The 144,179-nt window shown below is 45.0% G+C and overlaps 6 protein-coding genes across 6 annotated transcripts in view; 1 reads left to right on the plus strand and 5 right to left on the minus strand.

Moving 5' to 3' along the window:
* The window catches only part of lgals8b (galectin 8b), a gene marked incomplete at both ends in the record, with an annotated part of 3,322 nt that extends 1,442 nt beyond the window's left edge, over window positions 1–1,880 (minus strand). The window contains 5 exons of the mRNA XM_080538536.1: window positions 192–218; window positions 327–446; window positions 704–914; window positions 1,278–1,366; window positions 1,842–1,880. Coding sequence (XP_080394662.1) covers window positions 192–218; window positions 327–446; window positions 704–914; window positions 1,278–1,366; window positions 1,842–1,880 — 486 coding nt within the window. The remainder of the gene's footprint in view (window positions 1–191; window positions 219–326; window positions 447–703; window positions 915–1,277; window positions 1,367–1,841) is intronic.
* Window positions 1,881–3,868: 1,988 nt separating this feature from the next.
* Window positions 3,869–6,534, plus strand: LOC308150390 (monocarboxylate transporter 10-like; the record flags this gene model as incomplete). The annotated part of the gene is made up of 7 exons (XM_080523230.1): window positions 3,869–4,052; window positions 4,368–4,580; window positions 4,833–4,984; window positions 5,261–5,423; window positions 5,722–5,925; window positions 6,054–6,259; window positions 6,388–6,534. 7 exons carry the CDS (start codon window positions 3,869–3,871, stop codon window positions 6,532–6,534), a joined length of 1,269 nt encoding a protein of 422 aa, XP_080379356.1.
* A 2,342-nt stretch (window positions 6,535–8,876) lies between these two features.
* kbtbd11 (kelch repeat and BTB (POZ) domain containing 11) lies at window positions 8,877–10,961 on the minus strand (the record flags this gene model as incomplete). Its single annotated transcript, XM_080523239.1, has 1 exon — window positions 8,877–10,961. One exon carries the CDS (start codon window positions 10,959–10,961, stop codon window positions 8,877–8,879), a length of 2,085 nt encoding a protein of 694 aa, XP_080379365.1.
* Window positions 10,962–27,558: 16,597 nt separating this feature from the next.
* Window positions 27,559–80,051, minus strand: arhgef10 (Rho guanine nucleotide exchange factor (GEF) 10; the record flags this gene model as incomplete). Its single annotated transcript, XM_080523247.1, has 29 exons — window positions 27,559–27,616; window positions 28,005–28,532; window positions 29,033–29,159; window positions 37,246–37,420; window positions 43,788–43,930; window positions 48,330–48,487; window positions 48,884–49,113; window positions 49,852–49,938; window positions 50,119–50,243; window positions 51,175–51,275; window positions 52,627–52,754; window positions 54,709–54,824; window positions 59,636–59,838; window positions 60,133–60,278; window positions 62,536–62,706; window positions 63,264–63,356; window positions 65,813–65,929; window positions 66,986–67,165; window positions 67,461–67,538; window positions 68,015–68,127; window positions 68,427–68,538; window positions 69,372–69,488; window positions 70,520–70,704; window positions 71,356–71,412; window positions 71,766–71,854; window positions 72,080–72,116; window positions 72,828–73,166; window positions 76,476–76,997; window positions 80,015–80,051. The coding sequence occupies 28 exons, from the start codon at window positions 80,049–80,051 to the stop codon at window positions 28,031–28,033; spliced, it is 4,488 nt and encodes a 1,495-aa protein (XP_080379373.1). The 3' UTR covers window positions 27,559–27,616; window positions 28,005–28,030.
* Window positions 80,052–91,702: 11,651 nt separating this feature from the next.
* Window positions 91,703–93,884, minus strand: cln8 (CLN8 transmembrane ER and ERGIC protein). The gene is made up of 3 exons (XM_080540927.1): window positions 93,827–93,884; window positions 92,508–93,181; window positions 91,703–92,104 (listed from the first exon to the last, which is right to left on the minus strand). Exons 2-3 carry the CDS (start codon window positions 93,066–93,068, stop codon window positions 91,787–91,789), a joined length of 879 nt encoding a protein of 292 aa, XP_080397053.1. The 5' UTR covers window positions 93,069–93,181; window positions 93,827–93,884; the 3' UTR covers window positions 91,703–91,786.
* Window positions 93,885–100,982: 7,098 nt separating this feature from the next.
* dlgap2a (discs, large homolog-associated protein 2a) overlaps window positions 100,983–144,179 on the minus strand; it is a gene marked incomplete at its 3' end in the record, with an annotated part of 170,023 nt that continues 126,826 nt past the window's right edge. The window contains exons 4-14 of the mRNA XM_080549511.1: window positions 142,115–142,332; window positions 134,616–134,684; window positions 132,949–133,108; window positions 131,561–131,780; window positions 123,578–123,637; window positions 110,846–111,219; window positions 106,203–106,288; window positions 105,103–105,539; window positions 104,501–104,592; window positions 101,474–101,626; window positions 100,983–101,189 (exon numbers count right to left, since the gene is read on the minus strand). Coding sequence (XP_080405637.1) covers window positions 100,983–101,189; window positions 101,474–101,626; window positions 104,501–104,592; window positions 105,103–105,539; window positions 106,203–106,288; window positions 110,846–111,219; window positions 123,578–123,637; window positions 131,561–131,780; window positions 132,949–133,108; window positions 134,616–134,684; window positions 142,115–142,332 — 2,076 coding nt within the window. The remainder of the gene's footprint in view (window positions 101,190–101,473; window positions 101,627–104,500; window positions 104,593–105,102; window positions 105,540–106,202; window positions 106,289–110,845; window positions 111,220–123,577; window positions 123,638–131,560; window positions 131,781–132,948; window positions 133,109–134,615; window positions 134,685–142,114; window positions 142,333–144,179) is intronic.

Genomic DNA, 144,179 nt, shown 5'->3' on the forward strand with positions numbered 1-144,179 from the left:
GTTAAACTTCCTGATTTACCCAATGTCGATTTTATATTGGACTGGTTGCCTGGCAACTTGCTCCATTGGTATAATGTAAAGGAACTATTTGGTGTTGGACAATAGAAAATTGACTCCTTCATTGGCTCGACCTTTCTTTAAAGAACACTCTGGATGGATGGATGGATGGATGGATAAATTATACAACTCACCAGGTCCCCTGATTCTGAATAAATTGCCTGAGGGGTGAAAAACTGAAATTGAAGTCACCACTAGTAATAATAACCTCAGGGTGTATGGTTGAAGAACAGTTTGTCAGCATCAACATACAATAAAAATGTACTTACTGAGTTTGGGATGAAGCCAATAGCGTGCACCTTGACTTTCCCAGATATAGAAAACGTGTCAACCCTGTCCAGTGGTATTCTGTGTTTATACTCCAACACATGATCACCATTTACTGCCACCTACAGGTAAACATATGAACAACATTCAGAATCAATTTCCACTTCATTACAGCGTCTTAAAAATCCATTATACTCTATTTGCTTGACTGATCAAGTTATACTTCTTCTTCTTTTATCCAAAATGTTTGCAAGGATATTAGGAGGATGTGTATAAACAAACTGATCATTAGGTGAACATGAACAAATGTTGCCTACACTTGGCGCCTAGAACGTGGATGAGGTAAGATGACTTCCAGGGTGCCAGTGGTTCCACTTGCCTTAAAGACGTCTCCATGCACCAGGATGATGGTCTCGAAGGCTGCTCCCTGCTTGTAGGGCATCCGATGGAGGGTCTCCTCCCGGCCCCAGACCTCCTGCTGGAGGGAGTTAGTCACGATGCAGGGCGAACTCTTAAAGCGGGGGTTGAAGTGGAGGGCGATGTCAGCACGAGGCTTGGTACTGCAGCCACACGACAGGTCCATCTGGAACCTGGAAAGGATTTAAGATACAACGATAAGATCATATAACATTTACAATGTGTACAACGACAAGCCATGATAGCTTTAGATAGTAAACGGTGTGTGAGTTGAATAAACAATCATCATATCTGCTTTAGGTGTCTGGGATTCTTTCAGCTAAAAATCACACAAAAACATGCACAAACAATACTTTATTTGAGTTCAAGGTAAAGCAGATGTCGTGTGTGTGTGTGTGTGTGTGTGTGTGTGTGTGTGTGTGTGTGTGTGTGTGTGTGTGTGTGCGTGCGTGCGTGCGTGGCACAGCACAGCAAGCCTACCCATATACAATATTTGGCAGGAGAAAAATCATAACATCACCACTCTAGTAGCCCACCTGTCAGCATCAGTGAGAACCGTGCCCTGAATGATGACAATCTCCCCAGGGTGCAGCCCCCCAGGTATGGCCCCAGTGAAGGGAATCACCTGTGTGGAAGACACCACTCTCGAGTCAGCATAGTCCATCATCACTATTCATCATAAACATGTCAAAGTCGATCATGTTTTATTTTAGGCAACTTGCTCTCCTATGAAAAGGACACGTTGTGCATTAAGTGGTGTTGTCTAATAATCATCAGGTGACTTACTTAAAAAAAAGAATGAACACGAAATCTGGGAGTCTATAATAAATCAATGCAATACCGTATGAGGCCTATATTTACCCCAAATACGAAATATTATCTAAAAAAACATGCATGTGGCAGCAGATCTCGGCCGCAGCTTCTCTGGGTTATTGTAATGAAATTACTGCATTTCATAACCTCACAATAGACATTAGACAAACATGTCCACAATCAAATCATTATCATCAGGTGAAGAGGTATTCAATATTTTAGCAACATATTATAAGAGAGGGAAATGGAGGGGAGAGCTGGTAGTAAAGGTAGTGAAAGCCTCTTACCGGATTTAGGACAGTGTGTTTCGCATTTGCCACAGCCATTGGGCCTCTTATGCAACGCTACACCATGCAGCTGTTGTTGTCACGCAAATGATTACTCAGAGGGTAGTAGCCTGCGAACTGGGACGATGTTTTATCTTCTGTTATATTCGGATGACAGTCGGCATCTTCTCTCCATCAGTACACTGACCTGCTACGTCACGTACAACACCCAGGCTGCGTTCGTAAATTCGCTGTGGAAATCTGATCAGCACTCATGGAATGCCTCTCGTCCAATCGAATTACTTGGTCCCTTTATGACGTTAAACCCAGTGTGCGCTCCGGCGCTCTCAGAGCAAATTGACGAACGCAGTCCCAACCACGTGACCAGGCTATATTGACTTCGCCGCTGTGTCAGATAGCGGCGGATGAGAGGGACTGTTTGGGTGGCCAACATCAGCATCAACTGGGCTGCTGTTATACAGCCTACACTAGGCTTAAATGCAACGTTTTACCATAAACCTTGCTTTCGAACAGATTCATAATTATTGATATGGTCAAAAATAAATCGAATAGAATAAAATCATGATAATGTCTTGGACATCAATGTAGACCTGCGGATCTATAAAGTCAAACCTCTGTTAAAATAATTCACAATTACATAGGTACATGTAGCCTACCTACATATTTAAAAAGCGAACAAGGCCCACCAACCTTTATTGAATTTACAAGAATTAATTTATTCTTATTATTGCGAAATTAATTAGCTTGGCAAATATACTATCATATTCTCAAAAAGTCAAAAGATTTATCACACATTCTGTCCAAATCTGTATTTTCTATAGGCCTACTACTATAATCAATGGAATCAGAACATTCAGAACGACAGTTGGATGAGCGCCAACAGCCTGTTACCTGGGCGACACGATGATGCACGTTGATTGTGCTTGAAACTCCTGCTCGACAACGGACTTCCAGGGTCTCATCCCGCTTTAGTTTATTAGTTTTGAACCCAATCCTAAATATCACAACTGGGGTTCGCCTCGAACGAGACCTGGACAACATCAGCCTGTTGTTAGGCGGTTTGTGCGTCAAGATGCACATCTTCCGGAACACCGTTCCCTTCAGGAGGTTCTTCAACACCGAGGAACCGGGGACCTCGGAGCTCCACCGGCCCGCTCCCGTCCAGCCTCCCCCAGACGGCGGCTGGGGCTGGGTCATAGTGGCCTCGTCCTTCCTGTATAACCTCCTGGTACTGGGCTATCACAACTCCTTCGGGGTCTACCTTATCAGTCTCTTGGATGAGTTTGGGGAGACAAGTTCCACAACAGGCGAGTTCATTTTAACTTATCAGCTTCACTTTTGGACACTCTTTTGTTCACTTCTTTATCTTGGAAGATGCTTGAGGGTGACATTATGTTAGGCCTACACTTTAGTTGCATGTTGTCACAAGCCTACAGTAAACTGGTTAACCTATATTGACAGTTGACACAAAATGAATGGTCTTTATTGTCATTAATATAGTACAGGTACCATACAACGAAATTTGGGAGGGGGGGCTCCCCTGGTGCTAGAAAAAAAAAAAAAAAAGGGAAAAGAGCTGGTTTACATAAATAAAGGCTATGTACACTATCCACTATACTATACTATACTATACAAATAAAACACTGTGCTGTACTCTATGCTATGCTATAAATATCCTAACATTTCCTATCTCTGAACCTTATGTGCACGAGGGTTGTCATATTGCACATAGTATTATTGCACATTCATTTAAAGTGTCGCAGTTTGCAGGTTTGAAATGTTCACAGTTGTGTTTCAGTATTGCACTTGATTACAATCTAGTAGCTGCCATCAAATTGTCTAGAAAAACAAATAGGCCTGCTGTATGACCTGTCCTCTGCAGTTACAATCTGCAATACTATGGCTATATATTGGCTTGAAACACCACTTTTCAATGGAAAGGCATGTATGCCATTGAGGAGAATGTGAAGGCTAACTAACACTCTCTCCCTGCAGCCTGGGTCGGGTCACTCAGCTACGGCTTCATCATGATATTTGGGCCGCTGTCAGGGAAGCTGACAGTCATGTATGGAGCCAGAGAAGTGTCCATCTTAGGTTCCTTCATCATCATGGTCTCTATTGTGTGCTCCTCATACGCACCTAACATAGGAGTACTCTTCTTCACGCATGGCTTCCTCACAGGGCTGGGCTCCAGCTTTGCATTCACACCTGGTGAGTGGAGGAGAGGAAACAACCAAGGATGTCACGTCATGTGGGACGTTTTTATCATTTCTATGCTTTACTTTGAATTGTATTGACTAGCAACTGTACTATCGCTTCACAGAAAGATTTGATAGAATTGTGTTCTTTAATTTGCCTTACTCACAACAACAGCATCCAATGTAACAGTTTGTCATAGAGATTAGACAGTCAATACTACACCTTTTTATAAGCTTGTTAAACTTTGAATGTCAGGTGCAGCATAAGCTGTAATCGCCATACCAGAACAACTCCCTTCCATCTCGCGCCTTCTCTCCCCTGGGTCAGGCATGATCATGGTGAGCCAGTACTTCACCACCCAGCGTTCCCTGGCCACAGGCATAGTGATGTCAGGCGGGGCAGCAGGGGCGCTGCTCCAGAACAAGTTCCATCAGTTCCTCATAGACGCTCTGGGCTGGAGACAGAGTCTTCGGGTGTTCTCAGGCTTCATGGTGCTGTGTATCGCCACAGGGTTCACCTACCTGCCCCTCAACCCCAAAGGTACTGTAGGGACGACTGCTCGAGGGTTACCAGAACCAGTGAAGTCGCTGGAATTGGGAGTACATGTCACATTGCAATACAACACCACCTCGTCTTTGTATATCCCAATTGATTATTGTCTGGAACTCCCATGTCAGGCATCCACCGGAACTGTGTTGTTCCAGTAACCCCAATGAGACTGATGGTCTGGACTACAGTATAAGGGATGTGACTTCTGTGTTGAAAAGACATGTTTTAAAATGGGTTTGACAGGTCATGCCAGAAGTGTGGTGGATAACCTGAGGAACTCACCCATGAAGAGGTTTGTTGTGGACCTGGGCCTGTGGAAGGACAGTGTCTTCCTCCTCTGGGTCCTGGCCAATGGGCTGTGTAAATTTGGATTCTTCATTCCATACGTCCACATGGTGAGTGACATTAACAGTAGCCATGGTTACAGCGTCCATAGTATACATTGGTGTAGAGAACTGGGGTCTTCAGTTTGCAATTTTGCCATTTACAATTAATGTCTCATATTTCATAATGTCACCCCTTTTAACACATCAATTCATGACGAACCCTTTACGGTAGTTGGAAGGGCTCAAATTACTTGACAACAAAGAGAGAATTTCCCTCGGTTTGACCCTTTAGTGCTATGAAATCCAGATGACTCCAACGTTATCTGTGTGTGTCCCCCGCTGTAGGTGAGACATGCGGTGCAGCTGGACATCCCGGTCCACAGCGCCAGTAACATCATGGTGGTGCTGGGGACGAGCAGCATGATCAGCCGCATCATCTTCGGCAAGATCTGTGACTCGGACAGAATCAACCGCCTCTACTTCAACATGGCCTCCGTCTTCGGCGTCGGTGGGTGACCTTGACTCGAGTAGCCGTGCGCTTCTTGAATGTGATGATAGGGCACTTCAGTGAATTACCTTGCAAAAGTGAATGTCATCAGTTATCGCAGTCAGTTACTGTATGTTCATTGATGACTGACCTTTGGCCTTTGGTTGATATGAAATACTCCACCAACTATGTCCATAGCATGACAATAGCAATAGATAACAGCAACAGTGGCGTTCCCTGTGGCCAGTGAGATGGGCCTGTCCTAGCTGCGTCCTCTCCATGCAGTGACATCTGTGTGTGTCTCCTCTTGTGTCCTCAGGTCTGCTGTACCTGTTGATTCCCCTCCTCCACACCTACGCCTCTCTCCTGTTCTTCGGTCTGTTGCTGGGGATCGCTGACGCAGGGAACTACATCCTGCTCCCCGTGTTGACCTTTGACCTGATGGGGGCGGAGAACATGCCTGTGGCCTGGGGGTTCATGCTCACAGTCAACGCCGTCAGCTGCTTTGGACCACCCTTCACTGGTACGTTTACTGCCACTGATGTCGTTGGGCCCGTTCTGAAGTTATATCTCAGGACAGTCTGTCAACCCAACTTCAACATGGTTGTAGTCATACAGCAGGCTGTTCACCCATTTGATTGTCATTGTCAGGCTGGATGAACGACATAACGGGCAGCTACAACGTGGGCTTCATGGTTGCCGGGGCGATGAACGTGGGCGCCTGCTTCGTGCTGGCCCTCATCCCCCTGGTCCGGCGCTCGGGCCTACAGACACGCAGAAGCATCATGAACGTCACCATCGACCACTCGACGCGAGAGATCATGGAATGGGCCGAGAACTTGGTTCCCTACGATGAGGTAATGCGCCGATTACACTCGTCTTTGAAAACTGATTATATATCATTCCTCATTTGTTTCATTGAGTATCATACATTAATATTGATCGACAATGTAAAAAAACCTTCTCGATCTGAATCCTCAAATAGGAGGAGCCATCAGAGCCACCTGAACGTGTGAAATACGTGAAAAACTTCTCTATGACAACGTTTCATGGGAGAACCCCCGAGGTGTATATCGGAGATGAGGGCCCCAGCGAGGCCACAGCAGGGCTAGGAGCAGACACCAGCTTATAGCAGCAACACCTCAGGCTCTGTCTCAGCCCTGGCCGAGGGATTAGTACCTTTAATGAAGGGTAGCAAATAAACTATGTTTGAAAATGGAATATGGTATTATTATTATTATTATTATTATTATTATGATAAGTCCATAATAGTATTTTTTTTAATTCAAAAGGAAATAGCCTAACGTGAGATGTTGTTATGAGCATTGTCCTGTAGATGGCGAGAGTGTTCAAAGTAAAGTCTGATAAGAGACACAGGCATCATTTCACAGCAGTGAAATTATCAAGACCCCCTCAAAACCACACTGTATAATGACACTGATGCTTTCCAAACACAAAATATTTTATTTGCAGCACTTAATTTTGACTTGCATTATACAACAGTTAGTTTGTTAGCTGTTACTTAATATGCTGTTAACAGTAAGAAGGCCTTCAACCAACATTGTACTTTCAAGCCATTCATCGCAATAGCATCAGAGCTTCACAACACACTGACGCCAGCCAGCAAAATACCAAACTACGGTAATGTCAAACCACATCCACTTGGTCAGATCAGTCAGAGCTGCCTTTTCTGAGATATTGTTACAAACTGTATCAGTTGCATTTTGTTCACCAAATAAATTCCACATAATAAACTCCCACAGCTTAACAAAACTCCCATTGAAGTGTTATTGCGAAACAAACAAATACTGTCTATTCTAATTGAGAGCAATATGTTGGAGTGCTATTGGTCCATATCCAATACTTGTAAGTGCAGTAGTTGTGTTTTAAGAGGGATTTGGCAGACATTATCAAAACAACCTGTAGATGAAAAGTGTGCTTACTATTAAAAATGGATGCAGTAACTGTCACGTCATGCCATGGCAGCACATCATCTCATTTGGGCAACAGTTGCCGCAACAGTTCAATGGATAAGGATAAGTCTTAATTTTGCTGCCAAGCTGTCTGGCAGTTGAACAAAATCGTACTAAGTGCATAATTCGCTCACTGCATACCAGTCACAGTCTCTCTGGTTCCTAAAATAAATCTGATGGGAGAAATGGTGAATAAAATAACGTTGTCATTATCTGTAGAACAAGCAAAATCTCCCTATCCCACATATGAGGAATGTTTATGTACTGTAGAAACAAGTGTAGCGCCCCTGTTTCACAACAACGCACACATTGTTGCTTATGCTATTGTTATGCTTATGCTATTGCTTGACGTTGATATGAATTTAGCTGGGCTAGAAGAGGGGTTTTGATCTAGGATGCTCAAACCAAACGACCAATCAAATATCTATGAATGTAACTATCTGTTAGGGGTTGATGTATCTCCTATAACCAGACTTATAACTTTGTCTTTGGCAAATGTGATGTATTCAGGGACTGGGCCCCTAAGAAGTGTGCACTACCTCTCTTACTGTACTCTGCTGCAGATTCTCAGCATCCTGTAAACATCTGTGCACACCTAAGGCCCTATTCTGTCAATCTCCGAAACAAGATTTCCAGGATGAGTTAAAAATAGCACTCTTCTTGTGCTGCAATATATGCCTTTGGATCTATTTATTCAACAAAACTATTTTGTTTACAGTGTGCACAAAATGAAACAGCTATTACTGGCTGTGCTGCAAGAATGTTGTATTTGACTTGACCTGGAAACTTGTTTTTTGATTGAGAAGGTCCCCTAGTTCACCAATAAATAAGTGCATTGTGCTCTTAAAACTGTTTTCATAAATTATCTATGGTAGCGTGAGAATAGCAGATGTTCTGTATGTACAGCATCTACACCCTGTTGTTACCTTCAATGGCCTTGTATGTATTCTCATACAACATTGCAGGGCAGACATCACTACCATAGCAGAGTAACAATTTATGTTGCTCATATTTTTGCTCATTTCATTTAGTTAAAATATTGACCAATATTTGAACCAATTGTCAGATCATTATTCAACTGTTCAACTTATTCTGAATACAACAACTTCTGACATCAGATTTTTTGGCTCAAGCCACCAGCCAACCAACAATATTAAGAACAATATCTACCGGTTTTCTAACTACCTGCAATTACAAGAGTGCACAAAACAAAATGAACACAGGGAAATGCACAGAATAAACTCCAGTAAGTGTAATCATTTCAGTACAGTCTGATGCATATCTTGTTGCACTCATTCAACATTAAAACATTTGTCATTGTTAAGGCTTGCCCTGTTGACACTAACTCGCCATGCAAATACACACATTCCATTTCGAGCAGGTAAACTGGACACACAAGAAAAAAGAAAGCTGACATTGAAAAGTGTTGTTTATGTTTTAATGTCCACATATTCTGTTACCATGTAACATGTCTGTAACGTCGGGCAACGATAAGACAACGTTACACAATCCTCTCAGCCTTCTCAGGCAAACTGAGGATGAAAGGGAACAGTAGGCCCTTGGCTTCCAGAGGTGCCTTCAGTGGCTCCTCTACAAAGTAGGAGCCTTCCTCCTCCACTATAAACTGAAGGGTCTGTGTCTTGTTTACACAGTAGATGCAGTTTCCGATGACGGCACACCGGAAGGGCAGAGGGCTGCCCTGGCGCTGCGAAGCACAGTCGTGCCACATTTTCACTATGGTGTTGTACTTGAACACGTTGACGCCCTGGTCACGGTTGACGTCAAACCTGTAGATGAAACTTTTAAAAGCCACCATGTCCGTGGACTTCTTCCTGCTGTTGTTGTAGGGGCACTCCTGCCACTCGTCCCTCTTAGGGTCATATTTGAGAAGGCGGTAGAAGAGAGAACCCCCGGACACGTACAGCTCTCCGTTGCAGGTGGTGGCTTCATGCGCCACCGCGAACGCCCCTTTGGGTAAGGGGGCCAGCGTGGTCCAGCGGTCCACCCGAGGGTCATATTTCTCCACAGTGAACAGACATTCCCCTCCTATAGCATACAAGTTACCATCCATGGACACTAACTTGAGCTGCGACCTCGCCTGGTTCAGTGGACGAACCTCGCTCCATCGGTTGGTGACGGGGTTGTAACAGAAGACCTTATCCGAGACCTTGCCCTTGTCCCCGTAGCCCTTTATTCCACCAGCCACGAACAGGTAATTGTACATGGTGCATATCCCGCATCCTTTAGTGTTGATCTCCTCTGGCATCACAGTCAGCGGCCTCCAGTCATTGGCTGCCTCGTTGAAGTAGTAAATCATGTGATTCTCCTCAAAGGAGGCCACAGACAGGGGGCTCTGCGGTCGACTGTTACAGCGACTCTGCGGTCGGCTCCCGATGCGGTCGAACACGTCGTTGACCTCCGCCACCATCAGGGACCTCTTCCCCTCCGTCCTCTTCTTCAGGACCAGATCCCTCTCTGACCCGGTCAGGCGCCCGTACACGGCCGGGTCGCGTAAGATCTGCAGGAAGTTGTCGCTCATGAATCGATACGCGGTCTCCTTGAGTTCGTTTAGCCGTTGCTTCTTGGCGATGGTCAAAACCTCGTAGCAGTTCTCCGCCGTGAGTTGCTCAGACATGCTGTCCATGGCAGCCTGGACCGCACAGGGGACCTGCAGGATCTTGGCCCCGGTGATGACCTCTACTACGTTGTCCTTGTGCACATTCATCCTAGAAGTATAAATATAATCTACCAAAACAGACAGAGTCTTGTAGTTCAGCCCTTTCACTTTCAGGATGTCCCTCGACAGCCGTGCCCTGAAGTAGTCACTCTTCTCGGCCAAAACAGACTTGTGAGCGTTGATTTTCTGCCCGCCTACTTCGATGACTAAATCCGGTTCCTCTTTAGGCGGTGTGTTTCCGACTTTGTGACTACCACCGTCCCTGTGCCCTATGCTCGATACGAGCCCTGAATGTCCATGCAGTGTGTTGTATTGTGTTGCATCAGCTTGGTGGGAGCTGTGAATTGGCTGTGTGCCAGCACTGATACAATGAGTGTCAGGCGCAGCGGTCCCCTTCTCTGTGGAGGCGGTGACGCTTCTTATCTGCACAGTGCTGTCTCTACAGAGGGCCAGAGGTTCCTCCACTTCCTCTCCAGGGGGGCATCCAGAGGGACCCACACTACACGGTACCTTCGCCCTGGCACCATTCATATCCTCTCTGATGCCATTTCTACCGGTACCGTTTTGATGTGTGCCAGCATCAAGCTTGAGCTTAACACCCTTATCATTAGAAACTACATGAAACTGATCTGCATTGGCTTTGTCACCCTGCGGATTGTCAAAATGGTGATTCCCCATCAGTGGTCCGTCCAAGAGAAACTCCTTCTCAAACACCATTGGAGCTGATCCCTGGCTGTCCCGGAGGGAGCCCAGATCTGAAACATTAGAGTTCTCCTCTCGCCTCAGTGAGATTGGACATAACCCTCCGTCGTCATCTATGGGAGAGACGAGGTCAGAACTGTCCGCATGGAAGATGACATCTGCCTCCACTGTGAACGCCCCGCCACCCTGTCTCTGTCTGTTGTTCATCTTGATCAGAGCTAGTGGAGATTTAGGTCCTCAGGAATCATAGTGGGGAGAATCTCCAAGCCTGTCTTCAGTAATGTGTCCTGTCCTCTAGATCCAGCACGTCTTGTTTCTCCACCTATTTGAAATGGAATAAAACAAGAAGAGAAATATGAATATAACTACAATTAAAAGGCTGTGGTAATCATTGCCAAGACTTTTTCAAAACTCTGAGGGGCGCCCTTACTCCACCAGCAAAAACATTATCTTTGGCCACTGACGGCCTACTTTTTTTTCTTCTCTCCAACGTCACTTATAATGTAGGCTATTCTCCATGACTGCTAAGTAAAACACTTTTCAAAAATCAAACCCTTCTAAGCCACATACAGTCATGTGAAAAAATGTGTACTCCTCATGAAATATATAGTTATTTTTAAAGAAATATGGACATCAATATTTGATCTTATTCAAACAATATAGATAAAGGTGACGTAACTGAACCAAAAACAATGGAAATGTAACTTTATTTATTTATTTATTTTATTTATTTAACAAAAAATCAACAACGATGCCAATTCCTACTGAGGAAAAAGTTAGGACACCCTATGCCCTATTAGCTGGTATTGCCCACTTTGGCTGAAATAACCTCAATTAGATGTTTCCTATAACTGTCTACCAGTCTCTGACATCGACTGGGAGATTTCTTTGCCCCCACTCCTCCATGCAGAATTCTTTCAGCTGTGTGATGTTTGAGGGGTGTCTTACATGCATCTCAATAGGATTAAGATGGGTCATTGTCATGTTGCATGGTGCGCATCCGCTTCAGCTTAAATTTTTGGACAGATGGTCTTACATTTTCCTCAAACACACTCACACACATACAATAAAAAAAATCTTAGTGGATTCTATGATGGTGAGCTGGCCAGGCCCTGCTTTACAGTTGATATGAGGTGCTCAAATAGTGTCTAAGTTTACCCCAAATATGTCTTCTATTACTGTGACCAAATAATTCAACTTTGAATTCATCTGTCCAAAGCATTGTTCCAGAAGTTATGGTGTGTCTAGGTCTTCTCTGGCAAACTTGCCCTGATGTTTTTATCCTTGCACACCTCCCATGATAATCAAACTTGTGCAGTCTCTTTCTGATGGTAGATGCATACTTTGACATGTGGCAAGAACTACCTGTGGGTCCCGTTAAGACATTTTAGGATTGTTGGAGACTTCTTTAAGCATCTTGTGGTCTGCTCTTTGGCTGAACTTGCTAGGACGGCCTGGCTTGGCCATGTTGGCAGTTGTTTTAAATGTTCTCCACGTGTAAATTATTTTCCGAACAGTGGAATGGCTGATTTCATTCTGAAGGCCTCAGAGAGCTCTTTTGACCTCACCATGGTGATACCACTCACTTCAACAATCAAGAGCAAACCAAACTAAATGTCTGCGGTTTAAATAAGACAGGTTCCTCCAAAATCCCTTCTAACGATGTTGTAATCATTCGCAACTGATGTGGTGCACTTGATTCTAAATGTAGGCATTTTAAGTAGTAATGTAAATGTTTAAGTAGTAAAGTAAATGTGGGGGTTGTCCTAACGTTTTCCTCATAGGAAATGTGCATTTCTATTAATTACATTTTACAAATAGTTCAAAACAAACAAACAATAAAAAATAAAAAATGTTTAGTTATATTACCTCCATCTCTTAATATTGTTAATTGAAGATCAATGTCTGTTGAAATATGTTGAAAAAGACAAAGGTGTTCATGGGTTGTCCTATGTGTTTCACATGACCGTATATTATGTTAATAAAAACATCCGCAAGTGATATGTACAAGATAACAGTTAGATTTCAACGAGATTACACAGTGTGAAGGAGACGTACTGGAACTAATCTATTTGTGTTAATCGCGACCCGTGGGAGACGTAGGGCGCATGCGCAATGGGCACCTCTCTCGACAGATGCATTAATCCTGAATAGGATGGGAGACGAGAGGATTCCCCCCCCCCACAGACACACACACACACACACACACACACACACACACACACACACACACACACACACACACACACACACACACACACACACGTATACGTCTATATGTTGCCTCGTGTTATTACAGAAAATAAGGGCCTAGGTCTCAGTCGGAGAAAGACTAGGCTATGTATTTTATCACAATGACATGAGGGCTACATTGTAGGTTAGAGCAATTGTAATACATTGGTAACTCATTGATTGCACAATATCTTATAATGTGTAGCCTACGTAGGATAAACCGAGGGTACACTCGCAAAGAGAAATACATTCTTACATCGGGCCATAATCAGACTTACGGTTTCCTGTGACAAGTCAGCGCAGCTCAACAGTCCCTTTTCATCAGTCCTACACAAAGCAGTTATGTAAGGTAGTCGCAATCCTTGGGATAGGAGAACCAAACAAATGCAAGACAAGACGTTGAAGGTGGTCTCTTCAAGTCTTTTCGTTTGTCAGGATGATCCTCGTTTATTCCCTTCAATTAACGACGTGTATCACTTGTTTATTTGACTTCATGAATTGGTTACGGCAGTGATATTGATAATCCGGATGTACTCAGAAAAACATTTGACTAGTCTACATCGACGTCTGGTGACGGGTCTACATCCAAAAGCAATCAGTAATGTCAGGTCGTTGAAGTCTTATCAGGCAAAATCCGTTTAAACCACGACGAACGTCTCCCAAGTCATCCAATGCGACTGAGCAGTGCACATGAAATGCCCTATTTCGCCCACACGATTTAAAAGAATCAGTCCAGCACGGAGTCTGCTCTACGTCTTCGCTGCCCAGGCTGTGTTTTGCTTTCTTACAGTAAAATACAGTCCGACAGTTATTGATCTAGGCCACGCCCCCTCCCAGTATTATTGATCTAGGCCACACCCCCTCCCAGTATTATTGATCTAGGCCACACCCCCTCCCAGTATTATTGATCTAGGCCCCTCCCCCTCCCATTTTAACCCTACACATCTGCCGCTCGCGCTACAGGCATTCCGAGTTGAAGATGCGACCTTCCTTCACGCGCCTTTGTGCGCCGTCCCCATGGAAACCCTGTCTTATCTGTAAACCCATAATAATATTTAAGTCAGCGCATACTGAAATATACTGAAATATAAGTATATATATATATATTACGTAAGACGTTTTAATTAGACTTTTGTAATGTCATGCCAGTTCATTACTTTATTTAAAATCTAATCTATTGTCGACTTATTAGCAATAAGCAGAACATATTGAGATTTAAAATGTGTAGCTCTAGTCTAGACTATTCAAAAACAATATTTTCACATGACCCTCCGCTTGTACTTAAAACATAATCCATTACCCTCCCCTTTCATTGAATTAACTTTTTTTTTTTTATGCCTGATGACGACCACAGCAACAAAGTAGGCCTACCTCATGACGATAAAGGGCACAGCACGGTGATGGTGTGGTCCTGTACAGCTTACAGTCAGGGAGGGGGCAAATAAACTAGATTATATACTGTAACTCTAACCCTAACCCCTACACTGTGGCGGTGGTTCAGCTGTCAGAATCATTAGCGTGAAATAATCATCTTTTGGGTGGAGGGTCTGTTAGTTTTCACCAAAATATTGAATCTGCAGTTTGCTGAACCATAACACTGGGAAAAACCAGCTATCCTGTGTCAATTTAGTAGGCTGTATATAAAGATTTCCCTTTCAGAGAGCAGAGAGTTAGGGTTGTACACATTGAGAAAGTGATGTTTAAGTGGTGTCAGTGTGCCATTGAGCATAGACACCGATATAGGGCACAGTTCATCATGGTTCTCAGCTCACAAGGAATCCAAACACATAACCCTCCCCGAAGCAAAACAAAAAGATACAACCCTCTGCCCGACTTTGGATCCCAAGGTCATTCTCTTGATCCCAAATCGCAATTATTCCTCAAATCAGTAACTGAAGTAGAGGAGTGGAGTAAATACTGCACAACTGACATCCTCCCTTATGCGAGTATGCATGAAGGAAACAGTTAAGTGTTTCTGAAACTGCCTCTGTCCACACTGAGATACAGATACAAGAAGATGTGGAACTATTACATAAGAAGTCATATTTCAGTACAAATGACAAATGCATGGAGACAATGTCTGGAGAAAAAGCTATCAAATGTCCCATCCACATAGATCCCTTTAACATGAGAACCCCTGGCTAGAACAAAAATAGCACCAACTGTCATTGTGTCACATCAGTATGGTGGTTATGGAAGGACCGATATCCCACCTGGCTTAACAGCTGGCCCTCCAGATGCAGAAATAGAGGAGCCACTAGGGCCACTTTAGCACTATCAACACCAAGGCCCAGTTGTTCAAAACTTTTCATCTGGATCACATAGACCCCGATTCTTTTCTCTGATCCAGGATCAGATCAAGCTGGCTAATTTCCCCAATACAACAAAAAATCAGCCAGATAGATCTGGGGCCTCATTTATAGAAAGTACTTAGATCAAATTTTGATCTTACCCGTGTCGTACGTAGAAAACCACGTCAACGTAGTGATTTATACAATTCCAACGTGAGTCGATTTGACCGTGGAAACAATCGTAGCTCTACGTCGAGTATTGACCTTGCGTACGCACATTACCTACTGGTTATGCAGAGTTATTACAGGCATGTGAGCCGCACTGCCTAGTGCCTACTGTAATTCATGCAAGTGGCTCGTAATAAAATTAACGATGTTGTTATCAGCCGAGAAAATGAGTTTGATTCAAGATTTAAAGGGAACTGATGTTTATGATTGTATTTCAGTCTTCCTTTATATCCCTCCGGAGCTGTCCGTAAGTACTTTCTATAAATGAGGCCCCTGGCCTAGTCCTGGACATCTCTGAAAGGCGTCATCATGACGTTTTTATAACGTCTTTGTGCTTGCTGGGAATGTCTTCATTATTAACAATAACTTTCAATTACAAAAACTGGAACAATTATGTAATCATGAACACAAACTTTACTATTAAATATACAACTACACATGTATACCTTTTGTCAACAGAACATTTTATTTTCAAAAGCTTTAACTGTTAACACACACAGTTAACACAGAGAGTATACGAATGATCCCTCCCGTTCAATAGCTTCTGATCCTGCTAGATTGAAGAGAATATACGCCTGTGTGCGGGCTGGCTTGTCGAAATGTGCACTGAACATGTCATACTGCTGTTCGAACACTCGCCATTTCTCTGTAGAGAAGACGGTCGGAAGTTACAAAGTTAGCTTTGTTAGCTAGCTGTCCTCACTCAATCGGTGATTGATTTTCCATGTCCGTTTTCAAAATGTTGAACTTGAAAATGAGTCTGTTATGTCCGCGTTTACTTCTGACACCATGTTGAATGACGATACTGAGGGAATACTTTATAAAGTGACCAGTATTGTAACAACAACGGCTCATCAACACTATACTGAGATGAGAATCTGATCTGACATGCGCAGTAGCAAGTACGGTGGCTGCTATGATTCAAATAGCATATTGTGAATGCTCTACAATAGTCAAATCAATAGTTCTAATCTAATCTAACTGTAGTCTCAAATAAAAATAAATAATCAAATAAATAGTTGTCTACTGTTTTAAATAACAATTATTGTATTGGATGAACGACTTTGTTGCACTTTTTACAGTGTAGAAGTGATATAACCTGCACAGCATTTTTACACAACCTGACTCATACTTGAACTTGTAATGTTGATTACATTAACACATTTTTTTTTTATCATTTGTTCAGCTTGAAAGAGAGCAGCACAGATGGACCGTGATAGCGGCCAGATCATGTTATATCATGACTAGTCCGATCTGGCCCAGAATGTCACCCTATTTCAACTAAGAAAAAATCTTAGGGAAAAAGACTTGCCATTGAGTGTCACAATACAAATTTGGATAATTTGTTCAGCTTGAGAGAGATCAGAATGGACGAATTCGGGCCAGCCCCATAATGGCCAGATCAAGGATCAGGGTGATATTCTGGGCCAGATACTAACTAGTTGTGATATTACTTGATCTGGCCATTATTGGGCTGGCCCGAATTCGTCAGTGCTGATCTCTCTCAAGGTGAACAAATTATCAAAATGAGTTTTGTGACACTCGATGGTTAAGTCTTTTTACCCTAAGATTTTTCTTAGTTGAAATAGGGTGATATTCTGGGTCAGATCGGACTAGTCATGATATAACTTGATCTGGCCACTATCAGGGTCTGTCCATGCTGCTCTCTTTCAAGCTGAAGAAATTATCAAAATGAGTTTTGTTAACACATTTTCAAACAGCTTGTAAATCAGCGCCACTTATGTTTCTGATGTTACACAATAAGTGCTGGTCGGAAAAATTGTTATTTTAAGCTCGATTACAACCATTTTGTTATTTCAGTGGCAAAGTATTTTTCTGTAAAAAAACATTTTAGTGGTGATATTCTGGGCCAGATACTAACTAGTTGTGATATTACGTGATCTGGCCGTTATCGGGCTGGTCCGAATTCGTCCAGGTCCGTCGGTGCTTGCTGGGGAAAGTCAAAGATGACGTTCAAGTACTTTTTTTTCTTTATAAATGAGGCCCCTGCTGTTTTCATTGCGGCCAAATTAGTTGAATGTTAAGCATTGATGTTACATTGTTCAACCAAGGATAAGCGCTATTTCACACTATTGCGCAACATTTACAAACATTTAATAATAAGAGAAAAGTGATAGAAAACGAAGGTGAAATCATGCACTATTTTCAGTGTGTTGCAAATATATTCTACTACTAGTACCATTGGGCAGATGTGCAGCAGCAGTACTATCGATACATGTTACAACAAGTGTTTAGCCCGGGGTGGAGTAAGAACTGAGGCTAATCTGATGCTATCTCCTGAGGATTTCAACGCGCATACTCAAACTTCTCTTCAACTGCCACCATGGATAGGGTCGAAAGACGTTTTTGTTCATGCCGTCCATGTAAAATGTTACTTCTTTAAAAAATAAATAAATAAATATATATATATATATATAAAATCAAATTCCAATATAATATCAGAGTGAACACTAGGATCAAGATCTCAGTTCAGATTCCACTTTTGTCAATAATCATACTGTATTATTCATGTAACATAATATACACATTGTGTTCCCAAATATATTCCGCAGACTGAGTCTCACTTGTGAATGTGCTGACTAATGAATGGGCTGTCTTGGAAAGTGCAACCACAGCTGTTAAATACTGTTTTGTATTTCTTAACCAGTGTAGAAACACAAAGCAGCCTCATCCCAGTAACACATACAGTAATGCATCTCAGCTGTGTAATCCCAAGGCTGTCACCCTGTTTTCTGTTTTCTGTAAAGGACCACATTGTATTGTATGGTAGCAAACATTTCTTCAGCATACATTCGAGCATTCGACACGCACAGTACAGGATGCAATCAATAGAGGTTGTGTGGAGCTGAAAGTTTAGACATTGGCACTGGACCAACCACCTCAGGCGATGCATACTTGCAGCATATAGTATGTGACACAGAGAGCAACAGTTTTTTTCTTTCTTGTTAGGTAGGAGCAAATCTGAGATCACAAAAAGGTTGATAACAGTAAACATTGATCGCTGTTTATGAACCTGTGAACTTTGTACGTGTGTGGGGAGGCAATAAACAAACATAGCAAAGCAATCATTTTTTTAAAATAACCTTTTCAGGGGCCTCATTCATAAAGAAATAATTGAACGTCATCTTTGACTTTCACGTAAGCACATTTTTCTAAACGGACGTGAGCATTATTTATAAAACGGGCTGAGATGGTTTAAAGTTGCGTACGTGCTTCCTTCTATAAATACCAAACATACTTGGAATTGAACGCAGGTGAATGAGGTTTGTATTAACGCCCTGTGATAGAGGCTCAATTATAGCGGCTGAATGAAGCCAAGTGCTATAATATAATATAATACAGACAGACAATACTGACAATATTATATACTGTCTGTATTATATTATATTATAGCACTTGGCTTCATTCAGCCGCTATTTGAGCCGCTATCACAGGGCGTTAATACTATATTATAGGGTAGGCGTGCGTCTGGAAGGGGAGAGGGCAGTAATACCACGTTCATTGATAAAATGACATAAGGGATGGAAAGGGGGGATGGCAGTTTTAGACGGGGGATGATTTGGACTGTTTTTATTTCAGGGGGGATGCCATTCCCCCTCATCCCGACTCAACTCGAAATCCAGTATCATTTAGCGCGTGGCCGGGCAAGGCATTGATTGATTGATTGAAAACCTTTATTGTCCCCAATGGGGAAATTTTGTTGTCAAACAGCTCAGTTAGGGCAGACAGAAAACATTCAATGAAATACATAAAACAGTGCAGGCTCAATAAGTAAAAAGTTCCAAGTTCCAAAGTTCCAGCTCCAGGTCTCCCCCACCCTGCAGGGCCTGGTTGTAGAGTCGGAGTGCAGCTGGAACAAAGGACTGTCCAAATCTTTTTGTACTTTGACGGGGGAGAACAAATCTGTGGCTGAACTTGCTCCTCATCCCCGCCAGCTCGCAGTACATCGGGTGGGAGGGATTGGCCAGCATGGCCGCCAGTTTTTTCCCCATCCTCTGTTCTGCCACCACCTCTAGGCTGTCCAGCCCGGTCCCCACCACAGAGCTGGCCTTCTTCACCAGTTTGTTTAGCTTCACAGCATCCCTGGCACAGATGTTTCCACCCCAGCAGGCCACGGCGAAGAACAGAACGCTGGCAACCACCGACTGATAAAACATTCGCAGCAGCTTGTTGCAGACACCGAAAGACCTCAGCCTCCTCAGGAAAAACAGTCTGCTCTGCCCTTTCCTGAGAAGAGCCTCGGTGTTGTCAGTCCAGTCCAGTTTGTTATTAATTTGTACTCCCAGGTACCTGTAGGAGTCCACCCTCTCGACTTCCACCCCCTTGATGGTGATGGGGGCTGGGGTCCTTCTCTTCCTCCTAAAATCCACCACCAACTCCTTTGTTTTGCTGGTGTTAAGCAAAAGGTAGTTGGTGTCGCACCACTGCACAAAGCTCTCCACCAGGGCCCTGTACTCCTCATCCCTGTCGTCTGTGATGTAGCCGACGATAGAGGAGTCATCAGAAAACTTCTGCAGGTGGCACTGGTCGGAGCTAAACTGGAAGTCGGATGTATAGAGGGTGAAGAGAAAGGGTGACAGAACAGTTCCCTGGGGGGCACCGGTGTTGCACACCACCACCTCAGACTGACAGCCCTGCAGTCTCACGTACTGACGTCTGTCTGTGAGGTAGTTGTGGATCCAAGCCGTCAGGGAGTCCTCCACACACATCACTGCTAGTTTGTCAGCCAGCAGTGATGGCTTGATAGTGTTAAATGCACTGGAGAAGTCGAAGAACATGGTCCTCACCATGCTCTGTGGCCTCTCCAGGTGTGTGTAGGCCCTGTGCAGCATGTAAATGATGGCATCCTCCACCCCCATGCTCTCCTGGTATGCAAACTGCCGGGGGTCCAGGAAGTCCTTCACCTGGGGCTTAAGGTGTTGCAGCACTAGCCTCTCCAGGATCTTCATGACCTGTGGTGTCAGGGCGACAGGTCTGTAGTCGTTTGGGGTGCTGGGCCGTCCCTTCTTTGGCACTGGGACGATGCAAGAGGTCTTCCAGAGCTGTGGCACCCTCCTCAGTCTTAGAGATAGACTGAAGAGATGTTGGAATGTGTCCGCCAGCTCTCCAGCACACACCTTCAGAACCCTGGGGTTGATGTTGTCTGGACCTCTGGACTTGTTCACATTCACCCTGGAGAGCTGCTTTCTCACCTGCTCAGATGTTATAAAGCTGTGAGTACAGGTGTCTCCAGGTGTGAAGCATGCTCCCTGGCTCCTGGTGTTGGTAAGGGGAGGCAATTGCTGCTGGGGTGTGAGGGGGTCAGGGGGAGTGGGGGCTACTGTTGCCAGGGGTGCGGTACATTGGAGAGGGGAGGAGAGGGTCGGGGGCTGTGGGGGGTGACAGGGGGATGGTTGGTCAAACCTGTTAAAGAAGCAGTTCAGGTCATCCGCCTGCTCTCGGGTCCCCTCCACCACAGTATGTGGCTGCTTGTGGCCCGTGATCTTCTTGAAACCCTTCCACACCTCCTTGGAGCTGTGGGCCACTAGCCCGCCCTCCAATTTCCTCCTGTATTCCTCTTTGGTTGCTCTCAGCTCCTTCTTCACCTCCTTCTGAGCGGCCCTGGCTCCCTCAGTGTCCCCTGCCTTAAACAGCCTCCTCTTCCTTTTCAGAAGGTTCTTGATGTTCCCATTTATCCACGGCTTGTTGTTAGGAAAGCACCGTACCTTTTTAATGGGGACGATGCTCTCCTCGCAGAACTTATATAGTGATATGATATAGTCTGTGACACAGTCTAGCAGACCATCTATGTCCTCCCCGTGGACTCTCTGGAACATCCCCCAGTCGGTTGTTTCAAAACACGCCCTCAGCTCCTCCTCCACGTCTTCTGACCATTGCTGGACAGTCCTGGTGGTGATAGGCAGCCTTTTTATGATAGGGGTGTATGTTGGTTCCATCCAGACCATGTTGTGATCAGATGCCCCTAGTGGCGGGAGGGCAGTGGATGTGTAAGCTCCCTTCACATTGGCATATAGTTTGTCTAGTATTTTGTTCTCCCTTGTTTTACATGTGACATACTGGGTAAAGTCCGTCAATGTCTTTTCCATATTTACGTGGTTGAAGTCCCCATTCACAATGACAAATGCGTTTGGGTGTGCAGTCTGTATCCCCGCGATGCAGGAATGGATGACGTCATTTGCGCGCGCTGGGGCCGCGCTTGGGGGAATATAGACAGTCACTGCCACAACATGGGAGAACTCTCTCGGACAGAGATCTGGCCTCAAACCTAGCGCCAACAGTTCTATGTCTGGAGTGCAGACTTGCTCTTTGATTGTGATATGGCCTGGCTTGCACCACTTGGAATTAACAAACACAGCGATCCCACCTCCTTTGTTCTTACCGCTATTCCTGGTTCTGTCCGCTCGGACCATGGTGAAGCCATCTTGCTCTACCGCTCCGTCTGGGATGCCAGGATTCAGCCAGGATTCAGTCAGGAATAGCAGGCTACATTTACCATATTCCCCCTGTCCCTTCATCAGAGCAGAGAGCTCATCAGCCTTGTTGACCAGCGACCTGACGTTCCCCATAAGAACAGACGGCAGGTAGGTCCTCTTGGCTTGTCTGTCTCTCCTCGCCCTCACGAACGCTCCAGCCCTCGTTCCTCGTCTGCGTGTCCTTATTTCGCTGGGCATTCCTGTTGGAGGAGCGGTAGCTCGACTCCTAAAGGCAATGAGCTCCTCTCTGGAATACACCCGCACTCCTCCGTTTATCAGGCACATATTGAGCACTCCGGTTAAAAGATAAAAGATAAAAGTTTGAAATAAAAGGTTGAAAAAGAGAATCACCAACTAACGTCGTATAGGCGTTAAAAGATAGGCATGTTGAAGAGAGATAGACAGCTCCGGAGGGATATAAAGAAAGACTGAAATACAATCATAAACATTAGTTCCCTTTCAATCTTGAATTAAACTCATTTTCTCGGCTGATAACAACATCGTTAATTTTATTACGAGCCACTTGCATGAATTACAGTAGGCAACGTTTTTCCAGTGCAGCTCACATGCCTGTAATAACTCCGCATAACCAGTAGGTAATGTACGTAAGCAAGTTGAATACTCGACGTCGAGCTACGATCGTTTCCACGATCAAATTGACTCACGTTGAAATTTTATAAATCACTACGTTGACGTGGTTTTCTACGTACGACACGGGTAAGATCAACATTTGATCTAAGCACCCGTTATGAATGAGGCCCCAGATGTTCATACTATTAACCCAGTTTTGATGTTCTAAAGTGCATTTGATGTAACACGCTTTTTCTTGTCATAAATCCCTTAGCACATAACTTGACTGCAGAAAGCATCTGGGGCCTCATTTATAAAAATATAAAAATGGACGTAAGCATTATTTATAAAACGGGCTGCGCTTGTTTAAAATTGTGTACGTACTTCCGTCTATAAATAACACATATACTTGAAATTGAACGCAGGTGAATGAGCTGTATTTACGCCCTGTGATAGCGGCTGAATTAAGCCAAGTGCTATAAATAGGCTTGATTGAGGTGTTGTGCGGCACCTTTGACGAGTTCACACGATGGTAGACAAACGAAAGAAGAAAAACTTTACTGAGGAGGAGTTCGACTGTCTTATCAGAAATAGACACGCGGTCACAAACGCTCGCCCCCGAATTCCCCCGATCACATCAGGCCAGGGTTCGAGTTATAAGCTGAGCTTTGTGGGGGTCTCCAAAATAACAGTGCGAAATGTTCTCATGCACGCGCGCGAATCATGCCCACACAGCGTTGGGACTTACACGTTTTAATTAGCCATAGGCTACTCATTTCACCACATCAACAGCACCACATGAAACAACAGCTATAAGCGATAGTCACGGGTATCTCGGCCAATCATTTTGTTGTTTTTGCTATACAGTCCATTCACTTTCCCTGTTAGCACGACACATTGTCCACATCTCCATTTCCAGTGACATCGCACCTGACATAAATAATCATGTATGCTCGTCCATGAATTGTGCTTTCATCTAATGTTATGCTACTGCGGGAATCAAGTGATTTGACATTAGAAATGAATTTGTTTCATCTCTTGTGCAATGTGCTCTACAATCTGGGCACATGAATGATCGGATCGGTGAGCAGGGGCCAACTGTCGCGCCATTCATCTCATTAAGTTTCATAATTGGATTCAGTTTTGTATAAGGCATCCTTTCTTTAGCGACAGTATAGGCTGCCCTGAACGAACTAGCTGTCTCCTTATACTGTACATACTGGAGGTGAGTTCTGCTACTTTCTTCGGAAGCACTTGCTTTTGTTTGAGCTCTGCTATTTCAACAGTTTCAACGTTAGGTGTCATAACCGGGCAGCTGAATTCAAGTTTGGTTTCTTGGATGAAAACCCGAAACTTTCCAGGCTTGTCGACTCGGTCGGCAGCAGTGGCCTTTTTTGGGGCGGCATGATAGCTAGCTACTGAATGTTTTCTTCTCAATATTCGTGTTTTCACGTTCGCAAGCGATCATATTCTGCTGTTGCACAATATTCTACTGCGCCCCATAGTGTCTTGGTGGTAAAGTGCAGGCAGTCAAAGGCATACTGTCATTCACAGGAGATTAATGCTGGTGCGCGTAGTTCTTTTGGAAAACGTGTTTATTTTAGAATATTTATCATATAAATAAATATAAATAATACTCATTACATTGACATTTTTGATCAAATAATGGTTGTGGTAATGTATTATTAGCGACCCCCACAGATGTATGATTTTACTGTTTTCATGGGAGCTCAGACCTTCCTTATGGGAGCTCAGCTCCCATTGGCTCCCACATAACTCGAACCCTGCATCAGCCAGTATGCGGCTGAAGGAGGGCTGGGATATACCAGAGGTGGGAGAACACCGCAAGTCACAAGCAAGTCTCAAGTCTTAACTTTATTTTTTCCTTTTAGTCTAGTTTATTATCCTATTATCATTCTAAGGAAAAGAAAAAGTGAAAAAAGGAAAAAAAGAACATAGTATACTCTCTATATATCCTAGGTTTCCCTTTATATCCTAGGTTTCTTTCTATATCCTAGGTTTCTCTTTATATCCTAGGTTTCTTTCTATATCCTAGGTTTCCCTTTATATCCTAGGTTTCTCTCTATATCCTAGGTTTCTCTCTCTCTATATCCTAGATTTCCCTTTATATCCTAGGTTTCCCTTTATATCCTAGGTTTCGCTCTATATACTAGGTTTCCCGTTATATCCTAGGTTTCCCTTTATATCCTAGGTTTCTCTCTATATCCTACGTTTCCCTTTATATCCTAGGTTTCCTTATCCTAGGTTTCCCTTTATATCCTAGGTTTCTCTTTTTTCCCAGTTTTTTTTTCTCTTTCTCCTTAGAATGATAATATATCATACTACACTCTCTCTACATCATACTATCATACTAAGGGGAAAACATGTTTTAACTTTATATATTTTTTTAGCATTCTATCATTCTATATTATAATATGATATATTATTATCATTCTAAGGAAAACAAATATAAAGTGAAAAAAAAGAAAAAAGAACATGTTATTTTTTTCATTCTATGATCATTCTATCATATTATATAATATGATATAATATATCATATTATACTATAGAATGATCATAGAATGATAAAAATGATTTAAAAAAAATATGTTCTTTTTTTTTCACTTTATATATTTTTTCCTTAGAATGATAATAATATATCATATTATACTATAGAATGATAAAAAAGATAATATATCATTTTATACTATAGATTATCGCTGCGATATTGGTCCTGAATGCTGGATTGCAGATCGCACCAGAAAAAAAATAGGCTGCGATCTGCGTGCCCGATCTGGGGTGTCACTCACGTGATGACAACAGTAGTAGTCAGTGGTCACATGCAGGAGAGTTGGCTAGTAGCTACCTGTGTGTAATGAGTCTGACAATGTAATGATGCCAGCTGGTGAAATCATAAACCATTTGCTTAAGTAATTATTCGGTTATTTACCGGTTATTTTTAGTCTGAAACAACAGATGGTAAGCTTTCAAATGATGCGTCATACATTGAAATCGGAAAGAAATTCAAGACGAAATTCAAGACGCTTACTATCTGAAACTACAGATGGTAAGCTTTCAGATGATGCGTCATACATTGAAATCGGAAAGAAATTCAAGACGACACTGGTATTTGAATGTTGGTGCACCGAATGGGAATGCGACACATAACTACATATAACTAGATGAACACAGTCCTTGCTTTTGAACACGTCCTAAAACGAGAGTATGTTTACAAGTCATTATCACCTACTGGTAGCCTCCGACAAACGAGAACAGTTAATCCAATCCACAGATTATAAGTATTTAGTGATGGTTAAACAGTTTTTTATTATATGGACTGGGTACTTAAAACTTCAAGTTGCCTGTTATAAAAAAATACGAAAACCAGATATTGTTGACACCCCTTCGATTCTGCGATTGGTTTCTGGTCTCACCAGCGGGCTACACTTTTAAAAAGGGTCCTATAATTGATTTGCCATTTGTAAGAGAAGATAAATAGAATAAAAACCTGAAGGCACTAAAACTAGAAATCAGACAGTAACTCTTTTTTTTTCTACAATGCTGAATGCTGCTGTTTAAATTGTTTTAACCAGTTGGTCACTGATTACTGCAGAGTACTGTTTTTGTTGCTTGAATAAAGGCTGGCAGTCTTTAATAGCCAACTGTTGTTGTCGACTATATACTGGGGAAGTATTTGTTATTATTCAGGAGTAAAACAATAAATACAAATATTGGATCGGTATCGGTATCGCAGATACCTGAAGCCCAGGTATCGGTATCGGTAGTGAAAAAATGGGATCGGGACATCCCTACATAGAATGATAAAAAAAAAAAGAAGAAAAAAAATTTCACTTTATTTTTCCTTAGAATGATAATAATAAGGACAAATAAAGTGAAAAATGAATAACATTTAACAAAAACTTTTGGGAACATGCAGTCAAAACTTATGTAATGATGTGAGGACTCAATTAACACAGAACTACACAAAGCTGCTGAATAAAACATTGTTTATAGATTTGTTAATATACACAATAGAAGTACATACAAAATGTGACAAGTATAAAGCTTTTTATCGATCTTTTAAATACCCTTTTAGTGACAAAATGTACTAGGGCAATCGAACGCCCTTCCTTTACATCTAATAACAACTAGCTATTCTCCCTCGATTAAGAATTCTAGGAAACCTGGCCAGCCAGGAAACCCCATCATGCCCTTTCCAAACCAAGTCTGCCGTCAGTAAGCCCTCTGTTGTCGTTTACCTGATGACAACTGTAAGAACACTGCATTAGCTTCAGTGTACGAATGAAATAAGGACAAACACATGACCACTCCCTGACCCAATAACAAACAAACATATCAATGAATTGACCTAATTCATAAAATGTAGACAGACCAAATAGAGATAAACGTGAGGGGACATTGTTAGGAAAATGAATTTGCTCCGGACAATGGGCATTTAAGCAAAAAAAAGTTAGACAGACATACTGTAACCTACAGTAGTAATAGAACAACTAGTTTCTCCCTCCAAACGGGACAGTGGAAATGTCTGCAATCTGTTCAACACTAATACAGGACAGTATAATATCCACACTGTACATCAGCCTGGATAGAATAATCATGCTGGCACAAAGTCCGAAACGTAATATATTAGCCATGTTATTACAAACTGAAAACACAAACTTTATAAGAGGACATAAACAATGAGATTAACAACATTTCAGTGGTTTTTCTACTTAGAAATATTTTTCAACTGGATCCATCTTCAGCGTGGTTGTGAATGGTCCAGTTATTGGACGCTGTATGTCATGATTAAGTGGTTATAATATTGATCCCTTGATACTCAATGAAAACGCTGCACAAGTCTCTGGGTGTGCAATATCACTAGCAACATCTGGCACCACTCCTGGAATGCCGTGTGAAGTATTTCTCATTATTGTAAGATACACTTGAGTTGATTGATCCAGAGAGAACCATGTCAATTAGGGAGTAGGTGTCTGTGTCACTGAATTCAAGTAGGAACTGCAGCACCTTATTGAGCCTCATAGTCCTGAAGAGAAGACGAAAGAGGAGAGTGTTAATACATTTAAAAAATTAAAACTCTAAAACAGTTACTCTATTAGCCATGCCTTTTTTACCTACTACAAGAGCCACAAGCTCTTTACAATGCTAAGCTGCTATTTACACACAACGACCACTAGTTGGCCGCTTGTAAATTAGCCTGCTTCCTACTGAGAAAAACAGCAAAAAAGCTTTATATTAGCTTATCCTGATGTGATTTTGAAAATGTAAGGATACAGGGTGGTATAACGCACATATCTAGGAAAAGTCACGAAAGGAGGGTCCTGAAATGTTATTGAGTGCAAAGACATTTTTTTTTTACTCAAATGGCCCCTCATGGCTGATTAAGTGTTAAGACAATAATATGACTCCTTTACCTTCAACCTTACTGCTCTGGTCTCTCTCACATGTTGAGTAGAGGGATCTGCCACACCATAATAGTGGACATGGTCTCCTCGTGGCGAGACTGTTTGGTCTTCCTGTTCACCCTGCGGTGTCCCAAGCCTCCCGACACCACCAGCAGGGAGCTGACGTCCACCTTGCCAGCGCGGCGCCCCTTCTGGGAGTGGGCGGGGTCGTTGAGCAGGTCGTAGATGGCGCCGTCCTCGGGCCCGTGCTCGAGGGAACCCTGGGAGAGAGCCAAGGAGCCAGAGGAGGAGGAGTCCTGGAGGGCCATGGAGGTGCAGCCCGCCTCCCCCAGCCACACACCCCGGCCCTGGGTCGGAGCGGGAGCGGAGCCTGGCGTTGGGGAGGAGGCCTGGGGCTGGGACTTCTCCCCGTCGGGGGCCTCTGGCTGGGTGGGTGGGCTGCTGCTGGCTGGGCTGCCAGGAAGCCGGTTGCACACAGCGGCTGCCATGGTGAGGAACTTGACTGGGCCGTTGTGAGCGTGGAAGGACACCATACCTCTGCCTAGGAAACCAAAGACAAGCTGTGTCACATCCAATACACACAAATGAACGGACCAAACTGGATCAGTGTTGGACAACATGGCAGTTTAAAGGCTCCCTTTGTATTTAGGCATAACACAGATCAGAGACTGATTGATGTTTTGGGATTCCTGGAATAACTGTTCCTCAGGGAGGGAAATACCCTTCTCAATCATTATATCCATTAAGATACAGTGTATCGTGAGAAAGGCGGTGCAAAAATAACAGTCAGGGTTGGGATCTCAGGATAATTACTAAGGCAATTAACAATTATGTTACATTTTAAATGCTTGATGGTGCAATCACGTGCTAACATGTGTAGACAGATGTCATTTCCACTCAAGCTTATGAAACAGACATTTCAAACAGGTTCCAAATGGCCCTTTACTCCTAAAAATTATAACACCAAATGGATAGATGGACATACTGTACTGTAGAAGGTACCAATCAGGATGGACCTGTACCTCAGGGAGGGTCACTGACCTGTGACTTTGGGGATGCCCTGGAGTCTGGGAACAGAGAGGGCCACCGTCACTCCCAGGTTGGTCCCTACCAGGAGCAAGCCGTGACACACCAGGAGACTGCTCACGGACACCCTCTGGTTCCCTACGGACAGACAAGAACCAACACATTACAACACTGGCTAGCCCTTAGAAAGGGCAGTAGAGAAAGGCCTGTAGCATTGTACTAAATGTCTCGACCAGAGCCAAATATCAAAGATGAAAAAAAAAAGAACGACTGGTTAATTGGGATGACCACAAAGACCGATTTCTATGGTGATGCAGTCGGACATAAGAGGTTATTTACATTTACGCTCATGATGAAAAAATAAATTAATTAAAAAAAGAACAATTAATGGCCACTTCAACACAATGCACTTCGGCACAATAACAGTGGGAGGGAGGTATTTCTACTTCGTGTGTGGGAACATTACTGCAGCGATAACGCTTAACAGCCACTAGTCTCCAGGGCAACAGAAAGAAGAATAGAAAGGAAAAAAAAAGAAACTCTTTTGAAAATTCTCTTTCAGGAAGAAAAGACCACCATTATAGATCTCTTTGGGTCAAACAAACAAACACAAAAGTGTTATGCAATAGAATGTGCCCAGCATAATGTGGTAATTAAGCAAGCAACTCTGGTTCTATTCAAAAAGCCTGGAGCGGGCTAGGGCAGAAAGGACGGCCCTGTACTTTTTCCTGCCTCATGATTACAAATCAGTTCACTATGAAATGCCACTTTGTACAGTAAACAGAGGTATTGTTAAGCTAACAGCACCTTTGAGTGGGCGGCAATAAATTGAGCAATCTGAACCAGCGAAGGTGTTCAGTGACTCATTATGTGGAACTTGGCACTTGTTGTACATCTTCCATGCCGCTCCTCACATTATCTTTACCATGGGAACAGGCTGCACTACAAAGACTGAGCACACAAATGTGTACAAGGCAGAATGCCTTTGATTATGGTAATCATTTTAAATGCAAATGCCTCTGGCTAAAATGTACAATTTACACAATTGTACTATAATAATAATAACGATTAACACAACAATTAACAATAAGTAATAATTTGTCCAGACACTTCTGATACCACCAGACGTGCGGGTAAGGGCGGCTCCAGTACCTCAGAGTTCAGAAGACACAACACTCTGAGGGAACAGTACAGTGTAAGCCTTAGGCCTGGGAGCCTGAAATAATAATACTAAAAAATAAAAATAAAATGATTTTGTGGTATGTCACTTCCAGTTGTGATCCAGTGGAGGCAAGAATATTACCCACCCTGCACTGCTGCTAGAGCAGCTCAATTTGAGTCACCTCCCTCCCTCCCATAATCCCCAGAGCTTGGGTGAAATCGCAGCTGATCTCTTTGCCTGACCCCCCCCCTAGCAGGTCACCCTACATGGGAAACCACCAGGGTCGTTCAGTAGACAAGGAACGCCGTCAAACTGATATAAACTGACAAACGGACATAAACGAAATCAAATGATTCCAAATGTGATGACACTACCTGAATTTGTCCAATAAGAACACAGATTTTCGGTGTATTGAACATGAGCTAGTCCTGAGTCTACACTTCCAGGAAGCCAGTCAGTCAGTCCCTACTTAGCCCTGCCCAGCACAGACTAGCGAGAGCAACATCTCTACATCCCACATATGCTTCTAATGAGCCCCCACAGTTACCAGAAACACACTGGTGGCGGTGGGTGTCGTTCTCAACTTCCTCCTTTCATAATATTTGGAGTTCCCCCACCCAGAGCCCTCAACCAAAATAAATCCAGAGCCAAGGTCAACACCGTCTGAGGTCTGTTCCTGATCCCACACCAGGGGCCTGCTTTGATCTCCACTTACCCCTGACAACTAGCAGGAGGGACGCAGATAGAAAACCTTATTACACTGATGCTATCTCACTAGAGGCATGGTAATGACTCATTATCTGCCCACACTAGCCGTGGTCCCAGTCATTGTGTCGGGACTCTGAACCCTCCATTTCTTTGGCTCTGAACCTCCATTTTACCTCACATTGCTTATAGCGAGCAGTGTGAATGTAAGGCAGTGGTAGTATCTATGGTGCCAGACTACCCTGTCTGTAGTGGTAGTATCTATGGTGCCAAACTACCCTGTCTGTAGTGGTAGTATCTATGGTGCCAGACTACCCTGTCTGTAGTGGTAGTATCTATGGTGCCAGACTACCCTGTCTGTAGTGGTAGTATATATGGTGCCAGACTACCCTGTCTGTAGTTGTAGTATCTATGGTGCCAGACTACCCTGTCTGTAGTGGTAGTATCTATGGTGCCAGACTACCCTGTCTGTAGTGGTAGTATCTATGGTGCCAGACTACCCTGTCTGTAGTTGTAGTATATATGGTGCCAGACTACCCTGTCTGTAGTGGTAGTATATATGGTGCCAGACTACCCTGTCTGTAGTGGTAGTATCTATGGTGCCAGACTACCCTGTCTGTAGTGGTAGTATCTATGGTGCCAAACTACCCTGTCTGTAGTGGTAGTATCTATGGTGCCAAACTACCCTGTCTGTAGTGGTAGTATCTATGGTGCCAGACTACCCTGTCTGTAGTGGTAGTATATATGGTGCCAGACTACCCTGTCTGTAGTTGTAGTATATATGGTGCCAGACTACCCTGTCTGTAGTTGTAGTATCTATGGTGCCAAACTACCCTGTCTGTAGTGGTAGCCAAACTACCCTGTCTGTAGTGGTAGTATCTATGGTGCCAGACTACCCTGTCTGTAGTGGTAGTATATATGGTGACAGACTACCCTGTCTGTAGTTGTAGTATATATGGTGCCAGACTACCCTGTCTGTAGTGGTAGTATCTATGGTGCCAGACTACCCTGTCTGTAGTTGTAGTATATATGGTGCCAGACTACCCTGTCTGTAGTGGTAGTATCTATGGTGCCAGACTACCCTGTCTGTAGTGGTAGTATCTATGGTGCCAGACTACCCTGTCTGTAGTGGTAGTATATATGGTGCCAAACTACCTTGTCTGTAGTGGTAGTATCTATGGTGCCAGACTACCCTGTCTGTAGTATTAGTATATATGGTGCCAGACTACCCTGTCTGTAGTGGTAGTATCTATGGTGCCAGACTACCCTGTCTGTAGTGGTAGTATATATGGTGCCAGACTACCCTGTCTGTAGTGGTAGTATCTATGGTGCCAGACTACCCTGTCTGTAGTGGTAGTATCTATGGTGCCAGACTACCCTGTCTGTAGTTGTAGTATCTATGGTGCCAAACTACCTTGTCTGTAGTGGTAGTATCTATGGTGCCAGACTACCCTGTCTGTAGTGGTAGTATATATGGTGCCAGACTACCCTGTCTGTAGTGGTAGTATATATGGTGCCAGACTACCCTGTCTGTAGTGGTAGTATCTATGGTGCCAGACTACCCTGTCTGTAGTGGTAGTATATATGGTGCCAAACTACCTTGTCTGTAGTGGTAGTATCTATGGTGCCAGACTACCCTGTCTGTAGTGGTAGTATATATGGTGCCAGACTACCCTGTCTGTAGTGGTAGTATATATGGTGCCAGACTACCCTGTCTGTAGTTGTAGTATATATGGTGCCAGACTACCCTGTCTGTAGTTGTAGTATATATGGTGCCAGACTACCCTGTCTGTAGTTGTAGTATATATGGTGCCAGACTACCCTGTTTGTAGTGGTAGTATCTATGGTCCCAGGCCTGTGTCTCTCCCCATGGGCAGGCTATGACCAGCGTGTCTGAGAGGTGAGACACAGTGCCAGTGTGGTAATAAGGCTGGAGGTGTTATTTTCTGGCCCCACATGTTTGTCCCCATTAGCGTCCGCATGGCTGGGTATGTAGGTCAGGGTAGACAAAGCGGGCCAGAGCAGAGACCTTCCTCTCCTGCATCGAAGACAGAGAGGATCTCTTCTCTGGAACATCACTTGGATACAGAATCAAACACATGACGTGGCAACACATCAAAGGTATATCCTAATGGACTCAATGAGCTGAGTACACTCAGGAATGGTTGGGGGAAAACAGGATTTTTTTTCACGTCAACCAGCAATGTCATCAAAGCCAGTCTGTTTACACAATCATAATGGCATGTAATAGCTACAAGCTTTGCCATGATTGTAGTCAAAGCCAATTCCGTTTGAAAATGATACAAGTGATAGAAACAAAAACGCTGCCTCTATGAAATACCAGTGAGGTATTCCTCTGTGCAATCAAAGGATTTACCACCAATGGTTCAAACAAGAACAGACATGAAGTAGACAACCCACTTCCACCAAGTCATTCAGAAGCATCACACTGTGAGCAACAGGAAAAGCCCACCTGCTTGGACCTTTATTTGCTAACACATGTCAAACTGTATTCGGTCTGTAATAGGATCCGTCATACACACTTAAGACTGTTTGTGAGACAAGTAAGTCATATACACACTGTGGGAACTGATGTCTTACAGGTATCTCTTACAGGAACTAAACCCTGCCAATGCCACAATACTGTGGTATTATTGAATGGGTACATCTAGATGTAGCCTCTCTCTTCTGTCTAAATAAGAACAATCTGAACAACAATGTAGTCAGGGAATACAAAGGCAGTATGACAACTCCATTTCCCTCTACACTAAACAGGTATCGATCCTGCCATTCACTTGCATCCAAACCACCTGAATAGCAGGTCACTAAGTCAGTTTGCAGACGCAGCACATTCTGGGGTCTGGTCAATCACTCCCAGGACAGCAGCCAGGCAGTAACATGCCATGGTGGCACATTCTAGAAAAGTGCAGATCAGAACAAGCCAAAGGAAAGCAAGCAGGAACACAGGCATAAAACATCCCACAAGAGGAGAAATCTGAACTTGCATATCACATTTACAGACTGTCCTTGGCCAGCTCAGGCCTGGGTTGAACCAAAGTGTCAAGGCAGTAGGTGTAGCAGGGGAGGCTGGTGGAGGTAGAAATCTGAGGACGGCCTCATTGTAATGCATGGAATGGCATCGGGAATGTGTGTTTGATATCATTCCTCATTCCATCCCCTGCATTACAATGAGCCTGTCCTCCATTTCTACCTCCACAGTAGGGGGTTGGGATGTTGTTTCAATGGCGGAGGTTGAAGAAGGAAAAACAAACAAACAGCAACTGTGATGGGAGAGATACGCCACTGACCCAGCGCTGCTATCAGAGGAAGTCAGCTCTCTGCTGATACAGATGCAGGACAGCAAACCCTGGAGCAGGAAGTATTTCATGTGATGGCGGTCTCTCCCTCAGACCACTTCCTCTCTGCTTGACGGGGTCTTATTAGTTTAAAGGAGCAAGACTCCCCAAGGCACCCTTAATGGACTTTGTCATTCACCCACATCTACTGCTCAACCTCAGCACTTTCCCAGATGGTGGAGTAAGTGACTGGATATTCAAAGTATTTCTACAAGAATTAAGTGATATGTCTTCCTTTTCCACAAAATAAACTGTTCCCAAAGAGGCCCTTATAGGTACAGTGTATGCAATCTGTTTTTAATTGTATAATCATATACACTGAACATTTTAAACACTATTGCAAGTGTAACCGTAAGGACATGAGGGAACACATTTCATGGTTTTACACCTCAATGTGCAACATGGAACCATGTGTCAGACGATGTAGCCCATTGCTGCTGCCATGCCCCCTCCCTCCCCGGTGCTTTGGTGGGCTTTCCCTCCATCACCACCTACCCCCTCATCTGAGGATGTTAACTGTATTCCATAAAGCAGGTACTTGTGTTGGTATTTTGTGATGTCCTGTTCTGTGCTCAATTCAAGCGTAATCCCCCTTTGGCTATTACATCACCAGCTGAATTCAGTTGATTGGACAAATATGTTGCTCAATTTGGCAAAGTCGCATTAAATCGTGTACTCTGTTTTATCAAATATTATGCAACTCTCCCACATGTTCTATTTTATTTGTTGTGTACATATTTTTTTGAGGACTTCCAAAATGGTATTTGACAGGGTAAACCACCTTGTGGCAAAAATACAGTATGACACAAAAGATAAAAACTGATGTACTGTACACACAGTCTTATAAACAATGGACAGAGCTAAGCTCATGATAGCACAGTTCATTAAGCTTTTAAAAGGACTTTGCAGCATTCCTGCATGCTAGACATTAGTGGGAACCACAAAACACACTGATCCACAACCCCAGCTGTCACTATACGCACACACTCATTGTCAGAATCCCCCCGCCCCTAAACATGTTTTTTTTAAAACACACACAAACATCTTAAATCAATACTGACATCAAACGCGTCAACTGTATTAGAGTATCATCAGAATGCTGTACAGCTTGGGGGGTATCATAAACATCTTTGATCAGGACAACATCCACAGAGCAGACCAGAAAAAACCCACTAAAACTAACATCAGCCCTTAGACCAACAAAGCTGTCTGCAGACCACTGCTTACAGTCAGCATAGCATCGCTTTGCTATGAGAGGAGGGCGAAAAAGCAGTTGCTGTTGACTACACAAATAAAGCCTTTGTGTCAGCACCAGACGATCAGACGATCAACCTCGCAAAAACACAAATCAGCACCCCAGGACCTCTGCTGTGCAGAAACCCAATATTAAAGAGCACTCACAGAGCAAGGGGGAGAAAGATTATGACCCGCCCAGGGCAGGCTGATGTAGGCCAGGGCTGGAACAGCAGATTACTACGCACACAACCACAGCTGGCTCGGCCGCTCTGATGAATACCGCTACAACAGTACTTGTCATTCTGACAGACATTTCATTTGTTTTTCACATTTACATTCCTGACTATTTTGGCCGTTGCCGCCATACGCCTCATACTTTACATAAAATGTAGGATTGAACTTAAATTAACCACCACGGTCCGGGAATAATGACTATGTTACCATGGTAAGAAAACCAAGCACAAGCAACACACACACACACACACACACACACACACACACACACACACAATGTTGACTGTACACACAACCCCTTGTCTCTATGTCCACACTCCACACAGAGGCTTTTGCTAAAACCAAGTCTGGATCCAGACTAGAGAGAACTCGGATCCCAGTGCTGAGGTAAATGCAGTGTACTCAACTGGAAACCTTCATCCAACCCAAAGGCCATTTAGAACCTCTGACTAGTCTGGGCTCGCCTTTCATGATCAATCTTTACATCAAACATTACTGCGGAAACACTAATACCTGCCCACACTGAGCTAGCTTAGTTTATGATCCTCATCTGCTCTGGGTGACCAGGTGCCCTAGGCATCGCTACCTGCTGATAACAATCTAGTGTGCGTCTGTTACAGCTTCTATAGAGTACTCATCAGGATCAGAGGCTCCATCCATCAACATGATGATGCAATCAGGCAGGGATGACAGCTCTGTAGACATGAAAGTGTCACCTACTTTAAAGTGATATATCAAAATTAAACACATACTCATACATTTGCACACACATTATCCTCATATAAGCGTCCATGGCATAGAGCTTGAGGAAAGAATAAAAGAGTGATACCTGCCAAAGATGCTAATTGAAACTGCAGGAAGGCATCGTGTTAGGGAGGAATTATTTTCCCATTGGAAATTGTCCTGGGGGACTCTTTGAAGAGGATCAAAACATGTCTGTCTGTGGTAGGTTAGACAAGTAGCACCTGACCCCCTCTGTGATGTCATCTAATTACAGACAGGCACTCCGTTAGGCAGCACTTTGAAACTCTGAGGTCATGAGAATTATATCATAGTTCATGAGTGGAAGGGTGCATTCGGGAAAAGCACTTGACTGGGTGACCTGATGATTAAATATCAAAAGTGGGGCCCTTCTTTTTGTTGACGACTGCTCTTTTCAATTTGCTTCAAACAGTGTGTTGGACTGAGAGTCTTTATTTATTTTATTTTTTAAACACAGAGAGATCGTATCACCTAATGACATTGGAGGGCATGAAGGGATAACAAAAAGTGTTAGCTAGCGTCTGGATAAGGTCACAGTACACACAGGAGCCAGATGTACTGAAGGTGACGTGGCACGCTACTGGTAGGATTTTAGGAAGCTCTCTAGAAATGTCTTACCAAAGATCCTGTCATTTACACATGTGATAATGTTGATATCATGCAATTAGGCCTACCCACAGAGAATATGGTGGTGGTGGTGGTGGTGGTGATGTGGATATTGATATCATGTGTGTGTCTAACCAAATAGGATATTGTAACAATGTCTTACCAGATAGGATGTTGTGCACAGGGGTGGCAATGTTGATGTCCTGTAAATGCTCCAGTGTCTCAGTGTGGAAGAGTCGGAGGGTGGACCCTGAGCTGAAGGCTATCCAGATGCCCACTCCTGCCACCACCATGTGGGATACCACCATCCCCTCCTCCTGGTGGGCCTCCAGCTGTCTCTGCATGGGGGAGGAGAGGAGAGAGAAGGGGATTAGGGGGGTGAGAGGTGAGAAAGGGGATAAGAGGAGAGGGGGGAGACAAAAGTCGGACATCACACCTTTTGTACTACATAGCAAACAAACACATTGCTTAGTTCTTCGACAGCTTTAAGAGCAAATATGAACACAAGCACATTTACTTTACTCATCATACTTCACAACAAAACTAATAACACCACTTTATTGGAAATGAACATCACAGCACTTAGTCAAAATGTGCTAAGTGAATGGACAACAAACATGCACCTCCAAATTCTGCTTTAATTTGATTATTGTTTACTTTTTATTGTTTACTCCTTGTCATGTGCAGTATGTTATACTGAACTATGATCTGAGCATCTCCACACAAACCGTCAAGGTGTTACCTATCAAATGGCTTTTCCATCTGATCATCATATTTCTAATGTTATAAACAGTTTAGTTTGGGTCTGGTTTTTAGGTGGAAATTAGGGCGTTCAGCAGAAGGGCTTAAGGGGATATCTTCAGTAAGTGTTTTGAAGGTTTTGAACCTACTTGACATTACATTTACATTTACATTTTTGGCATTTAGCAGACGCCTTATTCCAAAGCGACTTACAATCAATACATTTGAATACTAAGCATGTGAATCAGCAGTCCACTATTCGTTGCAGGAAGAGTACTCTAGCTCAGGCCCGGGGCCACTGATAGAAGGAAAAACCTTCTCCCTATTATCGCCTTCTACTAAATTTTTTATTTATTTTTTAGCCTCACTGTCTGTGTACAATCCGCTACTACAACACTGAGAAGTAGGCCACATCCAGGTCATCCTTCCTGATTAGCGTGTCTACTGTCCTCCTGTACCATCTAGCTGCCATAACACTGACAACACTGACACTAAGCCCCCTAAGAGGCTGCTGTTGACATGGCTTATGACACAGATACGCTCCCCATTGTCCTGGTGACAAGAGTTTATGTCTACTCATGGTCACCCGCTGCTTGTTATGTCTCTAGTAGGAACTGCCTGGAATCTGAAGAAAATGGGTTGGAGTAAATGTTACTTTAATGGTAAACACTGGAGAAGGTGTTCTTGTGTTTATGGTAAAATGCACCTTTATGATGGATTAAATAGGTCTGGGTACAATAGCTGCAGCAACTTCAGAGTCAAAACATTAGCAGGAAGGTGGTATTTGCCTGTCAGAGATGTTTGTTATCAGCGGTTTCCTCCATTAAACAAATCTAATGGAACAAATGTAATGTGAGGGCCTATCAGGTGGCCCAATATGGACCAACACCATCCCATGCCTCAGCTCCACAAATGGCTGTACTGCCATCAGTAGTGTGATCTCACCGGTCCTCCTCCCTTTTAAACGGAGAAGAGTTGGGCCCAATCCTGATTCTCTTTTTTACCACTTCGGCTCGTTTTGGAGTCACTCGTTTTGGAGTCACTCGTTTTGGAGTCACTCGTTTTGGAGCCATAGCCGTAGTGGTTTCTCGGGGGAAATGGGACAACCCTTCATGGGACAACCCTAATACGTCATCCGTAGTGTAATGAATGGGTTAATTCATAGTCAGGACAGCGCATGCGCCTTAGAGAGAGTTCGTGATATACCACTAGGTGACTGACACGTGTCGAGAGAACCGAATAAACTGGTTATACCTTTGTTGAACCCAGACTCAAGTGTCTTATTATTCTATGTCCAAGTGACATTACACGTAGTATCGTAGAAAAGCATTGACGCTCGCGATTCATTCACAACTTGAATGAACTTGAACGCTATCAATCGATCAAACAAGTCATCAAATAAAAAAGAATAATGCTTCATTATCATGGGGGAGAGAAGTTCTACCCGGGATTTGTGTCGTATCGACACCATTCAAATGGTTTCAGATTCCCTGTCCTCTCCCCTATCCGGACACGTTTGAATTGTTATCCTAACCCACGGTGAACCACAGTTATTAACCCGCAAAGGGTGCCTCCGGGCACCGTGTTTGTCCGTGAATAACACCGGCTATGAAGGTGGTACAAACACAATACTCCTTTGCTAACTTCACCATCGGTATACGGACATTTTGAGCCATCAACCAACCCGCTGGCACCCCGGGAAGTAATGTTTCGAACCCAGAGAGCATGCTTAAATGTCTATCCGGAAAGAGTACACTCTCCTCGGCCGCGGCACGCGCCTCTCCTCTCCTATCATGCTGTCAAGCCCCACAGGTAATAATCTATTTCGAAATAAACATGATTGTACATCTCTGAAATGTGAATCGCACACCGATTTATTTCTATTAGGAAGGCTGACGCCGGGGCAGCCTGTGACAAACGCGCTCCGCTGTCCCAAGCGCGCTGGACTGTGGAACTTTCTATGTTAAGCACCTCGGCATAACAGCGATTTTGTTGTTATGCTTGTTGTAAAGAAAAGGTCTATAATGCATTGAAATAACATTAAATTATATAACCCGTCGCCCCGCGGTGGCGCAGCGGTCTAAGCATTAGCCTCTAGTGCAAGCTGCCCACCGGGGACTGGGATCGAATCCCGGTCTCGCCAGACCCGGATATGGCCGGGGCTCACAGGGAGCGGCATATTGAGCGGCCGCTCCCATAGGACTATTTCCGGACAAGGATCCGTCGCGCAACACCGCCCCCGTCTGGTGCTGGAGTAACGGTGTCGGGCTCGAGGAGCCAGACAGCTAGTCTGCCTGGCGATCTCCTCTGGGGCTGCCGGCCACGGGGTCGTGCGGCGGATCCTACGCAATAGGCAGGGGATAATTGGATGCTAGGTTGGGTGCAATTGGATACCAAATTGGGTGAAAAAGGGATAAAATCGGAAAAACAAAATAAAACAAAATAAAAAATTATATAACCCATCAACAATATTACATAATAACAACTGCTCGGATAGGATTGCGGGTTGTTTTGGTTTAATTCGTGCCATAGCTGTAAATAAAACATCTCATGCGCGTCTATCATGCACACATCAGCCTAACGTTAGATAGATAACTTCACATTAAATATGTCTATCATCATCCGCTGTCAAACGCTAAAGGTAATCTTTTATTTCTAAACAGGAATGTACATCTCGATGTGAATCGCGCTCCTTATATTATTATATAATATATTATATTATGGGAAGGCTGTGCTTGACGCTTCAATGGGGCTCTCCTGCATAGGCACAATAGCGGCATAATAGCGATCTTTTTGTGTTATGCTTGTTGTAAAGAAAAGGTCTATGATGCATTGAAATGACATTAAACTAATACGATGGTTATCATATTTTTTCAAGTCTTTAATTACAAGTAATTCCAGAAAAAGTAAATTACATTTCAGGCTCGCTTCTGTATTACGAGAGCGAAAAGAACATTTCTGTAGATGTTTCGCAATGCATGCCGGAAGGGAGTCTCATGGCTCCGAATCGAACGAGGGTCAAGATTTTCTCCGTTTGGAGCCATGGAAAACCCTAACCCTAACCCTAACCCTAAATGAGTAATGAATTGGGACGCCACTACGGCTACACGTGAACGCGCAAAAAGGAGATTAGGGTTGAAAACGGAGCCAGAGTGGTGAATCGGGATTGGGCCTTGGACTTCAGTTCAATCACAAAGGCATCACAGCAGCCCTGCAGTGAGTGAGTGAGTGAGTGAGTGAGTGAGTGAGTGAGTGAGTGAGTGAGTGAGTGAGTGAGTGAGTGAGTGAGTGAGTGAGTGAGTGAGTGAGTGAGTGAGTGAGTGAGTGAGTGAGTGAGTGAGTGAGTGAGTGAGTGAGTGAGTGAGTGAGTGAGTGAGTGAGTGAGTGAGTGAGTGAGTGAGTGAGTGAGTGAGTGAGTGAGTGAGTGAGTGAGTGAGTGAGTGAGTGAGTGAGTGAGTGAGTGAGTGAGTGAGTGAGTGAGTGAGTGAGTGAGTGAGTGAGTGAGTGAGTGAGTGAGTGAGTGAGTGAGTGAGTGAGTGAGTGAGTGAGTGAGTGAGTGAGTGAGTGAGTGAGTGAGTGAGTGAGTGAGTGAGTGAGTGAGTGAGTGAGTGAGTGAGTGAGTGAGTGAGTGAGTGAGTGAGTGAGTGAGTGAGTGAGTGAGTGAGTGAGTGAGTGAGTGAGTGAGTGAGTGAGTGAGTGAGTGAGTGAGTGAGTGAGTGAGTGAGTGAGTGAGTGAGTGAGTGAGTGAGTGAGTGAGTGAGTGAGTGAGTGAGTGAGTGAGTGAGTGAGTGAGTGAGTGAGTGAGTGAGTGAGTGAGTGAGTGAGTGAGTGAGTGAGTGAGTGAGTGAGTGAGTGAGTGAGTGAGTGAGTGAGTGAGTGAGTGAGTGAGTGAGTGAGTGAGTGAGTGAGTGAGTGAGTGAGTGAGTGAGTGAGTGAGTGAGTGAGTGAGTGAGTGAGTGAGTGAGTGAGTGAGTGAGTGAGTGAGTGAGTGAGTGAGTGAGTGAGTGAGTGAGTGAGTGAGTGAGTGAGTGAGTGAGTGAGTGAGTGAGTGAGTGAGTGAGTGAGTGAGTGAGTGAGTGAGTGAGTGAGTGAGTGAGTGAGTGAGTGAGTGAGTGAGTGAGTGAGTGAGTGAGTGAGTGAGTGAGTGAGTGAGTGAGTGAGTGAGTGAGTGAGTGAGTGAGTGAGTGAGTGAGTGAGTGAGTGAGTGAGTGAGTGAGTGAGTGAGTGAGTGAGTGAGTGAGTGAGTGAGTGAGTGAGTGAGTGAGTGAGTGAGTGAGTGAGTGAGTGAGTGAGTGAGTGAGTGAGTGAGTGAGTGAGTGAGTGAGTGAGTGAGTGAGTGAGTGAGTGAGTGAGTGAGTGAGTGAGTGAGTGAGTGAGTGAGTGAGTGAGTGAGTGAGTGAGTGAGTGAGTGAGTGAGTGAGTGAGTGAGTGAGTGAGTGAGTGAGTGAGTGAGTGAGTGAGTGAGTGAGTGAGTGAGTGAGTGAGTGAGTGAGTGAGTGAGTGAGTGAGTGAGTGAGTGAGTGAGTGAGTGAGTGAGTGAGTGAGTGAGTGAGTGAGTGAGTGAGTGAGTGAGTGAGTGAGTGAGTGAGTGAGTGAGTGAGTGAGTGAGTGAGTGAGTGAGTGAGTGAGTGAGTGAGTGAGTGAGTGAGTGAGTGAGTGAGTGAGTGAGTGAGTGAGTGAGTGAGTGAGTGAGTGAGTGAGTGAGTGAGTGAGTGAGTGAGTGAGTGAGTGAGTGAGTGAGTGAGTGTGTGTGTGTGTGTGTGTGTGTGTGTGTGTGTGTGTGTGTGTGTGTGTGTGTGAGTGTGTGTGTGTGTGTGTGTGTGTGTGTCAGAAGCCAGTGTAGAGAGACAGACAGGTGGTCTGGTAATGAGCTTAATGATGCTAACAGGATTATGAGTCACTGGCGTGCTGGACAGGAGAATCCCAATCTGCTATTCCAGGATAGACAACAGGTGCTGGTGTACCGGAATGTGCCGGGATGGCAAGGGAAAACCGTAAATAGAGAGAAGAGAGGGAGCGGGGGAGGAAAGGAAGGAGAAAGAACCCCAACCAAGATCCTACTATAACCCTCAGTTATATGAATAGGGCCATGCCAGGTGTACATGACAGTGATTGGGCCAAACACACTTAGTAACCATAGAAACACTGCTAACTACACACAGCATCCCCTCAGTCTAGTTTGGTTTTCACATGACATCTGCTAGGAAATGGAAAACGAAACTAACTTCACCATACTTCATACAGTAGTGTCAAAAGTGGTTGGAAATTCATAAAAGGGGAATCCAATTATTATTTCAGATCCTAATATTGTATCTCATACAAGTTTGATTGCACTGTGTCTTTAAGAGTAAAGCTAAGCAACGCAGCATTGCCTCAGAGACGGAGCAGTTCCATGGTGTGGGAGGCTACAGAATCATAATCAAACAGAAACAGTGGAACAGAAATGTGAACTTGGCCTGCGAGGAGTATGTGCTGAATGCAGCAACACCCACGTCTGTTTGGCTGCTGAGGGAAAACGCAAACCATGCTATGAAATAATTCCTACCAAAATAAGTGGTTTAACAAACAGGTCAAGGGTTCATATCGAAATCTAACGCTTTAATTTGGATCCAGAAAAAATATCCAATATTGGGAGTGAACAATGTTGACGTGGGCGCCCCAAGAGACATTTTTAAAGCAGCATAAATATAATAAACCACTTAGAGTGTATCCAAAGTTCAAACTTTCCAAACACAAATCTGGGAAGACAGGATGTTTAATTACTGCTTTGTCTTACGCCTTTGTTTCCTGTTTGAATTACCCAGAGATTACACAGATAGTCTGGCCCGATACAGAGATACTATAAGAGGTGAGAGAGAGAGAGAGAGAGAGAGAGAGAGAGAGAGAGAGAGAGAGAGAGAGAGAGAGAGAGAGAGAAAGAGAGAGAGAGAGAGAGAGAGAGAAAGCGAGAGAGAGATGCTGTACCTCCACGGTGTGTGTGTGGGTACTGATGATGAAGACCTGCCCTCCGGAGGAAGCCCAGACGTGGTCCTCCACAGCCAGCATGGCCTTGACCGGCAGCACCCCCAGCTTCAGCACCTTGGCAGAGTCAGAGTTCCACGAGCCGTCTGAAACACAAACATCCATGTACACTTCATACTATAGTCAATACTTACACAATACAGAATCCACTAAGTACGTATATTTCTAATACATTTATACCCCTTATTACAATGGGCCTGGGGTTTGCCAACTTAGCACTCAGCCTCTGTTTATTAGTATTTGTTAGATATTGTTGCTCAGATTGTGTATGCACGAGTTGCAGAAAATGTACATCATGTACATGTAAATGTCATCTGCATAACAATGATGGAGTGGTCATTGATGGTTTCACAGGATTCACAATGAATATCAATGTGTGGAAAGAGGATTACTCATCTCCTAAAACAACCCACACACACACCTCCCACACACTGCCACAAGGGCCTGGGCTCAGCACAGCCCGGCTCCCTGCTCTCAAACACCCCACACTGGGGAGGGGGTACATTATAAATATAGCCCAATTCTTTGCGTTCTTCCCTCTCTCACTCTCTCATATGGATACTGTATGTGTGGGCTGCTGGACAGGATGTGTAGGTAGTTGTAGGCGCACACACTACCAGAAGCTTGCACTTGGCACGCCAAGACCACAGTAGTTTGAGAGAGAAATTCATTTCCTCCAGAAACCAAATTACCTCAGATAATCTAGTGCAGGCAGGAAGTATTGGAGGCCACGCCAATAGTGTTTGTTTAAGGGAAGGGCACAAAGGCAGCTATTGAAAGGAGAGGTGCCACACAGAGAGAGGAGGGACCCCTTCAGCGGTACAGTAATTACTAAGGAAGTAAGGGTAATCTCTCAGAGGAGGTGGGGTAGATTAACAACACAAAACACGGCTTTGTGTTTATTATTATAGTAATCACAAAGTATGTGTGTGTGTGTGTGAGAGTGAGTGTGGGAGAGAGAGAGAGTGTGTGTGTGTGTCAGTCAGAGAGAGTGTGTGTGAGAGAGAGAGAGAGAGAGAGAGAGAGAGAGAGAGAGAGACACAACAAAAGAAAAAGAGAGCGAAGAAGAGATGACAGCAGGCAAACTTGGACTGAAATAAACTATGTCATTCCCCGTCCCTGCGACTTACGTAAGCTCTCCTTGGCGTCTACTCACTGTTCCCCTTTCTACAAACCTAATCCTGCCAGACACGCTGACGCAGATAAGATTCAAGAAAAACACAAATATAAAAGAATGGAGCAGATAGGAGGGAGTACAGTACACACCTCACCTACCAACCTCACCAATGTGTGTCATTAGAGCTGCTGCTGATGTTGTCACTGTCTGGGTTGGCAGTGGTATGCTGTCTCTGCAGGGCCATTCACCCACACAGACAAGAGAACCAACGAGCGTTGGCACTGGAGGAATGAGGGGCTGGCGGGTGGGGGGTCACATGGGACCAGGTCTCCCACAGTGTGACATGACCAGACAAAACAACTCAGCCCAACGGCAAGGGGACTAGAAATGAGCATAAAGCTGAACAGAGACAGACAGGCACAAACAGACACACAGACAGACAGACAGACACAAACAGAGACACAGACAGGCAGACACAAACAGAGACACACAGAGACACACAGACACACACAAGACACAGACAGACACACACACCTATGTTTTGGAACACAGTACCATATTGCTGTATTAGTGTTTCCTTTCCAGCATAGAACAGAGTAAAAAAAATACTTAAATTCTGGAATTTTGGAGGACAGTACATTACTGTTGTGTTATTCGTTGCAAGAAGCCTTTTGAAGTTGATGCATAAATTAAAAATCACAGTTTTATAATCAAGCTTATACGGGGATGTTATTTCTTCTGGTCCTCTCTGCCGTTCCTTAAACATGTAGACAGCAGTCTACTCTATATGCTAATGATGCGTGGGCCTGCTCAATGTGTCACATTCGGATGAGGATGAGGTTTAGCAACTGCAACTAGAACTAGAATGATTCATCGTCTCACTCAAGTTTAAGCTTGAGCTTTGACACAGAGATGGTTCCCTTGTGTTGAACAAGTGCGATAATGAAACCACTTTATATTGTCTTTAGTAAAAAAAAAACAAAAAAAAACATAACTGAGTTGTCAATGTCGACAGAGCTGGTGAAAGCCTTTAACAGTCAACAGTGCAGTCAGCTATTACATTCAGTCAACATTCATGGCATTCTCAAACAAATCCATCACATTGCACAATCATTTGTACATGGAGTAAAAAGGGAAAAACGCCTGAAGTTTAAATAGGAAAAAGACATGGAAAGAGTGACATGATTCACTTCAAAAGAGGTGGAACTGAAGCAGGCATTCTTTCAGCTCTGCAAACCTCTCTCCTCTCTCCCAGGCCGTATGGAGCTGGCTGAGGGATCAGGGGGAATACTGTCCCTCTTACTCTGCCTCAGGCCAGTATCCTGCATCTATCCACACACACACACACACACACACACACACACACACACACACACACACACACACACACTTTCCTTCAAACTGATACACACACACCCCCACACACTTTCCTTCAAACTGATACACACACACACACACACACACACACACACACACACACACTTTCCTTCAAACTGACACACACACCCCCCCACACACTTTCCTTTGAACTGACACACACACACACTTTCCCTCAAACCAGTATCCTCCATCTATCCATATCACAACACACACACACACACACACACACACACACACACACACACACACACACACGCACACACACACACACACACACACACACACTACAGCCTGCCGAGCATAGGAACGCAATTTTACTCAACAAGAATTTGTAGCAGGGATTTACCCCACCTTTCCTTCTTAACAGCTTAGGATATGTAACCTACCCTAACAGGAGGCCTGGCCTGGCCTGGCCTGGCCTGGGCTGTGGGCTATGCAGGCAGCAGGCCTCCACTCCCCAGCTACCAGGCTGACTAGTAAGGCACTGGGACTGGGTACGGTGTGGTCTCTTGCTTGGATGGTTTTCATATTTTTTCCCCTCTACCTAGTGACTCATGGGCCAGATAGATCCCCCCACCTGATTTCACAAGATGATTCATTAACTGACACTGTACTTGGGTAAAGTACGGTACGGTAAGAAAACAAGTTCAGTCAAGACCAAAGAGACCAACAAGAACTGTGCACAAACAAGTGTCACCTAAGGCCATCAACATGAGGACAGACCGACCTCACTTAGGGATGTAATCCTACAGTACCAATGCTGACATGTCTGACTCACACCACCCAAGTGAGCCTTTGGCCATGGTGGTGTCTAACCACATTCTCTAACGTGACAGTGTTGCAATTCTTATATTCAATACTCTCCCTATATTCTCTCTCTCGGTCTCTCTACTCAGCTGGTTATTCACCGTACAAAAATGGAAGCATCCCTTGAACCCCCCTCTTCACAGAGCGAGAGAGAGAGAGAGAGAGAGAGAGAGAGAGAGAGAGAGAGAGAGAGAGAGAGAGAGAGAGAGAGAGAGAGAGAGAGAGAGAGAGAGAGAGAGAGAGAGAGAGCGAGAGAGAGAGAGAGAGAGAGAGAGAGAGAGAGAGAGAGTAAACAAGGGAAGGCTAGGCCCTAGAGGAGGGTTATTCACCATGCAAAAATGTAAGCATCCCTAGACCCCCTCTGTTCACAGAGAGAGAGAAAGAGCACACAAGTTAAAGATGGGCCCTAGAGGAAGGTTAGTCATCCTACAAACATGGAAGCATTCCCCTCCTCTCCTCACCTGCTGTGTGGTGAGAGACAGAGAAGCACACAGTAGAATCCCAAACATCAAGTCTACAGTGTGCACTAGCTGATCTACAAGAGGATATTAAATAGGTCAGCGCTAACAGATTAGCTACTCCTCCCAGGCAACCAGGCCAGTCTCAGTGGAGAGGGGGACCCTGCACAGCAAGCTTCAGAGAGAGAGAGAGAGAGAGAGCAGTGTGTAATTGAGCAGTGGTAATGCCAGCTCAAATGCAATGGAAACTGCCCGTAGTTCCTCAGCTCATAGTCCTCCATAGAACACTGATATGTCATATTCTAGTGGTCAAGCCTCCATCGCTGAGGCTAGGCTAACACACTATAGCTACTGACACAGGCCCGGTCACCACAGGGACTGGGCCAATAAATACACTGAACAACCTCACTATGAGCAACCCAACATCACCCCATTCACGCTCACTCCACCCTCACCGTAGCTGTAGCCATTGTCTGGTTCAAAAAGGTCACGGTAAGGTCAGATAACAATAACACATTGTTTCCAAAAATACAACGAACTCCCAGGGCGACATGAAAAAAACCAAACACCTATTGAGTCAAGTCAGTGAGATTGTGTGTGTCAGGAAAAAAAACCTAATAGGCACTATGATGGCCCGTAATTTACTGTACCAGTTGAACTCCAGCTGAATATCAACAAACGGACACAAAGGCCAACAGACGCGGGGTCAGAACAAGGCCTCACCCTGTGCTCTGGAGTAGATGGCGACCGAGCCGCTGACCAGACCGGTGTATAAACACTGCCTCCTGTGGACCAGGCTGGTGACGGTGGACTTGTCCGGGGTGAAGAAGTGCTGGAGACGCACCTTCTTGGATCGCTGGCTGCTCTTGTAGACGATGATGCTGCGGAGAGAGGGGACGGGAGGTGTGATCAGAGCAGGCGCTTCTCCAGCACTTGAGAACACAATGACTGTTGACTTATTCCGAGCATGATGTACTGCGTTTACGATAGGTGATTGTTTTAATCTCATTGTTGTACAGTTGTTTTTTTTAGCTTATCTTTGTGGATGTTGAGAGCTGCTCTGCACAAGGCATTTCGTCGCATGGTGTACTTCAATCAATGTAATGCCAAATAAACGGAACATGACCTTGAGGACATCAATTCAAACTAGTATAGTATGGAGTGGACTAGGTCTGAAAGCCTGCTTTGTAATACACCACGTATAGGTGCCATGTGGGTATGAGTCACATGAGTGAATTCAAGGTGGGTTTTGTGTTTGTACGTATGAGCAGCCATACCTGCCCTCCTCCATGCCCAGACAGACCGTGGGGGTTTCGCTGGCCTTCCCAGGGGGCGGGTGGGTGTTGTCGGGGGCTCCCTCCCCGTTCTCCAGGGGCAGCTGCTCCATGGGGACGTAGGCCATGCAGAGGATCCTCGACTCCACGTTGAAACACTCGGTCACCTTGGGGCTGGAGTTCTGCATGGCCACGATGGCTATCTGACCCATCTGATTGGTGCAGCTCGCCACCTGACAAGGTTGGAATGACACGTGGATACTCAGGGGTGGCCCTGAAAATGGTGGGCTGGGAGCTACACATCAGACTGACAGAGCAAATCAGTAAGTCAGAAAACAGCCCTCGCGATTCGAGGTGACTCATACACAACGGAAAAGTGTGAGCCATCAACGAAAATGTGAACGAGCCAAAGCTGGAGGGTGAGGGTCTTTGTGTGTGTGTGTGTGTGTGTGTGTGTGTGTGTGTGTGTGTGTTTTATCACCCTCTCTGTAGTAAATGCAGTCATAAAGACGAGGAGGCACTCAACACATTCATCCAGTCAGAATGCCACCGGTCCAGAGTTTATAGCCCATGAAGGAACAAGGAACCGTTACATAATTCATTTCGGTCTCGCTGTGAGCGGAAGAAATACTTTTTTTATTGAGTTTTATAGCCGATCATAAAGTGATATTGCCTTCTAAACACTTGGCTCTGGCTACAAAAAAACATAAGACGTTACGCAAACATACTGTTATGTGTTGTGATGTGATGAGATTATGGTTTTGAGCAGTTGTAAGACAGTGGGTATTTCAGTATCATGTCATCTTTAATGTAATAATCATACTGACCGTAGTACTGCAGGACAGTATATGACTGATCATGCTAATCGGTCAGCTTACCCAGTGATAATGAATGAGATGGCAGCTAATGCTAATGAATGAGTTGGAACAGAATGATGGGAGTGTGTATATAGAAGAGAACGGCCTCCTCACCCACACACAGCCGTGGCCCAGGATGGGCGTGTCCGCTGTGCTCTCTGTGTTGATGTGGGGCTCTGGGTTGTGGACCGCACACTCCACCTGACAGAGATACACACAGGAACTCAGTGTTCACTTCACATACTGAATGACATGGTCTAAAACTTGGGGGAGGAGGAGAAGAGAGGGGGGGGCGGGGGGTTGCCTTGGGGGGAGGAGGAGGATGCCTGGGGGAGGAGGGAGATGAGGAGAAGGAGGGGGGGTGTGGGAGGTGGAGCCCACCTTGAACTCCTGTAGTTTGGACATGACCACGGGCATCTGGCTGAGCAGGAGAGGGTGCTTCTGCTTCTTTATGTGATTGCCATCATCATCCTCCGCATAGACCCAGCCCTGCAGGTTGTCATCCTCTGTTGGAGAACACACACAGATGAAGACAGACGCATATGCACAGGCACAGGCACAGGCACAGGCACACACACACACACACACACACACACACACACACACACACACACACACACACACACTTTGAGTGCCTTGAGTCCATACCACAATTATTCCATTTCAGAGAAGAACACTGTGTCTACTGTCCAACAACCATAAATGCAGCCATGATACATTACATCACTATTATGTTACGCAATGCAAAATTCAATAACCTCAATATTCGATTCCAGGTTTTTTAACGGCTTAATGATCCATTTTACAGTCAGAAGACCACAGAGTTGCCAGCGCAGATGATCGGACTAATGATTTCTCACCCCACATAAATCCTGCGTTGACTTCAATGGAAAATGTGAGCAAAACTGTGTTGTGAGAGTGGAACTCAAGTGAGTTATTAGTAAACCATCTCCATAAAACTGAGCCTCTCTGCTTAAGATTCAGCAACTCCAGCCACGAGAACAGAGACAGTTACAGACATTCACGTCACTGTTAGTGGAAAAAGGGCACTGGAGCAGAGAGAGGCGCTATCCCTCTGTATATAGACACACGACAGTGGTCAACGGAGACAGGGAGTGACACAAGCAGTGGGGGAGAATCAATCGAGAAAACTGTCTACGTATCTCAAAAGACACCCTGTTCCCTCATATACTCACAATACACGGAGCAAGGATTAGTTAGGGTGTCATTTGAGACATAGTCACTAGGGTGAACCGATACAAATGGTCAAAGGAATATAGAAATACACACGGTAGAATTATGAATCCTAAATCGACAAAAATGGACAAAGCTTTGAGACGAATGTAGGTGAGGGTGTCGTCCGAGACACAGATGGTAGCGTGACCGATATACATGGACGTAGCACTGAGACTACTGTATGACCGGGGCCAGGCGTACCCAGAGCCAGCTTAGCCATCTGCAGGTTGCTGATCCAGGACTGTTTGATGGCCGGGCTGAAGGTATTGAACACTGCTGTGAAGTAGGTGGGCCTGCCAGTCCTGCTGAGAGGAGAGAGAGAGAGGACAAAGACACCAGTGTTGAAGGCGATGCATCAATATCAACTTTCTACCTAACTAACTACAGTACTGGGACTATTACTGCCAATTGCCCACTTAGTACAAATGACCTGCTACGGATGGAAGGAACATAAATATTCTACAACGTTTCAAATTGTGTTGGGTCTTGAACGGAGCACGAGAGGGTGAGAAAGTAAATGTAAAACAGCCCCAAAGTCAAGCACCACCTCCAGCAACCACAGCATCCACACATTCAGTCCAGCACGATTTCTATTTTTGGAACATTTATGCCACTGTTCAGTGATCCTGAATACACCCCAGTTGTCTCTCCCAATGATACCCTAACTGGCTAACTCGGTGTTGTCAGGGGGAAAAGAGACCTCGGTCTGGCCATAACAGCTGAGGGGACATGTGAGCCCATGTTTAGAGGAGACAGGGCTGTGTCTGAGGTAATGGAAGTCAACAGCAATTAGAAGAGCTAAAAGTAAATGGGACATTACAGCGAAGGATCAGTTTGGCATGCATCTTTCCTTTCGCTCTCTCACTGTAGTGTTTTGTTTTTGGAATGGAGGGATGGCAGAAGAAGGAGTAGCAGCACAGCTGTGACTCTAGACTAGCTCCGTTGATAATCTGTCCAGTTATAAATGGAAGAGGGAGAGAGAGAGAGAGAGAGAGAGAGAGAGAGAGAGAGAGAGAGAGAGAGAGAGAGAGAGAGAGAGAGAGAGAGAGAGAGAGAGAGATTGAGAGTTGAAGTTGAAGGTAGGCCCATAGGAGGGAGGTTTAAATACTGACTGTGTGAAACAGCTGCTCTCCTGTGAGGAGAGAGAACCAACACACTGACCCACTGAGACTGGACCGGGCCTCCCAGATCAGATTAGATGATGATGTTGTTTATCAACACTGACAGAAACACTGTGCTCTTCCCAAAACCACCACATAATGAGTGTACACTGAGAGGGAACAGTGAGAGGGAGTGAGGACATAGGGATGGGGACATTTACCCAAGATGCCAGGAGAGACACAAGGAGGACATTGTCAAGTCTAAGGGCACAGGGTCATATCAGTGCATTGTGAGGGTTTGTAGGAGTCAAATCACATGTGTGTGTATGTGTGTGCGTGTTGATGTGTTTGTGCGTGTGTGTGTGTGTGTGTGTGCGTGTTGGTGTGTTTGTGCGTGTTGGTGTGTTTGTGCTTGTTGGTGTGTTTGTGCTTGTTGGTGTGTGTGTGTGTGTGTGCGTGTGTGTGTGTGTGCGTGTTGGTGTGCTTATGTGAGTGTGTGTGTGTGGGTGTGTGGGTGTGTGTGGGGGTGTGTGGGGGTGTGTGTGAGACATACTTGTCCTGTTTCCCAGGTAACTGCAGCTGGATCCTGCACCGGTCTGCAGCCCGGATCTCCTCCTCCTTCTTCAGGATGAGACGCTGCAGACCTGACACCCAATCATGAGCCACCGTGGGGTTCACGTTCTAGAGAGAGAGAGAGAGAGAAAGAAGCAGAATCGAAGGAAGGGTTCGAAGGAAGTTGGGGAGAGAAAAAGAGGGTAGAGAAAGAAAGAAAGAAATGTAAACACTACTAATTATTCAATTATTCAACTAATTATTCAACCCAAACAAAACACACTGAGGAGAACACACTAGGATCTTGCTATTGGGAACCAAATAGAAAAAACATCTCTTAGAAACCCCCCCCCCTCCTCCTCCCTCTGTGTGAGAGACACGTCTCTCTGTGTGCTTCTGGCCTGGTCTCAGCTGCCCCTCCTGATAGGACTTCCAGCACAGCACTAACACTAGCTTACAGATAGGGATGCTCCGATTTATCGGCCACCGATTTAAATTGGCCGATTTCACTCCAAATGACTCGATCGGTGATCGGCAAAAATGGCCGATCGCAAAAACCGATCTTTTTTTTTTTTTTTTTTTTCTGGGGAAGACAGATAACTGAACAGAAAACATAGGAGGACGTAACAGTATGTAAACCATGAAGGCCACGTTTATGATGTCTTTTATACAGCCATATCGACTGACTTGGGCTTCAGGCCCTAACTGGGTGATAGGCCAGACCTTTACTATGCCATAACAATGGGTCTGCGTTTGCTTGGTGCCTAATGGATCAAAACTTTTGTCTAAAAAGCAAAAAATATGTAGGCTATCCAGTCAGTAGGCCTACAGTTATGTATTTAAAAAAAAATCGGTATCGGTTGATCTTGAGGAAAAAAATCGGTGATCGGTATCGGCCCCAAAAATCCAGATCGGAGCATCCCTACTTACAGACTAGCCCACAGCACTAACACTAGCTTACAGACTAGCCCACAGCACTAACACTAGCTTACAGGCTAGCCAACAGCACTAACACTAGCTTACAGGCTAGCCAACAGAACCAACACTAGCTTACAGACTAGCCAACAGCACTAACACTAGCTTACAGGCTAGCTGACAGCACCAACACTAGCTTACAGACTAGCCAACAGCACTAACACTAGCTTACAGACTAGGCCGCAGTGCAGTGCAGACTACACTACACTACAGTTGCACAGTACACACACTACTGTGATTGTCAGGCCTATGAGGTTCTGTCTGTCTGTCTGTGTGTGTATCTGTCAGCCAGCCAGCCAGCTGGGCCACAGCTTGAGATGACAGGCCGAGATAACCCACATCAAGACTTGAGGCTCAGGGACTATTTTAAACCTAGACAAATACTACTCTACTTTCCATCAGTCACAACGTAGAAGCATCTAAAATGAAGGCTTCAACCAACAATCAGACACAGCACGGTTTACAGTAAAAGCACAAACTTACAGAGTAATGAATAGAGTTTCGCGACACTATCCATTTCTATTTCTGTTTGGTCAGACATAGTGAGGTGACCAGGTCTACTCTACTTCAGACTTAAGTCCAATGCACACGGCCCCGATTTTGTCTCACCGCCGAATTCTATTCCATTGTTTTCAATGGGCCAATGCACACGGCGTGCGATGCGATTTTATCGCACGACAACATTCGATTCTCCATTCACACCAATTGAAATAATTCAAAGAATTGAGATTCGAATGTTGTCGTGCGACAAAATCGCACGCCGTGTGCATTGGCCTTTACTGTACAGACAGCAGATATCTCCCCGAAATCATTGAGTTATCACATAAAAAAAAAATCCAACATGGCAGTGTTTATTTATCACAATGTGTTTGAATAGTATCTGTGCACTGATGATTCCAGAGGAAGTGGAGGCTGGTGGAGGGAGAAATCGGAGGACAGGGCTCCCGGCTCACTGTAATGCATGTAATGGAATGATGATATGCATGGAATGGAATGAGGAATGTATCAAACACCATTCCTCATTCCATTCCATGCATCACAATGGGCCCCGTCCTTCCATGTCTAGCTTCCCCTCCGTCAGCTTGGTCCAGAGACGTTGCCCCCCCACCTGGTAGTTTCCCTTCAGGCTGCCGATCATGCCTGAGATCTGGTTGACTAGGCTGAGGTCGTGGATGAGGTTCTGCAGGTCCTGGTACAGCTGCCCTGGGCCCATGTACATCTTGCCTGGGAAGAGACAACAAGGGAACATCAATAAACTACAATATTCATGTTTACCAATATTAATGTATGCTACACATTTCCCTGGGGTTGTGGTGTGCAATTCAACACAATTTAATTCAATGACATGACAATGACACGGTGTTATGTTGGGTGGTTGTATTGTATAAGCACAGACCACCATAAATGACTTGACAGGCTATCCGATAGTACCCTAGATACTGTTGTAATAAAAGTCTGAAGAGGAATGAGACCTGACTGATAAACATCAATATAGGACAGTCAGTCTCTTTCCCACAGTGATCTGTGACACATTTGCAAGCAGACTTGGCATGGGCCTTAACCGCTAAACCACAGTGTGTGTGTGTGTGTGTGTGTGTGTGTGTGTGTGTGTGTGTGTGTGTGTAATGTGTATGTAGGAACGCTTTCACAAGAGCACCGTTACCTACAGTTGCTTTCTGGTGGCCAAACTGTCCTCACACATTGTGTGTGTGTGTGTGTGTGTGTGTGTGTGTGTGTAGATGTGTGTGTGTGTAGATGTGCCCTGCATAACAACCCCAGTGGGCCAGTGAAGTGAGTGATTACTGTGTTGCTGTGCGTCCAGCTCGGGACAACGGGCTGCTTTGTCTGACGGCGTTCATGCTCTAAAAGAGGGAGAGAACGGCCACAGAGCCAGACTCATCAGTGGCCCTGCCAGAGCAGGGGATTGGACACACACACACACACACACACACACAGCTGTAAATGGTGCTGACCATAGACTAACTGTGCTGTCAGTTAACAAGCCAGGAGGGGACCGCTCTGACCAGGACATCAGAACATGGACTTCCCTGTGCCTTAGAGGTGCTCTAAAAGGCATTTACATTGACACAAATTCCTATCAATTCAAGTGAATTGTTCAATATAGGGTTAAATATACTCTTGACTTCCTCTCCCTTCCTCTCTCCCTCTCTCCCCTACAATAGCCATTCAGGCTGCACTTGTGTTCCAGCACCATGGCAACCTCCCCAGGGCTTTGAGACGGGTCACTGAGGGAAACTTTACCTTGTGGTGAGGAATGGACACTTGGACATTTTGTTTACACACAGAAAGACTAATTCATAGGCGTAGAACTTCTGGGGTATACCAACTAGGCTAAATATAACATTGGGTTTTTCAATATCTTCTGGTCAGCGAGCATTCACGTCAAAACCCTTCACTGCTCCCCGATCTCTTTAGACATGCTTAAATAGTTCAAAGCCAATAGTGTACGATAGAAAACAACACCTTGTCCTAGCAGCTGAAGCATGTTCAAGTTCTGTGCCGTTTCTCTTGTATTGAGACAACTGCCATGACTAACTGTAATCAAATATCCATGCCTTGTATATCTTAACTCATGTAGTACCATGGGTGACTTTATTCATCAAAAATGCATAAATTATGCTGCTTCATTTTATGGCTAATTAAAGCACTGTTGCTCAGTAAATGCCACATAAAACACTTGAGTGTTCTGGAATTCTTTGGCAGTTGGTGAGTTAATGACAGTTGAGGGTTTGAACGAGGTCAGGGCAGAACGGCGTGTGAGCGTCAGAGGATCTTAGCCATGTCGCCCTAAGGACACGCCGTCCTAAACGCCAGTCTATAATGTCATCAAAGGCCCAGTATATTCTGACATAGACGCCGTTTACAATACGTTGCAATGATACCCTGCACACAATCACCCACACTACACTGAACCGGGCCGAGGTGTCACCCACTTCATGAACGACCAGCACCATAATGTGTTCAATGCACATGTTGGCTACTTGACATGGGGCCTATAATAATAAAACCGTCATGGCTGGTCGTCAAGTGATGGACACCAGGAGTGAAATGCATGTGTGTGCGCCCTCCCTTGTTTTCTGCCGAGACTGAGTGGGTTCAACTTTACTGTTCAACTAGCACCTCACATTTAAAAAAAAAAAACGATGGAAAAACCCTTTGAAAAGCTCACAACGTCTCCTCCGATCGAGGCGGGTGCATCAAAAAATCCACATGGAAGAGGTGGATTGGGTACCCTCCCTCCTACACCGCTTCACCAAGCGGCATTAATCCTACCAGCCTTCTGCTGTGGCAGAGGAGCATGGCCAGGCCATTTGAAGAGAAGGCCAAAGCCGTCAACCAGCCTTTGTGAGGGAGCCGAGACCTTTCCACCAAGTTCGGAAAAAAGCTCTGGGACATCAAGTCAACCGATTGGCCGAAGGTTTTTCTCCCGGTCTGAGCCCCATCAGATACACTCCAAGAGTCCAAAGAAGACGTATCGGCCAGAGAAACAGACTCCAACCGCCTCTTCTGAGGTCTCTGATTTGCGACACGGGGCACAGCAGACGTGCGTTAAGCACACAGACATCCAGAACACGCAGGGGGCGGGAAGTGACATCATGCGCTGGCGCTTTTCATTGGCTCTTTGCGAGCAGGTCAGTGCGTTGCTTTGGCTGAACACACTGGACTACGGAGGCGGGTTTTTCCACTTGTTAAAATTGTCTGGCCAGACAGACACAGAGAGGGGCTGATTAGTGAAAGGCTCATCCGTGTCAAAGTAAGAAAAGGTTTGAGTTGTAGAAAAGGCGTTAAGGGGGGTTGGAGGTAGCAAGGTTGGCCTGCAACCCTGTCGGGAGCAATTCCAACTCCCAACTCCATTCGGTTCGGAAATGGAACGGGACATAAGATAGATTAATGACCATATGGAAAGTCATGACCGTATAAATAATGTTTTCTATCCAAGCTCAGTGTAATTCAATTATCATTACCCAATGACTCGACAATGTAGTACATTCTGTGGTTCTCCTCAGGGCTGTAGACAATAGTACTGTATCTCATCCCCAGACAGGGTGGACAGCTGAAGTTGACAGCTGGTGAGGAGTCAAAATGTCTGTCTATCAGCCCCTGGGTCTTTCAGCTGAGCCAGATGTAGCGGTTGACTGTGCAGTCTGCAGTCCCCATCAGCTCCATTGTCTCCACAGGGGGGTAGAAGGGGAGTAGGTGGAGGAGCGACGGGTGGGTGGCTGGGTGAGCGGGTAAGAGGATTGTTGGGGGACAAATGGGGGTGGCAGTCAGACACGCAAGGAGAGATCGAGTGGGAGAGCAAAGGAGAGAGAGCAAAGGAGGAGAAGGGAGGCAGAGAGAGAGAGAGGCAAAGCTTCGCTTATCCCCTGGCATTCCCAGTGAGTAAGAGGATGAGTGGAACAAAAAAAAAAGATAAAGAAATGGGTCCATATGGTCACCTTCACCGAGATCCTTGGCTATAACAATAATGACTGTAGTAGCTATAGTATATCCCTCATGGAGTCTTAGACAACAGGATTATGCCCATTTGCAGACTAGACCGGTATCCTCTTTGAGGCATGTCCTGTAGGCTAGAGAGCAAGGCTGTCAATGAATTGCAAAGCCCTGGAACATCTGCGAATGCTGGACCTAGAATGCAACATCAGAGGATTGGGCAGAGGATGGATGTGTGTTTGGATGCACTTCAGTAGTAGGTACACTAGCACTCCAGATGGGACTGACATTAAAGGGAGGGAGTGGGAGAGAGAGGGAGTGGGAGAGAGAGAGTGGGAGAGAGAGAGTGGGAGAGAGAGAGTGGGAGAGAAAGTGGGAGGGAGAAGCGTGCGCACACACACACACACACACACAGTGTAGAGAGAAAGAGTCAGAGTACCAAGCGTAATATAGCAGCGGTATTGCAAGGGAAACTGCACCTATGACCTCAGCCCATAGTCCTAACATCTGGCGCTTCATATTCTAGCGGTTGTTTTCCTGCTGTCACCACCTGAGTGCTAACACTGACTAAAAGCAGCGTCCGACAGTATGCCGGACCATTAACCTATGCCCAGTCGGCCGGTCGGCAGTCAGGACTGATGTTCCTGACTAAAAACAGTCTCAGTGTGGCCATCACCACAAATCATACAGTCTGGTTTTAATGGTGCGTTTTCCAATACGGAGTGTTTAAAGTGGCTGACCAGCTGCCGGGGGAAAGAGAAGGGAAACCCAGTGGAAAGAGTGAAGTCACTGACCATGCAGAACGAGGCTGCTCACGGAGGAAAAAACACAAGATGGAGTCTCTCTCTCACACTGGGACCCGACGCCATTCTTAATCGTCTCCTAACTCACGGTCAGAGAAGGAAAACTCTCTGTGATTGTTCAGAAACAATAGCTAATAAAGCGGCTGTGATTTCCTACGTTCTAAATCGGCTATCTGGATAGGCTTGATCATACACTTCTAATGTGTGTTATCGATGGTTTTTGCACCTCCCTTCTTGTGTGTTATAAGTAGGGCACCTACAGCCTGTAGTGTTGGTCTGAGCGCAGGAGAGAGAAAGGGCCAGGCTGGGAGATTATTAACGACAGTCATTATCTAACCCTCACTAACATTTGGGAGGATGGTGTTGGTGTCTCTTCAGAAGACGCCGCTATCGATTCATCCTCCTCTCATAACGCATGCAGCACATTAAAATGTATTTCGGTCTGTGTAGATATACGATACAAGACGCAAAGATGGGGTAAGTCCAAGTGATCTGGAGAGTACTTTCAATCCTAAGGCGTCCCTTTCATGGTCCTTATGATGAGCTGTGGGGTCATACAGAAATGACGACTGAACTACTGCACGTCATGGAAATGGAAACTCCTCAACCACAGTTTCAGTCCTCCAGACCGCCAAGCTAATAATAGAACTGGCATTTACTAAATGTGGCTTTGTGGAAACCTGCCCGCCACAAAACGACTCCAACCATGCGTGACATATGTTGTTCACCCGTTATTAAAACGTGACTCCCCGGGGGGACGGGGGACAGGACACGTACTTGGTTTGGCGTTGATGACCACCTTCTCCCCAGAGTGGGGGGCGGAGAAGCGGGTGCCGCTGTTGTCCCCCATGTCCTCGCTGGAGCCAAACTCCACCACGTCCACGAAGCTCAGAGGGACGCTCCACTTCAGGAGGAACTTCTGCCCCAAGGGGGCGCTGCCGCTGCCACTCCTGCCATCCTGACTGCCATCCTGACTGCACCTGGGAGGGGGGAGGGGGGGGGCACCAAGACACACAGTGTCAAAAAAGGTGACGTTCCATGATGATCATTGGTGATCCTTGTGAAAACAACACAACAGTATTTCAAACCGCTCTAACATCCTCTGTCTGAGTCCAGTGGCCGGTGCGGTGCAGCGTAATTACAGGAGAACCGTTCCTCCAAAGGGGAGTCAATCATTGAGAATCATTCCCCACCATTGGTGCGCTGTCTGGTGGGTGGAAACCTTGGCCCCACAGTGAGTGTCTGGTTCTGGTGGGTTTCCAGTGGGTTCTTACCGGACGTTGGGCGTGGCGCACATGAGCACGTCGTTGAGCAGGAAGAGGCGTCGCTCCTTGGTCTTGATGACCTCTCCGCGGTCGTTATAGACCGTCTCCACCATGTCGTCCGAGCGGATCAGGTAGCGGCTGCCGTTGGTGAGGAGCTGAGGAGGGCAGGAGGGTCAAAGGTCAACCACTGACCTCTTCATGGAAGTCTCTTTCATAAGGTAAATGACAAGATGCTGCATGCATATTGAATTAAACATTTAGCCTAGTGTATATGAATGAAAGAAATACATCTGATCTACACTGGAAGCTGTTGGGAAGAGAGTCCCTCCTGAGGTTGATATGAATATGTACATACAATTGAGGGTGTAGAAAAGCATATACAAAGACTATAAACCTACAGCTCTCTTCACAGTTAAGGACGCATGCAGTAGGAAGTTCGCTTCACTGAGTCATATACTTCTACATACGTCATGGGGTTGTCACTTGATCTTGTGGGTCTAGGCTAATAGACTAATAACTAGACAGAATACTGTACTTGTCAACAAGCCCCAAAACACCCTTCACATATGCCATGGTTTGTGGATGGATAATCAGTTAGAAAGGCAAGGCATAGTCCAGGCCTCTATTTCACTCCCACACACAGACAGAAGCAGCATCACACCATCTGTTCAAATACTCAACTCAAACATGTCATAGTAAAAGCTATAGAGGGATACACTCGTCTGGAGAATATCAGAGAGGGTGTGTGTCTGTCTGTATGTATGTGTGTGTAAATATATATATATATACAGTTAGGTCCCGGAAATATTGGACTGACACAATTTTCATAATTGTGGCTCTGTATGCCACCACAATGGATTTGAAATGAAACAATCGAGATGCAATTGAAGTGCAGGCTTTCAGCTTTAATTCAAGGGGTTGAACAAAAATATTGTATGAAACGTTTAGGAATTGCAACCATTTTTAGACAGTCCCCTATTTTCAGGAGCTCAAATGTAATTGGACTAATTAACATAATAAATATAATTTTCATTTTTAATACTTTGTCGAGAATCCTTTGCAGGCAATGACTGCTTGAAGTCTGGAATCCATGGTCATCACCAAATGCTGGGTTTGCTCCTTTGTGATGCTTTGTCAGGCCTTTACTGCAGCTGTCTTCAGTTGTTGTTTGTTTGTGGGTCTTTTTGTCTTCAGGAAGTGAAATACATGCTCGATCAGGTGATTGATTCGGCCATTGCAGAATATTTCACTTCTTTGCCTTAAAAAACTGGGTTGCTTACGCAGTATCTTTTGGGTCATTGTCCATCTGTATTGTGAAGCGTCATCCAATCAACTTTGCTGAATTTGTCTGAATCTGGGCAGACAGTATATCCCTAAACACTTCAGAATTCATCTGTCTGCTTCTGTCACATCATTAATAAACACTAGTGACCCTGTGCCATTGGAAGCCATCACACTGCCTCCACCGTTTTTTATAGATGATGTGGTATGCATCGGATCATGAGCTGTTCCAAGCCTTCTCCATACTTTTTTCTTCCCATCATTCTGGTCCAGATTGATCTTAGTTTCATCGGTCCAAAGAATGCTGTTCCAGAACAGGGCTGGCTTTTTTAGATGTTTTTTGGCAAAGTCTAATCTGGCCTTTCTATTCTTGAGGCTTATGAATGGCTTGCACCTTGTGGTGAACCCTCTCTATTTGTTTGTGTGAAGTCTTCCCATTATGGTTCACTTGGATAATGATATGCCTACCTCCTGGAGACTGTTCTTCACTTGGCTGGATGTTGTGAAGGGGTTTTGGACGGCCAGACCTTTTTGTGGTGCTGAGCTCACCAGTGTGTTCTTTTTTTCTCAGAATGTACCAAACTGTTAATTTGGACACTCCTAATATTCCCGCTATCTCTATGATGGATTTTTTGGTTGTTTTTGCAGCTTGAGGATGGCCTGTTTCACTTGCATTGTGAGTTCCGTTGACTGCATCTTGTGCGTTCACAGCAACAGCTTCCAAGTGCAAATGCCACACTTGGAATCAACTCAGATCTTTTACCTGCTTAATTGATTCAAGGAATAATTAAGGAATAGCCCACACTGGCCCATGAAACAGCTTTTGAGTCAATTGTAAAAATTACTTGTTCCCTTGAAAAAGAGGGAGTTACATATTAAAAAGCTGTAATCCCTAAACCCTTCCTTCAATTTGGATGTGAATACCCTTACCCTAAAGCTGAGAGTCTGCACATCACACAAGATGTTTTGGTATACAGCTAAAATAACAAAAATTCTGTCTGTGTCCAAATATATATGGACCTAACTGTATACCCTTCGTGTGGGTGTGTGCGTGTGTGTGTGTGTGTGTGTGTGTGTATGTGTCCGTATATGCTTGTATGAGTGCGTGGTCAACACACAGTGAGGCCAGACCTTGTTGAGGTAGCGCTCGTTCATGGCCTTGGCGATGTGTCTGATTTCGCAGCGCTGGTCGGCCTCCCTCTTCTTCTCGTTGAGCTTCTCGGCGAGGGTCTCCAGCTCCGTCAGGGCCATCTGCAGGGGCAGCCGGTCCCCGTGGCCCACCGGAGTGTTCTTTAACATGTCCTGGAGGTCACAGGTCAAACACAGGTCACCCTCAGAGCATCACAGAGCAGAGTGACAGTAGAGTCTGCGTACAGCATCTTTACTGCGGGCATTGGTTTAAAATCATCTCTCAATGCATCTTTAGGTGAGTTTCTATGAGGTGGTCAATAATGCGAGGGGCGCTTAGGTGGCGTAGCGGGTTAAGCGCTGACCATGTAACCGCAGGGTCCCCGGTTCGATTCCGGCCGGGGACATATCCTGCATGTCATCCCTCCTCTCTCTCTCACCCATCCTTCCTGTCTAAATCTTCACTGTAACTGTCAATAAAAATGAAAAGAAAATATGAGTGGGACTGCCCCACTCAGAAGAAATTACTTTAAAAAAGAATAATAATGCGACTGTTTAATAATATAATGTAACTGTTTCCAAAGGGTACATTGACTGAGCAACATATTTTTCTAGCTCTCAGTACTTTGGTTTATGAGTGTTGGGCTCCCTCTGCTGGTGAATCTGTGTAATGATTTGTCTGCTGATTTGAGTTTGAATGGTGCAGTAAAGACCATGGTCTGGGTCCATACCTGCAGGAGTAGAATGAACTGAGGGAATCTCTGGATGGGCTTCATCATGAGGCCGTAGAGTGTGACCCGGTCACTGCTGGTGTCCTGACGATGCTGTGGGGAAATTATATTTAGAACCTTGGTCACCAAACCTGGCCTCTGAAGGCCAATGCACACGGCGTGCGATTCTATCGCACGACAACATTCGATTCTCAATTCTTTGAATTATTTCAATTGGTGTGAATGGAGAATCGAATGTTGTCGTGCGATAATATCGCATCGCACGCCGTGTGCATTGTCTCATTCAAAACAATGGAATCGAATTCGGCGGTGCGACAAAATCGGGGCCGTGTGCATTGGCCTTGAGAGCCACAGAGTGTGTATTCCAACCCTGCATACCCACAACACCTGCTTCATCTAATAAATTATTGGTTGAATTTGGTGTTTTAGAGGGGCGGAAGGGAATATAGTAGAGGAAATAAAGCCTTCAAAAGATAACCCGAGGTATAACAAAGCACAACCATGTTTTTTCCTTTCATTTTTATGTCTATTTTATGTGTAAACCATATTTTTTTGATGATTGTTGTCATTATGTTATTAATTACAGGCATACTGTATACATAGATATCCTTTATATTTGTAATTGTCTATTATTCAATATATATATTTAAGGGTATGTATTTTCAAAATAGTATTGGTGAGTTTCTTACTCCATTGTATGCATCACTGTGGACATAAAGTCAAATTTTAACGTGTTTCAAATTATTCCCAGAGATACATGTGACAAAGCAGATGGTGTAGATGGTGTAGGCTTTTGTAGAATCCAACATTTTCACTATTTTCGGGAGGATCCAAATATCATCCAAATAAACTACTTTTGCAGTAAAATATTTTTATACAACCATCCATTTTGTAAAAATAGACATATTATATCAGGTGGAGGTATCTCAAAAACTAAGGCCCTTTGAACTTAGGCTTTAGTTCTACTAATAACCTTACAGCCCGTAGCTCTCCAGGCCCAGGCTTGGTTAACACTTACAGACATTCCCGCCCTCTGTGACCACTATAGCTCTGTGTTCTAACAGTGTGATACATGTATGGTTCTCTGTGTTCTAACAGTGTGATGCATGTATGGTTCTCTGTGTTCTAACAGTGTGATACATGTATGGTTCTCTGTGTTCTAACAGTGTGATACATGTATGGTTCTCTGTGTTCTAACAGTGTGATACATGTATGGTTCTCTGTGTTCTAACAGTGTGATACATGTATGGTTCTCTGTGTTCTAACAGTGTGATACATGTATGGTTCTCTGTGTTCTAACAGTGTGATACATGTATGGTTCTCTGTGTTCTAACAGTGTGATACATGTATGGTTCTCTGTGTTCTAACAGTGTGATACATGTATGGTTCTCTGTGTTCTAACAGTGTGATACATGTATGGTTCTCTGTGTTCTAACAGTGTGATACATGTATGGTTCTCTGTGTTCTAACAGTGTGATACATGGATGGTTATCTGTGTTCTAACAGTGTGATACATGTATGGTTCTCTGTGTTCTAACAGTGTTCACTACCCACTTGGTCTGCTTCACGGTGTTGTGTTCACTTCGGTCTTTCTCCAGTTGGTCCAGCTCTCCGTCAGTTATCTCGGTATGTCGCCGTTTATGTGTAACTTTACCCGGAGAGCACTCTAACCACTCCTCCATAGTTAGGCCACCCAGGAGGTCAAAATTCACCTGAAATGTTTCCATTTCCATATCTTTTACCTAGCTTCAGAAACGTTTGTTAGTTTGTAACGGATTGTAGTATGGTATGTGTTTGATATTTTGTAACGGATTTGGAACGCTGACAAGTGCTGTTGTCACAGCGCGCGGCTGTAGTGGACGCAGGCAGGGCACTCCGAAAACGTCTCGACACATTTTCAAACAGGCTTTATTTTGATAAACAGACCACATATTGGGAATCTACATGGTTACTTTGCGTAGGATTATTACTTTTATTTTTTTTAAGTTGATAAAATGTCCTTGAGATTGAATTAAAAGTCTGTTATATTTGGAATGTTGACCGTGAAACAGGCGTATTCATTTCGAACTGTGATGAGGCTCTACTAATCGTAGCTGTGGTATACGCTCAATATACCACGGCTATGAACCAATCAGATTGCTTGATTTCACCCATCCGTTTTATAAGTATGGTTATCTGTGTTCTAACAGTGTGATACATGTATGGTTCTCTGTGTTCTAACAGTGTGATGCATGTATGGTTCTCTGTGTTCTAACAGTGTGATGCATGGATGGTTCTCTGTGTTCCAACAGTGTGATACATGTATGGTTCCCTCTCTGTGTTCTAACAGTGTGATGCATGTATGGTTCCCTCTCTGTGTTCTAACAGTGTGATGCATGGATGGTTCTCTGTGTTCCAACAGTGTGATGCATGTATTGTTCTCTGTGTTCTAACAGTGTGATACATGTATGGTTGAATGAATGAATGGTCTTTATTGTCATTAATACAGTACAGGTACCATACCTGTATGAACCATACCATGTATGGTTCTCTGTGGTGTTCTGACCCACCTTGAGGAACTCCAGGAAGCTGGGCTTGGCGGCGCACGTCTTCCTCACCACCGCCATGGCCGTGCTGAAGTTGTTGACGTACTCACAGTAGGCGTCCAGCACCATGGACTTGGAGAACTGTCGACCCACAGGACAGAGCAAACCCTCAACAACCCTGTATGACTACAATACCTGACTACAATACCATACAATATACTGGTCATACAACACAACACAACACAATTACAGTGGATCTTGGACCTAGACCAGGGGAATGGTAGCCTGGTCATCTCAATTCAACAGTCAACCCAGTCACACCCTGTTCTCTCTGCTTCCATCTTGGCAGACGGTACCGAAGCCTCCAGTCCCGGACCAACAGGTTTTGGAATAGCTTCTCCCCTCAGGCTTCTACAAGCCCCGCCCCCTCCCACCCACTTTTATTCAACGGAATGAGAAAAAAAACAAGACTTGAACAGTTTTGCCAAATGTCATTTTCATGACACACACACACACATAAAAAAACAAGGTCGAGATGAGCATGAGAAGCCCAGTTTGACGGTCCAGCACGCACAGATCTGGGTGGACGAAGCTAAGGGGGAATGGGACTTCCTCGAGCCGGGCCAGGAAGAAGCTGTGGGACAGTGTTTCTGGAGCGGGATGTGAGAGGGGGACGGAGAGGGCAGAAGGCAGGCAGCACATGGCTCCCACATGCCCCGTCCTCTCTGTTGTGGTGCCAGGCCTCAGGCCCCGGAGCCTCCGGACCATAACAAACAGCAGGAAGAGATGGAGGGAGATGCTGGGGGGGGGGGGAGGGAGATAGTAGGCTTTTGTTTTCCTTTTGTTAGAGGATCCTTGAGGGGGTTGCTAAGCAGCGGAGACGCCAAGGGTGGAGCACACATCCTCCCAGGGCTCAGTGCAGCTTTACGTGCGAGTGTGTGTGTGTGTGTGTGTGTGTGTGAATGTGAGTGCGAGTGTGTATGTGTGTGAATGTGCCTGTGTGTGTGAGTGTGTGTGTGTGTGTTTCATCTGACAGAAATTCCTATAGAATGAGTCAGTTTGGAAGAAGCCTGACTCATGGAAAACTGTTGTTATACATCATCCTAGCAGCACTACAGCTGTAATTCAAATGCAGTGTTTGTGTCCATGGTAACAAACTGCACACAGCTCGGTGGTGAACCTATCCTACCAACTCACCGAGGCCACAAAGACGTCACCGATCATCTCCAGACCATCCCACTCGGCCACCCGGCTCGCCAGTGCAATCTGGAATAGGGCGTGGCACTGCAGGATCTCCCGGATACGGTAGAACGTCATCTTCAACTTCCGGTCGCTTAGCAACCTTGGCTCAATCTCCAACAGTGGCTTTTCGTATTGCTGATAGAAGAGAGAGAGAGAGAGAGAGAGAGAGAGAGAGAGAGAGAGAGAGAGAGAGAGAGAGAGAGAGAGAGAGAGAGAGAGAGAGAGAGAGAGAGAGAGAGAGAGAGAGAGAGAGAGAGAGAGAGAGAGAGAGAGAGAGAGAGAGAGAGAGAGAGAGAGAGAGAGAGAGAGAGAGAGAGACAGAGAGAGACAGAGAGAGAGAGAGAGAGAGAGAATAAGCATGTGGACAGCTTTTCCATATGAACATCATACACAATACCTTAGTATACATCATAAACTATAACCAACGTACCTCTAAAATCCTCTTCAGTGCATCAAGATAGTTCTTCTCACTCTCCAGTATGGATCCTAGTATACACCTCCTCACCACCTGCAGGTACACACACACACACACACACACACACACACACACACACACACACACACACATGCATCAGTCATCACTAGGCAGCAGTATCTCTCCACGTAGTCCTGTGGGTTTCAAACTACATGCCTTCATTACATCAATGCTCCTTTGTAATGGGATAAATCCACTATGAGCACTGGCCCATGGGCAGAGATGGGTTTCAAATGTCATTTTGTATTCACACCCTTTCATATACACCCAATAGCCCATCAATCACATCAGATGTGTATGGAGTAATGAGAGTGGAATATACACAGGCTTTTTTCTGCTGCCCGCCTAAGGCTTTTTTCTCCCCACCTTCTAGGAGAAATTCAGCTCCACTTCTACCACTTAAGCCTTATTTTGAGCCAGGAAAAACCCTGATACACTTCCTACCAATGGTTGGTGCGCACATCTTAAAACAGTCCCCAGGGAAACGGTGTGTCGTGGGTGGACGGTACCTGTTGCTGTGAAAGCCCCTCTGGGATGGGACTGAGCACCGGCTCCACGTTGAAACACTCCACCTCGATGAACAGGTCTGCCTCCTCGTCCTCAAAACAGGTCGACTTCCTCTCTGGCTCACAGGAGAGAGGCTACGTTAACATGTACTCTACATCAATCAGCCTCTTGTAAGAAAGGGCATCGACCACAACCAGACCAATTAAATTAGATCCCCGAGATTTTATTTAGGGAAGGAAAAAAAAGACTTTAATTCAATTGATCACAGATTCTATGCTCGCTTTATTGGATTAACGTGTGTAAAGGGAATCGTTAAGCTGGATAACACACGCACGCAAAACACACGCGCACACGCACGCACACACACAGACAGGACCACTGTTGGCAACATCAACAACACTGTCCTCCTCTTACCGTGACAGAAGGACTTGGTCTTGATGTACGAGCGTCCCTTCTTCACCGCCGCTCGAGTCTTCTCCAGGCCATCTTTGGTCCCCTCTCTCGCCGCCTTCACCAACTTTTGCATCTTCAGGTACAGTCACAAGTTAATGGCACTTAGTTCACACTGAACACGACATGGAAGGCTTTCACAGGGAGGAAATGAGAACCGTGTTAGGATGAGAGGATGAGGGAAGATGGAAGACCATGTATATAGATACAAGACTTTGGAGGCGAGCAGGCTGGACCAGGGCCAGACAGCAACTGGGACAGCAGCTGAACTGAGTCGGTCTCGCGGGTTTCTCAGTAACGCAGTGTTATGAATTGAATTATGCATGGATTATGTAGTCGGACGGTGTAGGAACTGTATTCTCTGTGTGTGACTGGCCTGAGGAGTGAGCGAGGAGGGAATGTTTGCAAGTTACACCTACTCTCAAACTAGGTTAGGCTCGCAAAAGACTGCTGCCACTGTCTGCTGACGAAGGGGAACTTATCCATTTTGAGATTTGGCCGAAATGTTGCTTTTAAATTGGTCTGTACGGCAATGAGTAGACTGGGATTACTTGACCTCTACAAGGTTGACCTATAGATCTATAGTCCTGACTTCTGGTCTACACGCCACTCAGCTGCACTGGTGTCTCAGTCCTGGATAGCGTACAATTAGCATGTCACTTGTTGTTATGACGAGGTGTTTAAATAGCCAGTCCCCATTACAGTTAGTGGGCCTCCAGGTCAGTGCAGTGGATAGACAGCAGTTGACACAGTGGACACAAACCCGCCACCAGTAGAGCAGGAGGAAGGTACTGAGCCAGTGAGAGACACCGAGAGGGGGTTAAGGTCAAGGGTAAGGGGGTGGGGGGACTAGTTTGTCTAGCGGAGGGAGACGGGGTGTTGACACCGCCGCGATGAGGTTTTGTTTACCTTCTGTTCGTGTTTCTGTTTTATTTGCTGCAGCTCTACCGTTCCCACTGTATTTGCCATAAGATCTTTCATCTTTTTCTCATAGTGTTCTTTCAAGCGAGTCAGATCTTGAGAGAGCTAAACAAAAGCAGAGCAAGTGTTACCAGACTGCCGTTTCTTTTACAAGCTCAGCCAGAGAAGCTCATGCTCTCCTAACTCCCTCCCTCCCTACCTGTCTGTCTGTCTGCCTGGCTGCCTGCCTGCCTGCCTGCCACCCACCCTCCTGCATCCCTCCCTGCCTGCCTGCCTCCGCACCCACCCTCCCTCCCTCCCTCCTGACCCATGCACCCTCCCTCCTCACCCACACACCCTCCCTCCATCTTTCCCTCCTCCCTCTCCCTATCCCCACCCCCCCTTAATTTTTCTATCTACCTTTTTTGCTATCTACCTCCTCACATGTTTTAACAAGGCACATCTCTCAAGGCAGAAGCAAGGTCAGTCACTGTGTGCAGCCAATACTGTAACAATAGTCCTTAGCTGCACGCACAAGCAGGGCATTCACGTCCAACTAAATATACAAATGAGCGGTATGTTCTGGAGGGCTTACAGCCATAGTCATAACACATGCAGCCGGAAGGCAGTAATTAGACCTCCGCATTAAGTCCTCAGCGTATAGGAAATATGAAGATTTCATTTGCGGATCTCGTGTTTAAAAAGGAAACACATGGCATGTGGCTACTTCAATATTGAGTGAAAGAAATATGATCTTGTACTGGCACTTGACACATACATAGCACGTCCACATTTGTTCAAGATATCAAGACAGCAAAACTTAACAGTGAGATGAAGTGAGTGACTCCATGGTTTCTAAGGCAAAGAAGGACTATACATTTGACCCATGCAGGGGAGGGGCTTGTGGAAGTAGAAATCGGAGGACAGGGCTCATTTGTAATATATGGAATGGAATAAGGAATGGTATCAAACACTCCTCCAAATGTTCCATTCCATGCATTACAATGAGCCCATCCTTCCATTTTGACCTCTAGAAGACTCCCCTGGACCCATGTCCGACTGCTTCAAACCTCCCACTCCCTCCCCATCAGTGCTGTTAACAGAGAGAGAGAGAGAGGGGGGGGGGGGTTGGGGGGGGTCTTGTTAGGGTTACACACATGGGTCTTCTTCTGGGGGGGCTTCCCTCTCATGAAGGCGTCAGGGAGGCCGTTCTCCCCGCGGCCCTCTCCATCGCTGTGCTCGTCGTAGCTCTCAAACTCGCTGGAGCTCCAGCCGTTGTCCAGGGAGCTGCTGCCCCCCTCCTCCCCCAGCTCCACATCGTCATAGATCATCTCATCTGGCTCTGAGCCCCAACAGGACCACAGGACAGAACAGGACAGGACAAGACAAGACAGTCAGGGTGGTATTGCATTAGAATCGAGGTGGCACAGGTTGAAGTGCATTAGAACTAGTAGGATATGCAACGTGTTCATGTCAACAGAGCATGCAGGGTCATATTCCTCATATCACTGTGCTCTTCCATGAAGCAATCTTCCAAGCAATACGTAATGCCCATGTGACAGACACTTTAAGCATAGCATAGCTTCTTTACACATAATATGTACTGTATGCCACCAACAGACTGCTACAAGCATATATCTTCTAATTTACAGCCTACATAATGATTGTTCTATTGCTCTTTTTGCCATTGTATTTTAAATTATTTTTCATTTTTGCTTATATTGTTGTTTTTTATGTCCTATGCACCAACCTCACCAAGTTAATTTCCTGTATGTGCAAATACACATGGCAATAAAAAAAAATCTGATTCTGATTCAGATTCAGATATAATTGCATAGTTCCAGATCATCCTGTTTGGTTACTTGTGGCACATATTTTGATCGACAATTCCAGTTTATTAGTTCAGAAAAATGGAAAACAACTAAAATAACAGTACAGACAGAAGGGACCAAAAGAACATCAGAAGGAGACAAAGGAGACACTTGGCACTAACCTGTATTGGAATCAGAGTTCTCTCTCGGCACGTCATCATAAATAACTTCGTCTGGACCTAAAACGACAACAGTTTCAACATTCAAAATGGCCAACCAATAACATTCTGGTGACGTGCGGTTTGTTCACACCAGAGACAGGATGTGTTCTCAGGGAAGCCAATAAGGAAAAACCGCGCAAGGCCACGGTTCCCCAAAACAAGGAGGAAGGAAGTTGTCTGGGAATTCACTTGAGTAAAAAAAGAAAGAAAGAAAGAAAGAAAGAAAGTGTTCCGTAAGCACATCTTGTGCACAGGACTTGTGTTTACAGAGACACACATAGAGAACAGATAAGAAAAGAAAACAATGATGTTCTGCAGAGTGATTTTTGGGAGTATTACGGATCAAGAATGTTGGGGGGATAAATGCTTACTTTCCATCCAGGCTGTGTTTGCAGGGTCCGAGACCCATTTAGATAGAGCATCCTCTTCTCTTACAGAGGGGGATTCTTCACTGAACACACTTCAGCACAGAAGGAAAATAAATAAATGTCAGAGTTTTCTGAGGTTCCAAGGTATTCAAACATTCAACATCCTTCCAACCCATCCGACCCACAGAGACACGCCATCAAAACGTAAATGTAGGAAGTTTGAACGATCCTTTACATCAATGCAGAACGAAAAATGCAATGTTGATGAGTGAAGGAATGGGTGTCCTTGTTAGTCAGTTACAGAGACGACCACTCACCTGTCAACAGAGGTGCTGCCCGTCACGTCCACAGTGACTGAGGAGAGAGAGAGGGAGCACAAATTAAGATTCATTCAGAAGGAAGCATGACAGAAATTGCTGCTTGTAATACAGCTAATAAACCACCAGGGGGCAGCCATTACTGAATCTGCACCGGTTGCATTCAAGTTCAATATGAAGTACAGAATTTGCCTTTTGAAACACTTTAACACAAGCATCTGAACACTGAAATCATGAGTGACCTTGGACATAATGGCTTAATTACACAGTAATTACCCCTCTAGACAAGCCAAGCCACACATTTGGAATTTGCCACTGTAACTTTTCAGAGAAAACAGGAAAATCCTCACAGCCAACACAGAGCCGAGCACAGGGCTAAATTTAGACCCTGTTTCCTTGTGGCAGGGCTTCAGGAAAAAAGGAATGCAAAGAAGAAAGAAGAGGAAAAAGGAAAGGAGGCTGGGAGAGGGGAGAGGAGAGTACCATGTCATGGTCTCTCGTCCCAGTGTCAGTGGGGGAGAGATTGGAAGAGAACATCCGTCATAGAAATGGAATGAGTAGAATAGCCATTATTCCCACCACATTTTCCAGTGTATTTCTAGAATACTCTGGGAGTGAAAACATATCCACGACATTGCACACTCGTATTTGCAAATGGATGAATGGAAAACCCAGAATTGAGGCTGTTCTACTCATTCTGTTTCTACGCTCTCCGCCGCGTAGAAGGTGGTGTGTCTGCTGTCTTTACCGTCCTCGTCCATGGAGAAGTGGCGGATGATGACGGGCGTGGTGTAGGCTGGCGTGAAGAGGGGCACACCGGAGGGGGTGGCGTACCCACAGGTCACGGGCACAGAGTAGCCTGAGGGGGTGCCGGGGCTGCTGGGGACATCCTGCCCCTCGCCCTCCCCGTCCCCGGGCTTCTCCACCGGGGAGGAAGAGGAAGGGGTGGGCGGCTGCTGCTGCAGCTGCTGTAGTTGGAGGGGAGAGATGTCAATCACAGCGTAGGGGTTGACCTTCCCCTGGGAGGTGGTCCGGGGGCCGGCCGGGGGAGGGGGCAGGTCCTCACCACCACTGGACGCGTCCTGGTCTGTGGTGGAGGAACACACAGCCACAGTTACAATACATAAAGTACGTACTACACTACACTACATAAAGTAAGTACTGACATACTTTAATCATAATGATATAAAACTACTTGATGTCTATTACGTTTGTGTCTGTAGTTCATGTGGTTGCATAAAAACCTCTCAATTATCCAAGACAATCGCAAATGCCAACTCCCATTTAAGGGCTTCAAAGACCATGCAGAGCATCCCCTAAGGCAGCGAACCATTACCCAAACCAGAGCGTTCGACCGCAGTTATTGGTTCTACTCTCTGATTTACAATGGGCTGTGAAAATGTCAAACTGCCTCACCTTCAAATCTCAGCTAGTGGGCCGCAAGTGTGTTTACTGTCTCACAGCAGGGTGTGTGTGTGTGTGTGTGTGTGTGTCTCAAGACCTTATTGTCAGAGATAAAATCACCACACACACACACACACACACACACACACACACACCCAGATAAGCAGCAGGGGGCTCCACCAGAGGGAGAGCTGAAGGAGATGGTATCTGGGAGTCCAAAGCAGCTCCGTCGTGTCAAGCTGTCTGTGATGGATGCCAGGCCCCCTCTGGCACCAGGCAGCCGGAGACACTGGGCCTCAGGAGAGATGGATGGCCATAGCCTGCCACTTCTCCCCTGCTGCCTCTCCCCTGCCTGCCTCTCCCCTGGCTGTCTCTCTCCTGCCTGCCTCTCCCCTGCCACCTCTCCCCTGCCTGCCTCTCCCCTGCCACCTCTCCCCTGCCTGCCTCTCCCCTGGCTGTCTCTCCACTGTCACCTCTCCCCTGCCTGCCTCTCCCCTTCCACCTCTCCCCTGCCTGTCTCTCCCCTGCCTGCCTCTCCCCTGCCTGCCTCTCCCCTGCCTGCCTCTCCCCTGGCTGCCTCTCCCCTGGCTGCCTCTCCCATGCCTGTCTCTCCCCTGCCTGCCTCTCCCCTGCCACCTCTCCCCTGCCTGCCTCTCCCCTGCCTGCCTCTCCCCTGCCACCTCTCCCCTGCCTGCCTCTCCCCTGACTGCCTCTCTCCTGCCTGTCTCTCCCCTGCCTGCCTCTCCCCTGCCTGCCTCTCCCCTGGCTGCCTCTCCCCTGGCTGCCTCTCCGCTGGCTGCCTCTCCCCTGCCACCTCTCCCCTGCCACCTCTCCCCTGCCACCTCTCCACTGCCTGCCTCTCCCCTTCCACCTCTCCCCTGCCTGCCTCTCCCCTGCCTGCCTCTCCCCAGGCTGTCTCTCCACTGTCACCTCTCCCCTGCCTGCCTCTCCCCTGCCTGCCTCTCCCCTGCCTGCCTCTCCCCTGCCACCTCTCCCCTGGCTGCCTCTCCCCTGCCTGCCTCTCCCCTTCCACCTCTCCCCTGGCTGCCTCTCCCCTGCCACCTCTCCCCTGCCTGCCTCTCCCCTGCCCCCTCTCCCCTGGCTGTCTCTCCCCTGCCTGCCTCTACCCCGCCACCTCTCCCCTGCCTGCCTCTCCCCTGGCTGCCTCTCCCCTGGCTGCCTCTCCCCTGGCTGCCTCTCCGCTGGCTGCCTCTCCCCTGCCACCTCTCCCCTGCCACCTCTCCCCTGCCACCTCTCCACTGCCTGCCTCTCCCCTGCCACCTCTCCCCTGGCTGTCTCTCCCCTGCCTGCCTCTCCCCCGCTACCTCTCCCCTGCCTGCCTCTCCCCTGCCACCTCTCCCCTGCCACCTCTCCCCTGCCACCTCTCCACTGCCTGCCTCTCCCCTGCCTACCTCTCCCCCGCTACCTCTACCCTGCTACCTCTTCCCTGGCTGTCTCTCCCCTGCCGACTCTCCCCTGGGTGCCTCAACCCTGCTTGCCTCTCCCCCACCGTCTCTCCCTGCCTAGCATGAGGTCAAGTGGGCTACATTCAGGTCAGGGAGCTTTAACAGTGATATACTGTAGAGCAGGGGTGGCCAATGTGGCTCTTTGCCTGTCTGTGTGCGGCTCTTTAATCCATTCATTAAAAGTGCGTGGCTCACTCTCTATGTCTCGATAGACATTGTTTTGGTAAGGCAATCTATGGCACTCGCCATACCTGGATTCCCAAAAAAATAATCCCCAGAAAATGTAATCTGAATCACGTTGTGTCATTTTGGTGATTTTATCCACTCCACACAACGGTAACTCAAAATCCTCCCGGCTCCATCTCACCCTACCAGCCAGGCGCTGTAGTGGAGCGCTGGGTTGCCAGACGGGATTTGACAATTTCCAGCCCAACCAGTCTAAAAGCTGCCAAATTCACCCGACCAGTGTGACCAAAAGTAGCCCAATCTGGCAACACTGGTGGAGCGGGACATCGGTTCCTCAATAAACAAGCCACAAGTAACGTTAATGTTAAAATATTGTCCATGACCATGATTCTCGTTCATTCAGGTGGGTTAAACAAACGGTATAAACGCCATAATACTGTTGGTTCAAATGTAATATATTAATGAACAAGTTCATGTCATGTTCTGTCAAACATGTTCTAATGTTATTTTAGTGAACAAACGGACCTAACGTCACCCGCGATTGTGAAGCTAACTCTAACAAGCTAGTTAGCGAACATTAAAGATTACAACAGCTAGTTTATGTCAACAATGTCTCTATTCTCAATAATTTCAGTAATAATTGTACCAAATTGGGGCCAGTAAAACTAACTTGTGTGTAAGTTATATGTGTGTGCAAGCATGTTTTGATATTGTCAATCGTCTCACTTTTAGTAGGTGAGCTGTAACAAAAATATGCCAGGGAAAAAAAGGAAAATGGACATAGCTAAAGACCTTTTGTGGTCAAAGGGCAGCAGAGACAAGTACAGGGACACAGGTGAGGTCTCACAATACTAGTGTTTTAACAGTGCAGTTAATTTAGAGTTGAGAATAGCTAAATCTGTAATGTTTTGTTTCTACGGAGATTGTTTCAGACTGAACCAGTCTGCCTGCTAGGAAAGATGTAGATTACCACCTACATACTGTAGTTGTCTCCTTTATTCATTACCTTAATGTCATATAAGTCAATTGTATAGAAACAACTCACCAAAATGTACTATTGCACAACTGATTTGGCAAAAAAAAAATCCACTCTGTACCTTGCCATACCGTGGCCTTTGCTGAAATGACAACACTGGTCTCATAGCCTATTGGAAATGTATTGCGTGTGTGTGTGAGTGAGAGTGAGAGCTTTTGTGAGCCCGCATGTATGATGTGGCTCTTTCTGGTACCCCAACAATTTTTTCTGGCTCTTAGTCTCCGACTGGTTGGCCACCTCTGCTGTAGAGTGACTCAGAGAATAAACACTAGAGGATAGGGACTGTACTTTTTCTGCCACTGACCTGTGTCGAGGGCTGTCCCCGCGGGTGCGGGGTCTGGCGGAGGAGGAGGGGGGGGTACGTCACTCGCCGTGACAACCACAGCTTTAACGACTGACGCCAGGTCTGCTGCTGTTGTTGCCACAGCTGCTGTGTTTGCTGAGTCAGGGGCGACTGGGCCGGTCGGCGCCGCTGACTCTGTAGCTGTGTGATCCGGCGACGCTGAAGCTAATGTAGTGCCCGGGGTCGAGGGCTGAGCCTCTGGGGGTGGGGGCGCTGTGTCTTGGTGGGGGGCCGGGGGTGGGTGTGCTGTGTCTTGGTGGGGAGCTGGGGGTGGGGGCGCTGCGTCTTGGTGAGGGGCCGGTGGTGGGGGTGCTCCCTCTGGGTTGGGGGTTGCCACACCGTTGACCAGGGCCTGGGCTCCGTAGTCGGGGGCAGGGGGGGCCGGGGGCGGGCGGTCCCCCTCCGGGACCTCGTCACCACTGTCTTCGAACTCAAACGCCTCCCCCTCGTCTTCATCGGCGAAGGGTACGTCACCTGCTAACACTGAAAACAGAGAGGAGAGAGAACCAGTGAGTGGTGGTGTGAGTTGCATGCTGTGACAGTACATAAAGGTGTGTGGAAATTGCTGTAACCTAAGGACTTAACACCTCTGAAGTATGAATATGCTTAAAGTGTAGCACAAAAGTAGAAACATATGACAAATACATTTCAAAACACAGGTTACGAATGCCTGACCCTGGCTGTCTTTTTATAGAAGCACTGTGGGTGGTGTGTTTACAGTAGTAGTGGCTCCTCCACCACGTTAAACAGAGACTCCACCATACTCAGGTTTATCATTTGCAAATGGGTGGGTCTTCTTTTTTAATACAACACTAGCTCAAAATAAGTATTTGCATTGGACAAAAACACAATAATTTTAAGATATAAAATTCAATGAAACATTAACAAAAAAAACAAAAAAAACTGGTTCCTCAAAAACCAAAGATTAGACATTAACAAATGCAACTGTGAATAAAATAACTTCTTATAAGTAAAAAATAACTTAACTCTGTTCAAAGACATTATGACAATGACTAACACGACACAGGAAACCAATAACAAATGCCCAATTGCAGCATGGAAACTGGAAAGACAAGCAGGAAACAGGATTGTTCCCTCCCCCCCAAAAAATCACCTGTTCAAACATATGGAAGGAATGTTCAGTTCTCCATTCAAGCTGTTCCAAACCCCAGACTCGTTCCACTGTGGACTTATAGGATTTCCTACAGTATCCCTCTATGGTGTCCCTACCTCCTGGAGCTGGAGTCACGGATGTTGGGGGGTCACCATATGAGAACACGACACGCCGTCTCCCTGAGCTGGGCTTTCATACAGTATGGGGGAATCTGGCACACCTCTGCTCTTAAGCATACCACAGATTCCTCACGCGGATCAGTCCCAGTACAAACACACACTGTTGTCGTGTCTGGGGGAGTCAGGCTTCCCCACAAGACTGTATTAACTTACAGAAGTGACTCATATCCTGACTGATTTTGCAAAGGACATGGAAAATTGCCCCTTTTCTCTCCAAGTTCAAGGCTAATTTCCTGAAGGGACCAAAAAAATAAAAGGTTTCAGTGCTCCCTGAATTCCATGAGGAGATTTCCGTTAAAGCTTTCCTCGGTATACACCTGTTTTTCTTTTGGCTTCCGTTCATATTAGTTCTGTTTCCTGTCCTGGGTGACTAGTTCCTGTTTGACCATGTGTAAACGGCTAACGTTTGTAGCCGTTACATAAAACGATACAGGCCGAGTCTACATGAGCTTAGCATCAGGCTAACTCTACATGAGGCTAACGTTACCGCTAACCCTAACAATCACCTTTACTGCCATGACAACACAAGGCTAACCCCTGAGGCCTACTCAACCCATTAAAACTGACTGCCATTTCTGACTGACACTCATTTTCCTGGAGCAACTCCCACTTCGCCAACAGAAGCTTTGAAGCATCATAGAAATGTGACCTCTCCTCAACTAGAATCTAAATCACCATTCAAACTCCCCGAGGGGTGGACAGCTGCTCGTGTTCTACCCTATAGTCTGTGACACTATGGGCTGCCCTCTGTGACCTCTGACCTCTTATCACCCCAGACTGAAGGCGAGGAGAGGAGAAAGTCTGGAAAGACGCTATCTCCTTTTTCCATCTGTGGTAATGAATAGTGTGGTATTGGAGATAAGGCCATAACGGCCCCGGTCTCTGGGATTGGTCAGACTTTAGAGCCAAGGAATGCATATTCGTACGACCGTAACCTCTCTCTATCTCTCTCTCTCTCTCTATTCATTTCAACTCTACAGCACTTGCTGTGCCAAATAAAGCAGTGCTTGATCTAATTTATGACTTGGCCAGACGATTCGTTCAATCGGCCATTCAATAATCCGCTACTCACTATCAAGTGTGGACAGAGCTATTGGTGGCTGGCTCTGTAAGAGCGTGTGTGCAGCTCACTTTCTCTCAGTCTGCTTGATACTCTGTTCATATTAGCACACACACACACACACACACACACACACACACACACACACACACACAGCTAGGCCTATACCCAGTGTGCCCATTGTCAATTCATAACCACAATATGGATTCTGTTCTCATGCCCCTGCTTTTCCACTCTGCTCTAACGACTCACTGGGTTACGATGCGTTCCAGCATCGCCGTGGCAACAAAGCAAGTGGCAGGCCAGCTGGGGACAGGGCATTTCTCTGGCCAACGTCTTTCCCCGGGATGTGTGTGTGTGTGTGTGTGTGTGTGTGTGTGTGTGTGTGTGTAATATCTGATGCTGCAGTATTCAGCCAGGGTCTCAATACTGAGGCACATTGTCTTTTATTCACAGCAGCACAGCACATTTCTTCTCCTCCTCCTCCTCCTCCTCCTCCTCCCTCACTCCTTCGCTCCCCGGCCCACATGCTCCGGAGCAGCGGAGGAGAGGAATGTGTTGTTGACACACTCTGTCCATCCTCAAGTGCCTTGCGGGAGCTGAGCTGGCCGGCCGGACCATCAACAGACAACCTCCCAACATGTTAGTTATTCACCTACAACAAAGACGACAACGACACTAACTAACTAGTCAAATACGGTGTCTACATAGACAGACATTAGACTTGGCAGTAGAGAAGGACGATTAGAGAGTCTGATGCTGAATCATTTCAGGAGGAGAGCCAAAACAGACCTTCCAGGCATGTCAGTTCACCTACTGCAGACTGTCTACTGAAAAAAACAGTCCACTCACAGACTGCACGAGGAAGTGTAACAAAGACCAGTAGAGACAGGGGATTAAATCCTCATTTGAGAAAGATGTGTGCATAAAATGTTAACATCAATGCATGATGCATTAAGTTCTAAATCCACCGTGGAACATGACCATATGTGGCACTTCACATTCATCTTAGCATGGAGAAATAATCAACAACACTGCTGACAAGTTTGAGCAGCATATGTTCTCATTTGCTATGGGGGGAGATTATAATGTGAGAGAGAGAGAGAGAGAGAGAGAGAGGAGGAAGAGGAGGAGTTGTTGACTTTACTTTCAGGAGGAGGGGGGGGGAACTCTTCCACGTCCATACTGGGGTGCTCTTCCTCTGGGCACACGTTCGCTCAGCAGCTGGGTGGGAATCGTCTAGACCCACGCATATCCCTGGAAGACAAAAAAATTAGGAATGTCAGAGTTGGCCTATTCCATACACTTAGCACATTAGGGTTAGTCTTAGCATGGAGGAAAGTGCCTATACATCATCACAGAGGCATGACCCACTGCCATACATGAGGCCCAGCCCGGCCCCCCCCCCTGAGCCTAGAGCCCAACAACACAGTCGTTATTCCAATGTTCCTCAGTCTTAGTCAAGCCAGGCCAGCAGGGGAGTTTAGGAGCATTGTGGTCTTTGAGGTCTTCTGTTTTGTGTGTGTCAGGCATTTGAACCACATCTAACGCAGACAAATTAGAATACAAAAGACTACTAGCCCCAGAGGGCTGTTCAACCAAGCCCATGTGTTGCAGTGTAAACAAAAACAAACAGTCAGTCCTTTCTGAGATGGTGTGTGTGTGTGTGTGTGTGTGTGTGTTCGGGTCTAGTGTGTCTAAGTAGTGCAGGACTCCCCCAGAGGAACACACACACACACACACACTGGCAGGGTTGCTGACCCTGTGTATGTCAACATGGTGTAGCTGACAGCTTCACACCATGACACCGGAGAAAGCACACCCTCTGAGATAATCATTACCACGGGCGAAACACAGGGGTGTGACTTCTACTGCTTAATAGCACTCCATTTAGGATTCAAGTCAGGTTCAAATCCTGGTCTCTAACACCTAACTGCTCACTGGTCAATGGTCAACAGTCCATTGATTTAAAGTGAGTCAATAATCTACGTTTAGCACCCTCTGATCACTCAGGTGTAGCACTTTCCAAATAACAATGGAAATGGGTTTTACTGTGAGGTTCAACTCTACTGAACTCATCTGATAACAGCAGTCCCCAGCTGGGTCAGTCAGCTTTAAATCGACAAAAACGGGCTTGTTACCTTTATATAAAATAAAAGTAAATAATAAAAGTAAATAATAATTTTTAAAAATGTTGATTATGATTGTTTTTATATGCAGCACTGTAGGCTACCTTTTAAAATATATTTTTTTACGTTTATTTTATTTTTCTTAAGTCTAATTTTGTTCACTCAATGTTACCATACTGTGGTACTTCCTTTGTTGAAGTGGAGGGCTTGTAGCTGCTACAGGGCTGACCCGAACCATACTGTGCTGGCTCTGATACTGTCTTTTCACATGGTCCTTACCAGCACAGTTACAGCAGCTATGGTGGATGTGTAACCGGGCCAGTACAGCTCAGCTCAGCAGTGTGAATTAGAGTTAAGTGTCATTTCATGATTGACAGTCAGACAGGCCTACTGTATTATGGAATAATGAGAAGGCATGTGGGGGTGAGGGGTCAGGGCGAGGGCTGGGTCTACAACAGGCTCACTTTCTTGTCCTGGAAATGTCAAATGCAAATCGAATGCAAGCTAAGGCAGGAAACTCGCATACCTGCAGAGACACGAGACATTTTTTCCCTGCTGCTGTTGAGAGATGGAATAAGACTACAGGAGGACAGCCTGAAACAAAAGCTTCGAGTTTAGGCTGAAAAAGTGAGTCCAATCCTGTCAGCTGTGAGCTGACTCCGTGGGGGACTACTGGAGCTTGTCAGCCTCCTCTAGGCCAGGCTGGGGGGAATGTAGTAGTGATGTCATTCCATAGAATAAGAGAACCCTTGTTGTGGAGAGTCATTCTGTTCCATACTGTTCACACACATTCTCCTCACTGATTCAATTCACACCATAATAGAGGATCGTACTCACAATAGAGTACAGTACAGTACAATCATCGTGGAATAAGACTCACCCCACAAAGCAATGCTGCTAACAAGAGCCAAAAGATAACCCATTTAGGAGGCTCAAAGCTTGTTTTGTCTACAAATAATGTGAAATCCTCTGTGTCTTTGTTCCCATGGCAGCACACAGAGCACCAGGCCAGAGCAGTGGATCTGAACAAGCAGAAGCAGGGTTTGCTTAGTATGTCTGAAAAACAACGCTACACTAGTGCTCACAGAGCCAGGTAGAGTATCTATGCCCTAGAGACGTACATATTTACCAACTGACCGGTAAAGGAGAGGAATGTATAAAGTAGTATTAGTGAGACATCGTGCCACTCCTACAGTGACAGAAGACCTTTTCTAACTCGTCTATTCATCAAAGTGATATCTCCTACCTGAACTGTCTGCAGGTAAAAAAAGACAAATAATGATATTCCAATCTCACAAAACAGTGCGTGCATGCATACGGTATGCGACGTCCCTGAGGCAGTGATAAATCAACACTGTCACACGTCTTTAACATGTCAGAGTAAGAAGAACACCAAGGACAAACATCCTAAAGGAAGGAAAACACCCTTCATACATCTGATATGACTCATCCTCACTAGTCACTGATGGCCTCAGGGGTACAGGAGAGGAGCTGACAGAGGAAGGAAGGAAGGAAGGATGGAAGGAAGGAAGGAAGGAAGGGAGGGAGGGAAGGAAGGCACAGCAATCAGGTATCCTCTCATTCTCTCATTCTCTGTTAAAGAGAAAAGAGGGAAACATTTTTGAAAAAGAAAAGACAACTCTTTCTCCCATGAATACTAATACTGAACCTAACTGTAAAACATTTACAATGGCTATTCCTCAGCCCTATTCTGTGCAAGCCTATCTGATAATGGGATACTTCAATGCAACGCATCCCAGGGTCAGATTTGATTTGATTTTGCATCAAGATTTAAAGCTGCGAAGATGTAAAGCTACGAAGTTGAAGACAGAGCACTCTAAAGTGTAAGGTTAAGTAAGGCTTTGTGACGGTTAACAGTGCTGAGTGGAGACATCCTTAGTTTCTCATAACTAGGCTATTTTACAGCTTTTAAAGAAGTCTGGAGAATCCCCCCATTAACCTCTTTCCCACTCCTGTAATTTGGCCTACACTTCTTAGCTCTTTTACTTGCAGGGCGGAAACAAGACACGCCACCTATGGAAAATGACACCTTGAAACAGACTGTGGCTTTCCCAAGTCTTCACTGGGACACCTGGCTCACCATAGAGGGGCAAGTCCTCTCATCCTAGACAATTGTCTGTCTGTCTGTCTGTCTGTCTGTCAGCAATACAACACAACCATAGGCCTTGTTCCTCAAAAGCAGATAGACCTGCCGTGGCAGCTGAGGTAACAGACCTAAGCCTCGACACAGAGAAGACTGATGTCGCCCCTTACCACTGATTTCAGGGAATCTGATCTGAGACCTGTTGTTAAGGGGCAGTTTCAACCTTGAGCTGAAGACACCGGAGGGGTGGGGGGGAAAAAGAAACACCTCTCTGATGACAGGCTTCACCAAGCGTGTCATTACAAGTCAGGCAGGCTGAACTCAGCTGTAGTTACACACGAGAAAAACAGTCATCAGGCCTACAGTTAATGCAGATGATTTGTTTCCTTGTTTTCACAACAATGCCTGCCGTACGTGCCATCAACACCGCAAGAATGCTCCACTGCCAACGGGTGAGGAGTTATCACATAGGAGCAATGCCACGTCACGAACATCAGATAGCGGCCAATGGGAAGACCTGTTAAATGCCTAGCTGCAATGAAGACCGGAGTCAATGTGATTTATGTGACCACGTTTCAATAGTGTGCCACCGACAGACCCTGGATGACAGCACTCTCGCTTGGGGAGGTTGAGGAGGTTTTTTGACACCTCTCTACGAAATGAAAAGAAAAAAAAAAACATTCTCATGCCCTCTTGATGACAAGTGGCATTCCACATAATGGGTTGGAGAGAGTTGCCAACAAAATCCAGAGCCTCCTCTCTCCGAGCTGTGAGTGTGTCTGTCTGATTCTAGGCACAGGGCTGGGGGCTCCATGGCTGACTGGGTTAATAATGGCTGTATGTCATCATCGTCCTCCCAATGCCAGTGTTACTATAACCAGGGCTCCGCTCTACACACAGCAGCTCAACAGGCTTGTGGGTGTGAATGGGTGGATGAGGATGACAGACACTTGTAATGGGGACTGGAGAGGACAGTGGTCTGCAGCATACCAACACGGCCAGCCTCTCTCTCTCCCCCTCTCTCTCTGTCTATGTTGACAGGGGGCCAGGCAGAGCAGTTTTATGACATGCACACAACGAGAGAGAAACAGAGCGATAGGGAGAGAGGGAGATAGAGAGAGAGAACGAGCAAGAGAGAGGAAAAAAAAACTGCTGTCAGTCAGCCTCAAAGTATTGGAGCTGCTAATGAGGCTGAAGCTTAAAGGCTATTGACCCTATCTCTTACAAGAAATCTAGTCTGTGCAGACATTCCATTCGCCACTTTGTCAACAATACCTGATTGTTAGCAGAAGCATACTAGTTAGCCTAGTATTAAGCCATATAAAAGGACAAACAACCTGATCCACACAGCTGATTAGAAGCAGGCTAATGCTAACTAAGCTATATTGTTTCAGTCCGAAGCTGAATACTGTGCATGGTTGCTTCTCTAAAGCCTTTTCTCTCCCCGTCCCAGAAATGTTAGCCGACCTAGACACAGACAGGAATCAATATAGCCAGGGGGAACTGCATGGCATTTCACATCACCAGCTGTAATTATAATGGGTGTCGGGTGTGAAAGGGATACACTTTAATAGCAGGCCCTAGAGCCCCAGGCTGGGCTGCAGGAAGCTTATTAATTCCCTGGTGTGTGGTGTAGTCACCTATCGGACACGAGAAGGGATCATCCACTGAATTGAGGTGCAGTCCGTTGAGAACAACATCATAAGAGTCATTCTTGGTGTCATCAACAGAGCTAAAGTTCCACGCCCACCACCACCAAGAAGACAGCAGCCCTTTTGACAAATTGCACTGCATGTAAGATCTTGTCCCTGAGAATACGGTGGAACTGGAAAACAATGGTGTCACTTACGCTGACCAGGAATGCTCGCAATGAACAACAGCAGTCCCCTTTGACCATCGCAGTCAGAAAAGGAACGACACTTTTTCACTCTGTTTTTCTTGTTGTCTCCGAATGCAATTTAATGGAGGTCAGACCATGTCTTTCCTAATTTCACAACATCTGAAGCGGAAGATGTTACTAGACCTAGAGACCCTCCCAGTCGAAGCCTGTTGCTTTGAAGTCAGAACATTTGGGCAAAATGACAGACTGGAGTTTTAGACTTACAAACGGAATGTCCAATTAAAAATGGAGGCCACCACATCCACAGTCCTTCCAAAAGCAGGTCCCCACCCAGTAGGCCTACAGACAGAGTCAAACATGCCGTCAGAGGAACACTATCTCAGTGTGTGTGTGTGTGTGTGTGTGTGTAGGCAATAGGAGAGAGACAGAGAGCCCAATAGGGTCTTTGTTAGCTGCTTAGCTCTGGAGGCATTTCAATGTCAATAGAACAAACAGCTCCAAATTGTCTCCTAACCTCAGATTACGACAAGTGACCACAGGCTAACTCAAAGCTTTCAATTGTCATACTAATACGCATGGCACTGACTTCAGAGTGTCCAGTTCGGTCTCTGAAGACTAGCAGATGAACAATATAAAAATGTCTATTATCCATTATCTCCATTATACATTAGAGAAGAAAGACACAGACCAAAATAGCAGATAAATGTCTATGACAACAGAAAACAAGTTGATGATTCATTCAACTAGAACGTCCACAACTGGAATCGTATCCAACTCATTCTGAACACAGATGGATAGGAACAGCTGATATAAACAACTGGTATAAACAACAGTTCTGTATGTGACAGTTCTGTAAAGTTCCCATGCCCACCTGTGCAAGGCCCATGCTGTTTCTCACCCAGCGGTGGCTTAACTGGGCCTACGTGTGAAGATCCAGATTCACATGGTGTCTCACTGTTGTCCTTGGAGGTGGTGGAGCCGATAATCTCACAGTCCTCTGAAAAATTAGAAGTATGTTCCTCTGCAGGACCACTGTGTACTCTTGGCCCTCACAGTCCGTCAGTCCATCTGTCTGTCAGACAGTCAATAAGTCAGAGCTAGGCTTTTCCATAAGCCTCCACTCACTGGACAGACTTACAGACCCGACACACTGGCTTTGGCCATAAGCGATTCTGTGCTACTCTGCTCCAGCTGCTTCGGTATCCAGAGACCATAACAACCAAAAAAAAGAACAACAGCCCTTTCCAAGTTCTTAAATTAGTTGATCCCTCTTATGGAGCTGCTGATGACATCACTTTATACAAGGTGGGATGCTGTTGAAAGAGCCATCTGAAGACTTCTGAGCAAACATGTCAAAGATAAGAGGAGAAGTTAACATGTTCCTGTGGGTTGGTTCAGGAGAAAGTGTCACGCATGGTGGAGCGTGATGTTTGCAAGGTTCACCTGAGTGCTCAGCAATAGAGACTCTGCTGAAAAGTTTGGGCACGAGCTAATGATCTCCACACCGGCCAAAAATACCAGAGACCCTTTTTTAGGGACTCATTACAGTGGGTGGAGGACTCTGAGGCATCTGTGCTCGCAGCCAAGTCACCCGGATATTTGCTAAGCAAATTATCAGTAGTGTGTGTGTGCAAATCTCGCAGGCTTCCAACTCTCACCCGTGCTGATGGAAAGTGAACTGGACAAGCATGGCGCCAGACAATACAAGAGAAGATCAAAGCGCTCACTGTATCTATGCAATCTTTTCGGCCTAGCATAGCCCCAAGGTTCATAGATTCCTGAAAGTACTGTTGTATAGGTCGGCTAGGGTTCCAGGCTTCTCTAACAACTTAGGAAAACAGTTATAACAGTTATATTAAATTAGGCTTTTCTGATTAATATAAGTGTTGCAAAAGAGGTTCCAGTTCATTGGAGTCAGGCATTGGCCTCTGTGAGGAATGTTATGCATGACTAAGTGAATTTGTTGAATGGAGTTTTGGAGTGAGCATTCTGGAACTCTAAAAAGTACATTAGATCTGCTTTGAAGTATTACAACAGCCTATGTTTTCGGTGTAAAAACTAGAGGAAAAAGTGTAAAGAAAGAGAGAGAGTTGACAACCTCAGGCCACTTGTCAGTGATACATCTCTCTCTCTCTCTCTCTCTCTCTCTCTCATTATACAAACCATTACATGAATGTAATTTCTGTGGTTATTCCCATGGGTCAGGAATGGATAAACAAAAACATTATTGATGAAGCTGCACCTGACAGGATTCAATGTCAACCATGAAATTAATAAGGGCATCTTGCACCTGCACCCTTGAGAAAAGTACAGAGGGCAATGACATTTGTGGAATTGCGTTTTGTTCAGAACATTTAGCAATCCATCACAAAGTATGTCATTGGTGTGACAACCAGCGTGTGTCACTGCCAAATACTGACATGAAAAAAATCTAAGGATGAGCAAATATCTTGCATGAACTGGAAGGATCTATTCTGTAATAAATAAAGATGTCGTTTATTCTTTAGTCTTTCTCAAGCACGGCAGAAGTGGCAAACAAGACACAAGTGACACGATGGAATTGATTGATGTCAGCTCAGCTGTGTGAATACACTTTACAAACAGACATGTTGGCAAACACAACTCGCCACGTTAGAAGACCGGAGGTCTCGTTTTTGGTTGAAGCTGAGAAGAAAACCAATTAAATGAGGGTTTTTCCATTCGCATCACATACAAATAGCAGCCCAGATGCACTTTGTCTGAACATACGTGTTCACATACATTTAGTAAGGATGAAACAATTATAGTTGTACTAACTCTCACAAACAATTCTGAAGTTCTTCAACAACAGCATAAATCTGTTAAACTCACCATTCTTTACACTCCTGGTAATAATACCTTCTCCTAGTGCCACAAAATGTGTAATTCTCAGTCCAAAAAGTGTTGAATTCTTAGGGGAAACACTGCAAAACTTCATCTGCTTCTAAAGTGACTGCTGGAATCCCTTGTCCATTTTTTCGCCAGCTCAGATTCCAACCTTTTTCCCGATGCAAACTGACTCCACCAAAAACCTCGCCTCCTCTCGGTCAATCATTGGCGGAACATTTCGGATCCGAAGCGTTAATAGGGTAGAGGGACGGCCAATCACATTCCTGAGGTCCGCTCCTGTAGAATGAAGTAGATGCGTTCCAATGTGCCCCACGTGACCCGTGAGGTCGCTCCTATGAAACATCGGTACAGTGGGATGCGGAGGTGGAGAAACATTACTAGAAATATCTTTTGTGGCACGATATTCTTTTAATAGTATTTTCCACTTAGTAATTGGGCTTAGTATCTGCTTTCAGTGCCTGGTTATTAATACGTAATGATAATAATGCTCACTCGAACTTCAGTGTTTGTGCCACGTCAAACTTGAAATTGAAGTAGTTACTAACACGTGTGTCTTGATTTCTACACAAAAACGTTAGTTTGTTAAGTCAACATAACATTGGAGTGAAAGTTATTCCTTTTCTTTGAGAAAACAAACAGCTGTAAACAAATGTAAACAGTAAGAATCGTCCGAGTAAATTGTCAACTACCTTTCCTATATCCAATTACATATTTAATGAAAAGATGACATGCGATACTGTAAAGATAGGCCTGTCCATCAGTTATACAGACTCACAGTTATCCCCCACTTCTGACTTTGTATTATTCTCCTTTTTATTCTGGATCCAAAATTGTATCGTGCCCTACATCGGATCACCTGGACCTTTTTTCAGCGTCGAATGGAGAATTCAGATAATAATCTGCCACCTAGTGGACGACTTTTGGGTTAAACATAAAAAGACAATGTAGAATGTTAAAGGTTTTATTAACACTGTAGGCCTATGTTAAAGAAAACATATTCATGACTCACAATCCAAGCATATTACAGTATTCATGGGTGAGTGTGTATTGTATTTTTGTCTTCTTCTCTATAACAGAAAATAGAGAAGCCTATGGAACAATGTAACAGCGTTTAAGAAGTCCAATACTGTTTACACAACCTCAGAAGAATTTGAAATAAGAATGTAGTAAAACACATTTGCAGAAAGATTCGAATTACATTTGTATCAAGTCTGGAACCCGTAAAGACAAACTCATTTGTATTTAATTAACAAAGCTGGGAGCAAAAACAAGACAATTTAAAAGAAAACAAGTGTACAAAAACAGATAGTGACCCAACTCCATTCTGGACCCAAGATCTCTGGATCGCTGGACCCACCAATTGTTTTCACAGTAATTGTTCAAATACTATTCTGGAAAACTATAACCATGCTGTATACAGCCTAATGCTGCGGTTCGTTCAGATCTGTGACCACTGCTGACTGGGGTCAACTACTCAAATTCATCCTCATGATTATGAAGCAGACGGTGTATTACGGCATGATATTACTATATCACATCCTGACAAAGGCACTGAGGTGAAACGTTGGTTCATTAAATATGATATTCTCTGTTCTATCTGTCTATCTGTGTGCACCTAGCCTAAAGACATCTACACACCTACTGAAAACCAGTCAAACATACCCACCAAACATAACCAGAACCAGGTAGAGTAGTTCATTATAATAAAACCTAAATTATTATATTAGTAAAACTAGCACAATTAATGTTAATGCTACTTCTAAGATGGCCTACACACCTGCATTAATAAAGTATTCGAACACAAATGTAATGTAAAAGGCATCTAAACATAAGAGATGATTCCAGTACCCATAACAGTGAAGACGTCACCAACCTCTATGACATGACCATCTCTTATCAGTCAGTCAACTAGAGTCTACAACAAACTGAGAACCTTTGCCACATTTGTAAAAAAAGACATTATGCTGAAATATGCTTACAAATCAAAAAATACTGTCAGACTATATTCATTTAGAATCCGGCAGAACTCCAGGAGTTGGGTCTTGCTCGAATTTCTGAATCTGTCATTTGGGTATTGCACCATGGCTCAACACCAACCTCCCAAAACAGCATCAACAGGGTAACTCCGTCAACCAATGATCATAATTGCATACTCTCCGCTGCAATACACGTAATCTCAATCTAGAAATGCCCCTGTATCAAATTGCATCCACAGCATGCTGACGCACCAGTGTCAATCACAACATGTCTGAATCCAACCAACACAGAGCTGTATAAAATTACCTTGGTTAAGGAGACAAGTGCATTTGCTACGAGAATTAACACATCTGTTTTCTGTGAGAATAAATTACGCAATTTGTTTATAATTTACTTTTGCGGAAGCTTAGCTATGCAACACTTGTAATGTCTGACTACATTACTTGAGGGGTATAGTGTAGAAAAAAGAGTCAGTGAAAACTAACGAAAATCCCCAGCAGGGGGCCTCAGTTTTAGTGAGTTCTGCATCACAGTATTACTGTAGAGTCCATGGCTGCAAGATGTAGCATACTGATTGCAAGCATGTCAAAGGACATAGAACTAACAGAAATGTGCTTATTATGCAACATTGGTTGGCATAATGGCATCAGCCTACACAATATGTTCCCTGTTGGCATGCAATTCCAACCAATTCCAATGCCAACATTTCGATACCCACACAATCTTTAACACTTGAAATACTGTAAATGCATTTCAGATTATGTTTCAACTCAATTGAATGAACTAGACGCAGGTGAAGAGAGCCTTTCTAATGTGGCAAGGAAGTCTGGAACTCCATTCAATGTGGTGGGAGAGGAATCCAAAGGGGGTTTCATCATCATATTCATCAAACCCATAAGAAAAAAAGATTACATCTAAAAAAGAAAATCACTTTCAGTGTCACCTGACCCATGTGAATGAAACTGATTCGATTGTCCACTTAGGACAGTTTTGCACGAGTACGGAGGGTTCAATGAGCCAACAGGAGACTATTTAAATAGATTACTCTACCGAATGAATTCGTAACCACATTTTTCAGGCAGTAGTAGATCCTGAGCCGTGCTGCTTTCCATTAGTCTATGAATTTCCCCGGTGACTCTGAGAACCTACACTAGTGTATCTACCCACAGAGGCAAAGTCACCTTCAGGTTCAAAGATTCAACTCTGATAGCCACAGAGCACAGGACTCTCACGATACAACGACATTCATTTGATCCCAGCTGTATATGAGAGCTTCCAACTACACCAGGAAACCACAGACACACGTCTACTTAAAAGACAGAAAGGAAGACATGTTGTATTACTATACAGAGAACATGGGATTTGACAACCATGATGAGAACATATTCATCCGCAGTGGTTCCTCAGTGTGGGTCCTGTACATGTGCTAAGCTCACAAGGCTGTGGTCTCAGTGTACTGTGAGAGTGTGAGTGATCACTTTCAGAGTGTACCAGACAGAGCACTTGAGCCTCTGGAGACATCTAACCAGCCAACACCCCAATCCAGTGCAGTTGAAACATTCACACCTTGCTGCTGAATGCCAAACAGACGGAAAAAAAATCTCTCCATCTCTCTTTCCCTCTACATGTTCTCAAACAAAACAACACCAACAGGCATAGGGGTAAAACAACATCTTATGACCATTTGAATTTCTGGTCTTATGCTGACATCAGTTTTTTTAAACATAGGTTGCATAGGTCCACATTTGGCATGCAAGAGGCCCCATCCTCTGAGGAGAAACACACATAATAATAAAAAATTAAATCAATGAAAACCTATAAAATAAAGTTCATTTTCACCTAGAAATCCTCAAAGTAGCTCAAACAACATAAAAGCCAGAGTTAGTAAGAGAACAGTCTGTGAACCACCCTTCCTCTCCTTGATAAGCATAGTTAAGAGACCCCCCCACACACACCACCATAAAGTCTCCCACATCTCCAGATAAGATAAGATAAGACCCTTCAGTGGTGGTGGGGTTTGGGCCGGTCCCCTGCGGACCCGTTGGGGGATGGTATTGGCTTGTTGCTGAAGTTCCAGTCCACAGGGTTTAGGAGCTGCATGGTCTTCTTGTGGGTCCAGATGGGGTTGATGAGGACTGTGAGGAGCGCCAGGCCCGTGAAGAAGAGCAGGCGCTGGGGCAAGGCCACATAGGCATTAATCTCACCCCAGTGGCTCCAGGTCACCCACCACATGTAGTAGGTCAGCACCATGCGACAGTGGAACATGTGGATCATCACCCACTGATTGGCCTTCCAAAAGATGGTCCGCGCCCAGCCCGCCTAGAGGAGGAATGGAGAGAGGGGAGAGGAATATTCCGATTAGTTTACTGACTGGAAGTGTAGGTGTTGGGGGGGGGGGGGTCATCTCATGGAATGTTATTTGGTTACATTTGTGAAGTGTTTTTCACTTAGTCTCAAAAGCTATAGAATGACTCTTCTAACCACCACCAATCTAGATGAGGGAATCTTCACGTGTTTTTTTTTTATGCAGAAAGTACATCCTGTACTTGTCTGTAAGGGAAGTGAGAACTAGCTGAGATAATAATAATCTCTCCCTCTCTCCCTCTCTCACTCTCTCACTCCACCCCCCCCCCCCCGCCCTCTCTCTCTCTCTCTCTCTCTCTTTTTTTTTAAGTGGTGAAGGGCACCAGACAGATACAAACATAAGTGTACTGTAGTGTACCTTCAGCAGCATCCAGGAGATGCAGGTGAATGGCGTGCTCATCTCCAGCAGCAGTGTGACCATAGGAAGGTAGTGTCCCAGAGAGTCCCACACCACGGTCCCAGCAAACCCAGACAGGGCAAAGAAGTGATGCACAGCCAGGGGCAGGTCAAACGACCTGAACACGACGCTGGAGGCGTGCAGCGCCACGTTCTCAAACAGGAAGAAGCCGGTGGCGGTCAGGACATTAAACCAGGACCAGTCCTCCTGACCCCTGACCTTGTCCCTCATCACGGCAGAGTCCTCGGTCAGCGCCCGCAGGCCCGCCACCGTGCTCTGGAGGCCAAAGGCGGCCCGCGTGGCGGCCAGGTTCCAGAACACCTTCTCCTTGGCCAGCAGAGAGCGGTACGTCTGGGAGAGGCCGGACGAGAGGAGGTGGGAGAAGAGGAACACGGCCGTGTAGAAGGCAAAGCCCAGGCCAATGACCTGGACACGGAGGCCCCAGGAGAAGTAGTCCATGCTGGGGTGGCCTGACTGAGACCCGCCGCTGGGCGGTTTTGGAGTGGCCTCCTCGGCGGTCATGATGTGTTGTGTTGCTGATGGCTGCTGGACTGCGCTCACAGCTGTAGAGGTCTCACACAACGGTTGAGGGACCAGCGGACACTGATATGTCCCATAAGTCAGTTATCAACCACCTAATAAAGAAATGAGGAAGAAAGACACACACACACACACACAATCAACTTGTACTGTCTGTATTATATTGCATTTCTTGCATTACTTATTTTACTTTATTATTGCGATTTGTATATTGATGCTGCAATGCCTATGTTGAGGAACCAATGCCACTGATCCTGTGTATATTGCCTAATAGATCATCAGTTGTTTGTGGAGATAAGAGGGTATGCTACTTCTGTCTAGGCTACAAATAACGCTTATCGGGGGGAAATGAGAAGTGAGACATTTCACATCTTCTTTTGACAACCAACACCATGTCAATTAGTTACATGTAAAGTTACAGTAGGTAGTAACAATCAAACAAACAGACAAAACATCGAGGAACAACTCGCATTCTTCTCACATGTTTACCGTTACATTGTTGCACTGTGCGCTGCCAGTATAGAACAAGGCGCTACATTGATGCTTCAATGTTTGGTTTCAACAGCAATGTTGTTGTCATTATGTCAACAGCTTCCATTACAATAGAAATGTTACAGAAACAAAACAAACTACTTATGATGTTTGGCTAAACGAGCTAACACGCAAATGTCAACCCATAACGTAGGCACTGTTAGTTTCGTCCTTTTATACGATAGTAAGTAAACGATAAAGTAACGTACCTTTATTCGTTGGTTCTTGGCTGAAATAGGTGATCGTGTGATATCACTCTACCAGTCCTGCGGCGGGTTTCATTCCTTTCGTCATATGACTTTAATCGTGGTCATATGGGGTGCATTCGTAAAAACGCTCTGGAAATCTGAACAGCACTCATGGAATGCCTCTTGTCCAATAAAATTACTTGGTCGCTCTATGACGTTGAACCCAGTGTGCTCTCCGGCACTCTCAGAGCGTGTTTACGAACCATGGACGAAAAACAGGATGTCCCGCCCAATTGTAGAACCGCTGCTCTCCCATTGGTCAATACTACTCGGGCAAGTACTCTGCCTTGTGTCTATTGGTCTTGAGTGTTATCGGGTTATTGATCTAGTTCTAGTATCATGAAGTGAACTATCCTTGATGCTCTCTGCAACGTCACCACTGCATCTTCCTGAGAGGGTCTTTCTCACTGTACTTGTCGAGACAACTTTGGATACAATATTTACTAGAAGCCCTACTTACACCTTCATAGTATTACAGGCCTAATGCAAGTAAATGTTACTCAGTAATTCAACCTAAAGGACATGTTTTATACTTTTTGAATGATCTCTCTCTGTGTGTGTGTGTGTGTGTGTGTGTGTGTGTGTGTGTGTGTGTGTGTGTGTGTGTGTGTGTGTGTGTGTGAGAGAGAGAGAGAGAGAGAGAGAGAGAGAGGGGGGGGGTGGAGAGGGAGAGAGAGAGAGATAGAGAGAGCAGTAGGATACTGTACTGTATATTAATTCTCACGTGCGTCCCTGTGTGCATGTATGTGGTTTGTGGTTTGTGTCAATGGAAAGAGTAAAGAATAACCAGACACACACGCCTTTCCAAACTTTCAAACTTTTCCTAACTTTTTCTTTAAAAATTTAATTGCAGAAGTATTTACATCAGATGACCGTAGCAATGATTAAACTACTCAAAGAGGCAAAATCTTTCAATAGTTGATTCGAGAAAAAAAATGAGAAAAACACAGAAGTACATTGTATAATGTGTTTTTAAATCACAAAAAAAATAACTTAATAACCTAATAACAAATGTGGGTCAGTAAACATAACATAGAAAAGAAACACATAGATAAATAAATTGTGATAAACATGTGAATAAATAAATTATATATATACTGTACATCAGCAATGTCAATACTTTTAACAAAAAGGCAATGAATAAATAAACCATACATTCATTATCAGTATTTTGCATGCCATCATAACATCTTATCAACATAATATTAATAAAATAATAAAATAATAACAAAACATGAGCAAGAGCAGAAAATAGTTATGTTTCAATGAAGCATATATTATATATTTATATATTTATATATATTTCTTTACAAATAATGAATATTTGGCATTATATTCATCCTCACTATAGATATGATATACAAGAGATGAAAATAGTTTTAGCTAAACAACTACTATTTTTAATTTGTCTAGTAATCTTTAGAGTCGTTTCACATTCCACGTTCCAGGAAGTGGTGTATCATCTCAGTGACGATGGTGTTATCTCCACAACATGATAAAGAAAAAATCCCCTTAGTCAAAACATTTCATACTGGTGTTAAAAAGCAGAGACAAAACAAGAGGTGAAGCCAAAGATGACAAGAAACTATCCTAGACACAAATACATCATGTTTGGGAATTATAGGCATATGTGTGAGGGCAAAGAACGGAACAAATGTATAGCCTAGACCTCCGTCACAGCTGATGAGTGAAGAGAGGCTGTGTACTGTAGCTACCTACAGGGTTCTAGATGTACTTTCTTTATCAAAGATGGCACTTACATTTCCATTGTCTCCATAAGGAATAAGTTAAACCCGATCTGCAGATATGACTTTCACCTGTGATATCACACAGCAGTTTCAGTTTACAGTATTTAATTTAAAGCCAGTACTTCAGATTCAGTCATATGAAAGACACATTTGATAAATGTGAATAAAAAGAACTAAAGTGATTCAGTCTTCAGTCTGCTTTCCTCACCACCCGTGAGTATCAGTGGCTGTTTAGGCCAGAACAAAACAAACAACAACCACAGAAGCTAGGACAATATCCCATAGTCACATCCTTGTCCATAACAACACAAGGCAGCATTGTTCAGTTGTTTTTTGAAGGCAGGCTAGAACCGTCTGTGTGTATTCTAAAATAATTCATTCTGTGACACATTTTGAAAGAACAAAAAACACTATGTGGGACGGCAAATGAAAGAGGGGAAAGGGCAAAAAATCAAGAAGGAAACAAATTAATAGTGATTTCACTTGAGATAAGAGTTTTAACAATATGCTGCATGGCTATAACACAACAGCCCCATCTAGAGGATTGAAATGGTACTGCTTTTTTAAACTTCTGAGTCAATTGTACTGAAAGTGGGTAAAATGTACTCAATGACTATTGGCTACAGTATTGTATTAGGGTCAGGCTCAGAGGTCAGCATACCCTGCAACACTTTACAGCTCATCAACAATGGAGAACCATTGACCCTCTGTGGTAGGAGAGAGATGACGATTTTGCAATATGGCACAATTGATTCTAAGAATGGCACTCGTAGTGTGATATCTGATATGTATAAAATAGAACAATATTACTTTGTATTCCTAGTTTATAGGCGTAGCGTATATATTCCTCTTAAATTCAAATGATTCTATGTTCATTCGGATTTCTTCCAGATAGTTCAGATCACTGTTATCTGTGTGATCTCAGGTCGAGCGGGTTCAGGCTATGGAACTGCAGGGCAGGGTGGGGGTCCGTGAATAGCTGACCCACGCATCACTGTGGAATGAGCAACAAATATGTGGCTTGATCTTCAAACAACCACTACAGGTTTGATCCCTCACATTACTGGTGTAAATCTTCATATCTCACTTTTATATATTGCTCACCTTTTAAACATTCATCGCACAGGCATAAAAGGTATTGGAAAAGCTAAGCTATGCATGAATTTAGTCATAAGTCATGGTGGTAAGATTGAAATGGAACGGATTTCATTCTGAGCTGCTAGCTGACATTGTGAGCTACTTCTTTTTCTTGTGTCCATCCTGGACTGAATCCCAATTCAAGGGGGTGGGGGGGGGGGGTACGCTGAATATCTGAGCCAAAGTCAAGGACAGCTGTCTCACCAAGACAAGCACAAGAGGAAGAGCTGGATGTTACCATAGTTGGCACACAGACACACACGCACACGCGCGCACACACACACACACACACACACGCACACACACACACGCACACGCACACGCACACGCACACGCGCAACCTGCTGTTTTGGCAGCCCTGATGAATTTGCATATAACACACACCTACATAATGCATTCCCCATGAAAGTCAGGCAGCGACGGAACCAAACACGACCCACATAACATCCCACTTCTGGAGTCACCACCACGCATCGTACGCCCTCTTCCCAAAACAGTAGAGGCGATGCATTCATCAGCACATTCACTTCAAAGGGCCCTGGAGGCTGTCTGTTTGATCTTTCCAAGGACCTCACACTTCCATTATATAACCCCCCCCTCTTCATCGCCTCCTCCCGGCACGTCACACCACCACCAGTTCTGCCTCAAAGATCTCCGTCTCCCCTAAGCCAGCACATGTCAGTGTGAGTCTGTCTGGGCTGCCTTGCCTGCTGCCTGCTCCACGTCTGCTCACAGCTGGAGCCACAGCAGGGGGACAGCACGGCACTGCCAACCCAGATCATTTGAATACTCTTAAAAATACATCCTTCCTGTCTCCCTTCCTTATGGAGATCACTGACCTGACACCACTTTATAGGTGAAAGCAATGTAGCGACAATGAGCTCAGACCTGGTTCGGATCACGTGAGATCGGATCACAGATCTCCTGGCCTTGTGCTCCACAGGCTATAGTGCCCCTCAGCAACCGTGTCTCCTTTGAACTAAATGGCGATGACTGAGTCACCTGGATGGACTGGGACGGAGCACGGAGCACTCAGATCCCAAGGAAGGGAAACATCTGAACCACATCTGAACCTAAATGTGCTCCTTATTTTCTCCCCGCCTGTGAAGCACTTTGGCTCAGCTGCTGCTGCATGTAAATGTGCTATATAAATAAAGTTAACTTGACTTGAACCTCAACCATTAACAAGTCACCATGCAGCTAAGCCTGGAGAGTGAGAGCAAAAATAAGAAAATACGTTTTCTTACTTTGGGGTGAACAGGGAACAGTCTGGACATTATGGTTGTGTTGTCTACTAACATCAGCAGTTGGGCTGACCTGCAGTACTTGGCTCCCCAAACACAGTTTATGTCAGTGTAGGGATGACAAAGATGACAGGGAGGGTGTGTTTGTGTGTGTACTTGTCCAAGTGTTTGTGTGTGTGGTTGGGTGAGTGTAGGGATGACATAGAGATGACAGGGTTTGTTTGTGTTTGTGTGTACGTAATCAAGTGTTTGTGTATGTGTGTGTGTGAGCGTGTGTGTGTGTGTGTGTGTAAGTGTGTGTACATGTGTCTGCATGAGTGTGTGTGTGTGTGTGTGCAGTCCCTGCTGAGTTCTGGCTGTGATCCCGCTATGTGTAAGAGACACAGTGACCCCCCAGTCACCCTGTGTTTTTGAAGCCATCAGCAAAGTGCCACAAACAAGACCTTTCCTCCAACACTCAGACAGAACACACAGAGTGACTCAATTCCAATGATGTGTACAGCACTGCACTGCAATACAGTATGAGAGCAATCTCTTTGCACCCTTTAGACTCCAGACGTACTAGCAAAAATAAACAAGCATGCTGTAGTTTTCTCAGTCACAAAAATAGATTGGTTTTTGAGATGTATCATTTAGTTGACAGCGCTTAGTGTAGCATCGATTGCTTACCCAGTGCTGTATGGATTGAATAACAAAAGCACCATTTAATTGCTTGATTATCCCATTCAAGTCCCTTTGGCTTGAATGCCATAGCTTGGGTGCCAGTTTACATCCAGTTTACATCCACATAGCATGTTCTGTTGTCACTGTCTTGGAATCAATGCAACAGGCAATGTTAACACAGACTAACCGCCAGGCTAATGATATTTTGATATATTCAACAGCCGAAAAGGGTTTGTCAAGTATGAGACAGCCTTTCATGATAATAAATCCCAGAAGTGTCCTACCAATCAACACCTATCAAACCCTCACCTCAAGACCTCTTGTCCCAGGCCTTGCCGGGCCTCCTCTGGTCTCTCAGAGAAAGAGTCCTGGTCTCGCACTTATCTTAGAGACACTATCTTCCTGTGGCCTAGAGGACCCTCACACAGGGCAAACACCTTCCAGACACAAGAGAGCAAGTTAAATCTCTACAACCTTCCATTTGTCATGTCTGTCCTATCAGCTGGGGGAATCAAAAAGCAGTCACTAAATGAAATTCTGAAGACTTTGCCTGCCTCCCTCCGGGGTTCTGCGTTCCCAGTTTCTCCACTGTTATCTTGCAGTGTTTTCCTGGACGAAGTGAAGTCACTGCACTATAAAGATAAATCAGCGATAGAAAAAATATTTAAAAAAAAGATAGTGCAATCTGTGTTTGATCAGAGGAGCTACTCTGTGTGTCTGTTGTACAGCAGGTTTTGTCATTTGTTCACATATGGGTATACTCTCTTCTAGGCAAAGAGCTGGGGTAGCGAACAGGTTTTGGACACATTTGAAATTCAAAGAAAGTGATTTGTATTTATATTAAAATATGCTAAACAGTTTGATGTAAAAGTCTTCTCTTTTTCAGTTTATCATTAATCATAATCATTGCAAAATAAATGCCCCATTTGCAGTCATTGACTCAATTTACTTCCTGAATTGATTGACAGGAAATTCAACGGACCCCAACTGTGATAGTGAAAGGCCTAGGAGTGACCCATAAACACTATCTGCGTCTCAAACGACACCCTGCTCCAGTCTAATCTAGTGCACTATTTTGAGCAGTTACAGTAGCAGCAGCAGCAGTGCACAACACTGTTAATAGGGTGTCATTTGAGACACAGCTACTGTATTGATAGCACAGGTCCAGAGCATAGAAATGGGCATACAGTGAGAGAATGTAAGTTAAAAATCAACAATGTCAAGAATTCCTCTCCACCATCGCAAGTCAAATGAAACAGCACTGTACTGTTGTGTACATTCCCCTTGGCAATACAGAGAATCCTCAGCAGTGCAAGATTGCATTTGTCTACACACCAATTTCATCAAAAGACCTATGTCGACCTTCCCCCAAAATAATTGTCACTGAAATGAAATGATTTAAAATGTTGGCACACAATGTGCATATGTTCTGCTTCAAGTAAATGTCATTCAGTCTAAAATGCCGACGACAGAATAGGGAACGAGGGAGTACGGAGCATGGAATGGAGAGAGGGTAATGAACCAAATAACTGTTCATTTTTAATCACATTTTCCAGCAGTGCAAACCTTGATGTTTTGACCTCTCCTTGTCTGGGTAGAAAACTGCATTTTCCAACACTAGAGTAGACCAGAGCTTACAGTGGGGGACTGAAATAATTGTTTTAGAAATGATGACCAGATTCTTGGTCACAAGCTAAGCTACAGTGTGACATGCACAATTGAGGTATTCTAAGTATTGGCACTTTCAAAGATGTTCACTTAAATGTGACTACAGAGGAATTAGGCGACAAAGGAGCCTCAAATTTGAATCAAACAATCAAACAATAACTCTGAAAAAACGAATAACTTTGAACCTAAACTTTTCTCTTCCTACACTCTAGCCAAAATACCTGGTGACTGGTATTGTAGGTTCCAAAGCTGCACTTTTTAATGGCCTACAAATACAGACATACCCTTCCTACCCTGATATCCAATGATAGCTTTTGGGTTGGGTATCCCATCATTTATCATACCGATAACAATCATTTTAATTGGGGAAACCGAGGAAAGACTAACCAAAATCTATGATATACATAATGCCTATTTGGCAGATGGAAGAGCGGTTCACACTGATGATGTCATGGCTGTCAAGAGGAGAGACAAGAGTTAAATCAAATAAAGGAAGTGGAGAGTAGTAGTAGTAGTAGTAGTAGTAGTAGTCTAGAAAAAGTCTAGTTAGTAGACGGGATGCGGGAGTGTGCGGAGAGAGTGGAGAGACGCTTCTGCCCCCTCCCCCCGTCCCTCTCTGCCCCCCCCCCCTCCCCCGCCCCATCCCTCTCTGTCCTCTCAAAGGCGAGTCTGAGCCTCTGGGATGTAGATCTCGATGCTGTCCGCTCGCTCCGACGCTGAGTTCTGCCGGAAGGAGGCGGCCCGTTTGGCGGCCATGAGCCTCCGTCGGGCCTCCTGCCTGTGTCTGTCTGGAAGGTCCAGCGACTTCTCTCTCGTCACGCCCGTCCTCCCCCTCAAGGTCTTCTTTGGTACGGGAGGTGGCAGCTGTACACAGGACAAAGGGAGGGGGGGTGGGGGGGTAAGCGTTAAACGTTAAACGTTCTGTCTTCAAGACTTGATGAAAATGTAACGGTTAGAAAGTGCATTAAATTTAGCGCCAGGTGAAGAACAGGGGAGGTCATGCTTCCCCTTAGGAACTGACACTTAATGCCACCACTCACACACCACTACTGCTATGCAACACTGAGGAGCGGTGCTGATGTCTTTCTAGGTGTGACTGTGCTGCAGAAGGTCCCTGTGTCTCTTACTTGGCTGAGACTCCCCAAACCCTTCTTCTCTGGGCTCTCTACAGGCCTCCAGGCGTTGTTCTTGATCTGCTGCAGCCCGTCAAACTTGGCCGTGACGTCATCGATGGAGAGCTGCAGTAGGTCCCAGAACCCGGCCAGGTCCTGAGAGGTGGGCCGGGGCATGGCACTGGGGTCCTGCAAGCAGTTGTAGAGGGACAGGGGTGGCCAGATCAGAGCCTACATTACAGTTGGTGACTGGGTGGGCTTAAATTCACATGCATACAACCCCCCCCCCCCCCCGCCGCCCCCCCCCCCCCCCCCCCCCCCCCCCCCCACACACACACACACACACACACACACTCTCTCACACACACACACACACACACATACACACATACACACACACACACACACACACACACAAACACACACACACACATACCCACATCAACACACACAGTAAAAAATAGCTTGACGCGTTTAACAGAATCTAAAGTGATATTTGGCTTATTATAGAGGTGTACTGGGTGCATGTGTTGTGAAGAAAGTTGTTATTCCCATTTACAGTTCCTGATCAGTACTCCTACAGTACTTCATATTCACTGGCAAATCACTGCATACATTATCAATGACGTGGTGCACTTCTGCCTTAAACCCACTAGATGTCCTTAACAGGTCTTCAACAGGGGAACAAACCCCTGATTAGCATTTTCTCAGTCACACAAACCCCTGATTAGCAGTCTCTCAGTCTATGATTACATCATCCAGTATCCCACACATCCATAGCAACATTACGGTCCAACCTAAAAACAGAACACAATTGCCCTCCTCTCCTCCCCGGAGCAGGCCTGGACCCAAGACTGAGATGACACTCCTTTGAAATGAACCAACAACAACAATTGACATAACACTATGGTCATTAAACTCTAATACTCCAACCTGGAGCAGGCTACTGTCACTGTGTTCCTAGTGTTTCTAGTTCACACTGTTCAGAACATTGTAGGGTAATTACATGAACCATAATTGCCTGTGGCAATTTGCGATTCACCATCGATGAGGAATTGGAGCGTTCTGTTGGGCGGGCGATTCCGCAGACATCCCTTTCTATTCTCAACATTCCTATTTGAAAAGGAGCGCATGTGTCACATCAGCCCAGTGTGTCTTTCACAAACCGTTGGTTACATCTGCTTTGGAGGTGTACCCCTATAGAGTGGGATGTCAGGCCTAAGAGGAGAAGGGGAGAGGGGAGAGGTTCTGTTGAGAACACACAGTTGTGGAGCAGGTCTTGGTGGCTGACTCACAGGGCCAACCTTGTCTCCATGCTGGAGAGGGTCTGTGACAGTCTGAGATCTCACCCCATCACTTATTTACTCCGCTCTCCTAGAACTCTGGGAGGGAACCTCGTTCATCTTCCGGGTGTGAAACATGACAGGTCGGCGGGTGATTTTATGTCAGGGTTTTTTGGAGTGTTTTTGTCTCTATATGGATGGTGCATTTCATCCTGTGGCCACAGTAGACAAAGAAGTTAGAGACTGCACCTTTAAAGGCATCCCGCTCAAAAACGAGCACAGGTCATCAACTCTACTGTAAAACGGGAGCTTTTGTTACTTAAAAATGGAGTTGTCCTGGGCAGAAAAAATGCTGTAACAACTCTAAACCTCAAGGCCAGCCCTATTTGACATCATAAGGACCATACTGCCCATAAGAGACCATTAGAGGCGGCTAAAAGCCAGAGTTTTAAGCACAGAACAGGCCTGGAGTAAGCCCTGGTGAAACCTGGGAGTGACTGTGGAAAAGCAATTGACCTGGCACGCATGGCGTAAGCTCTGCTGAGGAAAGTTGGCTAGTGTGTGCCTTAATCATGTGGCACCGCCCTGAATAAGGCTACAGTCTGCATCTATGTCTTATGTATATGTCTAAGCTTGTTTAAGTCAGGCTTGGGAAAGTTTATTCAGGAGAAAGAGGGGGGAATTAGACATCTCTGTAAGGCTCTTATTTTGCAGACATTGCTTTTTCAAACACATCCAAATCCATAGTCTGAAAATGTGTATAGAACTATTTGCTGATGTCTTTGTTATGCGAAGAGATTCAGGGGCTTTTAAACACAAATTATGACATAAGCATAACTGCTCTCTCCTTTCATTACAAACTAGAACCATGAGAACTCAACATAGAAGACTAAATATGGTTAAAACTGAATAATCCCTGTGCACTTTTCCCACCATTATTTAATGAGCACTTTCTGCTGCACAGGGCAGAAATAGCAATATTCATATTCAAATCATATGTGAGATTAAGCTCTCTGTCTGGAGTTATGAAATATACAACATTATTGGGTATTCGGCTGAGATAATTAAAGAAGAGGATAAGAAAAGAGGTAGAAAAGCCAGACATACCGGTACTCAAAATTATTTAGCGATTGGATGAGTGATAAAGTGGACTGCGGATAGTTTTAATTTGAACCCCAGACGCCTCTGTATTCTAGTCAGAGCTGTGTCTGCGTCATCAGGGACAGGCATGTACACTCACTTATTGTCTTCAAGATGTTGTAGGTGGACCGACTGGGGAACAGTGGACGTGTGGACACAGGAATGTTGCTGATGTACCATTGTGTCATTACTTGCATAGAACAGAGCAGGACAATAGCTTTTAAAAATAAACTATAGTCAATGTTCTCTTTCACGGATACACATAGGCAGGCACGCACGCATGCACCAACACACACATAGCCTGACTCATCACACACACACACACACACACACACACACACACACACACACACACACACACACACACACACAAAATAAGGACTCATTCACGCACACACACACACACACACACACACACACACACACAGACACAGCCACAGCCACACACACACACACACACACACACACACACACGCACACGCACAGGCGCACACACAGGCGCACGCACACACACACACACACACACACACACACGCACGCACACACACACATACACACACATACATGCACACACACACACGATGATCAATAACTGAACAAAACGGCCCCAGGGTCAATGTCACAGTGTCATGTTACTCACCAGGTTCTGCTGACACAGCCAGTAAAACTGCTGGAATTTCTGAGACATCAGGAGCTGAGCACTGCCCACCGCACTTCTGATCTTCCCTAAGACTGGAGCACACACAGCACACAACAACTCACCACTTCTGAGCTATGACATGAACTCACATAAGGACACAGTCACAGTGAACAAACACATTGGTCCTACACCAATGGAGGGCAGGCTCACTGTAACATGTGTTTGAGAACCAGTCCTCATTCCATTCCATGCATTACAGTGAGCCTGTTCTCTGACTTCTACCTCCACCGGGCCTCTCCCCTGTCCTACACCCATGATGTGCTAAACGGTCACTACTGGAGAAACAGATTGCTTATCAAATGCCATTGAGAGGCTGCTGTACTTTAGAGCCACACCACTTCACCTGAGCACCGAATCCATCACCAACCACCAACTTTGATTCCTACAGAAATCCTACTCAGTTATAACTGTTAGACAGTGTCTTTTTGAGTAGAGCAGAGCACGGTTCTATTCTATTCTATTTCAAACTATCGAAGTCTACGCTGTTCTAAATGACCTCCGTAACTCAGCAGTTCCTCACACACGGCACATCGTCCACTCACTGTCCTCGGAGAGATCGTTCTCCTCCGCCTCGGCCTCCATCTCCTTACACCACCCCTCCATCCTCTTGGTCTCTGTGTGGAGGAGCTGCATGAACCAGCTCCCGTCCCGGCGGCCGGAGGGCGAGGCGCGGGTCAACTCCCCCGGTGACGCTACGGGCTCCCTAGGCGTGGCTGGCTCCAGCTGCCAGGTCTCGCTGGGGGTCTGCTGGGGGCTGGGGGGCTCGGTGGGGGTGCGGTAGTCCTCCCGGTAGCTGAAGAGGCCCTGGGTGCGCACGGTGCGCACCGCCCCGTACTGGGTGGGCGTGCTGGGCTCCGAGTGGCGCTGGAAGCCCCCGCCGAACTGCAGACCCTTGTCCTCCATGGTGGGAAACTCCTCTAGCTCCAGGTCGGCCTGAACGGACGCCGTGACGCTGTTGGAGCGCTTGAACCTGCCTTGTCTGAGTCACACACACACACACACACACACACACACATACACACGCACATACACACGCACGCACGCACAACACGCACGCACCACACACACGCACGCACACACGCACGCACGCACAACACACACGCACGCACGCACGCACGCACGCACCACACACACGCACGCACACACGCACGCACGCACCACACACACGCACGCATACACGCACGGACCACACACACACACGCACGCATGTGCGTACACACACACACACACAGACACACACAAAGAAACAAGAGACAAGAGATACGGTTACATACAAATGGGATTCATGCCATTACACACTCACACACAGGTTATTACCCATAAGACATACAGCAGCAGAATAAACACGCTCCATGCCAGTGTGTTTCATGAGAAAACCTCTCCAGGACATCATGGGGAGGTCGTTACAACACCTATTTGTTTTCCAACCACTTCATACCCACGCATACACTCATGGATACACGATGAGCGAACCAAAAAAAAAAACGTGAGGTGAAAAGAGGGAGAGAAGAAAGAGGGCAAACAATAAGGGAGTGGAAGGGATTTGTAACAAAGACACACAGGCCATTGTTTCAACTGAGGATGTGGCTCTACTGGGAAAGGAATACATCCATGAAAAACAAAACCCAACAGTAATTCTTACCGTTTGTCATCCTCCACTTGGATCCCCACTGAGTGGTATTCCCGCGATCCTTTGCTTTCCGACTCCGAGTCAGTGGCTGCTTCCACCTAATGCAACAAATACCAGACAAAAATATGACAAAGCTCTCATTATTAACATTCCCAAATGTTGGTGTGTGTGTGAGTGTGTGTGTGTGCAAGGTATGATTTATATGCGAGTGTGTGTGTGTGCGCGAGTGTGTGTGTGCGAATGTGTGTGTGCGCGAGTGTATGCGTGTGTGTGCGTACCCGAGTGTGTGCGTGTGTGTGTGTGTGTGTGCGAGTGTGTGTGTGTGTGTGTGTGTGTGTGTGTGTATGCGAGTGGCGGGGATGCCACTGCTCCTCAACTGTACGCGACCTGTCAGAAAATAAACAAGGTATGATTTATGGAGGCTGCGAGCGCAACCAAACAGAACTAGTTCCTAAGTTGCAGCAGCAACAATGTGATTTGTACTGTAGCCAACCAGCAGCAGCAGCGGAGGTGGAGACGGGGGGCTTGGTAATTATAAAAACAAATTACATACACTTAGAGAGCAGCGTTGTGGGACTGGTGTTGTGCAACAGAGATACAGAAATTGGACAGCCACACTCTCTCTCTCTCTCTCCCTCACACGCTATCATTCTGTATTTACTGTGTGTCTTATGTAGTCTCACTCTGTTTCCAAACACTCTCCATCCCTGTGTTCCTCTTTCTTTCTGTCGTTCCATTCCATCCCACCATCTCTCTCTTGCAAAAAAACGAAACAAAACATGCAGTGTTCTGGTCAGACTTAACAACATTGTCACTTCATGTATTCTCAACAGTAGTTGAAACTGAAGCGTTCCGTGGGGTATGTGTGTGTGTGGGGGGGGGGGGGTAGAGGTGTGTGTGTGGTGGAGGTGTGTGTGTGGTAAAGAGGTGTGTGTGTGTGGGGTAGAGGTGTGTATGTGTGGTAGAGGTGTGTGTGTGGGGAAGAGGTGTGTGTGGGGTAGAGGTGTGTGTGTGTGTGGTAGAGGTGTGTGTGGGGTGGAGGTGTGTGTGGTACAGGTGTGTGTGTGGGGTAGAGGTGTGTGTGTGTGGTAAAGAGGTGTGTGTGGGGTAGAGGTGTGTGTGTGGGCTAGAGGTGTGTATGTGTGGTAGAGGTGTGTGTGTGTGTGGTGGAGGTGTGTGTGGGGTAGAGGTGTGTGTGTGTTTGTGGTAGAGGTGTGTTTGGGGTAGAGGTGTGTGTGTGTGGTGGAGGTGTGTGTGTGTGGGGTAGAGGTGTGTGTGTGGGGTAGAGGTGTGTGTGGGGTGGAGGTGTGTGTGGGGTAGAGGTGTGTGTGTGGTGGAGGTGTGTGTGGGGGGTAGAGGTGTGTGTGTGTGGTAAAGAGGTGTGTGTGGGGTAGAGGTGTGTGTGTGGTAAAGAGGTGTGTGTGTGGGGTAGAGGTGTGTGTGTGGTAAAGAGGTGTGTGTGTGTGTGTGTGTGTGTGTGTGTGTGGTAAAGAGGTGTGTGTGGGGTAGAGGTGTGTGTGTGGTAAAGAGGTGTGTGTGGGGTAGAGGTGTGTGTGTGGTAAAGAGGTGTGTGTGTGGTAAAGAGGTGTGTGTGTGGTAAAGAGGTGTGTGTGGGGTAGAGGCCAAGTAACTTATTTTCAGATTGCCAGCCTTGTTCCGCCCACTCCCAGCCTGTCCTCTTCCTGATGAGTCATAAAAAGTAGGAGAACAGCGGCCCTCTCATTTTTACACTTTGCTTTATGATTAGCAGAGTAATTTGAAAATCAATTCACCCACATTTAATCCCGCGCAGCAGAGAGAGATCACACCTTCCCCCAATCCTGAGTTAATGGTCTGACCCGCAGAACGACATCCAGCCGACGCTGGCAGAATCCTGACAAACCGGGGAGGACCTGCCTCGCCTGCCACCGCCACTTCGGGGAGCCTCTAAGCTTTAAAAGCTAGAAACTCAAGTTAATGACTCTTTAGCGTTAAGTGGTTTTGAGACCAAGGGGGAAAGTGTGTGTTCTTGTCTGATAAAATGTCAAATCTGTTCTGTGGCGAGGTGGCTTGTAGAACAGTACAGGAATGACATTTTGGGGGTATTTTGCATTCTGTAGCATAGCTCTCTGAAATGAAACCTTATTCCCGGGGAGAAAGGGAACGGGCGTGGAGTTGGTTGTGGAAGTGACCTCCATTACTTTCTTTTCTTTCTTGTTGAAGGCAAAACCAAAGTCCAATTTGTGAGCAGAGAATGAGATTCTGTTTCATGATGGATGGTGTCCGTATGACAGTGTTTTATCTAAATGTGCTGGAGGAATGATCACCTGGTTTGGCCTATACACACTAGGGCCACATGCACAAGCACAAGCAAGCACACAGGAGCACGTGCATACACACACGCACATGCACATGAACATGCACATGCACATGCACACACAGACAGATGCACACAGACGCAGGCACAGACACAGACACAGACAAACACATGCCGTTGAGACACAGACACAGACACAGACACACACACACACACACACGGATGCACACACATGCACACACACACACACACACACACACACACACACACACACACACACACACACACACAAACACATGCACACACACACAGAATAAGGACACAGCTGTCACAGGTGTGGAAACTAAGGGCATCAGCATTTTCATCTCATTCAAAAAAGCCACTGCACCCTTCTAGTCTCTCTGCCCTTTTTACCTGCCACTCCAGGCCCCCAAGACACGTCCCATCTGATCACCCAAGTCACCAGCAACACCCTGCTCACTGGTCAGGGTTGGGGACTGCTCACGGATCAATGAACGAATCAGAGGGCGAAGGGGACTAACGTCTAGGGTTAAAGGGTTGAAGGACTTAAGTAATTCTATAGAATCTATTTTGTTGTCCTCTGGGCCACAAGGGGTCAAAACAACCACCTACCTAAAGGCTAAAGATGAAGATTGTGGTGCACCTGGTTTTCAAGGGGTTACATGTCAAACTCAGGGGCAATCAATGCGAAGGCAATCTAACAGAAGGTCTATGCAGGTGACTCTGCATGGGTCCTACCAGGCTGGTAGATACCGGTGGTGTTTAAAGCGAAAACTTTATTCCTATAGGGAGGGAGGTGCATTTTCTGTTCCATGCGGCGCCTCCTCCTCGTGTGTTTGGGTAAATGTAGACCTTCACACCACCAGCCATCTGGAATCCAAAGTGCTTTTGTATTTTACACACATCACTGGAGCCAATTTGAAAACCAATATAATTCAGGGGCTCCTGTCTCCCCCTCTCTCTGTCTCATCCCCCCTCTCTCTCTCTCTCTCTCTCTCTCTCTCTCTCTCTCTCTCTCTCTCTCTCTCTCTCTCAAGTCGCACCTTGCCCATCTCCCTCTCTCTTCCTTCTCTCTCTCATTTCCCCTTCCTCGCTGGTAATCTCTCCATTACTCTGGCTCTCACTCTCTACCCTGGCTGATTATGAGTGTGTGCTAAATCAAGGCTCGGTAAGCGTGCTGATTATGGCGGACGGCGGCGGGGCTCCGTATGAGTGGCGTGTGGCGCGCCCGCGACGCTTATGGCGAGACACAACGAGGCTCCGCTGTTTGATCAGTGCAGCCACTTAAAATCATCCTTCATCACTGAGGAGAGACTGGTCGTCTCTGGGTGAGTGAGACTAGCCTGTCAACACCCCAGGCAACACCCCCCAACCCCCACCACTCCCCGAGGGAGAGAGGGATCGGAGAGAGGGAGCGGAGAGAGAGAGGAGGGAGAGAGAGACAGAGATGAAGCGAAGGGAGTGAGTGAGAGAAGGAGAGAAAAGAGGAGAGAGGTATATAAGAAAGAAAAGGAGAGGCAGAATAATCCCGGCGATTACACAGAGGGACAGTGTGACACACAGAGAGAGAGAGAGAGAGAGAGAGAGAGAGAGAGAGAGAGAGAGAGAGAGAGAGAGAGAGAGAGAGAGAGAGAAATTGTTTGCTGCATTGCAAACAAGCACAGCAAACTCATATTTCCCTTTGGTGAAATGCAGCATGGTATGCAGTACTGAATTGTAGGGACTGGGATGCCGTTGAACTGTCTGCTTGTGTTTAGAAGGGAGTCCCTGCCATCATTAAACTGCATCGCTACACACACTCGCGGACACTCACGGACACACACACACACACACACACACACTCGCGGACACACTGGGAGATCAACACTGTTCAAGCCCATTACTCTCAGGGTCAACGAGTAGGAGAGAAATAGACAAGGGGCAAGAGGAGGATAAGGTGGGAGAGAGCAATAGATAGAAAGCGGCAGGGAGTGTGGGGGAGAGAAGGAGAGAGAGGCAGGGAGGGAGGGAAGGTAAAAGAGAGAGAGAGAGAGTGGCAGGGAGCGAGGGAGGGTTCGACCGTTCAGTAAAGCGCGCTCTGGCATGAGTTGAATCTTAATTAATGGATTGCGGTATGATGACTCATTGGTTGCTATTTTTAGGTGCTGAGGAGCAGTGGATGTTTCTGAGTGGGAGGAGTGTGTGTGACTTGTGGGTGTGCTCGAAGTGTATGTACCAGTAAACAATGAGGAGCCCTATGTGTATGTGTTTATGATGTGTGTGCACGACATGTGCCTGATATGTATGTGCCTGTTAGTGTGTGTGTGTATGTGTATGTGTGTGTGTGCCCCTCTCTCACCTGTATCCCTATGGAGGAGCGGGGTGTTTTGAGGTACTCCTCCGCCTTGGACACCAGGACCGCCTTGTCGCAGGTCAGCACTGAGCTGTGGCTGTCCGTAGATGCGTGCCGCTTCCCCGACATCACCGCCGCCTCCATGGCGATGCTCACGGCCTTGGTGCTGTCCAGGCTGTCGGTGGAGTTGTACAGGGCCCGGCTCAGACTCAGGCCCAGGCCGTCCGGCGCCCACATCCCCCCCCGGGGGTGCTTCCCCTCGTGGTACGCGTCCTGGGTGGACTCCGTGCTGCTCTGGGCCGTAATGGAGATGAGAGGTTTAGGGGTGTTGCGGGGCGGGACGGGCGGCGGGGTCTTGTAGCTGGATGTGTAGGTGGCGGCTGAATGATAAGAGAGAGGGCGAGACGTGAGGGGAGAGAGAGAGAGAGAGAGAGAGAGAGGGAGCGAGGGAGAGAAACGTTTGTGGTATGTTTAATGAGCTTGTGATATTCAAATAAGCTTGTGTTCACAAGCTCGCTCTCTGTCTCTCTCTCTTTCTCTCTGTCTTCATCAGTAGAGAGAGGGAGAGAGAGAGAGAGAGAAAGAGAGAGAGAGAGAAAGGGAGAAAACATCAAAGAATGTCCAGGTGCTGGGGGTGATTGTTGAAGTACAGTATGCAAACGAGAGAAGTGCTCTTCAGACGCTGCCGTGGAGGATCAGAGGGAAGAGCCCAACCAGAGGCATTCAATGAGGAGTTCTGACAAGACCCATCAATTCTGACAGCTCATCCACCTCACACTCGTGTTCGTTAGACACGCTACGAGAGACGATATGGAGGATCCTTGTCTCGTTTCGAGTGCAAATGAGGATACGGTCTTAATCCACAGAGATGGACTCGAGCACGACTGTGTAAATGGCTTTCGGGCGAGTTGGAGGTGTCCTGAGGCTGTCTTGAACAACACAGGTTTGAGAGTTTATGCTCACGCTGGAAGAGATATTCAACTGAGAACAAAAAGCATAGTACTCATCAGAGCTGAGAGCGGCCGTGGTCCCTCAGAAGGTCTGTAGAGAGACGGAAGGAGGAACACACTGAATCATTAGGGAGGCAATATTATGTACGGGTTAGCATTTCTCTGTCAAGTGACGAGTTGAGATCTCAGTGCATTTTCTTCTTTTTTTTATATAATATTTTTTATTCCAGTATAGAAGATGTAATGTACATTGAAAAAGGCATGAATATTTTCTGTTTTTTTCCCTCCCCTCCACCCACCCCTCCCTCTCAAACATGTCTGCATACATATACTATACATATAGATTTGCCCATCTAGCCACACACACATATAAACAAGTGACCAATTTTACCAACAATTTAGTGAGTAGATAAAAAAACTAATATATGTATGGTAGTAAAAAACATAAAACATAAATAAAATGTTAAGTATTTATTTATTTTTTTAAATATATTCATACAAACATACATACATATACACGTAAAAAATGTTTTGGGGGGAAATAATATCATAAGGAATTCTGCAAGGTTGTATAAATGATGTAGTAGGAGATTGCTGCTTACATAAGTCATATTCAGGCGTCAGATCATGAGCTACAATATATTCATAGGTAAGTTAGTGTCAGTTTTATTTGGAAACGTCATGGTCTCAGAGGCCAAGGCAGACAACAAACTGCTTGGTTACAAAAGTATCAGTTTGTAGGAAGTGCTGTCAGGTTCTCAAAATATGTAATGAACGGTTGCCAGTGCAAGTATAATTTTTTCGTTGAACCTCTGAATGAATGAATGAATGGTCTTTATTGTCATTAATACAGTACAGGTACCATACAACGAAATTTAGGAGGGGGGGCTCCCCTGGTGCTTGAACTTAAGCGTGAACTTAATCTTTTCTAACTTTAGGAAGTGCATTATGTCTGTAAGCCACATGGCTATCGAAGGAGGAGTTGGAGATTTCCATCCTAGTAAATGTATACGCCTTGCTAGCAGTGTAGTAAATGCTACTATATTAGAATCCTTGGTGGTTAGGAGACTGAAATCTTGTGGAACTCCAAATATGGTTATCTGGGGTGAGGGTTCGAGATTAACAGAAAAAACCTCTGTCAGTATCTTAAAGATAGTAGTCCAGAAGGTTACCAACCTAGGGCATGACCAAAACATATGGGTAAGATTGGCTGGGGATAAAGCACATCGTTCACACTTGTCCTCTACATCAGGATATATTGCTGCGAGTTTAGATTAGCAAAAGTGAAGCCTATGGAAGACTTTGAATTGAATAAGGCCTAATCTGGCACAAGAGGTTGAGGTGTTAATGCGGCCTATCGCTCCATCCCACCACTTGTCAGTGAAGTTTTCATTGAGTTCAGTTTCCCATTTGTTCCTATTTTGGGTTAGAGAGTGTGTGTCGAGACAAGTGAGAGAGTGGTATATATTTGAGATAGGACTTTTTGACCTGGTGTGAACGCCATAAGATTTTCCCAGGGTTGATTGTGTGGCACTTCGGGGTAAGAGGGGTATTGGGTTTTCACAAAGTCTCTGATCTGAAAATAACGAAAGAGATTACTCCGGGGCAAGTTATATTTAGTGCATATCATCTCGAAACTACAAAAAATGTTATTCTCAAAGAGGTTCGAAAAGTTTGTAAGGCCTCTGTCCTTCCAGAGCAAGAAGGCGGAATCCAAAGTGGAGGGAGGGAATAGATGATTATTATTTATAGGACCATTAATGGAGCTGTCTGTAAACTTAAAGTGGAGACGAAACTGGGCCCAAATCTTAAGGGTAGCTAACACCACCGGGTTGCAGGTAAATTTGGAGGGGGATATAGGCAATTTAGAGTAAATCATTGCAGGAGGGGAGGATATATAGCAAGATTCAGCTTCCAGCAAGCACCAGTCTGTCAAAGGAGAGTGAAGCCAGTAATTTATCTTTTGAATATTGGCAGCCCAGTAATAGTAAATGAAATTAGGCAAAGCCAAGCCACCATTGTCACGGCCTCTTTGCAATGTGTGTTTTTAAATCCTGGGTTGTTTGCCTTGCCAAATGAATGTGGAAATTATTTTATCGAGAGATTTAAAGAATGATTTGGGCAGGAATAATGGGATGCACTGGAAGAGGTACGAGAATTTAGGGAGTATCGTCATCTTTATTGACTGTATCCTGCTTACTAGGGACAGAGGCAGACTGCCCCATCTTTGGAGATCTGATTTTACCTGATCAAGTAGGGGGGAGAAATTGGCAGAAAAGAGAGAGGGGAATGAGTTTGTTATCTGTATACCAAGATATTTAAAGCCTTGAGCTGAGATATTAAATGGTAGTTCCGCTTGTGTGATTTGCTTAGCACTATTGTTGATAGGATAGAATTCACTATTTCTACCCGGAAAAACCGCCAAAGCTCTGAAGGATTGAGAGTATATGGGGGACAGCAGAGACAGGGTTAGATATGTATAGAAGTAAATCGTCCGCGTATAGAGAGACCCTGTATTCTGCATCCCCACGTAACACACCTCGGAAGAGCTGTGAGGTCCTGAGGGAGATGGAGAGTGGCTCAATTGCTAGAGCAAATAGAAGTGGAGACATGGGGCACCCTTGCCTTGTTCCTCATGCTAAGGGGAAATAGGCGGACCTAAAGTTGTTGGTGCAAATGCTAGCTTTGGGGGAGGTGTACAGTAATTGAATCCAAGAGAAAAATGTATTGCCAAAACCAAATCTTTTGAGTAGCGCAAATAGATATCCCCATTCCACTCTATCAAAAGCCTTTTCAGCATCAAGAGCAATAGCCGCCTCCGCAGGACTCGAAGATGATGGAGAATGTATTATATTTAAGAGCTTCCTAACATTCGAGAAAGAGTGGCGTTTCTGAATAAAACCGGTTTGTTCTTCTGAAATAATATTAGGTAAGATTTTTTCTAGTCTAGCGGAAAGGGTCTTTGCTAATATTTTACTGTCTACATTTAGGAGGGATATAGGTCTATAGGATCCACAGTCAGTTGGGTCTTTATCTTTTTTAAGAATAAGGGAAATAGTAGCTTGTGTCAGAGTGGGGGGAAGGGAGCCGTTCGCTAGAGATTCATTATACATGTCGAGTAGAAGAGGGGAAAGCTTGGTATTGAAGGTCTTATACAATTCTGCGGGGTAGCCATCAGGGCCAGGGGTTTTGTTATTTTGCATTAGTTTAATTTATTTAGTAAGCTCATCTATGTCAAGAGATTTGTCCATATTCTCTGCGTCAGCCAGATTAACATTAGGGATGTCGAGATTTGATAGAAAGGTTATCATATTAGACGTATCAGCTGGAAATTCTGATTTATATAGGGAGGAATAGAAAGTGACAAACGTTTCATTTATACCAGAGGGAGTAGATTGGAGAGTGCCTGAGCTGTCTTTAACTTGTGGGATAAGCCGAGCAGCTGCTTGTCGTCTTAACTGATGTGCTAGTAGACGGCTAGATTTATCCCCATATTCATAGTATGAGGCCTTTGATCTCAACAAGAGTTTTTCAGCTGTGGACGTAGTCAGTAAGTTGGCTTGTGATTGAAGATCAAGTCGTTTCTTACATAGTTCTGGGTCAGGATTAGAAGCAAGATTTTGGTCTATGTCAGAAATAGCCTTACATATGTTATCAAATTTAAGTTGCTTGTCTTTGTTGTACGAAATTGAGTATGAGATTATTTGGCCTCTGAGAAAAGCTTTCAAGGTTTCCCATAGGAGGGAAGCCGAAGTCCCTTCTGTTTTATTTGAAATAATGAATGAGTCAATTGATTCTGAGATATATTTACAAAAAGTATTATCTGCGAGAAGTAGGGAATTGAATCTCCAAAGAGGTCTTTCTTTCTGACTGATAGAAAATAAATTGATATCAAGGAGCACCGCTGCGTGGTCCGAGATGACTATGGCCGTGTAATCACACGGCCATAGTCGTGACTCAACAGCTGGCAGGAAAAGTTGGTCAAAAATGTTTTGTCTATGCGGGAGAATTTGTTGGTGTGGGGGGTTTTATCTCTCCAAGGATCAACACAGCCATTTGCCTGCATAAATACACTGAACGCTTTAGACATAGCGGACTGTTGTTGAGTCCTAGGGCTTGATCTATCTAATAGAGGGTTAATCACACAGTTCAGATCGCCTCCTAAAATAAGATGGTGAGTGTTCAAGTGTGGAAGGGACGATAGCAGGTTGCTGGCAAAGCTTGCATCATCCCAGTTGGGAGCGTATACATTTACTAAGAGTACCGGTGTTTGGCAAAGGGTAACCGCCACAATAACATACCCTGACCTCCGAGACCACAAGATTAAGACTTTTGTTAATTAAAATAGCTACACCTCTCGACCTACTATTGAGGCTCGAGTGAAAGTATTGGCCTACCCAGTTACTACGTAGTCTAACATGATCTGACAGCCGAAGATGAGTCTCCTGCAAAAAGGCTACATCTGCTTTTAGACGTTTTAAGTGTAGAAAAACCTTAGATCTTTTGACTGGACCGTTCAAGCCTTTCAAATTCCATGATAGGAACCGAACATTCGAGTATTTATCCTTATTGCCTAAATTGGTCATATTGTGAGTGTAGCAGGTAAGTAATTGTAAGCATCCTTACAGTGAGTGTAATGCCTTTGCAAGGCCTACTTCCATTGAGCCTTGGAGAGCGAATGATTCCTTGTTTAACAAAGCAGATGACAAAACAAAATAGATGGGGTAAAATAGGTACAGAAAGAAAAGAAAGAAAATGAATAAAACCTCTGGTGTGAGTAGCACTTTTCTGCAGACAGTCCCTCCCCAGTCCCTAAGTCTTCTTCCCCAAACGAAAAAGACAGCGGGAAAAAACATCCAAAATGTTCCCAGTTAACGCGACTCTTATACATTCTAACCTTAAAGCACTAAGGGTGGCTCCCAGAGTACAAGAAAAACAACAACAAACAACAAAAAACTAAAAGAAACAGTGTCAATATGATGAATGAATATAGCCCATATCCAGTGTCGCTAAAACAGAGCTGCATGTACGTCCTTTTCAATGAGCTACGGTCATTGTATGTGTGCATGGACACACGCGCGCACAAACGCACCGCACACAGCAACACACACAGCAACACACACACACACACACACACAGCAACACACACACACACAGCAACACACACACACACACACACACACACACACACACACACACACACACACACACACACAGCAACACACACACACACAGCAACACACACACACAGCAACACACACACACACACACACACACACACACAGCAACACACACACACACACACACACACACACACACAGAAACACACACACACACACACACACACAGCAACACACACACACACACAATGTATGTACCTGCCTATGCATGTATGCATCCGTTGCGTGAATGGATATGCGCGCGTATAAACACACGCCCCTTTAGATATGTCACAGACCCCCTCAACGAACCCCAGCTCCTGCTCCGATGTTATTTTAGTTCTAGGTAGCCTCTCATACAAGAGCTATCCGGCTATAGATGAAAAGTAATAAAGGCGTTTAAACCGTAAGCGTCAATACCGTTAAGCACACGCACACACATTCAATCAAAGAAGGAAGTAGGTCCGTAATACAGCGCCACGCAGCGTCAATTCAAACACATGCACACCAACACACACATATTAGCAATAGGAGAAAGTATACCCGAAATACAGCGCTATGTAACGTCAACTTAAGCATGCGCGTGTGGTGGGTTAACATAATTCACCCCCGGAACTATGGGTTGGGTATTATTGTTTCCGCATGGAGGGTTAAGTGCGTGGTACTCAAGTTGTTACAGGAGTGATATAGTTATAGCTTGAAGCATGTGGTCGCAGCTTGTTCATGTTTGTTAATAAACGTTTAGCTGTGACATTTGATACGCCGCCTCCGACTCCCGTCTCTCGGCACTACACGCGCGTATATAAACAGTTAGTCATAGGAAGGAGTAAACCCATAATACAGCGCTATGTAACTATGTAATAACAACAGTCAATGAGTTGTACAATCCCTGAAATTAGCTCAGACAGAGTTAGCTGGATAATGACCTGGGGACTATTTACTCACGTTATCATCATCCTATGAAGCCTATGGAGAGTCTGAACGGTTTTCAGTGATTAATTAAACTGGTCCGTGTATAAAGTGTTCAATCGAATCAGGCATATAAGTTCGGTTATAGGTCCAATTGTCCTCTCATAGTATCGCAGTTAAAAAAAAGCGATGCAGCCTCCCGGTGAAAAATAAGCACAGTATGAATGAATGAATGAACGAATGAATGAATGAATGAATGAATGAATGAATGAATGAATGGTCTTTATTGTCATTAATACAGTACAGGTACCATACAACGAAATTTAGGAGAGGGGGCTCCCCTGGTGCTTGGAAAAAAGACTAAAAACAAGAGAGCCAAGGGTAAAACAAAAAAGAGAAAAGAGCTGGTTGACATAAATAAAGGCTATGTACATCTACTATATCTACTGTATCTACTATACAATAAAACACTGTGCTGTACACTATGCTATGCTATAAATATCCTAACTGTTTCCTATATCTGAACCTTATGTACACATGGGTTGTCATATTGCACATAATATTTGTTGCACATTCAATTAAAGTGTCGCAGTAGCAGGTTTAGAATGTTCACAGTTGTATTACAATATTGCACTTATGCTTACAATCTAGTAGCTGCCGTCAATTTGTCTAGATTGTCAGAGCCTAGAACCTAGGTCTTTGCTGTGTTCAGGGCCTGAATGGCCCTAGGGTAGAAGCTGAGCTTCAGTCTGTTTGTCCGTGCGAACATGGTCCTGAACCGCCTGCCTGAGCGCAGCCGAACAAAGTGTTCGTACCCAGGGTGGGATGGGTCTCTGGAGATCTTGGAGGCCTTCCTGAGGCAGCGTGTGTTGTACAGCTCTTCCAGAGAGGGGAGTAGTAAACAAGTATAAACAAAACATAGAGCTAGCCAGCCCCGGTGGCTTATGATCAGGGTAATATGAGTTCATTCCTTCTTGGGTTGTCAACAGTTCACGGTAACGTTATTACGGGGCAAAAATTAAAATTGGTTAATGCTATATAGAAGTTAGTTAGGCTAAGCATAGCTTTAACTTTATACTAGCAGTCATGAAGGTAATCGTTTCCTCTTGGTGTGTCAGCTACAGAATAGCTTATGCTCACCGCATATGGCCATATACTAGTCAGCATCCCCGCCACCATCCGCTCCAGCAACGCGTTGGTTATAAAACCGTTGTGCTTCTGGGGCAGTCTTGAAGTCGTAGATTTTGTCCTTGAAGTCCACTTTTAGAAGAGCAGGATAAATTAGACGGAACTTGACCTTTTTCTCGTAGAGCAGAGATTTCACTCGGGCGAATGATGCACGCTGCTTGGATGTGTTGATGCTGTAGTCTGGGAAGAATGGTACTTTACGTCCACGCCATACGAGCTGATTACGGTCGCATCTCAGAGCCCGGGCTTTGTCCTGGTAGTAATGGAAACGGACAATCATCACTCTGGGTTGTCCAGTGAGTCCAGGGCGTACTTGGCCAATCCGATGCGTACGGTCCAGCACGGGGGGAGTTGGATAGACATCTTTGCAGACCTCTGTAAAGAACTCAGCCATGAACTTAACAGTGTCCGTTCCCTCCGCGTTCTCTGGAATATTGATGACTCGTAGGTTGCACCTGCGGGACCGATTTTCAATGTCCTCCACGCGGCTAGCGAGAGCTTCATTCTCGGAGCTAAGTAGTTCACAGGTCTTTTCCAGGGCTATAGTCGTGTCACTGTATCCGTTGAGCGCCCTTTCTAATTCAGCAATGCGTTTACCATGGTGAAGGGTGGTTGATTGCACAGCATCTAAAGACTCCTTGAGTGGAGAGAGGGCGCTTTCGATCAATCCCTTAATCATGTCCTTCATGTCTGTGACTAGCATTAAGCGGAGATTTTGTAGGTCGGTAGGCAGGTTCGCTGAGGCTTCGGCCGCCATATTAGCTACTTCGCTAGCGTCTTCTGCTAAATTTTGAGGTGTAGATGGTCGTGTGCCCCTTTGGGTGCGTCTGTTGGGAATATCCTCGAGACAAGTTGTACAACTGAACTTTTTCTAATTGTTTTTCTTAAAAACAAGTTTAAGGGATCACGATAGGTGAGGTTTAAAATATTAAATACTGGGAGCCACCCTCCACGCATCTACCTCCTTTCACATCGTAACAGGTAGCCCTCAGTGCATTTCTGTGCCTTAGGGCCTCAGCTCGTCTTATGAGGAATTAAATGATTCAATAAATGATTTGATGTTTAAGCACCACCGTTTAGTCTTAATAAGTTCTAAATAGTGTCTCTGAAGTCCCAGATATTTGGCAGCATACAAACACGCACATGTACGCACAAACACACACGCACGCTAAGACCAAAGTGTGAATTCACCATCAAAGGAAAGTACTAAAAGAGACAGTCTCCGACTACTTTGTGAAGTGACAATAGGTTGTAACAGGTTGTAATAGGTTGTAATAGGTTCCATAAAGTGGATGTGGCAATGCAGAGTTTAAGAGACAGAGCGAGCGAGAGAGAGAGAGAGAGAGAGAGAGAGAGAGAGAGAGAAAGAGAGAGAGAGAGAGAGAAAGAGAGAGAGAGAGAAAGATAGAGAGAAAGAGAGAGATAGAGAGAAAGAGAGAGAGAGAGAGAGAGAGAAAAAGAGAAAAAGAGAAAGAGAGAGAGAGAAAGAAAGCGAGTGAGAGAGCAAGAGACATCGAGAGAGAAAGAGAGTGAGAGAGAAAGCAAAAGAGAGGGGGGGGGAGCATGATTCAGCAGAGGGACAAAAATAGCCACAGTATTACCAAGCAAGTTATGCAACAGGCATAAATTCTTGCCCCCATCTTGGCAGTGTTAGTCAGCATTTCGCTTTCATCTGAGCTGAAGGGAGCTTGTATACTCTGTCACCTCCCAGCCTGGAGCCAAGCGTATCGACAGTCAGGTAGGTACTGTTCAGCGATGCACACCAACACACAACACAATACCAAAGACACTTGCCTTCAATGTGGGGATAAATGACATCAAAACTGTATTGAAATATCCAACAAGAGGCTGTGGGGACATGTGGAGAGCAAATATGTGTACAAAAGGCACAAATGGCCAAATCGATATGATTGTTACAAAATCTCTGCACTTGATGCTCATGAACTGCATGTTTGGAGGTTTATTTTCACAATGTAATTAGGCGTACAGAAAAACCTGCCAATGTATCTCCATGACAACAACATAGACACCTTTTCTTAGCACAGAACGCGCGCACACACACACACACACACACACACACACACACCACACACACACACACACACACACACACACACACACACACACACACACACACACACACACACACACACAAACTCAAACAAAAATTAAAGCATCATAGGCCTGAAACTGTGTAGGCCTACAACATAGACATTTAGATAAATGAATACAAATGATATAATCAAATAATAAGGCTGGCTTATTAAAAGCAAGGCTAAAGGAAAGTGTTCACTTTGCTTTTTAAAAGAGGCAAACTTCTTTGGGAATAGAGGAATTGCTCAAATGGAAGTTTTGGAGGACTGACCAACACATTTATTATACCTCTCCTGAAAAAGAAACACCCCAAATAACTTAACCTAACTGCTTTCTAGCTCTAGGCCCCCCAAGGGCATGCATATGCATAGTCTGCATATAGGGTGAGATGAGTGAGACACACACACACACACACACACACACACACACACACACACACCTCCCCCCCATGATTAACTTTCGACACATTGAAAGCGATTCAAGTACTCAGTCTCTGTTAGAGTCTATCTATCAGGTGAATTGCATGCTAATCCTGTAGAGAGCGAGGGACTTGAGGGACACGTCATTAAGTGTGTTTCTTCCTGATTGGATTCATCACCTCAGAAAAAAACAAAACAATGGTTTGTTCTGTGGGCTTTTAAGGATATGTAAATTATCTGGGAGAGGATTGATGTAGAAGTCCATTATCGTCACTGTCAGGAGTGTCGCAGTTCGAAAAACAGCCAACAAAAGATAGCGGAAAAAACACCAATCATTACTCATTCACTACGTCATGCGCTCACTCTCTCACACAAACTTTGTTGGAGGTAAAAGCCCCTTCCTTGATGTTAAGAGAAAGACGTCATCCAACACATCTGAATTGAAGCTTCCTCACACCTGCTCCTCGTACGTCCATTCAAGGCAATACACATTTAGAGAGAGAGAGAGAGAGAGAGAGACAGACAGACAGACAGACAGACAGACAGACAGAGAGAGAGAGAGGGAGAGAGAGAGGGAGCGAGAGAGAGAGACAGACAGACAGAGAGAGAGACAGACAGACCGACAGAGAGACAGAGAGACAGACAGACAGACAGACAGAGAGAGACAGACAGACAGACAGAGAGAGAGAGACAGACAGACCGACAGACAGACAGAGAGACAGACAGACAGACAGAGAGAGAGAGAGAGAGACAGACAGACAGACGGAGAGAGAGAGACAGAGACACAGACAGAAAGACAGACAGACAAGGAGGGAGCAAGAGAGAGAGACAGAGAGAGAGAGGGAGAGAGAGAGAGAGAGAGAGAGAGAGAGAGACTCAGGGACATAGCCTGGAAGGAGCCTGAAAGGAGAGTGTCGTGCCAGACAATCGTTGACCTCCTCCTCGACATGACTGTCCCCCATGGCCTGACAGCACAGCGCCTGCCAGCACTATGACTGATGCAAACATCCTGCCCTGAACTCAAGACCTTTAAAACAAAAACCTCTTGACAAAGTGCTGTGCCCGACAGATGGATCACCAAGGCCCAAGGAAGGCTAAAAATAGAAACTGCACATCTAGAGGAGGGAGGGGATGGGGAGTCGAAGTAGGGGTGGGGGTGGGGGGGTAGGAGTGCTGCAGTCCTGGCTGGGCCTGGATAGAGGGAGTATATGGGGGGTGTCTGAGTGTAAGGTCTGGGGCTGAGGGGTGGGGTTGGGGGGGTAGTGGATCATAAATTCGACAGGACATGAGTCATTTCAGGCCGATGTCTGAAGCAGAGCACTGGATAAATCCATCCTAAGTCCCTCAGCCAGGAGAAGGTAGACAAGACAAGGGGGGGGGGGGGGGGGGTGCAGGAGGAACATTTTACATTCCGCTGCCGTTTTTCAATCTACCTGAGAGATAAGGGCTTGTGTCTGATGAATCAATAAGGGCCCGCTGCGCACAGGCTCAAGGAGAAAACACTGACAAGGGACCGTAACAATAGCAACAGAGAGAAAGGGAGGTAGTTGCTGGGAGCTAATAGGCAAAACAGCTATTTTCAGGGATTGTTAATTAATGTGGAGTGCTTCTGTTTCTTCTTCTTTTGAATAAAGTGTTTATTGATCCTGTAGCTTCCATTGTATTAAATGTGCTGATGAAGTCCATTCTTTGGAATGGAATGGCACAAAAAAGGTGAAAGTAACACAAAGTGTACTTTTCATCCAGTCTCCCTCGTTTTTACGCAAGCAGATGTTCTGTTTAGAAAATGAAACCCCAATCACTTCATCATAGTCAATCATCATCTCTGGATTTAACCACCGGCATACATAACATATTACCACCAGCATGCATTGGGTTGAAGTGAACTGTTCTCAGCACATCATGATCATGATATCAGTTCATGTGTATAGCGTAATAATAATAATAATAATAATAATAATAATAATAATAATAATAATCTGATGACATTCATCTGGTTGTGCTGGGAAGGATGTTTACCTGGAGGTTGCGGGGGCGTCCGGTCAATGCTGCAGTTAGAAGGTAGGCGGAACTGGATCCCTGGAACAGGTGAGTGAGTGACATTCAGAACTATTAGGCACATCTGCCTGGACGTACACTTCCCACAGTACACTCTGACAAACAGCAGCTACTGTATGTAGATGGAAACAGTATGAGTGGGAGGTTAAGATGAAGACCACTATCTAGCTAGCCCATGTAAATAAGCACTCACATAAGGGTTCTGCGGCTGTTTTACACAGAATACATTGGGCTTTTGTTGGGTTATGCTGGTTCTGACCTTATTTGACGCATCTGTTAAACTCTGAGAGGAGATGTACAAAGAGACAGCAATCATGGTAAGATATTTTAGAATCGCTCACAAATAAAAAGCATCTGAGGTCATTGTCTAATTAGTGGAACACATTAGCATCCCTGTAGGAGAATTGATGTGACGGCAAATGTGAAAAGCTAATCTGACAGCTTAGCATGGCTAAATGGAAGAGAATGAATGGTGAAAAATCGCTTTCCTATGATGGATTGGCGGTTAACGTTATGGGCATTGGCAAGCATGGCTCATCTCATTGGGAGAAGCTTAAAAATAACTCAATGTTTTGTAGTTCTGCTGAGCACTTACCTAATTGAGCAGTATTGAGGCTCCATACTAGGCAGTCATGTGCCAAAAAGAATGTCTAAACTAGGGGAGGCTGGTGGAGGTAGAAATCGGAGGATGAGCTCCTTCTAATGCATGGAATGGAAAGCCTCCCCCAGTCTAAACAACAACATCTCTTAGCAAATCCAATGATCAGTATTTTCTATTTTCTCCTCGCAAATTTTACAAGATAATAATAATAATAATAATAATAATAATAATAATAATAATAATAAACTGAACCTTGTTGTTTAACTGTGAGATTCACTGTGGAACTTAAAAAAAAATAGATCCTTTTTTTGAGGATTTTGAGAAAACACGACAACCACCATAACAATTCACCCATGAATTGACATTTAGCAAAGGTTTTCCAGATCATGGTATGTCATAATATCACTGCAGCGCAGGCCTTTGCTCATTTTCAGATGACAGTGTTTCTAATGAAAAGTTTAACGCTGCAGGAACCGAGAGAGGAAATGTAATGTATTATGCAGGAGAGATGAACAAAATGAATATGACAGTGCAACCTAATTAACTTTCCCTCTTGTGAAAACCTTGTCAGATTCAGCCAATTTAGCAAACTTTTATAAACTGCTCTGCACGGATATAAAAAAACAACAGTACCGTTTCTGTTGCTGCCAAACTGTTGAAACTTACAGACATTTTCTTTCACATTTTTTTTCTTCCAATGCAGTTTATTTGAGCTCTGAATTGAATGGGCAATTTCATACAAAGCTGCTTAATGACATCACTAGTGTCTCATCTGGTGGTCTGTATAGAACATCATCTGGTGGTCTGTATAGAACATCATCTGGTGGTCTGTATAGAACATAATCTGGTGGTCTGTATAGAACATCATCAGCTGGTCTGTATAGAACATCATCTGGTGGTCTGTATAGAACATCATCTGGTGGTCTGTATATAACATCATCTGGTGGTCTGTATAGAACATCATCAGCTGGTCTGTATAGAACATCATCTGGTGGTCTGTATATAACATCATCTGGTGGTCTGTATAGAACATCATCTGGTGGTCTGTATAGAACATCATCTGGTGGTCTGTATAGAACATAATCTGGTGGTCTGTATAGAACATCATCTGGTGGTCTGTATAGAACATCATCTGGTTGTCTGTATAGAACATCATCTGGTGGTCTGTATAGAACATCATCTGGTGGTCTGTATATAACATCATCTGGTGGTCTGTATAGAACATCATCTGGTGGTCTGTATAGAACATCATCAGCTGGTCTGTATAGAACATCATCAGCTGGTCTGTATAGAACATCATCTGGTGGTCTGTATATAACATCATCAGGTGGTCTGTATAGAACATCATCTGGTGGTCTGTATAGAACATCATCAGCTGGTCTGTATAGAACATCATCTGGTGGTCTGTATAGAACATCATCAGCTGGTCTGTATAGAACATCATCTGGTGGTCTGTATAGAACATCATCAGGTGGTCTGTATAGAACATCATCAGGTGGTCTGTATAGAACATCATCAGGTGGTCTGTATAGAACATCATCTGGTGGTCTGTATAGAACATCATCTGGTGGTCTGTATAGAACATCATCAGGTGGTCTGTATAGGTGGTCTGTACAGAACATCATCAGGTGGTCTGTACATTGCTGGGAGCTGAATTGTTATTCTGTATCTTGAGTTGTCGGTGGCTCTGTTCTTGAAGATGACTACCAAAATGAAAGAATCAAATCAATCAAAAATAACCAAGAATCAAAACACATTGTATGCCTAATTAATGAGGCATTATAACCATGCACTTTGACATCATCATTTTCTGCACCCCAAAATGTCATCATTAACTCTAATAGTTTTAGAAACGTATGTTCTTTCTTTTTTTAAACAAAGAATACACAATCAACATTTCATCACACTTGAGTAGCAATTGTTAGGTATACATTCTCAGTCTGTGGTTCCTGAGCATGAAGATGATACAATACAGAAAAGACACAGTATCACTTCCCTTTGCCAATGGACCTCCATCTCTAGATGAATTAAGTTGATATGTGTGTGTGTGTGTGTGTGTGTGTGTGTGTGTGTGTGTGTGTGTGTGTGTGTGAGTGTGTGTGTGTGTGTGTGTGTGTGTGTGTGTGTGTGTGTGTGTGCACGTGTGAATGAGAATGTGAATGTGCATGTGTAGAAACATAGATTCCTACAGAATTTGTCCAAACTGTTACAGAATATTTATTTTTAAACAGTGTCATTTCCCAAGGTCCCGGTTTGTCGATGTAGAGTACGTATTGTAAATCCAACAGCTCATTTGATTTACAGCGAGTCTTTGGGATTTATAGTTATATGATAACTGCCAAGATTTATATCACCCCATTCTAGAGTGACATGAGCAGGAAACTCAAGCCATATCAGGCAAAAAAACTATATATCCACTGTCACAGCAACAATTGTCAAGACCCAACATCAAATTCTATTTACAGTAGTCTACCACAGTGAGTTCCACAGAGCCTTTGGTAAAATGTGTGGTAAATGTCAGACCAATCAGTAGCATGTACATTCATTCGTATGAAGTCACTCACGAAGACCAGTAGGTTCATTTCAGTGTTAACAAAATGCTTACAGCAGTTCAGGCTATTCTGGATCTTTGTACTTGAACCAAGTGCAAGGTGAGTCAAGTGTACATTCTTTGATTGTCCATCACATTCTTACAGTATGGTACATTCCATGGAATATTGTGGTTGCTGTCAGGAGGTCTTTATGAATCATCAAACCACATCCATCTTCATGGGTTGGCAGCATTATTCTGCATATTGTTGGTACTTTGCCCATGATGCCAACATCCACTAAGATCCATAGTAGGACTCTACCTCTGAACATCAAGACAAATATTCTTCTATGTGCGAAGTTGCTACAGTACCCTGTTACAGTATCGACACAGTTATAGCATAATAACATATTATAAAATGTCTTCTTATAGAATTTAGAGTGTTAGGGACATGTATGTAATCTCAGCACTGTTGTACTCATATCTTCCACTCCATAGCTCCACGCTGGAACTCCTCTTCATAGAGGGTGGGTCCTGGCCCCTCCTCTGCCACCTGTCCCACAGAAATCCCTGGTCACATGGGGACATCCGTGGGCTCTCAGGGTTTGTTTCCTCCAGTGGAGCCTCATGGTCCTCAGAGTCGCCCATACCAAGGCTCTCTGTCACATCCTCTGGCTCCATGGGTTCAAGCAGCAGTGGGCACCTGTTGGCTGGATCTAGTTGTGGTAGATCTAGTTGTGGTAGATCTAGATGTAGTGTGAGTGGATCTATATGGTGCAGCATGGCTGGGTCCACTTGTACCAGATCTGTTGTTAGCAAACTGCTCAGGTCAAGAGATTGTGGACCAGTTGGGGACATTGTGGGGGACACTGTGACTGGGTCCAGTGCTTCTGGATCTGTAGAACTCACCACCACTTGACTCCCAAAGGCTGGTTCCTGTAGCATGTGATCTAACCAGTGCTCTTTAGCTGGATCCAAACACACTGATTCTAATGGGGATACAGTGGATGGGTCTAGCATGGGTGTGTCCACTGGATCTGGTGGTGGGTACATGACAACTTCATCAAAAAACACAAAATCTGATGTACACTCACTAGTCAGGTCCAATGATTCTGGTTGAGTTGAGTATATGGAGTCAAGATCCTCTTCAGATTCGAGAGAACTAAGAATGACAAAGTCAAAATGGACCAGATCTGATTGGTAAAAAACGGTTGGATCGATTGGTTCCGGACAAGGGGGCCATTCTGGATCCGGAGACTCTGGGTCAAAGGGGTAGAGGAGGTCTGGCTGAGGAAGCACATGATCTGTTGGAAATGTAGTGTCTGTGTCTACGGATATTGGGTCTGAGAGACACACATTGGCTGGGTCTTGAAATAGAGGATCAGATGAACACTGCTCCAGTGACTCTAAATGAGTTGGACTTAGAGTATCTTGATATTGTATAGCTGTATCTCTGAGGCAGATGGTAACTGGGTCTTGATGATCTGGTTCTGATGCATTCACACTGGTCAGGTACAGTGGTTCTGGATCTGGCTCTGTTTGGTACGTTGGGTCTGGGTCTAATGGCTCTGGATCTGATGAACACACAGTAACAGAATTTTGAGCGACTGGATCTTGCTCATGCACAGTGATAGGGTCCTGAGATTCTGAATCCGATGGGTACATGCCATCATATTCAAAGTCTTGAGGCGGGGACACGGTAACTACAGGAACTGGATATGGTAAGAACATCCTATTTAGGTCCAATGGTTCTAAGTCTAGGGACCTCACATGAACTGTGTGAAGTCTTTCCGTGTCTGCAGAATACACCTTATTTGCATCTACAGACACCTGGTCTGGTGAACACAATGTTTTTGAGTCCAGTGGTTCTGGATTTAGTTGGCACTGAGTTGTTGGAGCTACAGACTGTGGCTCTGGGTAATATATGGTGACTGCGTCAAGAGATACTAGATCAGATGGGCTCACGATGTTCGAGTCTACTGGAACTGGTTCTGGTTCTAGCTGTTCTGGTGGGCACCCCATGTATGAGTCTACTGGAACTGGCTCTGGTTGGATCATGGTGATTGGATCCAGAGCTACTGGATCTAGGGAGATTGGTATGGCACTCTCTACGTACAGGGATCGTGGGCGGGTCAGAATGCTTGGGTCCATTGAGAGCTGCTTTGAGAGACGCCTCCGTCTTCTGTTCTCCTGTTCCTCTGTCTCCTCTGGACACATGACGGCAGCGTCTGCTGTGCTCTGTCTGACCAAGACCTTGCTCCTGGCCTGGGTCCCCACAGACACTTTAGCCACCTGAGCTTTCCCCCCAGCCCTCCTAGCCCCCCCTGCAGATGTCCCAGCACCTCCTGACGCTTCTCCGCCACCCGCGGCCCCCCATTGCGGTGACCATGTGTTGTAGTGCTGTGTGAACGTGTTAAAATTACTATTGAAGGCCCTGAGCTCAGAACAGAGGTCCCGCCTCAGGTCGGATAACTCACGACGCATGGCCGAAACCTCCTCCTTCCACTGCATGCTGATGGCAGCAGCCAAGGTGGCTGATTCCTTAATACTGGCTTGGATGGCTTTGGGGGAGGGCCGCTCTGAGGACTGAATGCTAACTTTGGCTGCCCTGAACAGGCTGGGAGAGACAGGCGGGCCAGACAGGGGTTTGGCTGTAGCACCAGTACTGTCTTGACGGTAAAGTCTGTCTCTTCTGATGGGGCAGCCTAGATCATCGTGGGCCAAAGGGACTGTGTCCAAATCTTCACGTACTCTGGCCCGGTGAGGCAAACTAATGTCTTCCTGCACATAATTTCCCTCTGGAAGACAAATGTAAATATATGTAATAACGGCCACAGGTGTGAGCAGCTGGAGAGAACGTACTACAGTATTCTTAGCCACAAAGCACGAACATCAAGTCATGCATTTTTTATGCGAATAAATGAATGAGTCAAATTAAGATAAAATAAGACTATTGTCAAAAAGTGACTGCACTGTGCTTGAATCTCAACTGCATGGTCAGTATGTTCTCACATCACATTACTAATGCATTCCCATTTTGACTCATATTTGAGATTATGGTTTACACTGCCTTCTCGATCTCAAGAAACCTGCACCATGCATGCTTCAAATCTTTTCACTGCACAAAGCTAAAGAGACACACCCCAAAAACACATAACAGAAAGGATGATACTACATATTTTATAACAAACCCCATAAGCATGCTATTCATTTTACTTTGATAAACCTTTTGAGAGATTGACCACATATGATACAGGTGTACTTTGTGCAATGAAAAGAGGCAAAGATGAGCAAAGCTTTCAAACCTCTGTCCATCAATCAGGAAGTATAGTATGAACCCTATTGAACATGTGAGGTCCATTATGACCCGTCTACCTGAGGTGTGAGGGGAACACCAACTCCTTAAAGACTCCCTCAATCAGACAAAATCCAACATTTCCCCTATTATATGTTCTGAAATTGCAATTACACTTTAAGGATTATGTTTTAGTTTTTTGAGAAAGCAGTGTAAATACCTTGTAAAAATGAAGTACCTGCCGAAAGCACAACTCTCCAGATGGTCACACCTTCTAACTGCGCCCTAATATTATAGCCAACTATTATTATTTGTTTATGAATCCACTGTAAGAAGAATAGGAATCCACCTCAAGGATGTTGGTTTTCTTTTTTCCGGATACTTCTCACTTCGATCATGGGTGATATTCTTCAGCTTCACCAGGGGAGTACTCTGTGAATCCAGGAACCATTATGGTGATGTTTGACCCAGTAAAAAGTCAGAAGCAACTGTGTGATGCCTGGGGCCATTATGGATACTTCTCATGTACCGCTGATTACTGGCCAGTCGGGTGGGCCGTTTACTAAATGCTCTACGTGATTTTAGTTCAACATTCAGAGACTGTTTATTCCACTTAATTAAGTACCCACATCTAGACAAAACCATAAACACCTGTTTTCTTTGCAATTGCAATGTTTGTGACCTTCGCACTTATCACCCACCCCACCAGACACAATTACTGAGGGAACTGAGCTGAAGAATCTGTGGGAAAGAAAACTCAGAGGGGATGTTGTGGCAATAAGGTGTATGCATCACTGTGTACAGCTGGAGACACATTTACACTGCAGACAGGGAGACTTTTGAATTGAGTGACAGTGCATCTCTCCATTTCTCAGCTCGGGTCTCAGTCAAGCTGAGAAAACATTCAAGTCCAGCATCTGCGGTAACAACATATCTTGGAACGAGGATAACATCCAAATTGAATTGAAGAGGAGAAAAAGTAAATCGTTCCCTTAATCTGAAAAGGTCTGATGGTTTCCAATTTACACATTGTGCCTGCAGAATCGTTTCAATAGGGTTCATAGCTTTACTCTCTGATGCATCCAATGAATGAGCAGATGAATGAGTGTAATGTGGAAATACAGCAAGGTGAATTGGCTGAACTCGCAAACTGTACTGGAATCAGCTTTTGATGAACAATGAAACATATAAAAATGGTCCATGCAAAACATATGAAGCCATTTCATAAAGCATTTGACAGGCACAGCATCACAGTAAATTTACGGGATTAACTTTGATATTGATGTTATATAAATGTACTGTATATAATGGACAAAACGCGCCACCGATGTCAGTAGCAGGACTAATCATGTACTGTATGCTAAGTGTTAACATCCACTCTCTGAGCTCAAGAGCAAGTAACCACTCGACCTCTAAAGGCACATAAGCAGGGTCTCTCGAAGCATACAGGCCGAAATGTATACAGTATGTTCAGTGACCTTTTAATATGCGTCTGTCCACTCGTCCAGTTGGCCTTACCTGTGGTGGACCTCATGGTGGAGGTGACAGTGGAGGAGGTCATGGAGGGGATGCAGTCATCGTCCTGGGAGTAGCCAGCCTGGATGGCCCGCAGGTAACTGTGGCTCCTGGTGCGGAAGCATCCAGGCAGGTCCAAGGCTTCCATGGCCTGAGATTCCACCTCGCTAAACACCGACTCACACACGGACTCAAACTGGCCGTTAATCTCCGTCTCACTCACCTGGGAGAGACAGAACCAGGGCAATAAGCCAGCTTTAGTTTCTCCTCTTTCACTTTTACAGTAATGCTTTTTTCGTCGTTTTTGCTTTGTGGTGAACAATGTATTGGTTCTTTGCAAAGTTTGCCATTATGTATTTTCCCTCCTTTTTTTCTCCTAAAAAGTTTTCATGAAATGTAACAACTCATTAAGCAAAATGTGTCAAGAGGCAAATTCTGCAGGGAGAGGTTACAAAAAAAAAAACGATTTGCTTGAAATGCAATTATTTTGTCAGATTTCTTGCCAACACAGTGCTCACAAGCATAAGGTTGTTTTCAGTGTATTCGATCTGCCACAATAAACTTGATCCAGTGGAAGAAATCAAGGTCATATTGTGCCGTGACATACTCTATCAATGTTCCCTCTGAATCCCTGAGTGAATGGGCTTCCTGAGCTTGACAGAACCATTATTTGGCAATCTTAAAATCCTCAGATATACATCTGGTGATTTAGAGATATCAACTCAGTGAAGTTGAAATGGTTCGATGGGTATCTACCCGTTCCCATTTGGCAATCGTGAGAATCAGATATAACAATCCTGTTCTATTGTGAGATGTATTATCTTGTAATGGCCTCGGCAAGGTGGCGTCGAGGCAGAGATAGAGACAGGGAATTAGGGGAGTGAGGTTGAGCTTTTAAGACTCAGGACAAATCAATAAACCCTTGCTTTCAGATCTCAAGTGAATATAAACCCAACTCATAAAAGACACCATATTCTTTAAAAATCAACAAGTGCACAAGCGCACAAACATGTGTGAGAGGGCAATCAATTGGCATTTACTGAAAAACAAAAGGGGAGGGACTGATATGTTCTGTGTTAAGCACTGTCCTATGTGAAAACCCATTCCTTCAGCACACCTGGCTCACTAACACAGCTAGCCTGGTGAGTGTGCTGACACACCTGGCTCAATAACACAGCTAGCCTGGCAGAGGGTGCTGACTCACCTGGCTAACACAGCTAGCCTGGCAGAGGGTGCTGACTCACCTGGCTCACCTGGCTAACACAGCTAGCCTGGCTGAGGGTGCTGACTCACCTGGCTCACCTGGCTAACACAGCTAGCCTGGCTGAGGGTGCTGACTCACCTGGCTCACTTGGCTAACACAGCTAGCCTGGCTGAGGGTGCTGACTCACCTGGCTCACCTGGCTAACACAGCTAGCCTGGCTGAGGGTGCTGACTGCCCGCATGTAGCTCTGGTTCCTGGAGCGGAACTGAGGGGGGGTGTAGTTGGCGGAGGGATCCAAGGCAATGCTAGGGTGCATGTCTCTGGAGGCCTGCAAGTGGTAGTTCTGACTAAACAGAGAGAGAGAGAGGAAGAAAGAGAATATAGTCATAGCGCTGTAGGAAATAGCCCAATTGTTTAAATGATATGTCATCAGGTATCAAAGTGATGTTTAGATCTCAAGCGAATATAAACCCTACTCATAAAAGACACCATTTTCTTTAAAAATATCAACAAGTGCGCAGGCGCACAAACATGTGCGAGAGGTATCAAAAAGGGACACAAACAATTAAGTGCTATGTGTAAGTGGGCATCCTCTCTACAACCCCCTTCATGAAACAGATTATGACATAGCGTCCCCCAAGAGGGGATTCTTCTTTACCTTCCACTAAATCATTGCTGTGTTCAACAGTGTCCTCGAAATGGCAATTCGATTTGCTATTGTGCTGAAGCATCCAATCAATGCTTGGAAATGAGGCAAATGCAAATAAGGAGCTAGTTAGCGAGCAAGCATTTCTGAGCGAGCACCAGAATGTCAGTCAGGTCAATTAAATGTGCTTCCTCAGAGTAGGGCAGGAAGGCTGCTGCTCACAGGGGAGGCATTAGGTTGAGAACCTGTTCACATTTTCGATACAAAATGAAATAGGACAACGTAAAGAGAGAGCAAGAGAGAGAGAGGTGGAGAGATAGAGAAAGAGTGAACGATATGGAGAGTGCATTGGGAATACAAGAGTAGTGAGTTCTTCACCAGATCCAAAGCTAATGTCAGGTGGGGATGAGTAAGCACTTTTTTTCAAGCTTTTATGTAGAGAAACAGGCCTTTGTCAGTGTGGCAAAGTGTTCAAACCCTGCCAACATATCTAGCCTTGTCAAACCCAGTGCTTATGCATTTACACAACATTCAAATACCAATCATTTATATCACGCCAAAACAGAATACATCCAGAGAATAAACTCAGACAATGTGCTTGATAAGGCTATTCAGATCAGGCACCTTGGAACTAATACTCTACTCCAAACTAGGACCTGTCAAGAGCCCTAAACCATCAACTACTACCATTCTGATATCATGTTATGGTAAAGAAATCTAATGATTCTGTGCAGAGCTTATACTCTCTCTCTCTCTCCTCTCTCTCTCTCTCTCTCTCTCTCTCTCTCTCTCTCTCTCTCTCTCTCTCTCTCTCTCTCTCTCTCTCTCTCTCTCTCTCTCTCTCTCTCTCTCTCTCGCTCTCTCTCTCTCTCTCTCTCTCTCTCTCTCTCTCTCTCTCTCTCTCTCTCTATATATATATATATATATATATATATATATATATATATATATACATCTTGTGTTTAATTGAGCTATGAGGATAGGCGGTGCGAGGAGATTGCCCCAGCTGACCTCCCATTGACTGGACTTGAGTGGTTGCTCTATAAGGTGTCCATATTGAGTATGTCAGCAGGGCTGCCTGCCAGTTGGCTGAGGAGCACTGACCACTGCAACATGGCAGCACCAGAGAGAGAGAGGGAGAGAGAGAGAGGGATGAAGGATGGAGGGGGTAGCAGCAGAAGCAACAGCAGCACAGTGCTTGTATTCACCTTAAGTCTGCAGCAAAATTGGTGATGTAGTTATGCACGTCATTGTTCATTTTATCCAAACGGTAAGAGCTGTGGGTAGAGAGAAGAAATGGTGTTACAAACTCCACTGGTGGGAGTCAATGGATGCCGGTGTGTGATGTCACTGCACAACGTGTTGTGTTTTGTATGGTTCTGAAGGGCATTGAATGTTTGCTTGGTGTGATCACCGAAGTGCTGCAAAGGGTGATAAGTATGTGGACAAGATGGCTAAGCGGTAACTACAGCTAATGGTATCAATGGGTCACATATGACAGATGCTCCAGCTGTAGGCTGGCAGACAGTGGTGCTTGGACACGGCAGTATTATCTCCTGTCATGGTCCAATGAATGACACACAGACACACATACCAGACACATCATGGAAGGTACAAACGATCTAATTATGAGCATTGAAAAACAGTGCTGAAACAAAACCTGTCTAGACTGCAGGGGACCATTACCCACAATAACACTGTGTGCACAGATCACCTAACCATGACATACCCAACCACTGGAATGAACAACAGACATCACTGTGAACAAAAGTACTTTACCAATGGCAAGGTGGTCGTGAGTAAATGAACAAACTGATGGGTAATATACAGACCAAACTTCCCTTCTGTGAACAGCGTAAAGTAGCTCAAAGCTTTCATCTGACAACATAAAGACTAGATGGGGGAAGCACATTGACGTGAGATAATGTTAATTCCCTCACCCATAACCACTCAATAGACATATCTATTATAGTCCATTGAGCTAAGGAACGCTGTTTCATAAAAGAGAGAGGCTCTTTGTCAATCCTGCCGCAGCACATTTGCTTTTTTATGTCTCTAACTGTTGCTAATGCACTTCCATTGTCGCCCAATATTAAACTACCAAATGATGGAGATATCGGGATATCGGGATATCGCTATCAACATTGGGAGAGTGAGAAAAGTCGTAATTTATGGTCCAACAAACTCAGACAGATTGCTGAAGCTTGGAAAAAGAGAGTGCAGTAATTAGGAGGAGAATCAACTGCTAAAAGGGAGAAGTAGAGGTGAGCAGAACTTGGGTAGGCATTAGGACTAATGGAACGTCTGTCTGATAGGCTAATGAGGACGTTCTTATCTTATTTTATTATTATATTCATGATCATTATTATTTATTTTATTATTTGTGACACGGTCTTATCATTATTCTTTTTATTTTTTAAATGTAGTGTTATATTCTGTTAGTCTTGTATATTGATGTTGTTCTTGTCTATAGCTGTTCTGTACTCTGTCATGTGTTTTATGTTCTTTGTGGACTCCAGGAAGAGTAGTGGCTGCCTGTGCAGCAGCTAATGGGGATCCTAATAAACAAATAAGCAAATAAGTCAGCGGATATGCAGCATCTCAGGCAAACAGAACAGACCGAAAAGCCCCTTTGGAGAATAATGACGTTCCCTGAATGCTTTTTGTTAGTGGGGACAGAGGGTAATGAGAAGTGATGTTTAGCCTCATGCCGTCAGGAAACAGTGAGCAAGTCAGGATGTAATCTTGGATCTTAGATCTTAGAACATCTTGGATGTTTAATCCACATGTATGACATCATAATCCTCCATACAATTCTGAGCATAGGAAATGAATAGCCGGTACAGGGTCTCCCATATCCCATCTTCATGTGTGAGGATTTTGTCTCCTTCTGCAGCACAGGGTTAAGGCAGGATATGGTGTTGCACACATAGTATGGTTAGACAGTTTGTGTCAGTTCCAGCAGAAGACTCCACTACACCAGGTGTAGGAGCCTATACTGCAGTATCTGGAATCGTATAGAGCACAAGTCGTGACACTGTAAGCATCGGTGGACTGTAAGCAAGAGGGACTAACTATATTCATAGTAAACTAACACCTTTTGGGGGCAGCCCAACAGAAAGACAAGCTCTCTATGCAGCACACGTCCTGCAAGACAACGAATCAATGGAGCAGATTCCGTGATGACCTTGAGATCTGAGTAACACGTTTTTATATGCAACACAATCTGAACTAATGACTGCTTATGTCACGTCAGGAATGAACAAATGCTTCACATGGGTATTCATTTTGATTAATTATGACTGCTACTCAAGAGGCTAATCATACACACGGAATATTATTTTAAAATCGCCCAAAATAGCCTGATTAGACTGATTGGGTTGCTTTGCGTAGACTTGGTCTTATACTTAATGAGAAAGCAGCCGTGAAACAGAGAGTGCTTGTCATTCCAGTGAGGGGGGGAGTGCACCGCTATCAAAAGCTGCGCTGTCATCAGATGGTACTTATCATGCCTGATTGACTCATTAACTCTCCCTGCGATGTGCTAACACTTTATTTTGCCTCATGCCATTCCATTCTTATCATCATTAATACATCCATTAAACGAGTTTGGCAAGTCCTTTTACGGTGGCGAGAATTCCGTTACAAACTCCATTCATCTTAGTCTCTCCCCCGCAGTGAAGGACCCCAGGGACTTTGGGGACTGGTAAATGATTCATTAATTAAAATGATCATCAACGCTGACCCCCCCATCTTGCGCAGGTGTTACGGCTGATGGAGCCTGGAGATAGGCCGGGGACTGTGATGTGTTCTTTATCAGGGAGAGGAGAGAGGGAGCGACCCTGTTAACCATGAGAGGAGGAGGTGACAGAAACTGAAGGACTGTTCTCATGCTAACACCATTAGCCTCAGGAACCGCCGCTGTCAAAGTTAGTCTTGCAGGCGACCCCGCAGGATATAACATTTCTACAAGTGGGGACGAAATCCAGCCCATGCACAACCCCCCCCACCTCGAGTCCAATCCAGTTCCTTTCCAACAAGCATGGCCAGCCATGTCACTATAAGAGCTCTCATGTCAGGTGCCACATATGACAGCAGTGGGGCTCTTCCATAGAGCCCACTCTCCAGTATGGATGCTCTATCCAGCTATAACTCTGCAGGAGACAAGACCAGCTTTAAAAAAGGCAGTAGCCTGCTAAGCAGACCTGGGTCAAATACGCATGTCAAATGCTTTTTTTTATACTTGAGAGAGTGGGTGAGTTAGTTTGCTCAGAGCAATGGAGACAATCAATCGATAGTCCCAAAAGTCCAAAATGCAAGCATCAAGTGCTATCTCAAATACTTTCAAGTAGACTATATGTATTTGACTTAAGTCTAATGACAAGATATGATCTACTCATGTAACGTGTAATTGAGTTCATGCTCAAATGAGATGAGCTGCCTTCTGAACAATGGGCAAGACTGTAGTGGAGAGAATAGCGGTCCATTCAGTCATAAAGAAAGGGTGGCAGAGAATGGCTTTCACAGCAGGCATCCTCAGCCCTGGGCTCCAACAAGTACCCCAAACACTGCAGCGCTGACGCCCTAGATGGGGAAACCACATCACAATGAATTGCAACAGCACACCAGTGAACTGTCTTAATTCCCGTGTTGCTGTCAATGGACTCTGAGGCGGGCCACACAAAGCGATCCATAGCGGTCAATATTCCTCTTTCACTAAAGACAGCAGGCTCAGTGCCGACGTGCTGCAAGAGGCATTATTTAGAGAGGCCTCTGAGTACAATAACCGCAATGGATATCTGCTGGTCCATCTATAAATCACTTTGGGCCATGAATGGTGTTATAAATGGTTATGTTGTAGGCTTCTATAGATAAGGGCAGGCCCCCATCTTTGGATCATAAAGGCTTATATACGGCTTAAAGGCTTAAGCCAAACATCATCTCAGCATTGAGCATTTTTGTGTTTGATTTACTGTGTGTATTGTATTTAGGGTTAGGGTTAGGTTAGCTTTAGTCTGAGTCATTGACGTATATCTGGTGAAGGCCGCGTGGTTCTGGTGCTAATAACGTGGCCCTCTCTTACTGGCGCCTGTACACAAGTTATATTCACAGGTTACATTAACATTTCATCTCCCCGTTCATCCTAGGACGATTTCAACCATGAAAATCTCATTTCAACAGACTTCTCAGATGACATAATCGGATCGGAAAAAAAGAAAGAAAAGCGAGAAGGAAATATAATCAACACTGCAGTAATGTATTGTTGTCGCTGGCAGAGGACAGCCGCAACCCCCGCTGTGGAAAAACACACACGCATTTTAATTGTGGATGTGTCATCGGGTCATGTCGACGGCGATGTCTATTAACGCATTCTGTTTGTGTCGCCCGATGTGAGGGTTAGTGTTTCCAGGAAAAAGCCTCTGTGGCGAAACAGTAATTTAACAACCAGCGCTGAATTATAATGAGCAGAACTGGTGTACCGTGCAGGAGGTGGGGAGGAGAGAGAGACACATGACAACCATACAGAGAGAGGGGGACGTGGCTTGGTTACAGGATGACGGCAGGGGACCGGATCAAGACCACACAGAGCTGGAACAGCACATGGAATGAGATGACATGGAAAGATATATATATATATATATATATATATATATATCGATATATACAGTATATAGATATATATAGATACTATATATATAGGATATTATATATAGATAGATAGATATGTAGATATATACACAGGATATAATAACTCCATGAGAAAGACCACATACAGTATATGTAAACCAGTTGTGTCATCGGTACCTCTCAAAACTATCAATATGTGTATACATGAAGGTGAATACATGAAGTTTGGATAGGCTTTATGAATGTACGGCACCAAGGTCAACTGTATGTAAGATTTCAAATGTACAGATCTGTATTGCATTCCACTGTTACCACAAAGGTGTCAGTGCACCAACCAGACCCACATACAGTTTCCAGGTTTGGGTTAAAAAAACACACACACAAAAAACACAAAAAAACATTTCCTCTTCCAAAATGAAGAGTGTGCAACAACCTCCCCTTACATACTGTTAGAGAGCCAGGAACAGAATACATCTAATACATCGCTTTTCCATTGACCAGACCGGTACGGCTCAGCACGGCATGCATTTGAAAAGTTCTGTATGGTACGGGTAGGATATGTTCTCCATTATACACAACAGACCAGGAACGAGCGGTGACAGTAGGAGGAGTTAAGTGTCATAACAGCACTTCACTTTAATAAGTGCCGGTATACAGCTCAACGGGGGGAAATGTGATAAGAATTATGTCAAAATACAGATCAGCCTTAAAACATGTAACGTTAGATATATAACGTTAGACAGGCTGTGCTTGACGCTCCCATTGGACTGACGGCGGGGCTCATACAATCTCTGCGTTTGTTATAGATACGAGTGCTCCGGTGTCTTGCTGGTAGTCAAATATATTTATTTATACAGCATATGGATGTTACGTGCCTGTTACTTGCCGCTTTCAGTTCTAGTAGATCTAGTAGTTCTAGTAGATCGCGCAACCAGGGAAACACCGACATGTGTTAAAGGGAGCAAGACGCGAATCTACCGGCATTTGGCTCATGAGTGAATGGCGGAAACGCCTGGTCGGCACAGCTTGGGATTCCATATATTATAGGGAACTATGTGTGAAAGAGGCTTAAATGTTGAAATAACAGTAATACCATGTTCATTGATAAAATGACATAAGGGATGAAAAGGGGGGATGGCAGTTTTAGAAGGGGGATGATGAAGCTCGCTGGACTGAGGAACGGTCTAGCATAGGCACAGCACATCACCATAATAGCGATTTTTTTGTTATGCTTGTTGTAAATAAAAGTTCTATGATGCATTGAAATGACATTAAACTAAGATAATAAGATGGTTATCATAATTTTTATAATCTTTATTAATAAGTTATTACAGAAACAGTAAGTGACATTTTCCGAGAGTGAAATCTGTTGTGGTATTTAAAAATGGCGGTAAGCGATAAAGTCTATGAACATGGGATGACGAGGTTGACGATTACCATTGACCAATCAACGGTCTGCAGCGTCACATGTCACACACAGCCTGGCACGAATGTACTGAAAGTACCCCTCTCGAACTGGAACTAAAAACTACTATGACCCGGTACGGCTCGGTTGGCAGTGGAGAAAGCTAAACAAACCGGGATCACGCGGCCCGGCACGGTACGGCACGGTAGTGGAAAAGCGCCATTACAGGAACGAAGCCTGCCTTGTCCAGGTCAATCATTGCACTGTAATGGCTGACACAGCAGAATAGGCAGACAAAATGTAAAAAAAAATAACATTAGGTTTTCAAAGTGCTGGTCTGGGAAGAGTTATTACAATGCCACGTTAATAACAATTGACCTCTGAATTTGCCTGTAATTACTGTCCTCATATTCTGACAAAGCCAGGCTAGTCCCCTTTGAGGAAAAAAATCAAAGTGCCGTCTCTCTCTCTCTGTCAATGGCGGCCATTTAATAATTACATCAGGGGAAGACGGATATGCCAAGTGCGATTTAATATTTTTATGTCAGACATGAATTAAAAAATGCTATATATATTTAAAAAAAATAAGCAACGACTTAGGGAATAGTGGCTTTCTGACACAATGAAGAATCTTTTTTTTTAATTCAACACAAAAATCTACAATGATTTTAGACTGAGAGTTGGTGGAAAAATACTTTTTCAAAGATTTACGCCTCTAAGCTACTCATGAAATTACAACATCTCTATGGCAGTGCAACTCTGTTGACAGCCTGTGACATACATGGACAAAGACATGAATGATATCATATGTCCAAAACTATACAGTAATTATGAGAGTCACTCAAGGGTGGCTGGCGGGAAAGGGATGTGGTGTCATAGGAGAATGTGAGGAGCATGAGGCAAGCACATCAGCTATCAAGAAAGACACTTCTCAAAACGTACACTCCAATGAGCAAGGAAAGTAGAAGTGGGCACAGGAGAATTCATTCAAGGCTCAGAGACACAAACTTGTACCTTAAAATTTCGCTAAATAATTTCTATGGCTATAACCTTATTGTATCGTTTTAATTTCCTTCACTGACGTTAATGCAAAGAAAGGTAGATAACTACAATATGCTTGCTCATATCTAATTCAATAAGTACATGAGCCTTCTGACAAGAACGGTGAAAAAGAAAACAATTATATTTCTTCTCCATTATCAAATAATCTATCTGAGATATAATTTGCTGATGATATCATTGCTGTGGGTTCAAATGTTGTTTCGCTTCATCCCATCACTGGACTAATGATGTGATCTAATTTCATCTTCATCTGATGCATTTTTTCAAATCTAATGTTGTTCTATTATTATCCTAGCCTCCAATTACCTCACAATCATTTTGTTTGTTTTCCTGGGACTGTGCCTGCATCATGTCCCATGTAATCCTCTTATACTCATTTCCTCTGCTACCAAGTAACGGCGACAAAACCCTCCTTTCTTTTTCGCATTAATTCACCTCATCCCAGAGCACACAATTGAGAGTGCTATTCAAGTTCATAGAAAATAATTACTTTGTAAGAAGGTGCAGTGCAAATAGAATCTGTTTGGCTCAGTCATTATGCAGAACACCTGTTGGCCAATCCAGGGAGACATAATCTGTCCCCCTGCTGCATGCTGGGATACGTGGGCCTACCTTTGGGAGTCCATGAGCGGTAGCGGCCTCTGCATGACGGACTTGACCAGGGAATCGGAGCGGAGGGTCTTCTGGGGGGAGGTCTTGGGGCTGGAGTCGGACTCTCCGCTCTCCTCGTCCCCCATGGCTTTGACGTAGCTGCTGCTCCGCATCCTCCGGCAGGGGATCTCATCGTCCTTCCCGCCCCCGGGGTAACCTGAATACTCATCCTGGGGCACCTATAGGGAGGGGGAAACACAAGGCTGGTTGGAGAGAAGGGTAGTGGTGGAGGTGGAGGTTGGAATCCCACTGTATTGGCTAACGTGCTAACGTGCTAGCGTGCTAGTGCCATGTATTTACACAACGTGTTACATAGACCTTACAACTGTGATAGCTGTTTGGTACACACATGTGGCTAGTCAGAGAGGCATATAGTGGTGTAGTGTTTCTAGTATGTGGTGGTTATGATAGCTCAGTTGGTTGGAGCATAGATATGATTCCTGCATGCATACACAGTATATTATGGGCCTGTCTCCCAGACCTAGATTATGCCTAGTCCTAGACTGAAACGCCTTCAATGGAGAATTGCGATTTAAAATGCTATTTAACCTAGGACAATATGTAATTGTAAACTGTGTTTGGAAAACCGGACCTTTATGTATAATGTAAAATGCTATTGGGACAAAAGTGATTTTGAATGTTTCGGTGGGGTTTTGTGGCCGGTTTGTTTTTGCTAAAACCAAGTCATTAAATAGTAGTAGTTAAACAGTTATTACATTTACATTTACATTTTTGGCATTTAGCAGACGCCTTATTCCAAAGCGACTTACAATCAATACATTTGAATACTAAGCATGTGAATCAGCAGTCCACCATTCGTTGCAGGAAGAGTACTCTAGCTCGGGCCGGGGGCCACTGATAGAAGGAAAAACCTTCTCCCTATTATCGCCTTCTACTAAAACTTTTTTTTTTTTTTTTTTTTTTTTACTGGAGAAACTGAGAAACAGTACAAGGGGGGCAATAGAAGTTCTAGGGACACAGTAGAGGGGAAAGCGGGTGTCTTTAGGAGACGTAGAGGTGAGGGTCGGAAGATGTCTCAGGAGGAGCAGTTAAGATGTAACCTGAAGAGATGGGTCTTCAGTCTACGACGAAAGATGGGTAGTGACTCTGCCGTTCTGACAGCCGTGGGGAGCTCATTCCACCAGCGGGGAGCCAGTGTTGTGAAGAGACGTGATCGGGCAGCCCGACTGCTGTGTAGAGGAGGAGGGGCCAGTCGGCCAGCCGAGGTGGAGGAGCGGAGTGAGCGGGCAGGGGTTTGGGGGGTTACCATTTCCTTCAGGTAGGCAGGGGCTGTCCCTTTAGCTGCCTGGTATGCAAGCACCAGGGTCTTGAATCTGATGCGGGCTGCTATCGGGAGCCAGTGCAGGGTGCGAAGGAGAGGGGTGACATGCGAGTATTTGGGGAGGTTGAATACCAGCCGGGCAGCAGCATTCTGGATGAGCTGCAGAGGTCTAATGGCTGAAGCGGGGAGCCCCGCCAGGAGTGTGTTGTGTCCTGTTTATACCGCCAGTGGGCGCTAGTATGAAAGTGATGTATGCAGTGACGGAAGTGATGTATGCACTTCCGGAGGTGAAGAAGAGGAGTTGAATAAATGGCGAATTGAACAGCAGCAGCGTGTCTCCCGGTCTCATTCTTTTACTAACTACTTGCTTACTACAGAATACCACATTTTTGGCGACGAGGATGGCTATTTCCGTACCCTTACCTACACCGTTCATGCCTGTGCCAGGCGAACCTGCTATTTCTTTTCCTACTTGGTTGAGAATGTTTGAAAATTACATGCTCGTAATTGATGCTACCGGAGAAAAATGGCCGGAGGAAAGAAAGCGCGCGGTTCTTCTCCATGCACTAGGGACTGAAGGACAAAGACTGTTCTACACGCTAAAGGATACGGGTGTTACCTACACTTCTGCCGTGGATGGACTGGAAAAGTACTTTGTTCCTAAGGTGAATGTGATTGCTGAACGTCACAAATTTCGACAGAGAGCTCAGGGTCCTGACGAGACGGTTAATCAGTTCCTTGCTT

Source organism: Nansenia antarctica (assembly GCF_963989245.1).
Source record: "Nansenia antarctica genome assembly, chromosome: 1".
Classification (NCBI taxonomy): Eukaryota; Metazoa; Chordata; class Actinopteri; order Argentiniformes; family Microstomatidae; genus Nansenia; species Nansenia antarctica.

Excerpts from the sequence above, each read along its gene's own strand:
- cln8 (XM_080540927.1), bottom strand. The coding sequence starts at position 93,068 with ATGACCGCCGAGGAGGCCACTCCAAAACCGCCCAGCGGCGGGTCTCAG. Across the intron at positions 92,105-92,507 it reads TCTCCTGGATGCTGCTGAAG|GCGGGCTGGGCGCGGACCAT; the intron begins GTACACTACAGT and ends TTCCTCCTCTAG.